This window comes from Pyrus communis, chromosome 8, assembly GCF_041283825.1.
Source record: "Pyrus communis isolate YQ-2024b chromosome 8, ASM4128382v1, whole genome shotgun sequence".
Lineage (NCBI taxonomy): Eukaryota > Viridiplantae > Streptophyta > Magnoliopsida > Rosales > Rosaceae > Pyrus > Pyrus communis.
Window position 1 is genome coordinate 4853128 of NC_142572.1, and position 144179 is coordinate 4997306.

At 35.6% G+C, this 144179-nt stretch overlaps 10 protein-coding genes, 2 long non-coding RNA genes and 2 pseudogenes across 17 annotated transcripts in view; 9 read left to right on the forward strand and 5 right to left on the reverse strand.

Moving 5' to 3' along the window:
• Positions 1-3135: 3135 nt before the first annotated feature.
• Positions 3136-15429, reverse strand: LOC137717854 (isoamylase 3, chloroplastic). The gene is made up of 24 exons (XM_068457348.2): positions 14995-15429; positions 14633-14687; positions 14466-14534; positions 14085-14242; positions 12690-12777; positions 12331-12567; positions 11891-11995; positions 11137-11241; positions 10492-10626; positions 10340-10426; positions 9821-9878; positions 9441-9504; positions 8516-8615; positions 8177-8277; positions 7571-7622; positions 6963-7025; positions 6044-6133; positions 5883-5955; positions 5251-5330; positions 4782-4886; positions 4611-4709; positions 4445-4506; positions 3915-4023; positions 3136-3644 (listed from the first exon to the last, which is right to left on the reverse strand). Exons 1-24 carry the CDS (start codon positions 15114-15116, stop codon positions 3534-3536), a joined length of 2328 nt encoding a protein of 775 aa, XP_068313449.2. The 5' UTR covers positions 15117-15429; the 3' UTR covers positions 3136-3533.
• A 2410-nt stretch (positions 15430-17839) lies between these two features.
• On the reverse strand, positions 17840-19887 carry LOC148694635 (uncharacterized). The gene is made up of 4 exons (XR_015965698.1): positions 19596-19887; positions 19409-19515; positions 18725-18786; positions 17840-18043 (listed from the first exon to the last, which is right to left on the reverse strand). It is a non-coding gene; the product is annotated as an uncharacterized LOC148694635 (long non-coding RNA).
• Positions 19888-22154: 2267 nt separating this feature from the next.
• On the reverse strand, positions 22155-31999 carry LOC137718331 (uncharacterized). Of its 2 annotated transcripts, XM_088698458.1 has the most exons (13): positions 31838-31940; positions 31707-31741; positions 31418-31581; positions 31055-31172; positions 30592-30688; positions 29524-29630; positions 28788-28910; positions 28558-28711; positions 27947-28007; positions 27471-27838; positions 23576-25199; positions 22713-23110; positions 22155-22556 (listed from the first exon to the last, which is right to left on the reverse strand). In XM_088698458.1, the coding sequence occupies exons 3-12, from the start codon at positions 31543-31545 to the stop codon at positions 22855-22857; spliced, it is 3036 nt and encodes a 1011-aa protein (XP_088554584.1). In that variant the 5' UTR covers positions 31546-31581; positions 31707-31741; positions 31838-31940; the 3' UTR covers positions 22155-22556; positions 22713-22854. The 2 variants fall into 2 exon arrangements, with proteins under 2 accessions (XP_088554584.1, XP_068313956.2); XM_068457855.2 differs by lacking the exon at positions 31707-31741 and having other exon boundaries at positions 31840-31999.
• A 14468-nt stretch (positions 32000-46467) lies between these two features.
• On the forward strand, positions 46468-48221 carry LOC148694636 (uncharacterized). The gene is made up of 5 exons (XM_088699058.1): positions 46468-46648; positions 46786-46888; positions 46994-47107; positions 47273-47439; positions 48002-48221. Exons 1-5 carry the CDS (start codon positions 46524-46526, stop codon positions 48219-48221), a joined length of 729 nt encoding a protein of 242 aa, XP_088555184.1. The 5' UTR covers positions 46468-46523.
• Positions 48222-60867: 12646 nt separating this feature from the next.
• Positions 60868-68480, forward strand: LOC137717912 (uncharacterized). 3 transcript variants are annotated; one of them, XM_068457417.2, is made up of 15 exons: positions 60868-61305; positions 61566-61659; positions 62063-62241; positions 62899-62949; positions 63933-63989; positions 64678-64798; positions 65329-65395; positions 65535-65576; positions 66247-66352; positions 66431-66541; positions 67480-67551; positions 67645-67746; positions 67857-67903; positions 68005-68032; positions 68119-68480. In XM_068457417.2, the coding sequence occupies exons 1-15, from the start codon at positions 61288-61290 to the stop codon at positions 68218-68220; spliced, it is 1197 nt and encodes a 398-aa protein (XP_068313518.2). In that variant the 5' UTR covers positions 60868-61287; the 3' UTR covers positions 68221-68480. The 3 variants fall into 3 exon arrangements, with proteins under 3 accessions (XP_068313518.2, XP_088555410.1, XP_088555412.1); XM_088699284.1 differs by having other exon boundaries at positions 68002-68032; positions 68119-68366; XM_088699286.1 differs by lacking the exon at positions 65535-65576 and having other exon boundaries at positions 68002-68032; positions 68119-68366.
• Positions 68481-76469: 7989 nt separating this feature from the next.
• Positions 76470-78046, forward strand: LOC137718013 (homeobox-leucine zipper protein ATHB-16). The gene is made up of 4 exons (XM_068457537.2): positions 76470-76640; positions 76728-76873; positions 76953-77320; positions 77506-78046. The coding sequence occupies exons 2-4, from the start codon at positions 76813-76815 to the stop codon at positions 77896-77898; spliced, it is 822 nt and encodes a 273-aa protein (XP_068313638.2). The 5' UTR covers positions 76470-76640; positions 76728-76812; the 3' UTR covers positions 77899-78046.
• A 7006-nt stretch (positions 78047-85052) lies between these two features.
• Positions 85053-87226, forward strand: LOC137718405 (uncharacterized). Its single transcript, XM_068457947.2, has 4 exons — positions 85053-85208; positions 86003-86172; positions 86278-86342; positions 86981-87226. Exons 2-4 carry the CDS (start codon positions 86028-86030, stop codon positions 87047-87049), a joined length of 279 nt encoding a protein of 92 aa, XP_068314048.1. The 5' UTR covers positions 85053-85208; positions 86003-86027; the 3' UTR covers positions 87050-87226.
• Positions 87227-88861: 1635 nt separating this feature from the next.
• LOC137717142 (aspartic proteinase CDR1-like) lies at positions 88862-90142 on the forward strand. Its single transcript, XM_068456446.2, has one exon. The coding sequence runs from the start codon at positions 88862-88864 to the stop codon at positions 90140-90142; it is 1281 nt and encodes a 426-aa protein (XP_068312547.2).
• Positions 90143-92031: 1889 nt separating this feature from the next.
• LOC137718886 (U6 spliceosomal RNA) lies at positions 92032-92126 on the forward strand (annotated as a pseudogene).
• Positions 92127-92564: 438 nt separating this feature from the next.
• Positions 92565-92936, reverse strand: LOC148694637 (cysteine proteinase inhibitor 4-like). Its single transcript, XM_088699059.1, has one exon. The coding sequence runs from the start codon at positions 92934-92936 to the stop codon at positions 92565-92567; it is 372 nt and encodes a 123-aa protein (XP_088555185.1).
• Positions 92937-94075: 1139 nt separating this feature from the next.
• Positions 94076-97297, reverse strand: LOC148694638 (uncharacterized). The gene is made up of 3 exons (XR_015965736.1): positions 96821-97297; positions 96075-96133; positions 94076-94275 (listed from the first exon to the last, which is right to left on the reverse strand). It is a non-coding gene; the product is annotated as an uncharacterized LOC148694638 (long non-coding RNA).
• Positions 97298-98804: 1507 nt separating this feature from the next.
• On the forward strand, positions 98805-100798 carry LOC148694639 (uncharacterized; annotated as a pseudogene). Its single transcript, XR_015965727.1, has 2 exons — positions 98805-99095; positions 99993-100798. The product of XR_015965727.1 is annotated as an uncharacterized LOC148694639 (transcript).
• Positions 100799-113843: 13045 nt separating this feature from the next.
• LOC137717141 (uncharacterized) lies at positions 113844-114614 on the forward strand. The gene has a single exon (XM_068456445.2). It carries the CDS (start codon positions 113913-113915, stop codon positions 114420-114422), a length of 510 nt encoding a protein of 169 aa, XP_068312546.2. The 5' UTR covers positions 113844-113912; the 3' UTR covers positions 114423-114614.
• Positions 114615-139602: 24988 nt separating this feature from the next.
• The window catches only part of LOC137717698 (O-fucosyltransferase 7-like), a 5087-nt gene continuing 510 nt past the window's right edge, over positions 139603-144179 (forward strand). Inside the window, exons 1-12 of one of the 2 annotated variants that reach the window (XM_068457144.2) lie at positions 139603-140088; positions 140457-140561; positions 140869-140968; positions 141049-141116; positions 141628-141716; positions 141819-141999; positions 142094-142222; positions 142326-142459; positions 142545-142758; positions 143519-143703; positions 143817-143912; positions 144084-144179. The exon at positions 144084-144179 is cut by the window's right edge and continues 510 nt beyond it. In XM_068457144.2, coding sequence (XP_068313245.2) covers positions 139933-140088; positions 140457-140561; positions 140869-140968; positions 141049-141116; positions 141628-141716; positions 141819-141999; positions 142094-142222; positions 142326-142459; positions 142545-142758; positions 143519-143703; positions 143817-143912; positions 144084-144179 — 1553 coding nt within the window. In that variant the 5' untranslated portion in view covers positions 139603-139932. The remainder of the gene's footprint in view (positions 140089-140456; positions 140562-140868; positions 140969-141048; positions 141117-141627; positions 141717-141818; positions 142000-142093; positions 142223-142325; positions 142460-142544; positions 142759-143518; positions 143704-143816; positions 143913-144083) is intronic. The other variant, XM_068457145.2, reaches the window with a different exon arrangement.

Here is a 144179-nt window from a genome sequence, read left to right on the forward strand (position 1 = left end):
GAGAAATGAAGGATCATTATGCACAACACATGCTGAACATACAAATCACTGAGGCCAACTCAAGAATGTGAAGAGATTTATACCTAGCATCTTGTATCAAATAATTATATTCTTCAGCTCTACCATCTTCCTTATCGATCCCTTGGCGTTATCATAACCTCCGCGTCCGTATATGGTCAGCGTCGACGTTACCCTCCTTCTATCACTCCCGTACCTCTGATTCAAGTCTCCATGTGCCATCCACATTCAGTTGGTACGGTACTTTGGGTGTACCTATTGGCCCCGTCCTCGACACTGAGTGGTGGTGGTGGCACGTATGTGTTTTCTTTGTTGCCCCTTGCCCAAGCATGATAACGTGTTACAGGCATTCCAACTGCTTTTTGTTTCGGTTTGAGTGGCCAACATCATCCTATGTTCAAGCAGATAATCGACATTTGGAGTGTCAAATCACACTAATTAACATTTAGATTAGGCTATTAAAACACCGTACCTAGGTCAACATATTGTCCCATGGGCCATGCATGGATATATTATTTAGATCTTATCCATCTCAGAGCATGCATGCACGTTGGCTAATTATGCACTATAAGAGCAGCGGGAAAACAGTGTTATTTTGGCAGACACTTTGAATTAGAATTGATAAACAAATGCGTTAATGTGAAACCCTTTTAATTTTTGTTAACGTTATGGTTTTGTAGTTCAGCTGAGGTACTAACATTCTTTGATAAGTTAGTTACTTCAATCCAAATTGTGAGGAAATGATAGGAAAGTATATAAGTTACAATTAATACGTTCATGGCATGAGAATGTACAGTGACAATATACTCGTGCCATAAATATTGTTATGCGCATAAAGGGCCAAAGAAAGTACATGCTTAAGAAGGATTTGGGGTATGTCTAAAAAAGACTAGAAGAATTAGGACTCAGGTAAACAAATTGATTTCATTTAAATAAGGGTTGGGAACTTATTTAATTAATTATTTGTATACTTTCATTGAACACATTCATATATAAACTACTACTAGATTCGGAAGTGCCTGATTAGGGTTATGGTGCTGAATTAATTTTAATTTCTAATTGAAGCAAAAGTTGATATCGCGTGAACCAAAAACATGGCTGGTTTGATATGCATAAATGTGAATTTTACAGACGAAGATGAATGGAAACACAGAGAGAGTCGTCGAGTTAACCACCTGTGCAAATGGGAAATGTTGAAACCTTTTGTTTTTATTGTGGGATATGGTGAGCAACTTCCCCGTGGCTCCCAAAATTACTCTATTTATATTTGATATGATTATCTCACTCGTTACGTAATTGACTCTCTCTTATAAATTTAATCTCTAGAAAAGGAAAGTACGTGATATAGACGATAAATGATGAATGAAGAATGGTGTGGTAGGAGGGAGATGAAGAAATAAAATTGAATGAATAAAAACCAAATCTTCAAAAAATGGGTAAGAGTGGATGTAGACTGCAGAGAGCTGGAAATTCCCAAAACACAACCGCTTTTATATTTCATAGAGGAAATTGTAAAAATGGTTCCTCAATTTTAACTCAATTTGAGTAATAGTCCCTTAACTAAAAACCTATGACCATTGGTCCTTGAACTCATCAAAACACATAGAGGAAATTGTAGAAATGGTTCCTCAATTTTAACTCAATTGGAGTAATAGTCCCTTAACTAAAAACCTATGACCATTGGTCATTGAACTCATCAAAACATGCAACTATGGTCATTTTCGTCAACTCCATTAGAACTTCTATTAAAATGAGTCATGTGCCACACACGTGAGGCTGAATCAAGAAGCAAATATAGAAAACCAAATGAGAAAAATTGTAGAAATGGTCCCTCAATTTTAACCCAATTGGAGAAATGATCCATCAACTTTAACGCAATTGGAGCAATAGTCCCTCAACTTTAATCAAATTGTTGCAATGGTCATTCCAACATGATTCATTTTGACATAATCTTGAATGAGTTGATGAAAATGATCATAACTACACGTTTTGATGAGTTGGAGGGGCCAATGGTCATGGAATTTTAGTTGAGGGTTCATTGCTCCAACTAGATTAAAATTGAGAGACCATTGTGATAGGATTTTTAGTACCTGCACAAATAGGGTTAAAATCACTGAAAATACTTGTAAGAATACAAGGTAATTGTAATATAAATGCTCATGCAAGGTCGTTATCCCCAAGGATTGTTTGACTAATTTGTAATCAAATCAACTCTTAATTAACTATTAAAACAAATTTTTATCAAAGATTTGAGATTTATGAATTTAAAAAGATTAAATTAACAATAAAAGAAATATGACAATTTGGAAATAATGGCAGCAAGGAAGAAAAAACGTTTTTAAAATTAACAATTTAGAGAAATCTAAGATTTAGCCATCACCGTCACAATCCTATGCAAATCTATCAGTTACTTATGAATTTCCACATATATGCTTTGAAGGTTAAGTTTTCCTAATGCATATTTTCGTTCAAGCAAAAACATATATCTAACATGCAATCCGTCTGTGATGTTCAGATCAAATATAAACATGCAAGACTCATTAAGTTTCGCGAAAACCCTCTGAAAAACCATGCAACCCTTAAGAGCGTGATGTTCGCCTTAAGTGAACTTACAATTACTAATCACAAGAAGCCCTCCTCAATTTCAGGGTGATGTTCCAACAGAAATTGCATCAAATTACTTGTCTAAATATTCTAATGGTGATCAGTCATTAAAATAGATAGATATTTTTAATCGCGGTAATTAATAATTCAAAGCAAGCATGCACCCATTCATAAGCAAATTAATAAAATCACATATTCATGTTCAGGCTTATGGCCTAACCCTAGCAAAGGATTCTCTCCTGAGCCCAAGGAGAGGACCCTCTTGGTCAAATGATTTGGACCATTGGATGAAAATCCAACGGCTACAAACAAGAAATCCCTTTAAAGTTATAATAATTATAACCGTTGGATTTTCATCCAACTGCCCAAGTCCTTTGGTCAGGAAGATCTTCTCCTTGGCTCAGGAGAGGATCCAAATCCCCGCGGGAGAGCTTCTGTACGCGGTAGCCCTGATTTTCTCCTTTTCCTCGGGCAATGGTGTTCATTGGATGACCGTACAACACGAGTAATCCATGTTTCTATTCAAATACTTTGATAATTAGAGTAATTTTACATACACGAAATTAATCAGATAATTTTCGGATACCAAATAAGTTACAAGTGTTTCATTTGTTCATATTTAATTTCACTACGAACCTCATTTATTTCTAGTAATTACACGTCTTCATAGCTCCCTGCATATACAAGGTTGAGGCTGGAGGCTCCTCTTTCTTATTGGTGATTTTAACTACTCTCTACTTACTTTACTGGTCCCAGTCGCATAAGCATGCATTGCTAGAGCTGGAGGAGTTTGAGAATGCAACTAGAAAATCTTGTTCTAGATCGAAAGAACCCGAATTCTTCACCCAGCTTCCAGAGAGTCCACTTCATTTGGAAAACTCATCCGCAGGCAGCTTCGGAATGCTATGTCATCACTTTGCTTGAAGAAGAATTGAGGAGAAGGGGGCCATGTTGTAAGTGCCTGCAATGCCCGGGACGCCATCAGGCACGATGTCATTGGGAGACTCCAAATTAGTGTCAACCTGGAATTCAACAAGGCTTGTATTCAGTAGAGTTTGGTAATGGATGATAATGATAAAGAAATGAACACATATGCTCCATTTCATTGAAGTCAACAACTATTTGAATCACCGGGGCTATTTACACGAGGGATGATAATAAGAAACAAAATTAACGGAGGCGCAGCAATCTATGATTTTCCAAAGGAATGCATATAGTAAAAGATGCAGATCCTTTGGTGAACAATTTCTCGAAAACAAAGGATTATGCATAGAAGTGGGGGAAAAACCAACCACACGAAACCATTTCCTCTTGACCGGTGGTGCGGGCATTGGAACTTTAATAAAATAGTCATGTGCATTGAATGCCAAATAGATGTCGCCTTCACTATTGTCATGAAACCTGCAAAACAAAAGTTTCAGTACACATGTTTCTGATGCATTTAACAGTCTTGAACTTATAATCTTCAAGGTTAAAGTTACTAACAAGAGAAATGTAAATTGAACAAGAAAAAAAGGAAAATGGAAAATGCTATACAACAAGCCATAGAATCAAGTCCAAGACTGATGTTAGCAGAAAGCGGAAAAAACAACGGAAAAATCAGATGCTTTTCTAGGTGGTATCTAACTTAACAGCGCATGCTCAAAAGTACAAAACCGCATTAAGGACCAACAGCCATCAAACGTAAGGATACCTTGAAGCAAGACATGATCACTTAACAAATTACTCATCAACTCCCCTCACGCAATATCTTGAAAAGAATATTCAAATTTACAGTATCAAAAATCTGTACTTTAAAAAGAAAACAGGCATAAGTCCTTACGTAAATGCAAGGAATTTACTCTCATAGTTGTACCAGTTGTCTTCATGCCATGTCACATCATGCTACACCAATAATTCTTCAATGAGTCTTAGAACAAGGGGATCCGTAAAGTTAAAATTCAAGCATGAATGCCTCAAAAAATAAAACAAAAGGAAAAGGAGATTACTTTCTCAAGAAATGTATCACGACCAAATACACGATGTGCTTGTCGAAACTTTATCACCTCCTTGAAAAACCTGAAGCGATTGTTGTTCCGTGCCTTCAACTGTCATGCCATAAGATTATTACATGCCAGTCGTAGATTAAAGTTCAACAAAAGCTGAACAAAAAAACTTACCAGTCCCCACTGGAAATGGTTAAGAGCAGTATCATGCCCATAACTGTTGTTATTTCCATGTCGAGTATGCCCATATTCATCCCCCATCAGCATCATTGGGGTTCCCTGGTCAAGTGCATTCAGAAGCTTACATCAGCACTAAATGTGCTCAAAGTGGCATGCAAATTAAGTATTTTAAAGATATCAATGTTGCCAGATCCGAAAAGAATTGTCTAGCAAGAGTACACAATCATACCAGAGGTTTAAATCTATTTACCGCCAATCAACAGGCAGAAAAAAGGCAGGACCCCATTACAAGGGGCATAATAATTTTCAATGCTTCCGGATTCGGCAAATGTCAAGTAAAAGCTGAATTTTGAGACCATGTAACTGACGTCTGAACTTAACAAGTTTAATATAGCTCAAACGGAAAGCACGATAGCACATGCATATGATATGACACATGGAATTAGATTTTGAACAAATTTACCTGGGATATCATTAATGCCAAATGAAAGTTTTTCATTTGGCGGGAGCGAATAGCTTTAACAGTAGAATCATCAGTTTCTCCTGTCAAATAAATGTGGAAAAAATGAAATTTCAACACATGCATATAGAAACACAAACTAATGCTGCAGGGACAAAATGTAATATAATTTTTTAATTAAGCAGTACCCATTTACATCTTCTCTTATAGAATATATGCACAAAACTCAAAATTGCACGTACACCATATTTATTTACTTTGTGGTTTTACATAACATGGAAATGGACAGTTCACTACTTGATACTATCATTGTAATTACATTGATTAAAACTTTAACTACCTAGGCATTTAGGAAGTTCGGCGAAGATAACAAAAAATATCAAATCTAATGCTTAAATAACCAAAGACAGAGATAGGACATGAACTTTTATTTTTAAGATGTAGAATTTGTACTTATAACCACCCCCTCCCGGGCTTCCCCAGTACACATACTAATACAACGCTAGCTTGAAATTGAAAATGAATCATCAATTGACGCCCTGTGGCCTTGACCACAAATTTTCAGTCCTGCCAATACACTAAAGCTAGAATAATAACAAAATACATCAAGGAGCAAGCGTCGAAGTTAGCCCTACCTTCATGACCACAATTCCAGCTCAAATTATCGTTATTTCCATCATTTCCTCCTTCTCCATTAGCATCATTGTGCTGCAAAATCAACAATGAAGTGACAAACTGGATGATGTAGACTTAAATAAACAAAAAACAATTGATGCATTAACAAATGTTGAAGTACCTTGAAATTGTATGAAACAAGATCATATAGTGTGAACCCATCATGCGCAATAATAAAATTAACGCTGTGATACGGTTTGCGCTTATTCACCTGTGGAATAAGCAAAAATAATGAGAACATGTAACCAGAGCTTGCATTAAAATGCAAAACACAAATAAATAAAAAATACAACACTGATGCAGACTTGCAGTTAAACAACTAGCTAGTAGTAGAAAAAACGATGCAATGTACGTTTACTACAGGATGGTCGTACATTCAACAGAGGCCAAACAAATTCCCAGATGAAAAGAGCGAGTAAAATAATACAAATCCAGATTAAGAAGTTGATAAGTTGATAAAACAGAAGAAATAATAATTGTAGTTCAAGGTCGTGAAATCAGACACTCTACATCTTTTTATTATCCATGGTGATAGAAAAAAGAATCATAAACCTAAAAAGAGTTTTGGGGTATTGTGGAAACTAGAAAGGAAAAAAGCACATTCAATGAGCATGAGGGTACTTTGGTTGCATCAGAATAAAAAAATTTCAGTAATGCGGGTACTGGGACCAGTTTTAATCAAGATAGTTTGTGGAGAAAAATATCATTTTCAGAAAAGATGTATGGCTGCCTTAATATGAAACATAAGGCATTCTGTTCTTTTGATTGTAATGGGGTATCCCCGCGTCTAACTTCACCCGAGACGATAAAACTTGGGAGATAAGTTTTCGATCACAGTACTGAACCCAGTTCCATGTTCAATTTTATTGAATTTTCAAGCTGGGGCAAATCATCCCAGTTGAAATTCAAAATACAGATTAGGCAGCTTAACAAGTTTGCATGGTGAACATCAACAATACCAAATTGATAGTTACGGAAAAAAAGGAAATGATAGTAAACGGAAAACAGTATAATGCAATAATATTGATGAAAAAACTTACTTTGTAAAGGTCAGCAGATCCAGAAATGCGGCTGGCAAAACTTCCTTTCATACCAGAGTCACCCTGTATAAAGGAAATTCAATGAAAAATCTGAATATGTATATATACATATTTGTATGTGTATACATGTGTGTGTGTGGCTTTATGTAATTTATAATCCAACCACACAATAAAATACAAGAAAGTGGTACTTAGAAGGTACAAATAACAACCACCATAAAATGGCAAAAGTCATGCCAAGCAAAAGAGGAAGACAAATATAACTGCAATGATTAAAGAAAGTTCATGGCAGTCAAAAGACATATCATAACAGTGTTAACACTGAACAAAATGACATTACACTAAACTTAATCCCACTCAATCAGTTTATGGCAAAGCTTCAAAAAGCATCCACTGATCTAAATAAATAAATATATTGAATCTTATGCAAGCCCTTGCTTATCTAATTCAGCCTTTATGGATTAAAATGAGAGGAAATCCCTTTTGAGTAATAATCCATACTTGCACTTTAATATTTGTTGTTATATCAGTTCTTGTACTTTGCATTAAAGCTAAGAGCGTGGTTATGTCATAGAGCATTTAAGACGACTGTCAGTTCTTAAGAATACCTTTATAAATCTCCTTAAGTCATCACGATATTTCCCATTCCATTCAGCCCACCTGCATTAAAGGAATCTCATGAGTAATGGACGAGAGCCACCCAAACTTTCACAGGCATACAAGGATCCTTACAAACAAATTGGTACATCAACATCAACATTCGCATCCTTCACCAAACGGCAAACAATAAAAACATCTCATGCACAGCTCCAAACCATACAGACCAAGAAGTGGTCCTTAAAAACAATATGAAGCACGAAAAAAAAAACATAATCTAGAAGCAAAATATTCAGATATAGGTGGAGACAATGAATTGTTACATTTTTCCGGCAAGCCAACTTTATTCACACACAAAAAAAAAAAAAAAAATATATATATATATATATATATATATAAATAAAATTAGAGGATGCAAAAAAGTGTCCTCTTTTGTCTTTGACAAGAAAGTAACATTTACTTCTAGAAATCTCAGGCTAACAGCTATAAAATTAGAGGATGCAAAAAAGTGTCCTCTTTTGTCTTTGACAAGAAAGTAACATTTACTTCTAGAAATCTCAGGCTAACAGCTTCTCCCGCATAACTATGATGAATTGTACATTAGTAAAATGAATCACCTGTCCCAATTTGGAAATCTTCCAACAAGATAAAGGCCTCCACAATCCCAAGGTTCGGAAATGATTTTACATCTTGATAAGATGGCATCTTTTGCAATAGCCTGGTCCAACAAACAAGGCTAAGTCAATCCTCACACAACTAAACATCTAGAACTTCACTCATTAACTAGAAGGCAGGTCTACATGGAAAATCATATATAATTATGCCCATAGCAATGGCCACCAACTTGTAACTATAAAAGTAACAACGGACATTTTCAGAAATTCATAATAACAAAGACATTGATTTTAAAACTAGATACACGAAGCAAACTTCTGTATGGTTTGCAAATAACTTACCCTAATAAGTGGTGGTGCGTCAAGAGGAGTTCCATCTGCTCCCCGACAAAGAACACTGGCAAGGTCAAATCTAAATCCATCCACATGATATTCAGTAACCCTGAAAATGTGTAACAAAAGATGAAGTATGAAGCTTGATATGAAATAGCTATTCATTGTATAAATCAACGAATGAAGACGATTTATGAGACAAGGGAAAATATTATACTAATCATTTTTGTCGAAAAATTTAAACTTCTTACACTGGAAATTCTCTAGTGTTGCATCAGAATGTATAAAGTCCAGGCCTTTCACTCATGGCCAATTGGTTAAGGGTTGCATGCTCTAATACTAACATGACACCATAACAGGCAATTTCTCCACTTGTCCGGCCCAATTTGGCCACACATGCTCCACATCACCCAATATAATAGATCTACATGTTTGGCTGAGTCTAGCCACAAGGGCCAGGGCTTAATGAGAATATAAAATCCCAAATTGGGAATTAGGGAATTCCAAGTCTTGCACCACAATATACAAACTTTTGGGCTTCTCTGACCATTGCCAATTAGTTTGGATTGGCTAACTTAAGTTCAACAATATTAAACAAAATTACGGGTCATTTTCACCTAAATATTAATTCATTTCCTGAATCATGGGAGAAGTTATGATTCCATGAAAGTACCAAGGAAAAAAAAAGAAGGTGTTAGGGTATAGGGGGCACTAAGGCTATAGACTTTTATGTCATATATCACATTTGAATAAGTTTATAAACAATGACTACAATATTGTGTCAAATGATAAAAGACATCACAAATACAATTACAATGTTAATCGCCAGATGGATAGAAATGCCAACAGATTGAAACAGATGATAACACAATAAGTTAAAAAATATAATGTTACAATCCTTCTATGAATTAGTACTCTGTGAATTGTGTCCTACCAATGTCTTAAACTGTCAAGAATGAGCTCCATGACAACAGGATGGTTACAGTTTAATGTGTTCCCTGAAAACCAACAAATACAAAATCTTAGAACTTCAGATATTAACAATGCTAGTTTTAACATTTATTCAAGGCCAAAGTCAATCATGTTTTGCGTCCAAAATCCAGCAGTACAGTCCAAAAATTGTCACCTTCAAAGTTTACTTTGGCAAAATACATACACCTTCCCTTCATTGACAAATCAATTCCATATCCATGTGATATAAGTTATAACACATTCATGCTATATAAACATTTCATACACTTTGCCTTCGATAAAACAGCACCATCAGAATTTGCAGGTAAGAACACAGTTAGTAAAGACATTTGAATTAATTACCGCAGCCAGTGTAGTTAAGTAATTGGCCATTGTTGTTTACGTCCAGCATGTAGTAAACCTGTAGACGTAGTATGCATCATTTATAAAAAAAAAATCTGAAATAATACCTCCAATACTTTATTTTAAAATAGATGTCCAGTGTTTTAAAGTTGTACATCCTGCCACAGCCAGAAGTTTATTCCACAAGGGAACTGTGTAGGTTAACTCCGAATTAGAAATTGTAGGTTAACTCCAAAATTCAGAACCCTAAACAGTTGTAGCCTCCTTATTAGCAAAATTCAAGCTTAGATTAAATGAACGATATTTATAAAGACTAAAATGAATCAAATCGCTCTTATATAGTTGATTAAATTTCAGTCTTTAAGACCTAGGAGGTGCAAGGAAATTTTCTCTCTAATTGATGGCAGTAAAATCTAGTTGAGCTAAAAGCCTTAATTCCAACTGTTTGGGGATTAAAATACACAGTCAAGGCATGAAAATAGTGTAACTAAAATAATCATAACAGAAGTATGACATCACCTTATTATCTACGCCGCGAAATGAAGTTGTATAGGGGTTGGCATCATCAGCTTCATTAGTATGATTATAGACAACATCCAAAATGACCTGTCCAAAAGGATAAGGTTTCACAACTGCAATATTAGGAACTTTGCAGAAAAGACATACTTTACCTCTATCCCAGCACCATGCAAGGCTTTAACCATTTGTTTAAATTCCTGAGAAGCTTTAAGGGGCCCTCCACCAGCACTTGCATAGCGGCTCATAGGAGCAAAGAAATTTATTGTCGAGTAGCCCCATGTGTTTATCTTCAAAGCAAAAGAAGCCATACGCACACAGTGTTATACAAATTAGATCACTTGACCATGGTAACAGTTAATGCTTACAGGATTTAAAAATTGGAAAAAGAAAAAATACACAATAATTATCTACAATTATTGAAAGATCATCTTGTTGAGACGCCTCGAATAACCAGCTTAAACTTTGAAACCACCTCGGGTATCCAACTTGTCAGTCAGTAGCACCTATCTGTGGCAATGACTTCATATATAGTATAGAAAATGACCTGTGATACTGATGATAATGTCATAACATAATTTAGGTTGATGGTGATTCATTAGATAGATTTTTCTCCCACACAATGTTGGTTTTAAGTTCTTATCAGATCCATTTCTCTATGTATCAATATAAATGTCCTATTTTTTATTGAAAACATCTAGATTTTCATCTCAGACTATGAAGAGAAGTTACAAAGAAAGCTACAGCAAGGTATATATTATAAAATTCAGTAACAAATGAAGAGAAGTTGATTTAAATACCATGTGATCTCTAGGATTTGGTCTCCTCTGGAACTCAAACTCATCAAATTCGAAAACCGGCAGCAGTTGCACTGCATTGATACCAAGCTCTCGAAGGTGTGGAATCTAAAGATTAAAATGGAGGGGAAAAATCAGAGAAGTCCATCATACGTGAAACTGTAAAGGATAGCAATTTAATAGTTGAAGTTGCAATTTCAATTATTTATACGTGGAACTGCAAAGCAGTATATGTTGTCATTATTCATGATCAATCTTGAACTTGCCAAAGATTATTTCATTAGTCTTGTCTAATGGAAATCGTATCCGGTCAGAACGAACTTAGCAACAAATTTGGTTTTTAATAGGCATATTTATAGGCAACTGGGCATCACTTCAGACAATTATAGAGCTCACACCAAAAATTAAAGTTCTTTTTTTAATTAAAAGTGAGGCAGCAGATAAAAACCTAAGAGACCATCTTTTCAAATGAAAAGGAAAAAGAAAAAACTTAGATACCATTATGCATGTCTCCAGAAGTAGCTCCTTACCGTAACTTAGTTATAGTTTTCTGGTAAATATCATGTATGGAGTTTTGCATGAAAACAGAAGAAAACAATTGAAATTTCAAAAAACAAACGTAAAATGTTATAAAATCAAGTTAAAGAAGGATAGAGTTGAAGGGAGCAATCAGATAATTGATTCAGATATTGCACTTTGTATTAAAATGCTATTAGATAGATAGATTCTCATTCTTCTTGGTAGAACCAATTAATACCTTCTGGATCACACCAAGGTAGCTACCACGTATATCAGGATCCAAACCGCTGGATTCATCAGCTGTATATGCACGAACATTCATTTCGTAGATAACAAGATCCTTCTGAAAAAACAGCAGATAACATACAGGTTGAGATGTGATGAGATGTATTTTAAGTCTACATGGAACTCAGAAACAAGTGGAGCATCAAATGTTTAGTTGGGTAAAAAAAATGAAAATATCATTTATTAGAAAATTAACTCATATCAACTATGAGCATATAAATAATACAGATATTAATAAAAATGCATTCAGTTATGAGTTTTCTCGCGAACCATAAGATGCGATGTTGAGGGGAGAAAGAAAGAGGAACTATCAAATTTCTATCTGATTGAACAAATGTATCAAGACCACAATTTATCCTGTTCACTGCATGATAACCGTACAAACATATTTACCTCAGGTACATTTGGGAGCTTGTAGTTGTCTCCCCAGTAAAAAGGCAAGCTATCAAAATCATAAGTTCCAAGAAATTTAGATAACTTTTTTGGGGTATCTCCAAAAATTCGACGGCCTTCAACTAGCTTTGCGTAAGGATCCACAAGCACAATGCTGCTGTCAAATCGATGTCCCTGATGCCAACCTCGTGGCCCATCCATACGATAACCATAAAGAACATTGCTCCTCGGAAAATCCTGGGAAGAAATAATTTCATTATCATGAGCACTGTGTGTACAAGCAAAGAACTAACGCCATCATTAAATCAAGGACATCTCAAAGACAGGTAGTGCTTTGAGTAACCTAAATCAAATTCTACCTGGATACATATGTGCCAAATGTCACCGGTCTTGTTAACATTACGATCCAAAGGCAGCTCCATCATTCCACCATCCAGGCCTCCAAGGCTTACCATGACAAAATTATATTCATTAAAAGCATCAGTCAACAGATGAATACATCTAGTAACAACAATATATAAACTGAGCATTTTAAACCAAAATCCAAAATCAAAGAAATTATTTGAAAGAAGACTTTTTTTTTATAGGACTAAAAAGAAAGAAATAATATCTCCAAAAAGGCTGCAGAAAATGTCCATTGTCCATCTACATCAAAAATACAGTTGGAACTTAAAAAAAGAAACCAAGTTACATTCAGATCAAAGCTCCCTCTAACGAAGAAAACATGTCCATGGAGAAGTTGAAAATCTACTTTTTTCCAGTTTCCTATAAGAAAAACTGATCTAATTTGTTTCAAACAATGGGAAACTGCCGCCAACAAGCTGAGACGGCACAAAACAATAATTGCCCTTGTGTTAGCCCAGTACTAAAGTAAGCTTCCACCGAGGAATGAAAATTTTTAGGCCAAACCCCAGCCACTTCAAAAATATTACTGTTCTACAACTCCCCGCCTTGGGCCGCCTAAGAGCTAGGCGGTTGGCCACTGCCACAATTAATCCCTGGGCATTAAAAAAAAAAAGAAAGGGCGCCTAGACCCAGGTCAGGTCATTTCAGGTCAAGCGGATCATTTATGTAGGAACCTGCCTAAACCCGCCTAGGCACCCGCCTAGACCACCTAGGTCGCAACTCTCACTTAGACATAATATAGATAACTTACATTTTGCATTTTACTTTTTTCAAATAAATAGTAAGACTTGTTGGAACTTGGATTAACACTCATTATATTCATGTTCCCCTGTTTTCAATATGTTCTACTACTTTATAATTTATATGTCATTCTATTTTGCACTTTATGTCTTCTAATACAATTATATATTTTTTATAAGTATAAGTAGACATGTATTTAAATGTTATATAATAAATTTAGTTAAAAATTAAAAAACCACCCTGGCTCACCTAGGCGCTAGCCCCTACCTGCTGCCCAACTAGCGCCCAGCACCTTTTAGAACCTTGAAAAATATGCCTAAACCTAATCCATATTTGCATAGTGAATGGAGTCAATGGACAATCTGAAAAAAGAATGATGAATGCTCTCAACTGGTCTTTTACAAAAAGCACACAATGCGGAGATACATAAAGGGCCTTCATCCGAGTCAAATTTCAGCCCCAATCCAGACCTCAAGTTTCAGTAATATTGTTAAATTGTCAATCTGCAACATAACAGACCTGGTATTGTATACCGATGTACATAACTACATATATATGTGAGCGTACAAATATATTAACCAACAAACAAAATGGTACTACAATGTTACCTCTCTGGAAATGATAAGCATAGTGTGACAGCTGTTGCATGCTGTGAAAAGATAGCAAAATTTATCCCACTGTCAACTTCTGATACACCCAACGGAAAAGCTTGACCTGGGAAAAGTTTCCATGATGGGCTGGATTCTGACAGTTGGGTTGCTTCTTCCTATAAACACAGACAGTGAACACATGAAAATGTGAAATATTCCCATTCTGGCATTGGCAAGGAGTTGATTAAGGAAAAAAATCATCAATCAGTTTCTGGCTCTCAAACATAGATGAATCATCACTGTTTTAGTATTGTATTTATGAATATTACATAGTTTGGAAGTTTCAGCCAGCAGATATAGAAGGCAAAAGATATGATCCTACATGAAAAAAGTAACTACCTCAAGTACACGTTCTTGAGCACGCCGACCGTAAGCACTGGCTGTACTATGCCTGGCCCCATTCCTGGTCTAACCTATGCCAGAAGTCCATCCATATAATTACCAACAATGCAAAACCAAAATAAATACAAAGTTCGATTCCCTGCATTATCGAAAGATAAACATGCCTTTCTGACAGCTCCTTGCTGATTGCTACCCGATGCATGTTTACTCCACTTCAATCTAATAAACCATCAACGCCGAAATCAACAATAACCCAAATGATTCATCACAAACCACTATATTTCCATAACATAAAATACTGGTAGTAGCACTGCTACAAATACATTTTGGTGTATTTCTGTATGATATTCTTTAAACTTGAAAGTTGAAAAGTAATCATTTTTATTAATTTAAAACAAAACCCACCAAAGCTTTTTCGTTAAAATGGACCCCAAGTGCATAAAAAATGAAAATTCAAACCAAAAAACTGAAAATTCAATCAATCATATAAAAAAATCAAGAAAACAGAGAAGTAAAAGAGAATTACCCCATTTCAATGACAGAAGAAGCCGCTGTGCATGAAGCACTAGCGTGAGATGAAGGGGGAGATGCAAAGAGAGGGAACATGGAGGTATTTGAATCGTACAAATGTGGGGTTCGAAGCATCATTGATCTTTTTGTTGGGATGCAAAGTGTTTGATAAAAGTTGTGGGATAGAATATTGAGAGCCAGAAGGGAATCGAATTTTCAGAGAAAGATGACGGATCTGAGAAAGTTAGGGACAAAAGAAGAGCACCATTTTAGTGACGTTTCGATTGAGCTAAAGCTGAAGCTTCATCGCATGGAATGGAAGTCGGAGAGTGAGAGTGGGAGGATGGAGAGAGAGAGAGGATCAACTACCAAGAACGGCATAGAAGCGGGATGCTTTTTCATGTCTGCCACGTGAACGGATACAAGAGAGTTGGGTCAAGTTTGATGTTGCAATCGACACGTGTTCGATAACCTTTTTTAGCATCATTTTTATTTCTTTGGACTTTTGTACCGACTTATTTTGTGATATTTTATTTTGATTTTTAGAGCACCTCCACCTTTAACAAATGTGTTGGCTCAAAATCTATATTTTAGGCCACCCTTCCAAAACTCACTCCACCCCGCTCAATAGGCTGGCCCAAAGTGGAGGCCAGCTTTGGCCCAGCACATAATGAACCAGCAAGAGATTGACTTACATAATGCCAGACTGACATCAGCTATATGAATTTCTACTTACATAATGCCAGACTGACATCAGCCATATGAATTTCTTCTTCTTTTTTTTTTTTGCAGCTGGCGTGTGGGATACACGCTCACGTGGACGGGCGTTTCAGCATTAAAAATAATAATAAATATATAAAATGTCAGATTTTACTGTGGGCCACATGTCTATTTTTAGACTGTTAGATTTCATCCTTTTTGAAATCCAACAATCTAGATTAATTAACTTAATAAAAAAATTATAAACATTGTTTAAAAATATAGAAAGAAATAAAATATTTTATACACACACACACACACTTAACCATCTTTCACAAAAGTTGTACTTTCAGAAAATGACAAGTGACGTGACAAAATTGGTTAAAAATTATATTCGAAATTAAAAAATAAAATTATTTTATAAAAAAAAAAAATTTATTTTTTAATTTTTTAATTCAACGTGAGCCCAAATTCACACGTGACATTTAGTCATGGTACACTTAGGCGTCACGTCATCAATTAACAGAGGTTTTGATGGAACATTTAACAGATGTATGAAAATGTCTCAAAATTATGACTTTAGTACCAGACTGCGACGAAAAAAACTTCATGTATGAAACGTTGAAAACTAAGAAATTTCAGGTAGCAAACTTAGATTAATCCCCTTCAAAAATCCTAACTAAATTATACAAATAGTTTATGTGTTATTGATCTTTTGTAGTTAAGTCCATTATCAACCTCAATTTGCGTAGAATTTTTAGTTTTTAAATTGTCACCAGTTTTTTTTTTTTTTTCTTGGTAAGCTATGTGCAAAAGATGATTTTTTTTTTTTTTTTAAATGTCACTGTTAGATGTTAAATGGCAAATTACATTTGCACTCTCTAGTTTGGGTCAAGTACAGTTTCATACCTAAAGTTTAAAACATTGCAATTTTATACAAAAATTTACGAATTTATTGCACTATTATACATCTGTTAGTCAATATATTAAATAATAATTTGAAAAGTATGAAATTCATATTTACGGTGATATGGAAGCCAAATAAGTGCCATGTGAAACAAGTCAAATTAAAATAGAATTTTTAGAATGTTATATTAAAAATAAATAATTTAAAAACTAAAAAGAAGAAGAAAAAAAAATTAATTTTAGTGGAGCGCAGAATTTCTCCTCCGTCTTTATCAACAATTGGGTCTGTGTTGTTTAAAAGGCTACTAATTTTAGTTTGTCTTTACAAAGTTTTGAGCTCTGTGTTGTTTAAAATATTGTGATGTTAAGCTCTAAGACATAATTCTAAAGTATTAGACATTTTTTGAAACACAAGATGATTAGGTGATTCATAGATTTTCAACTTGCACCTCAACATATGTAGCTCTTTTTTAGTGAAATCTTGGGATAAAATTTCTCTACAAGCTTGCAAATATGATCAATGTTAAACGCCTTAAAAGTATCTCTTGATTCTAAAGTTGAACTGAGAATAAGAAGTTCCATTACCTCCTCATTAAACCTACTATTTAGCTCTGCCAACTGAAAATCTATTGCATTATTGAAGATATCAGTGCGATAATGATACTCAAATGTAATATGACCTGTTTTTTGACAAGAACAACTAGTTCCTACTTTGTATTGAGTATAAATCTATTGCATTATTGAAGATATCAATGCGATAATGATACTCAAATGTAATATGACCTGTTTTTTGACAAGAACAACTAGTTCCTACTTTGTATTGAGTATTCATATCGGGCATATCAACGTCGTGTTTCTTACAAAATGAATTCACTTTGTCAATAAAGGTAGCCCAACCATCTAATCACAAGTTTTGAAGGACATCTTTTGTAGTACTGACTAGATTCATAGCATTTAGAATGTCTTGCGACTTATTTTGTGGTTCACGATAAAGGATATCAATGCTTCCCATGATCTCCTACAATAGATGCAAGATGAAAACAAATTCAGACGATCTGATTGCACTGTAAGCACCGGTAGCTTCCCCACGCAAAGCGTTTGTAGCAGATTTATCATTCTTTATGTTCTCAAATACTGTATAAGATGCATTGTGACACGCCCCGACCCCGTATTTTCCCCGAATACCAGGATAGGCACTTGCTGGCCGACACCCGAGGATGACGAAAGCCATTTATTAAGTGTAAATGCTGAAAATAAGGGATAAATAAGGTTTATAAATATAAAAGAATAATTAATATGCAAATACGGACCGTATTCAGAGCACACCTCTAATCTAAAATACTAAAAGAAAATAATATAAAATTGAATGAAACAAATGAGTGGGTCCTACATCGAGAGGACTAGAAGATGCCGATGCGAAAATGCCTGGACGTCGGGATTGTATGCCTCGATTCTAAGTCCTGAAGGGGGCGCAAAACAAACATGAGTGGACCAAGTTGATATATATAATAAAACAGTTATCAACGTACTAACCCCTAGGTTTTATGAAAACACAAATATAATGATAAACATAGGTTTTCCGAAACCTAGCATGTCGTGCAATGTCTCAAATCATCATTCGCATAAAATAATAATCACTAGTGAATGTCCAATATAACACTTCAGGCCCCATGCCGGCTCCCCGTCTCTGAGCACACAGTCAGAGGAAAATGCACTTCAGGCCCCTTGCCGGCTCCCCGTCTCTGAGCACACAGTCAGAGGAAAACACACTCCAGGCCCTATGCCAACACCAAACCGTCGCCCGGGACGGACCGGATCTATCCCTACGTCCCGTAGCGGAAGGGACCACTAGGTAAGTACAAAACCAGTGAACATACATATATTGAAAATCAACTTCATAGTATAAAGTCATCCATCATCTATACTATAAAGAGGTGTTCTAAACATGTTCTAAATATCATATCGTCATCCATCAGATATGCTATAAGAACATGGGTTATAGGAAAAATAGTAATAATTCAAACTAGCCTCAGTAAGCATGTTATCTCGTAAAACGTTCATAAAACATAATCATCAAATCATGCTTTTCATGTATGCATTTCTACTATCAAAACATGCATTTTTAGAAGGGATCCACTCACAGTACTTCGTTGTCGAAAAGTCACGCCACTAGCGAAGACGGAAACGCCACAATTAAACGCCCCTAAGCACATAAAGGGTACATTTAGTCAAACTCTATTCAAACGATTGAATTTGGGAAAACGGACATCGGAAACGGGTTTAGAACGTCGAAATTAGTCTAAAAGGGTCTCCGTACGAAAGCACAAAAAGTCAACAGTCAAAGTCAAAAATCAACGTTGACCGTTGACCCGGTCAACGGGTCAAAGTCAACATGTCAGAGTCAACGAGTCAAACGGGTCAACGGGTACGGGTCACGAGTCACGGGTCAGGCTTTAGGGTTTTGGGCTAGGTTTTTAAGTGGGTTGGGTTGGGTAAAAACAGAAAATGGTTTGGGTTTTGGGGCTAACAGGCCCGGAGGCCTTAAATAAGAAAAAGGGAAATGGGTTTGGGCTGCAACCAAGGCCCTAAGGCCTTTTGGGTTTTTAAAATGAAATAACTAAAAATAAAAAAAGAAAGGGTGGGGGTATTGGGCCAAAGACCCAAGTCAGGCCTAAGGCCCGCGGGGAAACAGAAATGGCCCGAAGGCCTGGGTGCCCGGAGAAGAACACCGAAGCTTCCATAGCTCCGGCCAACTTCAAACACTCGAACTAGACCCCGATCTAGGTACCAAAATGAAGCACTAGAGGAGACGAGTAATTTTATACCTTGGGTTCACCGTGAAACGGCTTGTGGTGGTCGGAAAAGCTCTCGGAACTCACCCGACTCGCCGGAAATTTGGGTGCCTTCACCCGTGCCAAAAACACTCCAAAACCTTGGAAATTAAGAACCCAAACTCAATAACCACATTTAACCAACATCTAACTTGACTAAAAAGGAAGAAACCATGCTTACCCAACCGGAAAAATAACCAAAACTCGCCGGAGGTGTTCGTGTCCTCCGGCACCGCGAGCAGGGGAGAGAGAAAGAAAGAGCTAAGGTTTGGTGATGATGATGGTGGCTGTGTCCTCAAGCAGGTGCAACAATGGGTGTGTGTGTGTGTGTCTTTCACGGGTAGAAGAGGAAGAAGAGGAAAGAGAGAGTTTTTGAAAGAAAGAGAAAGAAAGGTGCAGACAAACCAAAACAAAAGAAAAGAAAAGAAAAGAAAAAGAAAAAGAAGAAAGAAGAAGGGAAAGGATGTCACGGCAGGGGGGACAAAACAGGGGTGGGCCCCTTGGACTCACCAAATAAGGTTTAAAAACAATTTTAAAAATGAAGGTATCCTCCAAACTTAGTGAAAATACAAAAATACTTATTTTCTTATGTAAATCCCGGGACGGGTTATTACACATTGTACATATGTATCGTCACATACCGAACCATAATGAGATCCCCAACGAGTAGCTCCAAGTCAATGTATAGTACCGATTTGATTAGCTTATCTTCCCATCTCAAGTTCACAGCAGCAACTTTGCAATGTTAACTGATTGTGCAACCTGTAACTAAGTATGACGCTTTGGAGAAGTAGTAATAACATTAACAATTGGACCTAATACTAGATAACAACCACTCCTTTTGAGGCTGCAACTAATGGTAATTGCATATGATGGGCAAAACAATGTACATAATGAGCGAATGAACAATCTTTAGTAAATAATGATTGTAGCCCATTCCACTGACCTCGCATATTACTCGCACCATCATAGCTTTGACCTCTTAACTTTTTTATAGGCAACTCATGGAAAGCAAGGGCTTTCTTTATCTCCCTATGAAGTAGGGCTGGGTTCGATTCAAAACGGTTCCGTTTTTTGCCAAAATCGAAACCAAACCGAAATTTCGGTTCAGTTCAATTTTTTTTCGGTTTTTTTTCGATTTGGTTTTTTTCGGTTTCGGTTTTTTCCGGTTCGGTTTTGGTTTTTTTCGGTTTTTTATTTTTATTTTTTAAATGATGTAAATGGAAGGAACCTACCTATCAACCTCTCAATTCTCATATATCAAAGAATTGAGAGCCTCAAAATCCTGAATATATTCAAGTAATTCAACTACTTGTGATCAAGTAGAACGAATTCAAATTTTCAAAAGTTAAGCAAATACATAAACATATATTCTTCAAGGAAATGTACATCTTCAGGATTCAAAATTCAAAAACTTTAAAATTTACAAAATCATGAAATAACTCAACAAATTAATTGATCGATGCAAATCGAAAAAAAAGAAGCAATTGGGTTCTTCTAAATAACATAATCGGACTTCAATAGCGCATGCCCAATGCCCACATTCAAATTCATAGTCAAGTCCACAATAGATCTAGAAAATTCCAAAACATATTCAGAGAAAAATACAAACTTTTTCACCTTAAATTACATAAATTTCAAATAGGTAACCATACAATTAAAAACCTATGAACTGACAAATAAATAAAACCACAACCTTTGTTGCAGCGATATCGCCATGATCGTCGCAAATGGTTTGGAAGAAGGAATCCGCGAGGAGGACAGGAGAAGACTGGAGAGATAGTGATTTGGAGGAAGAGAGGAAGGAGAAGGAGAGGGAGGGGGAGAGGGAGGGGGAGAGAGAGAGAGAGGAAGCAAAGGCAAAAAAGAAGCAGTGGACGGAATAGAGAGGTGTTTGAGATCTGAAATGAAATGGGAGTGAGACGGCTAGGGTTTGTAAAGTTAAGAAATTTTATAAAGCATTAAACATAAGAAACCTATAAATAAATTACTGGTACAATTATAACAACACAAAGTCTACAGTCAAGTTGGCTTGTAAAAACCAACCCCAACCCGTAGGGAAAGGGTTCAAACCCAGACGACAACATGTATTTTTTAGTATTTATATAGGATTTTTTTTCGGTTCGGTTTTTTTCGGCCTCGGTTCAGTTTGGTTTTCGGTTTTTTTGGGTTTTCTGTTTTTTGAACCCACCCCTACTATGAAGTGTCGATGCATAGTGTCTTCAACCCACACAATGTCCAAAAAATGTTCTCGTTGAAAATTATCATTATCAACAAATCTTAAAATAATAGTCATTTGCTCTTTGGAGCAGTATCCTGTGCTTCATCAGCAAGAATACAAAAAATAATGTCCCCCCACTTCTTGACGAATTTTTCTTCTTAATATGTTAGCAAGAATGTTCAAAACCTTATCATTAAACTTAGCTGTATGCTCTGAAGGATGAAACCCATGATTCGTCATTAGAAATTATTGTCTTCATGATTTTGGATTTATCTAATTTTTTGAAAAGATAATCTATAAATTATGTATTAAAATATAAATGGTTTGAAACGTTGAAAAAAATTACCTAGTGATAACCACAAGAAAAAAAGGTGCCAGAAAATGTATCGCTCTAGAAGAGAGGACTGACCCTACGCACCGTGTCCTTAGAAGAGAGGACTGCCCTGCTCACTAGACAACAACTTCTTTAGGGAAATTGACGACATTCAGAAATAAGGACCATCAACAAAATTACAAGAATTGAACAATAAAGGTTTCAAAGGCTTCGAATCACATCCTCAAGAGAAGAGGGATCACAGGGTAGACCTCCTCTCATCAGTTGCTCACATTTAATCTTTCTTTTACAAAATCATAATGTCATTTCAGACTTACAATGTATATTCTAATGCATTTTCATTCATACTATAGCGCGCCCGAAACATCTGTATGTTTTATCCCCACCCCCTAACAGAACAAAGAAAAAAAGTAAAATTAAATGAAACAAAAGGGTGTACTGTTTCACTGGTGGGTATAAATCACCCGGATCTAAGCACCAGGTACGATGAAGGGTAAACTTAAGAAAAACCATATGCTCTCGTCGCTGTAGCTACAAACACAGAGGGCGTATGCATCATCAGTAAAGCTTTGTACGGAAACACCAACCTGCGTCAATTAACAGATATCAGCTACTCAGGTAATTTGTATCAAGAATTAAAGCGATGTGCAGAGATCTTTTTATGGTTTGTTTTGAATCATCTGCACAGATTATAAGTCATTGAACTGATAACATTAATGAATAAGAAACTCCCTGGTGTTTACCTCTGAACAAAGCTGGAGCTGGTGCATAATGACCAACAGCAAAGATGAGCAAGCGAGCCAAATAATCAAACTAAAAGAAGAATGAAGCTACTCGTAGTAACGTGATGGACTCTTCTATATTCGCCATCCAAGCAAGATTCTATCATGAACCCCTACTTTGTTGCAGAGTTGCTGAGGCAGCAGCTGCCTCTGCTATTAATGAGACAGGTTGACGAGCCTGTAGACAAGCACCTATCTCAAAGGGGTGCAACTCAGAGCCATCAAAAACAAGATTAACTCCAGGAAGGACTACTTCTCTGCTGTCTGCTTCTTCTTCCTCAACTTTTGTAGTGCTCACCGGAGGGGCTTCTTCAACTGGCCTTGTGGCAGCCTCATAAACAGGAGCTAGAGCATATGATCTAAATACCAGTAGATACAATGGAGTTAGAGAAAATTCTCAAATACTATCATAACAAAGAAGCTAGAACATACGATCTGAATACCATCATATACAAAGAAGATACATCTGAATACTGTTCATATATACACAGAGTTTCATTCATTATTCCTCATCCATGACTCATAGAACACTTCTCCCAACTGGAAATTGATTTATTAAGACACTTTAGAATACGAAACTCTTCTCCATTCATGTCCGACACTCATTTCAATGAAGAACCATGGGGATTAGGGTAAGATACTTGTAAGTGGGAAGTATCATTGTGTCCAAAGAAAAGCACAAACGTAAAAATGCAATGTACAGTTGAAGGATCATATAGCAAATAGTGAATACTATAAATGAAAATCTGGCTGTAATACTAAACATATAGATGTTAGGGAAAGGAATAAGATGCAAATATAGAAGAGAACAGTTTGAGACAAACCTTAGAATGCTTCCATCAAAGCTCAAAACTTCAGCTCGGGAACGATGTCGGTTAGCAAGTTTTAGTCTCTGATGCTCACTCGAGGCTCCTGAAATGGGAGAGGATGGGTCGACAAGTGGATTCCACCTTCCACTAGCATAATTCATGAGATGTCGTGAGAAGTCCTTTGATTGCTCCTTTTGGTAAAGAAGTTTGGCAGCAGAACCTGTTGCTTGGTACTCTGCACAAACATCACGCAACCTTTTCCTTAAGCTTTGCATTGCATCATGATGCTCAGTGAGTAAATCTTTTTGAAGTAATTGCGACGAGACCACTCTTTTACATATGTTATTGCACAATTTCGGACTAAACAGTGGCATTCCAAATTCGACGCTCAATGGGACCCATTCATACTTCTCATCATCAGGTGCAAAGTGTTCTGAATCTCTTTCTTTATAAAGTTTCAATAAGCGAATATAGCCAACTGTCCACAACTCTATCTTGTTTGCCATATCACATAAGAGAGAATTCAGTTTTGAACTTTCCTTCTCACTCAGTTCCAATTCCTCCCCTATGCAAGCAACTGAACCGTCAGAGTCCTTTAAGGGTAATGGAATATCCATGGTGATGATTCTTCCAGATTCGTCGAGGTCATATCTACTGAGGGGCTGCACTAGTACAGCAGAATATTTCAGAAGTGAATTTAAACAATGTAAAAGTACACTTCCCTTCACTAGATTTCCTTCAAACTTGCCTCCCAACCCTCCAATTGTAGAACCATCCCAAGACCACAAAAGGGCTTTCTCACAACCGGCCAGTGGGGCAGGAAGTAAGCGTAAACATTGTCCTTTCATCAGAACAACAGATAGGGGTCCACACGCCACAGTTGAGTACAAAACTAATTTCATCCAAGGTGTCATGCATGAATACGAGGGAGGCCCAAAATTAATAGGACCTGCTGGTCCAGGAAGTACTGACGAAGGTGGAAGAGGAATCATAGATACAACAATATCATAGTCACGACGAAACAACCGATCTAACGTTGCTGTTGCAAGAGACGCCAAGCTTTCACAGCGAAGGATATCCACTCGGAATTTCTTTTTCTTCTTTAAAATTTCTCTTCCAACATCTAACCCTTCAGCATGTATCGGTTTCTCATTATTCTGGAGATTCAAGTCTGGTTTAGGGACTTCAGTTAAGCTGGTGATATTTTCTGATAACGTGCCAATTAATATTTCATCACTTCCTCTATCCGTAACAGGTTCAGCCAAAACAGAACCTTCCTGAGGTATTCCTGATTTCACAGAAATATCATCATCGACATCAACTTCATGTGTAGCTAAGTGTTCTGATTTCTTAGTCAAGGTGACATCAGACATGTCAGCTATGAGCGTGGCTGCATCATTGTTTGATGCCATCATATCCATGTTCTTGCAAACTTCTTCTGTTTTCACATCAGTTGCAGCTCCTCCTGATTGAAGGCATTCCAAAACACAACGGAGGCTAAATGCATGATTTGCAAATTCCTGTAGTTCTCCTTCAAATTTTGTCCCCTCTAGCGTACTCAGATCCTTGCAAAGATCTGTAATACTAGTATGACCCAACTTTCCAGCTTCATACAGTGTCACAGCATGCGATTTCAAGCCTAAAAGAAAATACGAGAAATCAAAATGCATAAAATATTCAAGTATAAGACTCAAGATTGGAAGAACATATAAAAGCATGAAACGCAGATGATGACTGATACAAAGCACAAACACAACATTTTCAACAAAGCACAAATACAACTTTTTGTACATGAATAAAAATTTAATCTGCAAGCCTTTACGTCATGCTTGATATTCTTCATGTAATTAATGCAAATTACACGAAGTACCAAGTACCAATTTTCAAAGATGATAAATAATCCTATCAAGCAACAAGCACCACATGATTGATATTCTTTTTGAAAGAATGCAAATTAAATGTACAGGTCTATTTTTTGTAGTGTAATATTCATTGTCTTTGAGCCTCTCTACGTCACATGAACAATACCTTAGGTGTTATCTATTATGTCTTTTAGAATCCTAAGCATATTAATTTTGTCCTTCAACAATTCACGTACTTTGTAAGCCTTGAAGTGAACAGAGAAAGAACTTAAAGGTCTTGTCAGTTTGAACTTGCTTGCAAATGGTGAGTTGACTAGGCATGAGCCCAAGACACCATTGGCTCTGATGCCACAATTTTTCCATTCTCTCTCGAAGTGAATCCAAAAAACAAAAACTTCTTGTGTGATGCCAAAATTTGAATTGAGTCCAGATATCTCCTCTTGCTTTCTCTTACTCTCCATCCTACATGAAACTTATACTACACGGAAAAATTAGGATCTATTTGATGCATATCAGTTCTTCAATTTCCTTCGTTCTATCAGGTCCACATTTTCCTTTGCTGCATATCATCGGCAACTCATGTAAAGTCTTCTACAAATTTCATATGGTTAACTCTTTTTATAGATTGCTTACTGGAACGTGGAACAGAGGCTTATAGCTCCAAGATGGGACAAGCCTTTAGCTATCAAAAACATTCACAATGTTCTTAAGTATTCCAATGAATAGTACAACCTTTGGCAATCGTTGACAGGTCGCAGTTTCATCCCTTATGGAACGTCTGCTGGCCCACTAGTATGCAATTTCAAAGGAACTCAACTCTGGAATAAATTTGATCAAGTTTCTCGCCGAAGGAGATAACGGTGCAGCTCTTCCCCTCGGAAAGGTATTCCCTTATTCTAAGAGAACAAGACAATTCAAAATTCAATCTCTCTTTTTTTTTTTCTTCCTTTTTTCTTTTTTGAACAAACGATAGTATACACTAAGGTGATAGGGGAGTGGGCTAAGCCTTACAATAGGCTTGCCATAATAATGTGGTTCAACTTCGCCTTTGGTGAGAATCAAACCTAAGACCTCTCACTTACAAGTGAAGAGGAATACCACTAGACCGTAGTACCAAGTGGCAATCTCTCCTTTTCATGATTTGAATATAATGCCCAAGCGGTACTACTCCTGACTCTGATAAGTCATCCATTTAAGTTGAGCATACCTTTGTATAGAAGCAGTAAGCTCCAGCAACTTTCAAGCAGAAAATTGAATCGTTATCCTACTCATGAAAAATAGGAGATAAATAACAAATGATGTTACAACTGACACAATGTTAAAGTCAGTTATGGCACCATCTGACGTTTCATGCAAGATGGCAAGGATAGTTTGGTTGCTGCGCAAGTCTGGCATAATGATAAAATATCAGGCTGTGTAAGGCATTATGCTTAAGTCGGCTTCCAGATTACAAAGAATTGTAGACAACTGCTTAAACATTCAAGCAGAAATACGAACATTATTTAAAGACTTTAACGAAGCTGATTGAGCAAAACTAATAGTTGAGTTCAAGAAAGCCTGTTCTCCCATGTGTAAGCCAGATTCTGAGAGGGAATCTATGTCACTTCCCAACTCAAGCACATTCCACCAAAATGAGAATAACCTCCACTTTTTTGCTTGAGAAGCCGACTTGTGAAAGGTTATGTGAAAGGCTACCATCACTATAGTACTTATTGGATAAATTTTAGGACAGAGAAAAATGAGTTCATGAAAACTGTAGTGCCACTTCAAGGAAAGCCAGCATATAAAGAAAATTTGTATGAGACACTATAGATGCTGAGAGCTCCCAATGAACTGGTACAGCAGCTGTAAAGAACATGCTGGTACCACTTGCAGACATTTAAACTGATATCTATCTTAAGGTAAGGTTTCAAGCACAACTGCTTAGACAACCCACCTTATCTATTTCAACCACATGACTAGTATGTCAGCAAAATTCAGACTGCAGATCAGAAGTTGATGGTATTCAATATAATAAACTAATTCGGTCTTGAGAAGAAGAAACAAACCTGGTGAGACAGACCCCATCATAAGATAGGATGTTATGTTAGCATCAACAACAAATGCAACACGATCATGCAAAGAGTTTTCTGTCCCCGAAACATCTCCTTGTAGACTAGCTTCACCATCGGCAAACATAATTGCTGAGCTTGTACTACGACCAGAAGTATCTTCTTCATTGAGACTGTTTCTAGGAGATCCAGGTAAACTTGTATCTTGAAGCACAGATGCTGGATCAAATACTTTTACCGCCCATCCCAATCGACATGCAAAAGATGCAGCAGCCTGCAGCTGTGAAAGGTCAGCCTGTAATGTTGTTGCCAGTTCAGCAACAGTTGCATACTCGCTTGAAACAACAAAAACTGCATATAGTAACCTGAACAATAGAGCGTAGAGTATTATGATCCTGGTTCCACTGCCAGGAAACAAAATTCAAATGACAAACTAACAATTAAGGTATCTTTGTACTAAACAACTTCCTTACTCCTCTATAGGATCTTCATAAGATTGCTCCCTGTTCGAAACAAATCCTTCGAGCCTGGAAACTGAACAAGAACATTTATTAATATTTCATCACAATATTCCACCACCATATAGAATTTTGTCTCCTTAGAGAAATACATTAGAAGTTCAGTTTCATTCTTGGTGGGGTTGGTGGGAGTTCGGCATGTACGTCCATTCACAGTTTTATTTAGAATAAATGATGAAAGAGAGAAGGCACTTATACTCTAGGTTTTGGCTCAGATGGTAAGGAGTTGGGTAGAAGTACGATTGGTTAAAAGTTTGGGCTTCACCAAATACTTGAAAAGTTAAAAAAGGAAGTATAGGATTATATGTTGAAACTCCGTACTGGCACAACTATCAGTATATAGAACTGTACAGTGACTAGAAAAACGATGAACACAAATGCTAGCTCCAAATTAAAAAAATAAAAATAAAAAGTTGATCAATGAGTCAATGACCATAAACCATTTGTGTAGGTTTGGAAGGTAAATCCATGTAAATATTTGGGCGTCTAATCCAATGAGGTAGTATACAAAGATGAAATCAAAAAGGTCAGAATTTGCATGCCAATTGTTCATCCATACAACTTACCTTTAAAACGGTCATCAGGATATACAGGGACATCAAAGTATACTAATCCTCGTTGGTGAAGACCTTTAATAATATCTGGATCGAAGAGAATATATGAATTTGCTTCCTCTTTACATATTTTATCTATTGTTGCCGTTTCCTCCTCCGAGAGTTTCTACAAATACAGGAAATTACTGTAAGGTCGTCCAAAAAGCACATATCTAATGACATTGTCGTTTTGCAGTTCTCACCTTAAATTCTTCCAGCGTGAAATTCACGAGACAAATTCCCCACCACGGTTCAATTGTAAAATCCACAGGTTGTGTAGGTAAAAGTTCTTTTGCAATTGACTTGTTCAGCTTCCACATAATTTTCTGGATAGCTCAAAATAAAGTAAACAACGGGTAAGAGAATATGAAGTTCCATTTTGTTGTGTAACTATATAGTGCCTAAAGCTGAAGCACTCTTTAAGGTAAAAATATGCATTGCCATCATAAAATTATATAGAAGAAACTAAACAGTATGTCTAGCATTAATAGGAATAAAATTACAAGGCAAATGACAGTTGACACACAGCTCATTATGCATGACCTAAATCAATTTAATCTTGTGATGCAGAGCAGCAGAGTACCGACCTTCATCTGAAAACTCTAGAAATTCATCTAATTTAAATATACAATTTGCAAGAGATGAACAGGAAAGACTTAAGGGATGCCAGCTCCTAAGTCTCCAAATTTGGAGACTATAATAAACAAATGCAAACTTCAATTTTTTATCCCCTAGGATGTCTTGCATTAAAGAAAGGTTGGACTGAAAATTTGTAAGATAAGGTGTAGTTGCTCTAAACTATGCCAAAAATTCATAAATTGTGATACTTCATATATGCCGGGGTGCCATGCAATGTTTGTATCCAATCTAGATACCAAGTATGCACTATGCATGCACCGTAACATGGACCATAAACAAAACGATCAAATTGATTAATACCTTAGATCTGCACTTGTTCATTATATCAATAAATTCGTTTCTCCCTATCCCTGTAAGGCGCAAGGCATCCGCAGCACTAAAATTGGGGATGCTGTCGTAAGGTTGTTCTGCAAAAAATGTGATATGCATGAGAATAAGCATAAGCTGATGAAGTGTCTCAGTGAATAAATATTTCCCAAAACACACTCTTAGCACACTTGTTCAACTTGATCAAGCTGTATCAGCACCAGATTCTCTTTTATTTTCTGCCTTTTCTTTTTAAATGCAATGTAATTGAAGGGCATACTCTAAGTTAAATTTTGTACATCTGATGAGAAATAATGTAATGTTTTGTTGCGTCTTTTACTCGCATACTAAGCAATCACATGTAAGACCAATTAGCTCTTTCAACTTATTGCTTTTTCTAGATCTCTAGTGATACAATCAATCCTTTCCAACAAAAAAAATCCGTAATCTAATCCCTGTGAAGCATGGATACTCCAAAAATTTTAGATCTTGCATGTCAGATACGCTACTCCACCAGATATGTCCTGGATATAACCGATACTTCAAATCCTAGTTGCTAAAGTAACACTATCCCTTTCGTATACCTATATAAATATATATAGAGACTTGTAAACTAATAAGCATCATCACCCATTTAAGTAGCATCTTTTAGCCAAATTCACGCCCTTGTGACAAGTTTCTTACTTAGATGTTAAAAATCTTCATTAGCATACATAAAAAATGTATCTATGATAAATTGTGTTAAGTTTGAAGCTCAGGTCTCCAATAATTTAAATTGATACTGCATAAGCAGGACGCAAAATCTTTGAAAGCCATATGACAACAATTAATAGTTCCAGCACAGTTTATAGTTTATACGCATCAATCATTGCTCCAGCAGACGAAATCCACAAACTATACCTTCAATCAGACAATTATTCTAACAAATAAGAGTGTTGCAAAATTAAAAAATGGCTAAGACACCTACTTTCTAAGAGAAACTGTCATACAAATCACAGTAAAAACAGTAAATAGCAGGAAACTTCAGCATACTAGGAAAGGATTTGGTAAATAAACTAATACCATTTCTCATAACTTCAAAAATCATATCGCAGTAATATCTGAAAGGGGATACCCTCATTACACGGCAAACATACTCCGCAAGGTGATAGGGAAATAGCTGCAAGTAATAAAATAAACACATTAACTGCAGAAACCTATTAAGTAAAACCAAAAAATAAAAACCTATATTGCTCTGATGGCTGAATAAATTCATATGAAAATGAAAGGACGAAGCAAAGTATCAATTTCATCCTAGTTGTTTACATAAACAGTTTTTAACCCAAATAAATGCAGAATCAAAATCGAAAATTCAAAACTTAAATATTCTCCAGTTGGTCTCCAAAAAACTGAAGTTGTAAATAGTGTAGCTCTTTTCATTATCGGAAAGAAAGAGGCTTCCCTAGCATGTAAACTAATAATGCAACTCAACTCAGACCAATTCAAAGAATGGACTTCGAATGAAATTCAAAAGTAAGAAGCTCACTGCTAAATTCCTTCGCAAGTACCGCATCATGTCTTCATAATATTCACTTTCTTTGCACACTTTCCGAGCAAAACAAGTGTTCCATGGGAGTCGTTTCTTTATGCAATGCTCAATTACCCTGCACGGAGTTAGCAAATTTAAGCCAATACCAGAAACCAAGTACAAAACCACACTATTTTAAAACCTAATTCGTCTACTAAACTACTAGTGTAAACTTTTTTATGAAACATGACATTCCAGTCCTACCACTTTCTCGACAAAACATTAAACTAGGAACCCAAAACTATCATTTAATTCACAGTCCGAAGTACTTTAACCGCCTATTACAAAGAGAAGAATGGAAAAAGCATTAGCTACTCTAACCTTCTGTGCCATTCTTCTTTGGAAGACAATGTGACTTGAAGCCGTTTCGGGAGACTCTCCCACGGGCATTCTTCTTTGATTGCTTTCAGTAACAACTGTTCCTCGATCGTTGCCGGAGCGCGCTGCATTTCCACTCAATTTCCCGGTAAATTGAAAATCAATCACTGCCACATGCAAACAATTCAAATCATAAACCCCAAAAATGATTAAAAAACCAAATAAATAAAAAACAGATCCGGAAAAAATCAAATTCAACTGCTTTTATTTACAGATTCCGCTGTTTTCTTACGAATTTCCTGATCGAAATCAACAATGGCGGCAGAAACCGATCGCATTTCCCGGAGAATATTGATTAGTAAATGGCAGTGATGGATCAGTGGATTGTGAGAGTGAATGAAGTGAAAGAGGAAGATTATAGATACCTGATGAAGATTCGAGTACGGTGGAGTAGCAAAATTAGGGTTTTTCAATTTTGGTGCCTTGAGCTGGGAAGATCTGAGAGGAAATGTGAAAGTTCAAGTTTCTGAAATTTCGTATGTCTGAGGGGCGACCTGTTTTCGCTATTGTGCAATGGGATCGTATGAGGAAGGTGTCTGGATATAAAATTACATTTATACCCCTTAGATTTGTTAGAAACTTCAAAGCATATTCTTGTTTAATCTTTTGTAAGAGCAAGTCCGGGGCCTTTAGCCTGATGTACCGTGGATTGCACAGGAGCAAATTGCTAGGGCGATCAAGTCCAGCCTATGCGGGCTTCAACACCAGAGGGGGCTTGAGCGACAGGCCCAGCAAGAATCGTTGGTCCGAGAGTCCGAGGTGGAGATGATGCAAAGCTAACGTCAGGGCTCACTTTTTGCTCCTCTCCTCCTCGCTGCTTGCTTCCTCTCTCTCTCTCTCTCATCGCCCTTTACTCAGAATCGTGAAGAGGCCTCATATTCGAACCTCAATCGGAGAACCACGAGCTCCGTCGTCCGATTCACCAATCAGACCAAGCTCATTGATGTCGCCCTCCATTTGAACTTCGTCCTCCTCGACCTTGATTTTGATGGCACAAGCCTCATCTCCGACGACCTCGTCATCTCCGAAGTCGCTTGTTCGTTTAGATTTTCCAATTCGAATTATGGGTTCTCTGCACTCGAAGTGCTTCCCACACCCCCCCCCCCCCCCCCAAAAAAAACTATTTTTAATGTTGGAATTGCATTTCTTGAATGCCCAATTGTGAATCTTGAAGTTTAAATCGGTTTCAAACATTATGGGAAGTAAGAAAATGGCCAAGAGATTGTCTTTAGGTGGCATAATGAGGAAGAAGGTATCTGACATCACCAATTTGCAAGCTGCGAAAACGATGAGTGATGAGGACGGATTTGCTTAGTGAGTAAAATCTAATATTTTATAATAATAATAATATTTTATTGTCGATTGTCATGGCTATTCAATTTTAGGAGTGGAGATGTAAAAGACAGTTATTGTTCATTAAGGGCAGTTACTGTGCACTGGGTGGATTCAATAGTGAATAACCTTAGGAGGTCTTTGCAAAACTGGAGTTGCTCTAAGGACACACGGGGCAATAAAAGGAAGGGCAATGAATAATCAAATGGGTGTGATATCCACACGCTCCTTTTTACTTCTCACACATCTCTTATTAATTTATGTCTGTTGATCTTCTTTAATTCATCTGATTCGATGGTTGAAAACTAAAAAAATGTTGGAGAATTAAAAAGAGGTCTTTGGATATCACAGCCCTAATCAAATAGTCCACGCGTTTGCATGTTTTTTTTTTTTTTTTGGCTAAATTGGAATAATAGTCACCATAATGATAGAGTATTCGAAATATAACTCTCGTGGTGATAAATTTCATATTTACATGATGTCAGCTAGGATTCAATCTCAAAATTAACATTTTCATCCACTCATTCATCCAAAGTTATGAATCCAAAATTTAGAAAAATCAAATCCCGACTACTTTCCTAAATTAAAAAATATGACCAGTTGATTCCGCACCCAAATGACTCAATGACCTCCAATTTCCACAGGAAACCCACCAAATTTATGAAGCCATACCATGCTGCTCCTCCAAACCAAATCCCTAATCCTCGCCTTCATGGGCTCCCTCTTCTTCCTCTCTCACCTTTCGAGACTATCCATTTCGTCGTCCAGGTCTCTACAGCATTGAGGGAAGCAGCTGCTGCAAAGAGAATGCAGAAACTTATGCGTCCGTTTGGCACAAATATTGCGTCAGGCAATCAACTCTTCTATGTAGGAAGCATTGTGGTTAGGAGTGTGCTATCCACACACTCCATTTTACTTCACACACACCCTTTGATAATTTATGTATGTTGATCTTCTTCAATTCATCCGACCCGACGGCCGAAAATTAAAAAGGTGTGTGATAAGTAAAATGAGGTGTATGGATATCACACCCCTTGTGGTTATCTTCTTAACATCTGCTAGTTCTGCTATAACATCTCTCCTCTCGGAATTAATTGGTCATATTTTTGGAACTTAGGAAAATAGTTGGGATTTGATTTTTTTTTAGATAAGGAATTCATAACCTTCGATGAATGAATTTTTTTTAGGGAACTTTAACGAAAAGCATTCAGTATTATTCATTTTAACGAAAAATCATATTTTTACACTAAAAAGTCAATCTTGGTACCATTCACTAACTTTACCATTTATTTTGTCATTTTCATTAAAACTTAAAGTTTTCAAGCTTTTTTCATTAGTTTTACCTTTTTTTTACTCCTTCTGGTTATGAAGGCTAAATGGGTTAACGGAGAGTTGACTGAAATGTTAATTTTGGGCTTGAATCTAATAGAATTTACCACGAGGATTTAAATCCGAATTTTTTCACCACAAATATTATCTTCCGATTACTCTATCACTCTGGAACTATTAATCCAATTTAGCTTCCTTTTTTTTTTTTTAACAAATGATATTATTTACACTAAAAAAAAAAGAGGCAGGCCTAGCCTCACAATGACCTAACAATAATGTGGTTCAAATTCGCCTCTGGCGAGAATCAAACCTAAGACCTCTCACTTACAAATGAAGAGGAATGCTATTAAACCGTAGTACTAAGTGGCTCGTTTGTATGTATTTTCGGATCCCAATAAGATCAAGTCCATCATTTTGACAAAAGTTGGAAAAACCAACTCCAACACATGACAAAAAGTCGGACAATCGTATGTTCAAGTTTGATCTAACATCATGTTGGCGTCAGCATGACGTCAACCAGATCAAAACTTAAATCAATTGTTCCTCTCATGTCAAGGTCATGGTACTTGAGGAAGTGGGGTAATTTAGCTTCTCTACAGTCGAGAAAGGAAGTGGGGGAAGCCTTTTTTACGGCTTCCACACTCATGGAAGATGATACCGAGAGTTAGAGGCAATGAGATGGTGGCAGTTATGGCTCCTAAGGACCGGCATAAAAACCATGGAACCGCAATAAAATAAACCATAAAAAATCGAGTTGACAACAAAAAGTTAACTTTGGTTCAAGAACAGACCGAATCGTTCATACCGATTCTTGTTTTAGTTTTCATCTTAACAGAACCGTCAAAATCAAACCACACTGTTTATTTATTTTTTAAAATTTCTAATTCACTTAGCCCCTATATATAAACCCAAATGAAATTTAATTAAGTCCAAGCCTAAAAGTCATAACTAAACCCTAATGTTTAAAGCTGGCATTATTGTTTTTATTTTTATTTTTTACCTCATCTCTTCCTCTCTTCTTATTTTGTACCGCACCACTTTCCCATTTTCTTCAGTTATTCTCCTTATCCATTATCCCAACATGTAGCCTTCATCTAATATTACCCATATAAGTTTTCGTTCTTATAAGAGCAAGTCCACCGGGGACTTTTAGGCCGGCACCTAGCTCCCTTAATGGCCCGACACCCGGCCAATCCCCTCCAGCCCAGCCTAATAGGCTGGCACCCAACCCAAGCCAGGCCATATACCAGCCCAAAATGTGATGAGCAATCAACTGGCCTCTGTGACATCATATTAGCGTTAGCATAACGTCACAAGCCAGCTTCTACCGTGTTTCTGGTTTCCCGGCGCCACCAGAAGACGCCTTTCGTCATCTTCTCTGTTGGACTTCGTAACCACAATCCCAACAGCATCCACCCCTGTAATTAGGGCTCATCAAGCTCTCGATGTACACCGACACGTCGTGAAGAACAGAGTTTCCTTCTTCTTCATCATCACCGTGCTAGATCAGAGCCATACAGTTGATTTCTCACTGTTGAAGAAGTCAATTTCTTATTGCTAAAGAAATCACTGGCTTGTGGTTATGGTGGTGAAGGGAGAGGAAGGACAAAGGGGGAAAAGAGGATGAGGATGAACGACGAAGAGCTCGGGGACGCAGATGAAGTTCTGTTTTTCCATTTATTTTTTTTTCTTTTTTCTTAAGTTTTAAAATTAATAATATTTTTTTATAAAGTCAAAAATTAACAATAAAAATATTATTTTATAATAAAAAATACTAATATTTTAATAAAATTGACTAGGTTATTTTTTGTTAGGGATGGAGATGCATATGGCCTATTACTGTTCATTGAGGTCTATCACTGTTCACTAAATGGATTAAATAGGTTGGGTACTGTTGCATTTTTTTAATGGTGGGCTAAGCTCTGATTGTGTTTTCTAATGGTTTACCAATATTAGAATTCATTTTATTTTATTTAAGAGTGTTGTAGGAAGTGTGGTATTATTAGCCATTAGTTGAATATATATTTCTTGCTAGCACAATTTTGTGTGTATATATATTAGACCTGGCAATTTCTGACACGACCCGATAACCCGACACGACACGACACGAAATTAACAGGTGTTTGGGTCGACACGATAACGAATCGGGTCTTATCGGGTAACCCAATAAGCACCTGTTAAGATAACGGGTTGGGTCGGGTATACACGTGGGTAAACACGATACACGATAAGCAGAATATTATTTTTATAATTTTATAACCCTCAAAAAATACTGTAATAATTATATACATTAATTTTACAATTTTATACCCCTAAAAATTATAATAAATATATATATTAAATTAACTATAAAATTTATAATAATTATAATAATTATATATACTATAATAATTATACCCCCAAAATATTAAGTCTATCTATACTAATTATATATATATATATATATATATATATATATTAAATTTTATAAAAACTATAATAATTATTAATTAATAATTTAATATGCATGATCATGCATTGCATATTTGCATGATTTTGCATCCATTGAAATTTGATGCGTCAGGACTCATATGTGATTTGTTTCCATTCTCAAATTTCAATAATCAATTTCTTGCCATTGCCATTTGCCAACTTGCCGCCCTTTTTGAAAAAAAAAATGGAGGGAAAATGAAAATGTTAAGAAAAGTTGAAAATAAAACAAAAAAGTGAGGGAATTCAATTAGGGAAAGATGTTGGAGGGAAAAGTGAAAATGATAAGAAAAAGTTGAAAAGGAAACAAAAAAGAGAGGGAAAAATGAAAATTAATAAAAGTGGTGAATCTAAGTATAAATAAACTCTAAGTGTTAGTCAATCTATCGTTTTACGAATTCTCCAAAACTAATTTCAACGATCCAAACGTCAAAATTGTTTGTATATGCTTGGAGATCACATCAGCAAAAAATCACAAAAAAAAAACATTCAGAGATCAAGTAAACGGGACAAAGCTTTTCAACGGTTATAAATGAAAAATCACGATTTAACGGTTATTTTAACTCCGATTTTGATGATTTTTTATAACTACACTCCTTGACCCTATATGAATACAATGAATGAATTTGATATTCAATTTAAAATATTTACACAAGTGGATACCACAAAATCTTATGTTATACTTAATAAAAGTATAAATAAACTCTAAGCGTTAGTCAATCTATCGTTTTACGAATTCTCCAAAACTAATTTCAACGATCCAAACCGTCAAAATTGTTTGTATATGCTTGGAGATCACATCAGCAAAAAATCACAAAAAAAAAAAAAAAATTCAGAGATCAAGTAACGGGACAAAACTTTTCAACGGTTATAAACGAAAAATCACGATTTAACGGTTATTTTAACTCCGATTTTGATGATTTTTTATAACTACACTCCTTGACCCTATATGAATACAATGAATGAATTCGATCTTCAATTTAAAATATTTACACAAGTGGATACCACAAAATCTTATGTTATACTTAATAAAAGTATAAATAAACTCTAAGCGTTAGTCAATCTATCGTTTTACGAATTCTCCAAAACTAATTTCAACGATCCAAACCGTCAAAATTGTTTGTATATGCTTGGAGATCACATCAGCAAAAAATCACAAAAAAAAAACATTCAGAGATCAAGTAACGGGACAAAGCTTTTCAACGGTTATAAACGAAAAATCACGATTTAACGGTTATTTTAACTCCGATTTTGATGATTTTTTATAACTACACTCCTTGACCCTATATGAATACAATGAATGAATTCGATCTTCAATTTAAAATATTTACACAAGTGGATACCACAAAATCTTATATTATACTTAATAAAAGTATAAATAAACTCTAAGCGTTAGTCAATCTATCGTTTTACGAATTCTCCAAAACTAATTTCAACGATCCAAACCGTCAAAATTGTTTGTATATGCTTGGAGATCACATCAGCAAAAAATCACAAAAAACAAAACATTCAGAGATCAAGTAACGGGACAAAGCTTTTCAACGGTTATAAACGAAAAATCACGATTTAACGGTTATTTTAACTCCGATTTTGATGATTTTTTATAACTACACTCCTTGACCCTATATGAATACAATGAATGAATTCGATCTTCAATTTAAAATATTTACACAAGTGGATACCACAAAATCTTATGTTATACTTAATAAAAGTATAAATAAACTCTAAGCGTTAGTCAATCTATCGTTTTACGAATTCTCCAAAACTAATTTCAACGATCCAAACCGTCAAAATTGTTTGTATATGCTTGGAGATCACATCAGCAAAAAATCACAAAAAAAAAACATTCGGAGATCAAGTAACGGGACAAAGCTTTTCAACGGTTATAAACGAAAAATCACGATTTAACGGTTATTTTAACTCCGATTTTGATGATTTTTTATAACTACACTCCTTGACCCTATATGAATACAATGAATGAATTCGATCTTCAATTTAAAATATTTACACAAGTGGATACCACAAAATCTATGTTATACTTAATAAAAGTATAAATAAACTCTAAGTGTTAGTCAATCTATCGTTTTACGAATTCTCCAAAACTAATTTCAACGATCCAAACCGTCAAAATTGTTTGTATATGCTTGGAGATCACATCAGCAAAAAATCACAAAAAAAAAAACATTCGGAGATCAAGTAACGGGACAAAGCTTTTCAACGGTTATAAACGAAAAATCACGATTTAACGGTTATTTTAACTCCGATTTTGATGATTTTTTATAACTACACTCCTTGACCCTATATGAATACAATGAATGAATTCGATCTTCAATTTAAAATATTTACACAAGTGGATACCACAAAATCTTATGTTATACTTAATAAAAGTATAAATAAACTCTAAGCGTTAGTCAATCTATCGTTTTACGAATTCTCCAAAACTAATTTCAACGATCCAAACCGTCAAAATTGTTTGTATATGCTTGGAGATCACATCAGCAAAAAATCACAAAAAAAAAAACATTCAGAGATCAAGTAACGGGACAAAGCTTTTCAACGGTTATAAACGAAAAATCACGATTTAACGGTTATTTTAACTCCGATTTTGATGATTTTTTATAACTACACTCCTTGACCCTATATGAATACAATGAATGAATTCGATCTTCAATTTAAAATATTTACACAAGTGGATACCACAAAATCTTATGTTATACTTAATAAAAGTATAAATAAACTCTAAGTGTTAGTCAATCTATCGTTTTACGAATTCTCCAAAACTAATTTCAACGATCCAAACCGTCAAAATTGTTTGTATATGCTTGGAGATCACATCAGCAAAAAATCACAAAAAAAAAAACATTCAGAGATCAAGTAACGGGACAAAGCTTTTCAACGGTTATAAACGAAAAATCACGATTTAACGGTTATTTTAACTCCGATTTTGATGATTTTTTATAACTACACTCCTTGACCCTATATGAATACAATGAATGAATTCGATCTTCAATTTAAAATATTTACACAAGTGGATACCACAAAATCTTATGTTATACTTAATAAAAGTATAAATAAACTCTAAGTGTTAGTCAATCTATCGTTTTACGAATTCTCCAAAACTAATTTCAACGATCCAAACCGTCAAAATTGTTTGTATATGCTTGGAGATCACATCAGCAAAAAATCACAAAAAAAAAAAACATTCAGAGATCAAGTAACGGGACAAAGCTTTTCAACGGTTATAAACGAAAAATCACGATTTAACGGTTATTTTAACTCCGATTTTGATGATTTTTTATAACTACACTCCTTGACCCTATATGAATACAATGAATGAATTCGATCTTCAATTTAAAATATTTACACAAGTGGATACCACAAAATCTTATGTTATACTTAATAAAAGTATAAATAAACTCTAAGTGTTAGTCAATCTATCGTTTTACGAATTCTCCAAAACTAATTTCAACGATCCAAACCGTCAAAATTGTTTGTATATGCTTGGAGATCACATCAGCAAAAAATCACAAAAAAAAAAACATTCAGAGATCAAGTAATGGGACAAAGCTTTTCAACGGTTATAAACGAAAAATCACGATTTAACGGTTATTTTAACTCCGATTTTGATGATTTTTTATAACTACACTCTTTGACCCTATATGAATACAATGAATGAATTCGATCTTCAATTTAAAATATTTACACAAGTGGATACCACAAAATCTTATGTTATACTTAATAAAAGTATAAATAAACTCTAAGCGTTAGTCAATCTATCGTTTTACGAATTCTCCAAAACTAATTTCAACGATCCAAACCATCAAAATTGTTTATATATGCTTGAAGATCACATCAGCAAAAAATCACAAAAAAAAAACATTCAGAGATCAAGTAACGGGACAAAGCTTTTCAACGGTTATAAATGAAAAATCACGATTTAACGGTTATTTTAACTCCGATTTTGATGATTTTTTATAACTACACTCCTTGACCCTATATGAATACAATGAATGAATTCGATCTTCAATTTAAAATATTTACACAAGTGGATACCACAAAATCTTATGTTATACTTAATAAAAGTATAAATAAACTCTAAGTGTTAGTCAATCTATCGTTTTACGAATTCTCCAAAACTAATTTCAACGATCCAAACCGTCAAAATTGTTTGTATATGCTTGGAGATCACATCAGCAAAAAATCACAAAAAAAAAACATTTAGAGATCAAGTAACGGGACAAAGCTTTTCAACGGTTATAAACGAAAAATCACGATTTAACGGTTATTTTAACTCCGATTTTGATGATTTTTTATAACTACACTCCTTGACCCTATATGAATACAATGAATGAATTCGATCTTCAATTTAAAATATTTACACAAGTGGATACCACAAAATCTTATGTTATACTTAATAAAAGTATAAATAAACTCTAAGTGTTAGTCAATCTTAAAAACAAAAACTCTTTATCCTTGCACATTTAATATTTGTAATAGATTAGTAGTGTATGTATTATTTTTTTTATTAGGCTTTCATTTTCGAGTGTAGATATAGTACTTGAACGAGAAATGTTTTAATGTTTTCAAGTAATATTTATGTCGCAATGTGTGGTATGTGCAAATTTTAAAAAAAATATATTTTTTTCTTAACGGGTCATAACGGGTCGGGTCACTTTACCCGTTGGGTAAAGTGACACAACCTGTTAAGGACCCGTTAAGATAACGGGTGTGACACGACACGACCCGTTAAGATAACAGGTGTTACACGAAAACGACACGAACACGACAGACACGACCCGTTTGCCAGGTCTAATATATATATATATATATTTTTTTTTTTTTGGTTAGGGGTGGGCATAAAAACTGGGGAAGTAGAAGATTCGAAAAAATATATATATTTTTTGTTAGATCAGTAACATAGTATGAACAAAACCAGAATCGTCGTGAATCGAACCGTACAAGTTTAGTAATAAATTTGAGTAGAACCGCACCGAGCCGAACTGATGATATTTTTCAATTCTGATTTCGATTTGAGAATGGAACCGGGCCGAACCTGACCATGCCCACCCCTAATGGCTCCTATAATTTCTGGGTTTCGAGAGGGAGAGGAAGAGAGTGGGACGGATGGCAATGCGAGAATTTTTTGTGTGTATTTTAGGATAGATACTTGTTTAATTTAGAGGGGAGGATGGTTCAAATTAATTTTAACATTAACATTATATACAAAAATATCCTATATATGCAGTTAAATAGATAAATAAAATATGCACACCTGATGTAGAATTTAAAAAGGCAAACCCCACCAATAAAAAATGCTCAAGCTTCCAAATCAGGACAAATACTTTAGGAAAGCAATTACAAAAAGAACTTACAAAATACATCTTACTAGACGTTCCACTAGAAGGCAATTTCACATATGCGCCTTTGCTACTATCTTGTCTTCTTCGAGTGAAACTGCAACGTCACTAACATGGTCGTCAATCACCTTCTCAACTTGTTTTCTTAGATAGCAGTGGGCTGTAAGTATTGTAGGTTGTAGATTGTAGATTGTGATATTGTTGGCTTGCTTGTTAGACTTGTTAAACAAGTGGGCAAGTAGGCAAATTTATTTTATTACTTTTTTTTTAATTAGGCCTAGTGCCTAATTAATTTATTGTTTGGGCTTGACCCAAACATACACACACATACATACTCTCATAGTACACGACGCCACGAGTGCGTAGGCGCGAGCAAAACGGAATTGGGAACGAAGATTCTATAGAACTACGAAGTTCAATGACGTTTTAGTAATTTAAGTAATTTAGATACGTTTTATTTTTATTGGGTTTTGGTATAGAACTGATCACTTTTTATTCTTCCTGCGCACTCATCTCTCTTCCTCTTCTTTCATTTCTCTTTTCTCTCACTTTCTTCCTCTTTCTTTTTCCTCTCTTCTTCTTCTCCCCAAGCCCACACAATGAAACACGAAGGCTTTTCTATTATTCTATGGCGAAGTAGACCACAACCTACACCACTGTTACTACCTCTTCACTATGAACATGTTCTTGGTCTTTATTTCCTATTACTCGACCAACAAGCCATCGAACCAATGAGCTCTGACATGGAGAAAGTTTCCCCATGATAATCCCATTGTTTCTGGTGAATGTGAGTCTTAAGAACACCTTAAATTGAATCTTCTCGTCAAATAGAATCGTTTTCATGTGTTGCATGTGTGTTTTGGTCAATGTTCTAAAAAACAGCCTAGGCACTAGGCGAGTTGGAACTGAGGCAATTTCGTGCAAAACAGCTGGAAAAATCAGGGTGCCTCTAGGTGGCACCTAGGCGGCTGGACGGTTTTTTTTTTTTTTTTTTTTTTTTTTGAAATTTGAAAAATAAAAAAATAAAAAACGTAAGTTCTAAGTATCTTACATTACTATATTTCCTTATTTTCCTCCTATTTTGCATTTTATGTTGTTTTAAATTGTAAATTTGTTGTACATGTGTAATCCTACATTACAATACTCCTCATTATGGTTATATGGCATATATATGTTTAATGCGTTTTTAAATTTTGGACTTGTTGGATACTCTTTTTGCATTTTATCATTCTTTTATTATCTTATCTATGGATTTCATACAAGTATAATTTTTTGTAAGTGTCAATATGCACTTATTTACAAGATATACAAGAAATTTACCTAAATCTGCCTAGGCCCTGCCTAGCCGCTTAGGCCCTAGGCGCTAGCCCGCCGCCCGACTAGCGCCTAGCATTTTTTAGAACCTTGGTTTTGGTGAAGGACTATCACAGGTCGACGTAAAGGAACCCTCTCCAGTTTTTTTTGGCGAGACACCATGGCTTTTAGGCCTTGTACTCCAGTGCATGGAGCAGCAATAACCAGTGCATGGGCACACGTGCCTCCATCGGAGATACTATGCTCTAGCACCAACAACGGTGCCGACCATGGCAAAGCTCTGGCTAACTTTCAGAGACCTAACTCGGCGCATAGTGACCCGAGCCACTACCACATGGCTACGCGTGGTGACCCGAGCCATTGCCACATAGCGGCACGTAAAGGAACCCAACGTCCTTCCAGGGCAACGACATGTGAAGGTGATACAAAGATATTCTGCTCTATTTTCTTCAGTGGTTTTATTCATGATCATTGTTCTCTCAAATATTCTTAATTCAACGACGTTTTTTCGTAACAGGGAGAATTTAAAGCCCCTTAATGATAATTTAGTACCATTCATACAACAAGTTGTGCTGCCAAGACCCCTAATTAGGTTAGATAGACCTAAATTTGTTGTTAGATGAGTGATTTAGGTATAAAGTTAGTGTGCATAGTAGCACATTCATCCAAACAACTAACTACCCCCAGATTGATACCTAATCACGTGTTAATTGAATTCGGTCACATGTATAATAAACATGATTCAATGAACTCATATTCGAGAACAATATCCATAACATTATCCAAAATGAAAACAAACACCAAACTTGAATTCGAGAACATGGAAAAATTGTTGACAAAGTAAACTAGAATTTACCAAAGGAATTCGATCAACATGTCCTTCCATTTCAAAATTATGCTCTTCCAAATGTGTTAGGTGGAGCAAAATTAGTCTCACATGTTGATTATGGAAATGGTACTCCTCAACAACATTGGTAGGGGCGTAAACAAGTGCATAATCAATGATATCTTCCTCAAAATGGAAGTAGATTTTGCTGGGTCGAGGTTCAAGAATATTGTCCCTTAGTCATGAAGTTTTGGATCTTAGGTGTCATGGATCATGCTTGTGGTAGTGATGCCACCCCTTGGCAGGCCCTAATGCTACCATGTGTTGTAAACAAACCTTAAAGTGGAAGAGCGAAAGACAGACAGACAGACCAAACCAGACTTAGATTTGGAAGGTTTCAGCTGAAGTTGGGCAAGTTTGTTCAATATTTTCTACGCGAAGCTAAATGAGCATATTCAGTAGGTGTTTGACGAAAGAGAGCCTTTTGTTTGGTACTTCTCTATCGAAGTAGAGCATTTTCTTCGATACATCCATACCGAACAGGGTAGAGCATTTGGTGGACTCTAATCGAAACTGGGTTAAGCCATTCGTAAACTCAAGTTGAAGCTAGGTCTATACCGTTCGGTACTTCCCAGCCGAATCACTAGTACCTTACTCTCACAGTTATAATAATAATAATTAGTTTCAAGAATTTGGTAAACTTCTACTCTCTGCACTACTACTTCAAGAGTATGTTAAAAGCATATAAAGACAAGGAAAATCTTCTCCAGTCAAAATTCAGTCGGATTCTATAAACTTTAGAATTATACTTATTCATGGACGTAAAGGTTTCAATCATGTTTTGTTTTAGGCAAGATCATCTTTCATGATTGAATGGCCCGTAAGGCAAGTGAAAGAGTCATGAAATTCTTTATAGTGAGGTAATTTTGCAATGCTTCAAACATAAGTTTTCAAACAAGATCATGGTGGAGACTTATTTAGCTCTATCACCTCCATTGTTGGCTTCAATAGTTTCGTAGCTTCTGATAGTCAAGTAGAGCTTCACGTCTCGTATCCACATAAAGTAGTTTATGTTAGAAACTTCAATGTCAATGAAATTGAACTTGCGATGGTTTGGTAATCCATTGAATGGAAGGAAGAAGATTACGTTTGGTGCTATGGGGAATAAAAACCCCCATAGGCATCAAAGTTAGAACATTCGGGTTCTAAGACATGGTTTGATTTAGTGGATCATGAAGAACTTCGGGTCTCTACAAGAGTGGTGAGTGTTAGAAAACTTCAAGTTTCTATGGCACTTTATTTGAAACTTTAGGTTCAAGTTGAAAGTATGAACTTCGGCTTCATAATACCTGCATAAAAGCGCTTATATACAAGACAATATATATAAAGCAAATGAAAAGTAAATATATTGAATATGAGTAGTTTCAGGACCATGTGTGGAAAAAGTAAGTCACCGCCCTCAACTGTGGGCTAACGTAGGCTACAAGCCTATCTAATGGCTACTAGGTTGTGGGCCAATAAAGAGTTAGAGGGTTGACAAAACCCATGCCCAAATTAATTTGGGTTAAGAAAGGAAAAGTGAAAACCAAATCCCGATTAATAGAGTATAAGGTTACATATGGGCTAAAGTAAATGAGTCGAGGAGAAACAAAAATATTTTTTTTTTTCTCATGAATTGGACTGCAGGTTCAATAGGATGAAGGTGGGCAGAAAGCCCAAAAAAAAAAAAAAAAAAAAAAAAAAAAAAAAAAAACCAGAAGTAGGAGTCCAGAAAAAGCTAGGCTGAATTATGGTCTTGTCGACCAGGTTCAATAGAACCAGAAGCCCAAGGGTACTAGGCTGTCTATGGCAATCTCAATAGTAGGGGTGGGCACTTGGAACCGAAAACCGAAATCGAAATACGAATCGAATCGGACTGCACCGAACGGTTTGGTTTTGCAGTATTGAAACGGTTTTGGTTTCAAAACTGAACCGCGGCAAAGAAAACGGTTTGGTTTCGATTTTGGGTTTTCAAAACCGCACCGAAACCAAAACCAAAACCGCACCATATATTAAATGTTATGTTTTAATTAGTTCAACTACACTAGGCATCCAATTTTGCACCACTATTCGAGTCCATCCAATTTTTCCCCTACATATACTTATTCATACTGAATTTCTTCTCGTTTTCCAGAAAGAGGATGGACATTCTTCCCTTCCTACTCCCTCTCAGCAATCAATTACCGAGGGCACCAACTCTAGTGTGATTATGGAGCCTGATGTCGACAGGGACTTGCTTCCTTGTCTTATTAAGGTAAATTGGACAAGTAATTGTACTAATAGAAAAATGATGAACCGAGATTTGTTCTCTCTTTTCGTGAAAGCTAATGAAACTCTTGTTGCTTTCAGATATATGATTGTCTGGAGTTTGACTTAAAGCTAAATGAGGTTTTTGAGTTTTTTGGAGTCTTCACTTTCGATTCAGAGTTTAAAGAGGACAAGGATGCATCAGATGATTTCACAAATGGTTTTAGCCAAGATGTGTTGGTTCATTTGCCCCCTAATAAGGTATTGGTTTATCTTGCATTTATGTAATTGTTGGTCTCCATATATAAGAAAAGACTAAATTTTGCATGTTTGGTTATGTACATAAGTACATACATTTTTATACTTTTTTTTTGTTTCACATTTTTCCCTTGGTGCAGGTACCACGTCTCCATTGTTTTATTCACAGGAAACTTGCAGTTCACGACTTCCTTCCTTGTTCCCCTACAATCACAGGAAACTTGGACTTCTATGCCTGTCTGCGTGTGTATATGCAAACCTGGGATCTCTAAATTTCCACACTTCCGCATCCTTCCCTTAATTACTTAGATATTGTGTTTGACAATGCTATTATTGTCTACCTTATAGCCAAAGCCCAACGTGGTGAAAGAGATCAGGGAATCTCTCTTGAGGCATCTTACAACTGTTCTTGGTAATGATGGCATAGCTACTACTTTCATGCTGTTGCATCTCATGTCCACGGTAAATGGTCCTTCTCATATCAAAATTTTCGGTGTTGGATCCACATGATGATACTATTTTTGTTCATCATGTCGTTTGATTTCATGTCTTATTTCAATCTCTTAAATGACATCTCTCCTCATCTCCTTTACTTATGAGGTATATGATTTAATCTCTTTTTGACAGGTGTATTCTAGAGTTGAAACTGTAGCTGTGGGGAAGCTTTCACTAAATCTTACTTGTTTAAGCAAAGAAAGTGCACCCGTGTATGGCACTCGGATTGGCCTTGCTCTCAAGAATCTTTTACCTTTCACACAATTTATATCCCTAACAGTGGATTATGCAGTTTTGCTGTTGTTTTTTGCTGCATTATTTTTTTCATTTTTGCCGCTGTTTTTGTTGCAGTTTTGCTGCATTGTTGTTGCTGTTTTTGCTGCATGTTCATTAATTAATATACGAGGAAAAAAAAACCGTCTTATGCGTAAATAAATGTATATTTCAAATTGTACATTTTTTTCTAAAAAACCGAATCGAAACCGTTTGAAACCGCAGCGAACCAAACAAAACAGTTTGGTTTCATTTCGGTTTTGGCTTCAAAACCGCACCGAACTGCACTGCAAAAAGTTTCGGTTTCGATTGCGGTTTCACTTGAAACCGCACCACGCCCACTCCTACTCAACAGTGGGCTGTGAGTTGGGTGTTGCCAAGCGCATAGGAAGCCCAAGTCCTCGAGGGCGTGAGGTCCGAGCCCAGCTTCGTTGCGTTAGGGTTTCGTTGAGAAACCGTAAACAACCGATGCATGCGGTGGTGCTCAGAGACATGTGGCGTCACAAAAGACAGCTGTGAGCATGAATCACGAGGTAGAATGCCAAAAGCCAAATGGATTTGACGGCAATCGCATAAAAACTTCAACAGGGTGTCTCGACTACAACTCAAGGATTTTCGAAACTTGAACCCGTGTAAGATTCGTCTGGAATCTTGTGGTTCCATAACTGAAACGTTTTCCTCGAAGGTTAAGGACAACTGCAGGTCGTCAGAGGGAATGGTAGAGATCGGTGGCATAGCTTGGTTCACGGCTTCGGACTGTGATCTAAGGCAATCTCCAATTGAAGGTTGGTCAGAGGGCTCGTTTTAGCCATCTGATCATTCAAAAATTAATATTTTAATGAACAGGCAGAGTCATATTTCTTACCATCTCCAACCAAGGATCAAAGGGCCATCAGGCTCGTTTTAGCCCTGTTACAAAAAACCATCTCCAACCGAGGGTCATAAAGCCGAACATAATTTATTATTTAAATTTAAAAACTACAACAACTTAAATTAAATGAAATATAATTAAACATTCAAAATAAATTGTGAAAACACTTACTTCGTCGTAGTAATTGGCACCGCTTTCATGTCTACTTGCGGCAGTTAACAGTTGTACGTTAAATTAATTTTAAATTTAATTGCCCAATTACTAGTATAGCTTAGTTTGAGATAGTTACATCTCTAATAGGAACTTATATTTGAGGCACCTATTATATTTGTCCCACATAGGGACAGAATTGAGCAAGCAAAAGATTGCATGTGTTAGGAGAGGTTTGAACAATCAAACATACTTATAAAAGCAACATCCCCACATAAAACAATCACCTTTTTGGGCCTTAATTAATTATTCTTTTTAAATTTTTGGCCCAAAAAAAAAAATTAAAAAATAACAGTTAGTTGACGTCAGCTAGACGTTGTGATTCAAATTTTTAGCCCGACCCGGGGTCGGCTGGCTAGCTCATTTGGGCCGGCCCTTTGGCCCTTTTGGCTTGGCCCTTGGTTAGAGACAGTTTTAGGGTTATTTTCGACCCTCTAGCCTTTTAGACCATTCGGTTGGAGATGACCTAAGTAGCACGGCGCAAGATTAGGGTTTTTTCCTTCCTTTTTCTTTTCGTATTCACACAGATACAATTCACCATGGTTATAACAACAATGATATAATATAATTGTGATCAATAATTTGAGTATAATTCCGAAATAAAAAATTTATGGTACATGCTCAATAGAAATATTGCATGCAATCAAGCTGAAAAAATATCGACAATTTAGAATGTGTTTTAGAAAAACATAGGTTGCAATGATGAATCTTGTGAATGGGTTTGTAGTAGAATATCCTTCAATTCCTTAACGTAGTGTCAATAGTGTGCTGATAACATGTTGCAGCCTATTTTACTGAAGGGAGAAAGAATGCAGCAGAGAGATGGAGAACGACTTGAAGAACTCTATGTGTCATATTCCTCATGTTTTGTGCCTTTATTTATAGTAAACTGGATAAAATTCTTTACCTTACAAGTAATACAATCACAAATGAATAGAATCTTCTAATATCCTAAATACAATCTACTAATATTTATACAATCACACATGTGCTGTAATTGTATCACCACGTTTTTCTTATGCACATAAAAAATGTGAAACATCAATTAAACAAACCCATTAACTTACAACACTTGGTGGCTTTCTTAAATGAGGCTTTTAAACCAATTGGGTTTACACTGCCGACTGCATATAGGAATTTCGTTAAAACACATTATTAAAGGAAACCCTTAAACTTAACTAATAAATCCAAACTAAACAGTCCATGAACACATATTTAGACTAATGAATGCATATGCATGACAAACTTATTTGAGTGAATGTCTTTGAAAGGCTTGACATTCTTGTTATGAAGAGCATGAGAGACAAATTTAGAATTAGATAATTACAATCGAAAACATGCGTTGGTCTCTACAGACTTAAGTGTTTTGTTAGAAATTGCCAAAAAAAAAATAAAAATAAAAATAAAACAATAGTTAAGTAATAACTAAAAAAAATACTAAAACTAAATAGTAAAGGGGCAATAACAAACCTCTTGATATAACAACAAAATTTTTATTACTTTTTTACTTTCAAGAACTCATATATATTAAGACCAAAGTCTCATCCATTTATGATTCAAGAACAAAATTGTCATTTCCGTCAACTCTCTCTAACACTTTCCACCCTTGTCCCAATTATTTTTGTTCCAATGACAAAACTCCTAACGGATATAGTATACATCCCGTTACAAAACTCGGTATGATATTAAACCATTTACGGTCTCAACAACCAATCGACTCATGCGCACAAGTAGCAGCAAGTAAGATCTCGCTTTCAGCCCTATATCAATGAAAGAGCACCCAAATTTGACATCTATAAAATCTATTTTCCGGTGTTACGAAAAGTAGTCCGATTTCCTCATGAAAGTTTGGTGGCAAAGCGATTTCAAATGAAATATTTGTGCATATGCCAACAAGGACGGATGCACAGAAGGAATGCTAGTGTTCTTGCGTGAAATCAAAGTCTACGAAGAAGCAAAAGAAAGAACTTGCCTAAGCCCAATGTTGAATCGAATTTGTTGAATAAGTAGTATTAATCATATAAATTCTAATATTCATAAATTAGAATTACCATGACCATACATTACATAATAATACTTGTTTCCGAAAATGTAAGAAATTAAAGTATCTTGGCTCTATCGCATGAGTCAATCCAGAAGTAGATTGATTAGAAACATTATGATAAATTATTGATTCATTTGGTGTCTAAATATATGATTCATTTTCAAGTTTACTAGATCGAAACTTTCTGACATTCAAAAATTTATAGATTCATATGTCACATTCAGTAAAAATTTATGATACGTGTATAAGGTGTACTCAATGCGTGCGCACCTACCCAACAGATGTATTAGGAATGATACCTTGGAATGGGTGTAAAGCTAAGCAAATTGCTTATGCTCCAAGAATAGAGGACTGTGTTGGTGGTAAGAGATGTGAATCAGCATGTCCAACGGATTTCTTGAGTGTTTGGGTTTACTTATGGCATGAAACAACTCGAAGTATGGGTCTGACTTATTAATACGTTCTAGAAAACCCTACTGGAATACATTTGATTTTTTTACCTTTACCGACAAAAACCCGAGCTCAAAAACTATTTATTTTGAGCACGGGTTTTTCTGGTCCAAGTTTATCTTGTTTTTACCATGAATAATTTTCCTTGGTTAACACTAGTTGTAGTTTTGCCAATATTCGCGGGTTCCTTAATTTTTTTTCTCCCTCAAAGGAAATAAGATAATTAGGTGGTATACTATAGGTATATGCATAATAGAACTCCTTCTATCAACCTATGCATTCGGTTATCGTTTCCAATTGAATGATCCATTAATGTAACTGACAGAGGATTATAAATGGATCGATTTTTTTTATTTTTACTAGAGATTGGGAATAGATGGAATTTCTATAGGACCTATTTTACTGACACGATTTATCACAACTTTAGCTACTTTAGCGACTCAGCTGATTACTTGAGATTCCCGACTTTTCCATTTTATGATGTTAGCAATGTATAGCAGTCAAATAGGACCATTTTCTTCTCGAGACCTTTTACCTTTTTTTTTTTCATCATGTGGGAGTTAGAATTAATTCCAGTTTATCAACTTCTATCCATGTTAGGGGGGGGGGGAGGGCGGGAAGAAACGTTTGTATTCAACTACAAAATTTATTTTGTACACTGCAGGAAGTTCCTTTTTTTATTAATGGGAGTTTTCTGTATTAATTTTGAAACATCAGCTAATCAATTGTATCCTGTAGCATTAGAACTAATATTCTATATTGGATTTCTTATTACTTTTGTTGTCAAATCACCGATCATACCTTTAAATACATGGTTACCAAACACCCATGGAGATGCACATTACAGTACTTGTATGCTTTTAGCCATAATCTTATTAAAAATGAGAGCGTATGGATTGGTTTGGATCAATATGGAATTATTACCCCACGCCCATTCTATATTCTCTCCTTGGTTGATTATAGTAAGCACAATTCAAATAATCTATATAGCTTCAACATCTCCTGGTTAGCGTAATTTAAAAATAAAAAAAAGAATAGCCTACTCTTCTATATCTCATATGGGTTTCATAATTATAGGAATTGGCTCTATAAGCGATACAGGACTCAACGAAGCCATTTTACAAATAATCTCTCATGGATTTATTGGCGCTGCCTTTTTTTTTTTTTATCGGAACGAGTTATGATAGAATATGTTTTGTTTATCTCAACGAAATGGACGGAATGGCTATCGCAATTCCAAAAATATTCACAACTTTCAGTATCTTACCAATGGCTCCTCTTGCATTATCGGGCATGAGCGGTTCTGTTGCCGAACTATTAATTTGTTTTGGAATACTTACTAGTCAAAAATATCTTTTAATGACAAAACTATTAATTACTTTTGTAATGGCAATTGGAACGATATTAACCAGTATCTATTCATTATCTATGTTACCCCAGATGTTCTATGGATACAAACTTTTTAATGCCCTAAACTCTTTTTTTTTAATTAATTTATTTATTTATTTTAGACCGCAAGAATTATTTGTTTCGATCTCTATCCTTTTACTTGTAATAGGTATTGGTGTTTATCCCGATTTGTTTTATCATTATCAATTGACAAGGTCAAAGCTATTATATCCATTTTTTTTTTTTTTGATAGTTTTTGTGAGTAAACCAAAAATGAAACTGAAGTTCACTATGAATCTTTGGGTACCTATCATGAGATTTATGGGCACTATGTGACATCTCACATCGCCCAGGGGAGTGATCCTTATATGTATATTCTCATCCCTACCTAGCACGAGGCCTTTTGGGAGCTCACTGGCTTCAGGTTCCGTAGGAACTCCGAAGTTAAGCGAGTAGTGCGCGAGAGCATTCCCAGGATGGGTGATCCATCGGGAAGTTCTCGTGTGAGTTCCCAAAAACAAAACCGTGAGGGTGTGGTCGGGGCCCAAAGCGGACAATATCGTGCTACGGTGGTGGAGCGGGCCCGAGAAGTGGTACCCCCCGGGCCGGGATGTGACAATTTGGTATCAGAGCCTAACCTTGGTCGCGTGTGTGCCGACGAGGACGTCGGGCTCCTAAGGGGGGTGGATTGTGACATCCCACATCGCCTAGGGGAGTGATCCTTATATGTATATTCCCATCCCTATCTAGCACGAGGCCTTTTGGGAGCTCACTGGCTTTGGGTTCCGTAGGAACTCCGAAGTTAAGCGAGAAGGGGGCTAAAGCAATCCCATGATGGGTGACCTACTGGGAAGTTGCTCGTGAGTTCCCAAAAACAAAACCGTGAGGGCGTGGTCGGGGCCCAAAGCGGACAATATCGTGCTACGGTGGTGGAGCGGGCCCGGGAAGTGGTCCGCCCCGGGTCGGGATGTGACACACTATCTAATAGGAAAAAGTAGAAAAAAAAAAAAAAAAATTATTTGTATATACATTCGAAATAGTTTTTTTTTTTTTTTTTTTTGATAGTTTTTGTGAGTAAACCCAAAAATGAAACTGAAGTTCACTATGAATCTTTGGGTACCTATCATGAGATTTATGGGCACTATCTAATAGTAAAATGTATAAAAAAAAAGAAATTATTTGTATATACATTCAAACCACAGTTGGTCATATTTCTCTTTATCTAGAAATCGAAGAAGCTATCCAAGGGTTTTGCCGAGCCTACACATATGCTACCTAGGAATCTGTTGGAACAATTTAAATGGAGTTCCCTAGAGAATGAACTCTGGGAAGGTGGAGTAGAAATTAGTATGATAGAATATGCGCAATTCTGGAATGTTATCAATGGGATCAAGGATACTTCCAACAAGAAATGTATCGAAGAATTGGTGTTGGGTTGGCTGAAAATCAAACTTTATCTGAAGCTTGGTCTAAAATTCCCAAAAAACTAGCTTTTCGTGATTACATCAGCAATAATTCGGCAAAGGGGGGGGTTTTCAGAGTGGCTCAATGGACAACAGGGATGGAATAGCTGTTGGGTGGTTAGGACATGTAATCGTAGAAATTATCAAAATAAAATAATTGGTGATAATAACTATAAGTATACGAAAGAACCCTTTTTTTTTTTTGTTTTGTTTTTGTAATTCCTATGATGCAATTGGAGCTTATCGGCAGAAAATAATCAATCTAGATAGCCCTTTGTGGCTCCGATGGCGACTAGATCAATGCATTATTACTTCAAGGGAAACTCCCATCGAAGTTCAGTATGAATCTTTGGGCACCTATCATGAGATTTATGGGGACTATCTAATAGTAAGAAGTATAAAATAAATAAATAAATTATCTGTATATACGTTTGAACCACAGTTGGTCATATTTCTCTTTATCGAGAAATCGAAGAAGCTATCCAAGGGTTTTGCCGAGCCCACTCATACAATACCTAATCATATGGTATCTAAACTAAGCAATTCTACAACACCCATGTCATTTTGGGTTTCTCCAATTCACCTAGGACTATAGTTCCTGAATTCCATTTAAAAGACTCATAGAAATGCCTCGTATGGTGTCGCAATCTGTTCTACGTACAACAATGTGTTGAACTACTTCAACAAGTTTGCGTGTAAGATATCCAGCATCAAATGTTTGTACAACAATATCCACAACCCCTTTTCGGGCTCTGAAACAAGAAATGATATATTCATTTAAAGACACTCATTCCCTTAAATTACTTTGAATAGGTAAATCAATCATTTGTCTTTGTGGATCCGACATTAATCCTTTCATACCAACTAATTGGTGTACTTGGGATGCATTTCCTCTAACTCTCGAAAAGGACATCATATGGACTGGATTAAAGGGGTCGGTCATCCTAAAATTAGGATTCATTTGTTCTCACAAATATTTGCTTATAGCATACCATATCTCAATAGATTAGCGTAATTTTTCTACCACATGTACATTTCCTTGATGATGGTGTTTTTCCAAAATAAAACTTTGTTGTTCAGCATCTTGGTACAACTAAAAGAAAAAAAAAAATTGGGATTAGACCTAAACTGTACATACAAAAACTTTAAGCTTAGTTTTGTTTAGTCCAATAAGTTAACAATGAATCACACAAAATCAAACCAAACTATTCTTTATATTCAAGTAGAAAGTTAGTGGGTTAAATAAATAGTTGTTAGGAGAATGAGAACTTGTGGGTATCGAACTTGCACCATAACATAATTATTTTCTGTTACTGCAGTAAAACGTTATTTGTTTTCACGCATAAACAGTCCTAGGTCAGTTGGGCTTACTCCAAGTCCAAGGATTTAGACCATCTTCAACCGAAATGACTAAATATAACCCCATCCAGAATTATAACCCCACAAAATATTATTTTTAAATTAACAGTGTTAGACCATACTCGTTACCATCTCCAATCAAATGGCTTAAATATAGTCCCCTCAATAATTTATTAGTTTTTTTTTTTTAAGTCAAGTACGATATTCATTGAATATGGAAGAAAACGTACAAACAGAGGATATGGTGCATAGACGAGCCTCGATAAGAATCTTATTGAGGATTTCAACCTGGTCAAAGGAAAAAGGAGTGTTCTGCACCAAACAACTTAACAACTAATATCATCCTCCAATAAAAGATCAAAAATTATATCTGAAGGTTCCTTGAACCAAGAGACTAAGTGAGCTAAATTAGGCCTAATCTAGCTAGGCTATGAGCCAATATATTGGCATCCCTTCGGACGAAAGTAGTCTTCCATTGTCCAACATTTTGTAGAATCCTTCGTGTATCCTCCAGTAGGTGTCCAAAAGGACCATTATTGGCCGTGACCTTGAGTTGGATTGCCGAAACAACCATAAGGGCATCCCCTCCATCTCCACATTTGCAGTGGGCCATTGTTGCAGAAACAAAGCTGCTTCACGAGTAGCAGTCACCTCAGCCAGTAACGGTGTTGTGATGCCATCGAACTTAAATGCAGCAGTTGCCAAGAATTGCCCTTCCCGCTTCCACATTTCTAACCGTTGAATTTGAATCAATTATTCCAACTGAGGAGATCGGCCCAACAAAGGACCAAATTATAGCCTAACTTTTAGTTGGAGATGAACTTTTGGATAAATTAGGTCATTTTTTAGCTTTTGGACCTTTAACCGTCTTCTTTGAGATGACTGGCCTCCAACAAAGACATGTGTGTATGATGTTCTTTCTTTATATTTATTAGGGAAGTCTAGTTCTCCGTTTACATTCACTGATTTGATGGCATTCAAACAGATCCTCTAACGGAGAGCAGAATTGAAAAGCGTCATCCAGTTTATGTACCTCGGGATGAGGCTTTCGAGGAAATTAAGCAGAATACTTTCTCCATTGGAGAAAGATGGTTGATAGACGAAATCCCCGCTGTTATAAAAAGTAAGTGCATTTTTTCTCCTTCTATCCTATTCTTTTCCCTTGTTTTGTAAGATTTGAAGCTCCTACTACTCCATTAGATTACAATAACTTTGTCGAGACTCTGAGGCAATCAGTTTAATTTCGTCTTTAGTCTCACTTCTTTCTCCTGCTGTTTACTTTGTTGGGTTGTTTCTGTTTACTGATGTGGGAAATTTATTTGGTTTTATCTGTTTTGTGATTCAGGTTTTGGGGAGGTTTAACCGTGCTCGTGCAGCTAGATTGACCCTGCCTCACTTTGTGTGCCAGACACCACTTTTCATGCCCGTTGGAACGTAAGGTATTGCTTTAAATTTCATACATTTTGGTACTGAATAGAAGCTATTCCTCATGAGTAAATTAATCTTTTATCTGAGCTAATTAGCTTTCAATTCAATTGGTATTTGATATGTTAACGACTTAGGTATGGAGGATTCGTTGTTTCAAGAACATATTTTTGTGGGCTAGCTTTAGGTGCTGACATTAATAAAACATTATCAGTATGTGCATTGTGTGTAAAATCTTTATGCGTGCATGCATGCGCGCGCGCACACACACTCATTTCGCTCCTATTGTCCAATATTCAATGCCTTGATAATTTTTCTTTGTTCACCTTAGATGTTGATGTGCATATATGAACAACATTCATGGATGCCCTTGGCTTTGTTGTATTGAGTAATCAATGATATGGATAAGGTTTTCTTGGTTTTAGGAACTATAAAAGGGTTGACAACCGAACAGCTTGAAGATATTGGTGCTCAAATAATACTTGGCAATACGTATCATTTGGCACTTCGTCTGACCTCCAAGCTTCTTGGTGAGTTGGGAGGTCTACATAAATTTATGAAGTGGCCAAGAGCATTGCTTACTGATTCTGGTGGCTTTTAGATGGTTAGTTTCCCTCAGCATTTCACTATATGTTACATATTTGATTTGATTTAATTATTTTTTCGTTTTAAATTGTTTCCATGTCTAGAGTTTTGTTGATGTACTTAGAAATACAATCCATCTGAAACTATTTATGCAACACGTTTAATGGATGCTTGTGCATTGTGATGAATTTATTGTCCTAAATAAATCCCTCTGCGTCTTCCCCCTCCATTTTTTTCCGTTCTCATTCTCCAGGTTTGCCCCTACTTTGTGATTCGTACTGGTTACATTGAACTTTATGTTACATTGTTGCTATAGTTAAGCTTTCCTTTATTAAAGTATGTCGCGGTTGTCCATAGGCATGGGAACATGTCAGTATCTACTGTTCCAGTGACTTGCTTGCTTACAGTACTTTGTTGTAAATTACTAAAATGACATATCAAAGATGGTGTTTTTAAATGGTGATGTAGTTACTAGCCAGCTTACTTTCTAATGTATGCTACGGTAAAAGTAGAACAGGCTTTCTTTCATAATGTGTAGCCGAGTTTCTGATAATTATTTTAAGCGTCGACTGATGAATTCTTGCTGTTGACTCTCCGGTTGTTTTGTTGGCTAGTTTATTAATGATGTTTTCGCGGACATTTTTTTCTGCATCATTAATTATATATATGCAGTGACATCATACAGTTTATTTTTGTTACTGTTTTCAGGTATCATTATTGGATCAAGCCCTGGCGAAGTTTTACAATCGCCAACAAGGTGTCACTAATATCTTCTATAAATGGCAGGAGAAAGATTAAAGCACCAAATTTAATTAATTTTAAAGGAAAAGTAGGAGTTTGTTGGGATGAAGAAAACCATTTTTGTGCAATGAAAGAGTTAGTCTCCAATTATATATTCTTTTGATTGCATTGCTAATATCAAGTACTGTATGCGAGTCATACTGGCGGAATGCAATGGTGGACATGGAGAAAGAAGGGTGATGCTGATTCCTCTTTTCTTTTGGTGTACTTGGGGAGAACTGAACAGAGCTTATGCTCATAATTATTAATAATTTGATTATCGTTTAACCCAACTGCCCCATTCTTAGGGGCCGATAACTTTCTTAACAATTGTGTCTGCAAATTATTTTCAATTGTTAGGAAAACAGTGAGTGATCTAAATTTTTTTTTTTTTTTTTTTTTAATTTATGGGAAATACGGGGTTGGGGTTGATGGAGAGGATAATCAATGGATAAGATTTAGTTTTAATTTCCATTTGTTTTGCCAGTGAACACACTTTATCTTCATCTTTCGTAATCTACAATAATTGTTTCATAATTTGGAAAACTAACCTCAAAAAATATTTTTCTTATATCTCATCTCATTTTGGCAAGCATAGATGGGTGTTGTCATTTATTTTATATAAAAGTCTATACCTTGTTTATTGTTAATGCTATATTACTTTTTCATTTTGTACTTAAATGTTTCATGCTGATTATTAGGTGTATCAAGAATATTGTTATTTTGGGTTTGTCGTTCGTCCATAAGGACGATAACTGATTATTGTCCTACTTCAGTCACCAGTTGATGGAAAGCCAATGCTTTTGACACCTGAGGAGTCAATTCAAATCCAAGTACGTACTTCTATTTCATTTCATTTTTTGGGTATCTGTGGGTAATTATTGGGTTAACTACCAAGGTCTTTCCACATTTGGTCATATTTCTCTTTAGCGCGAAATCGAAGAAGCTATCCAAGGGTTTTGCTGAGCATACTCATATGGTATTTAAACTAAGTAGTTCTATGACACCCGTGTCATCTTGGGTTTCTCCAGTTCACCTAGGACTATAGTTCCTGAATCCCATTTTGAGGATTCACAGAAATACCTCGTATGGTGCCGCAATCTGTTCTACGTACAACAATGTGTTGAACTACTTCAACAAGTCTGCGTGTAAGATATTCAGCATCCGATATCCGTACAGTAGTATCCACAACCCTTTTTCGGGCTCTGTAACAAGAAATGATATATCTTGTTAAAGACAATCCTTCACGTAAATTACTTTGAATAGGTAAATGAATCATTTGTCCTTGTGGATCTGTCATTAATCCTCTCATACCTACTAATTGGTGTACTTGGGATGCATTTCCTTTAGCTCCCGAAAAGGACATCATATAAACTGCATTAAAGGGGTCGATCATCCTAAAATTAGGATTCATTTCTTGTCGCAAAGATTCACTTGTAGCATACCATATCTCAATAGATTGACGTAATTTTTCTACCGTGTGTACATTTCCATAATGATGGTGTTTTTCCAAAATAAAACTTTGTTGTTCATCCTCTTGGGAGAACTAAAGGAAAAAAAAAAAGTTTGGATTAGACCTAAACCGTACATACGAAAACTTTAAGATTAGTTTGGTTTAGTCCAAATAAGTTGACAATGAATCAGACTAAATCAAACCAAACAATTCTTTATATTCAAGTAGAAAGTTAGTGGGTTAAATACATAGTTGTTAGGAGGAGGAGAACTTGTGGGTATCGAATTTGCACCATAATGCATATACATAATTATTTTCTGTTACAGCAGTAAAGCGTCATCTACTTTCTCGTGTAAGGTCACTTGGACTTACTCCAAGTCCAAGGATTTAGGCCATCTCTAACTGAAAGGACTAAATATAGCCCTGTCCATAATTATAGCCCCGCAAAATATTATTTTTAAATGAACAGTGTTAGGCCATACTCGTTACCATCTCCAACCGAAGAGGTTAAATATAGTCCCCTCAATAGTTTAGTTTTTTTTTAAAGTCAAATACGATATTCATTGAATATGGAAGAAAACGAATAAACAGAGAATATGGTACATAAACCGGCCTCGATAAAAACCTTGTTAGGGATTTCAACTCGGTCGAAGGGAAAAAGCATGTCCCGCACCAAACAACTTAACAACTAATAGTATCCTCCAATACAAGACGAAAAATTACATCAGGAGATTCCTCGAACCAAGAGACCGGGTGAGCTAAATTAGGCCTAATCTATCCAGGCGATGAACCAATTTATTGGCATCCTTTCGGACGGAAGTATTCTTCCATTGTCCAACATTTTGTAGAATCCTCCGTGTATCCTCTAGTAGGTGCCCAAAAGGACCATTATTAGCCGTGACCCATTAGTTGGATTGCTGAAACAACCATAAGGGCATCCCCTCCATCCCCACATTTGCAGTGGGAGGTGTGCTATCCACATACCATTTTTTACTTCTTACACATTTCTTGTTAATTTTTGTCCGTTGATCTTCTTCAATTCATCCAATCTGACGGTCAAAAACCAAAAAAATGTGGAAGAAGTAAAAAAGAATGTGTGGATATCACACCCCTTACAAGGGGCCATTGTTGCAGAAACAAAGCTACTTCACAAGCAGCAGTCACCTCGGCTAGTAACGATGTTGTGATGCCATCGAACTTAAATGCAGCAGCTGCCAAGAATTGCCCTTCCACATTCCTAACCTTTGAATTTGAATCAATCATTACAACTAAGAAGACCAACCCCAAAAAAAGGCTAAATAATGATCTAGTGGGTTTCATAGGATTATAGTCTAGCTTTTGATTGGAGATGAATTTTTAGACAAATTAAATCATTTTTTATCTTTTAGAGCTTTAACTCTCTCATAGCTTTAGATCCCAACATTTGACCCAACGTGAAAAGAAAATCCAAAATTCAAATACCCGAAAGAAGAAATGGAAGAGTACAAAGAAGGATCGAAAACACAAAAAGTACAAGTAGAATACGCGTGACAACGGTCAAACTTGAGCGCAAGACCCGGCCTTCAATCCAATGTAAACTCAGAATCCCCGCCGCCCGGGCTTTCCAAGACTGAAAACCAAACAGATAGCAGAACACCACAACCACCGCCGGCTGCGGCACTCAAAAATCCGCCGCTCGCCGCCCTTCTTCTTCGCTTCCTATTCCAACTCTCTTTTTCTTCTTCTCGTTATTATTCGCTTTCTCTGGGGCTCTCTCTACAGCCATTACATTGCAAGTTAAGGTTTTGGGTTTGGGTTTACAATACAGTTACAAAGCTGCTTCCTTCATTGATAAATCCTTCACCAATGGCGCTTCGTTTCGAGGTAGGTTTCTAATTCTAGGGCCATGGTTTCTTTTACGTTGTGATTTTTAATGGTTTTATATTTAAAGTTTTGAACTTTCTCATCCCAATAGGCACTTTTTTATTTTGTATTTTATATTTGCATAGGAATGAATGAATGAAAGATTGATAAGCTCACTGTCTCCATTCATTCGAAATCAATACAATGTTTGTTGGTTTGTTGGGTTGTTTCTGTTTACTGATGTGGGAAATTTGTTCGGTTTTATCTGTTTTGTGATTCAGGTTTTGGGGAGGTTTAACCGTGCTCGTGCAGCTAGATTGACCCTGCCTCACTTTGTGTGCCAGACACCACTTTTCATGCCCGTTGGAACGCAAGGTATTGCTTTAAATTTCATACATTTTGGTACTGAATAGAAGCTATTCCTCATGAGTAAATTAATCTTTTATCTGAGCTAATTAGCTTTCAATTCAATTGGTATTTGATATGTTAACGACTTAGGTATGGAGGATTCGTTGTCTCAAGAACATATTTTTGTGGGCTAGCTTTAGGTGCTGACATTAATAAAACATTATCAGTATGTGCGTTGTGTAAAATCTTCACGCGTGCATGCATGCACACACACACACTTTTCGCTCCTATTGTCCAATATTCAATGCCTTGATAATTTTTCTTTGTTCACCTTTGATGTTGATGTGCATATATGAACAACATTCATGGATGCCCTTGGCTTTGTTGTATTGAGTAATCAATGATATGGATAAGGTTTTCTTGGTTTCAGGAACTATAAAAGGGTTGACAACCGAACAGCTTGAAGATATTGGTGCTCAAATAATACTTGGCAATACGTATCATTTGGCACTTCGTCCGACCTCTGAGCTTCTTGATGAGTTGGGAGGTCTCCACAAATTTATGAAGTGGCCAAGAGCATTGCTTACTGATTCTGGTGGCTTTCAGATGGTTAGTTTCCCTCAGTATTTCACTATATGTTACATATTGATTTTGATTTAATTGTTTTTTCGTTTTAAATTGTTTCCATGTCTAGAGTTTTGTTGACGTACTTATTGAAATACAATCCATCTGAAACTATTTATGCAACACGTTTAATGGATGCTTGTGCATTGTGATGAATTTATTGTCCTAAATAAATCCCTCTGCCTCTTCCCCCTCCATTTTTTTCCGTTCTCATTCTCCAGGTTTGCCCCTACTTTGTGATTCTTACTGGTTACATTGAACTTTATGTTACTATAGTTAAGCTTTCCCTTATTTGAGTACGTCACATTTGTCCAGGAGGCATGGGAACAAGTCAGTATCTACTTCCAATGACTTGTTTGCTTACTGTACTTTGTTATAAATAACTAAATGACATATCAAAGACGGTGTTTTTAAACTTACTTTCTAATGTATGCTACTGTAGAAGTAGAATGGGCATTCTTTCATAATGTGTAGCCCAGATTTTGATAATTCTTTTCAGCTTGGATTGATGAACTTATGCTATTGACGATGTGGTTGTTTTGTTGGCCAGTTTATTAATGCTGTTTTTGTGGACATTTTTTTTTGCATCAGTAAATAATTTATGCAGTGAAATCATACAATTTATTTTGTTACTGTTTTCAGGTATCATTATTGCATTTAGCTGACATAACCGAAGAAGGTGTAACATTTCAGGTAATCTCTTATTTTGGCACTGCTTATTGTAGTTTAGGTGCTGGTGGTGAATAATGATTGAGTTGTTCGCTCATGTTGAGCTATCGTCACTGGATCAAGCCCTGGCAAAGTTTTACAATCGCTAACAAGTTGTCTCCAATATCTTCTATAAATGAAAGGAGAAAGATTAAAGCACCAAATTTAATTAATTTTAAAGGAAAAGTAGGAGTTTGTTGGGATGAAGAAAGCCATTTTTGTGCAGCGAAAGAGTTATTGTCTCCAATTATTTCTTCTTTTGATTGCATTGCTAATATCAAGTACTGTATATGAGTCATACTGGTGGAATGCAATGGTGGACATGGGGAAAGAAGGGTGATGCTGATTCCTCTTTCTTTTAGTGTACTTGGGGAGAACTGAACAGAGCAGCTGAGGCATGGAGATACCTTTATGCTTAACCTATTATGCTCATAATTATTAATAATTTGATTATCGTTTAATCCAACTGCCCCATTCTTAGGGGCTGATATGTCATAAAAAACTTTGTAAACAATTGCGTCTGCAAATTGTTTTCAATTGTTAGGAAAAGAGTGAGTGATCTAAATATTTTTTTTGGTCCATAATGCTTTTTTTTTTAATGTGAAATACGGGGTTGCGGTTGATGGAGAGGGTAATCAATGGATAAGATTTAGTTTTAATGTCCATTTGTTTTGCCAGTGAACACACTTTATCTTCATCTTTCGTAATCTACAATAATTGTTTCATAATTTGGAAAACTAACCTTAAAAAATATTTTTCTTATATCTCATCTCATTTTGGCAAGCTTAGATGGGTGTTGTCATTTATTTTATATAAAAGTCTATACCTTGTTTATTGTTAATGCTATATTACTTTTTCATTTTGTACTTAAATGTTTCATGCTGATAATTAGGTGTATCAAGAATTTTTTTTATTTTGGGTTTGTCGTTCGTCCATAAGGATGATAACTGATTATTCTCCTACTTCAGTCACCAGTTGATGGAAAGCCAATGCTTTTGACACCTGAGGAGTCAATTCAAATTCAAGTAGGTACTTCTATTTCATTTCATTTTTTGGTTATCTGCATGTAATTTTTGGGTTAACTACCAAGGTCATTACACCAATCTATGCCATTGAGTGTCCTTCATCAAGATGTCGTAATGATATAGATGTAGCACATGGAATTATAGAAAGGAAATAAGAATAGAGTATGAAATCCAAACTCTTAAAACAAGGCCCATCACATGGGCAGCCCAAAAAATAATTGAATTTATAATAGTAAAAAACAAAGGAAAACTAACGAAAAGTCCAAAAAAGCTTTAGTTTTAATGAAAAAGGACAAATAAAGGTGTAGTGAATAGTACCAGGGAAAGGTAAAAATGTGGTTTTTCGTTAAAAGTGAACAATATCGGGAGTGTTTCGTTAAAACTCCCAAAAAACAAACAATAATAGTTAAACTTCTGATAGTTAATACTTCAATTCATTGAATTTGTAATTAAATTGCTGCCACCTTCTGTTAAGGTTTTGAATGTAGTGGTAAACCAAATTAATTCATGGGTATTAGAGCATGAGATCTTGACTTTGAATTTTCTGGGCTCTTTAGCAGCGGGAGAAGCTTGATGAGTTTGTAACATAGAGTATAGCTTTCAAGATATTATGTCTAATTAAAACATTTATTTTCTAACCAAGTGTTTCCCTCTACCATCCTTTCTGTACCTTCAATGATCTGTGCAGAACAGAATTGGAGCAGATATTATTATGGCCCTCGATGATGTAGTCAAAACCACCACCACTGGTCCAAGAGTTAAGGAGGCCATGGATCGCACTATACGATGGATAGACAGATGCATTAAAGGTGAATTATATTTGATTGTCACTGGTGTTTCTTGTATATATACTTTTAAATAGTTTACACTTTACAGGAAAAGGTAACATAGATATATGTATATGTGTGCATTTATACATGTATAATCATATATAATCATCTCAAGTTTGATAGATTACCTAGAAGATCTTTCTTAGGCTTTAGAGCTACTGTGCTGTGCTAAGTTTATTGAACTAGGTGAAGTCTATTCTTTAGGTCCAATTTCATGGTTAATAGCAAGTTTCTTAGATTTACAACATCATGACTAGGTGATTTCTCGTCGTATATGTATGCGACAGGTTATGCTTACATTCCAACTATTTCAATAGTTATCAATTCAGCAGTTCCTTCTTTCCTTAGTTCCCCAATTCATCCATAATAGCCATATACAATTCTTAGATTGTGCGTAACTTTTTAGTTTTCGTCCTATTTATTGTAAGTTGTAATGCTTTATGTTCTCAATTTTTATGCTCATCTCGGCTGGTCAGCTTTGTATTTATCTGCACTGCTTCTATAAACAGCTCACAAGAGACCAACAGAGCAGAACTTATTTGGTATTGTACAAGGTGGCTTAGATCCTGTATTAAGGTGAACTTCAACTGAATATGTAATCTGCATGCTTTATGTTGATCTTTTAGTGCATTTTTTTATTATTGTTCTGTTCCTTATACTAATAATGTGTTTGTAACAACTAACAAATTGTTTCATGCCCATAACTTGTGAGCAGAGATATATGTGTTAAAGGCTTGGTGAATCGAAACTTACCCGGGTATGTTCTCTTTAGTGGCTGATTCATTGTAGGTCACTTTATCCGGCACATTGGTAATCCGTTCTAGTTTTTGAAGTTAGCCAATTACGATAGTTGTTGAATTTGTAATATTTCATGATAAAATAGTAACAATGCTTGTATGTAAAAATGAACTATGATGCATCACTTACAGAATGCCTCTTGCAACCGAGGTCACAAGTTCAATTCCCCCCTTCCCCAATACCGCTTTTACAAAGGAAGAAAAAAAGAAGATAATAAGTGCAGCCTTATGGTACAAAAACACCATAACACATTTAAAATCTCTGATCATTTATGTTAGTCTCATAGAAAGCTAAGGTGTATTGATTATATTTTTCCTTTAAAAGCAGAGTGGCAATACTGTCAATGGCTTATTTTTGGTTAATAATGTTCTAAAGTGTGGAAGAAAGAATTTAAAATTCTCCTTCTCTTTCTGACGAGCTAACACAATTTTTTTCTGTATTGTTCCTTAATTTCAACTTTATTGGTTTGAAATTCGAACTCTCTGCAGAATTAGCAACGTGTTTACATTTGTTCTAATATTTAATGGGATTTGGAAATCTTGCAATACTACACATGCGCTTCTGTTTCACGGTTGGTGGTGTTGGTAACTTCTATTAAGCAGCTGAGTTGACCAAGTTTACTGTGACAGGTATGCTATTGGCGGTCTTTCTGGCGGTGAAAGTAAGGATTCATTTTGGCGTGTTGTTGCACAATGCACTGCCGCATTGCCTGAGGAGAAACCGCGATATGTTATGGTGCTGGAGACTTACTAATTTCCATTTGAACTTCCTTAAAGTATCCCAAGTCATGATATTTTCTTGCGCATCTTTCAGGGTGTTGGTTATCCTCTGGATATTGTAGTTTGCAGTGCTCTAGGTGCTGACATGTATGACTGTGTTTATCCCACACGTACTGCTCGCTTTGGTACAGCTCTTGTACCCGAGGTGATTACTTGAACATTCTGATCTACACTTTTACATTTTTATTGAATATATTTATGTGTGCCATCCAACTGTAGTAATTGATTAACATCATAAACAGCTAATCTTGAACCATTACATCTATGATTAATATACTCCTTTCATCAGGATGATTAGTATTTATTTTAGTTGCTTACTAGAGGGAATGAGTACACTTCTATCATTAGTTATTTATGTTAGGTGCTTACAAGAGCTCCTGTATGCGTGTATGTATGTGTAGTTGTGTACTAAAGATTTTTATATGAACGACTTATAAATATATGCACTAGAAACACACTAGCAGCCAAATTTTTTGGCACCGCCATGAGGTTCTGTTAAGCCCATTTTAAAATAGTCCTTGTAATCACTTGAAGGAGAGTATTCAGTTTGATATTCAAGTAGGTTGGTTCCTCTGTTAAGTCCCGTCACAGCTTGTAATTTTGTGTGGTTATTTGGTCAGGATTATTTGTTTGAACTTTGATTTCGAACTTCATGAATCATTGCCGTTTCTTTCTTAATTAGATGGGGATATAATTCTTATCAGATACGAATTTAGATGCTTGCATCTTGTTCTACCAGCTAAGCTCTACTTGTCCTCTTTAAGTTGTTATATGAATGTGACAAATAACACTCGCTTATTTCAAAACTTCTCAACGACCTTTGTACTTTATAGTGTTCATGCTTGAAATGAGTTGGTGTTTCTTCAAAGCTTTCTAGTTAATGTTCTATGTTTGCTAATGCACTTAGAACCGTGTCGTACAGTATTCATGTGGGTATTGCCACATCCAGTGTACGTTCATTGAGTGTCGTCGCCATGCAGTATTTTATACAAGGGGACCTAATTCTGTTGATAAGTGGATGCATAGTTCAACAGTAGGAAAGAAGATTTCCTCTCATTTTGTATGTGATGTTTACTATTTCAGGGAGTGCTGAAACTCAAACAGAAAGCAATGGCTGAAGATACCCGCCCCGTTGATCCTACATGTGATTGTATGGTATGCATAGATGGGCTAATCTTTTGCGTGAAAGATCAATGCAGAAGTCGATCAATGATGTAGAACTGATTCGTTCTATTTCTTCAAATGCAGGTCTGCAAAAATTATACTAGAGCTTACATTCATTGCCTTGTTACGAAAGATGCTATGGGATCTCAGCTTCTGTCATATCACAATTTATATTACATGATGAAGGTTTAGAACACAAAAGTTATTATATTTTACTTGCCATATAATTTTTTTCCTCTGCATTTCTTAACTAAAACCCTTCCTCTCTCTTTCTCTCTCTTCCCTTTTAAATGCAGCTAAGTAGAAATCTGCACTCTTCAATAATCGAGGGAAGGTTTCCAGAGTATGTTTGCCTCTGATTTACCCTTTTCAACCGTAGTTCTCACTTGTTCCGGACCTCTAGTTGTACCAGTTTAACCCTTTTTCTTAAAACCTTTTTAGCAGGTTTGTACGTGAATTTCTGCAACAAATGGTATTTTCTTTAGACACCTTCATCTTTTTATATCTGCATGTCCAAAGTTCATCTGTTGAAATGTTTCGCATCTTATTGTCTTGTAGTTTCCGAAAGGTGATGTCCCCGAGTGGGTCTGTGATGCCATGGAGGTTGCTGGAATCGACATTTCTTCGTGCTGCACTCCATTTTCATCATCCCAAGATTAGAAGTAGGAATGTACACGGAACGCAGGTTAGGCTTATACAAATTTTGACACAATTTTGAGGTTGACATTGAAGAAGGGTAAACTAGGTAAGGGCAGCGTAGATTTGTTTGCCCTTGATTTGTTTCAATAGAAATTACACAGAGCGGCTAAAAACTGCAAGATTTAGAGTGGGAAATTTGTTTCGGAATAGGATCCGACAAAGATTTAACTGCGTGTAATTTAAAATATTATGAAATCAAATGCAGCTAGGAAATTACTATAGCTTGTATTGTGAAGTTTAATTTTTGTTGTTCATTAGTCCTTGCGTGACCCAATTACATACCGACATATTTTGGGATGGGCAACAGTTATGGTGGGAGGATAACGGTTGTTATTTATTTACCCATAACCGTTTATGTTCATACCCGCATAACTATTTACCCGTTAGGTAATTGCATAAACGGTTATATCCATATCCATAACTGTTTATAAACGGTTAACCATATCCATAACCGTGTATCCATTTAACCATAACCGTTTACCTATTCAATCATAACCATTTACCCATTTTTGAACCCGTTTATCATTTTTTCACCCATTTACCCCTTTTTCACCTGTCTACATGTTTTTTTTTTTTTTTTAAACAACTTGAAAATTACAAAAAAAAAAAAAAAAATTTATCATAATTTTCGTTTTCTGACAATTAAACACCGTTATAGGTATATTTTAGCATGCATTTCCCTATTTTAATCATTTAAGTCCTCATACAATTCCAATAATTGAAATAATTGTTTATGAACGATATTTTTCTGCTACACCCAAGCAAATCTTTAATTATAATCCATATAATTACAAAGTAAAGCTTCTAAAAATAAACATTTTTCTACACTAATACCAGTACTTTCTGTTAACTGCAAGATAGGTCATAAGCTTCAAGTTAGCTCTCTCTCCTTGTTGGCTTCTTGTGCTTCAAACTTTCTGTATACGAAAAGTTTAGCACAAATACATAAATGCGTTATAACTGTTAAAAATATTATAAATTTTACATATATTAAATTAAATGGGTAAATGGATACCCGTTATAACCGTGGGTAATACCCATAACCGCACATTTAAATTTCACGGATAAACGGTTACACCCATAACCGTTTGGTCGTCGAAACGATTACCCATAACCGTAACCGTGCACTTTAAATGGGCGGGTAACTGCGGTTACCCAAACCCATAGGTATTTTGCTCATCCCTAGACACACATGGTTAGGTTTCTCTCTTTTGCTAAGAGTTTCAATTCACATGTTATGTAACTACCTTGTCGAACATATATCTAGTGGCAAGAAAGCTTACAACAGAGATGCCATTGTGGTGATATCTAGAGTCAATCAAGCGCTGCCGGGATGCTATTCTGACGTATCAAAGCATGGCAGTGCATGATCGACTTGATATATTGTTGTAGATGCATTCCTATTGTATCATAAGGTTGGAAATTCATATCACTTCTAGATTGAGTGTTGATAGACTCAACAGGGGAAAGGAAAATCGGACAGATGTACAAATTGTGTTATGGCATTGCGAATTCCACAATAATATAAGCACTCTTTTCAATCGTATTCCCTGTAATCTTTATCCAAGCCATCTTTTCACAATTCACACCAAGTTTATATTGTTCTCTTTTCATTTCAACAAATTCGGCTACCCTTTGCTGAAACAAACATATGAGAGCGAAATAATGAAAGTGGGTTCATGTTCCTTTCTCACTATTCATTTACTTTTGATGCAAATGACGCATAGCTCAATTGGTTAAGATTGTTCACATTTGCACCCAAGATCTCCAATTCAATTCTCGCTTTCCCCAATATCGGAACCTAGGGTTCATATTCCTTTCTCACTAAACCTAGCCTTTCTTTGTTGCTTTTTCTTTTCATAAAGAACCCTCCCTAGAGAATGAAACTAATGGACTCATCATAAGGGTTTGAAAACTCACGCAACTTAAATATGTTGAAGTGAGGCTTTGGGACCAAGTGCCCTTAATCTCAGTGGCACAAATGGAGTGTCCCACAAGGAACCTATTTCTTGTTGGCATGTTATGGCAAAATTCCAAGCTTGCACGGCAACCGGATCAGACTCCTTAAAAGGAAACCTACCTATTCTCTACCTAAACCCGTTGAAACTGAGATAATGCATGTCCCTTCCTCGTCTATGGTTCTGTGAAACACGTTTCTGGAATTCATCACTGCTTCTGAGATTCAAGGCACCAAATCAATGCGACCCCTACATGCTTAAGCCTCAAAGCAATTCCAGTTCTAATTGATGGAGTTGAGATTCAAACCTTGTTGTCTATATAACATCACCCGATCAATATGCTGTCTATATTGTCGTTCGTGTCTATATTTCTGTTTTGCCTAAACACTTTTAGAATTACTTGAGCGTTCCTGCAACCAAGAAAATAATAAACATATTAGATCTTGTCACACTAATGGATGATGAAAATTTAAGAGCTCAAGGTTAGAGGAATTGTTACCTTTCATGGCTGAAGGTCGTGTCCTTATGCACTAGTAGTTTTGAGTTTGAAGATCATTCATTAAGGTACGTGTGGTGTACTATAATTGGAGGATTTGAGACTCGTTATCCCTCACATCATCATTATTCGTTTGACTAGGAAAAATGTAGTAAGTGACCAATGGCGGCGCTAGAAATTTTTTACCGGATGGGCTAGCTTAAAAATTTAAATTTTTATAAATAAAGAAACTTGATAACCGTATTTTTTGTTGTATCAGCTAGCTTAAAAAAATTCATAAGGTGAGCCAAAAAAATTTGTAATTAAATAAATACGGGTTAAAATTCAAACAAATTCAAACTTGTTCATATACAAGAAACGATGAAAAAAAAGGATGTAAGAAAAAGAAATGGTATGTAAACTGTATTATATAATTTTATATAGTTAAATCTAAAGAATTCGGATTAATGACTAAATATATAGTGGGTTACATTCGAAAATCAATCAAAATTAAATGTAAAATTTTATTTTTCACCGGAAGCTACCTGGGCTACAGGGCAACCCTTAACCTGGCTCCGCCAGTGTAAGTGACGTCATTAAGAATCTCGAGTTGGGAAAGCTCTTAACCACATTGGAGATCATAGCGCCTGATTGAGCCATAATTATAGGGATTGTTATCCTATGACTGAATTGTATGTACCAAAAAGTTTAAGAATATTCAAAATTAAATGAATTTATACATAAGCATATACAAAATAATAAGAAATAACAATAAATTGTATGTACAAAAAGGTTTTGAGAGTATTAAAAAACTTATAATGAATTTCCAAGTTACGTTCTGAAAATTTCAGGATCATTCTGATTTCAAATTTTTCGAATATGCTCAAAGTTCAGAATTTGAAATTGTGATATGATCTGATCATGTATGTACAAAAAGCTACCTGGGCTACAGGGTAGCCCTTAACCTGGCTCCGCCAGTGTAAGTGACGTCATTAAGAATCTCGAGTTGGGAAGGCTCTTGACCACATTGGAGATCATAGCGCCTGATTGAGCCATAATTATAGGGATTGTTATCCTATGATTGAATTTTATCTACCAAAAAGTTTAAGAATATTCAAAATTAAATGAATTTATACATAAGCATATGCCAAATAATAAGAAATAACAATAAATTATATGTACAAAAAGGTTTTGAGAGTATTAAAAAACTTATAATGAATTTCCAAGTTACGTTATGAAATTTTCAGGATCATTCCGATTTTCAAATTTTTCGAATATGCTCAAAGTTCCGAATTTGAAATTGTGATATGATCTGATCCAATTCTGAAATTTTGGAATGGAATTTATAAAAATTATTTTTGATCCGATCTATTCAAAAGTCACCCAGTTCATATGTTTGGCCTTTTTTAATCAACGTGTCTTAACCTCATTAGGCGGTATTCTTTTGTTACAATTGTTCTATTCAAATTTTTTTTCTTTGTTTGGATTACGCAATGAAGTAGGATTATTTCTTCTCCTATTACCATCTTTTTCCCTCCCCTCCTCTCACACTTTACTTTTTGTTTATTTCTCTATATAAAAAAATTCAAACAAGATGTTAACGTGAAATAATCGTAGTCGTTTAAACAATAGGGAAGGGAAGGGAAAGAAAGAGAGATTAGGGGGAATGCTTAATTGTAGTCGTATTCTCTATAAATAAACATTCAAGATTGTCAAGGCTTTGCCAACTGAGGAATTTTATCGAGCATTTGATGCGCACAATATAAACACACACAAGAAGAGAGAAAAAAAATAGAAAGAGAAAGTTGTACATTAATTTGTCCTAACTATTTAAAGGATCAAATGCAATACACATACAACACATGAAATTTTTTTAAAGGAAAACTAATGAAAATACTTGAAAACTTTGAGTTTTAATGATAATGATAAAATAAATGACAAAATGAATAATACATGATTGACTTTTTTAATATAAAAATATAATTTTTCGTTTAAATAAATAATACCGAAAACTTTTCGTTAAAATACTCATATTTTAAATTATTAACATCATGAACAATCAATGATCCTATAGTCTCTGCCACTGATTTTTAGTGACAACTGTTTAAAATCATGAAATGATATAAGTTATGTTTATTTATTATTATTATTATTTTTACAGAAAGCGATATGAGTCACTTTGAAAAGAAACAAATTAATGTTGTGAAAGTTCAACTTTCCTTATTAAAAAATTAGAATTAAAATAACACACGAGAAATGAATCCTCAATTAAATAAATATTCCAAAAAAGAAGATGTCTGGCACAAAAAATCTAGAGATGTGATATTCACACATCTCTTTTTACTTTTTCATATCTTTTTTTATTTTTGATCATGTGATCGGATAAATTGAAGAAGACTAATGAACAAAAATTAATAAAAATATATAAAAAAATAAAATAAATTGTGTGGATAGTACACCCAAAAATCTAACTGAAAAAGCAAATCTAAGGCATGGGGTAAAAATATGGTTGAATCCAGCTTTTTAATTTGACTTACCCTCACTTACCATCTTTCCTTCAAAAAAAGAAAATAAATAAATAAAAGTGCAATGGGGTCCTAATCAAACCATTCGCATCACTGCGACTGACAGCAATAAAGCAAAAACAATGCAATCTAGCTGTGTGTGCAGCTCGAATCTCATAAGGGCCCGAGGTGGCACCCGGCCCCCCACAGGTTTTTGGAAAAAATGAAAAGGATCTTCTTCGAATTCTTTTTTACTAATCCACTAAAATAGCGAATTTGTGTTAATAAAATTTGATCCAGCGGTTATAAGTATGGATTTATTTTAAAAGTTATTAGCATAGGAGCACACACAAAGTGTGTGAGAAATTTTTCTTTGTTTTGTTTTTGAAATAGAAGGAGAGAGAAAGAGAGTGATAGAGAATGTGGAAGTGAGAGGTTTTTATTTATTTATTTATTTATTTTTAATTAGAGATATGTTAGAACTACATGTAGCTGAGGCTTTGAAAAAATATAGCAAATTTTGGTTGTGTGAAATTACATTTCTACCTTATATTTCTTATTCATGTTCTGTTTTAATTAGAGGGTTAAACTAGTAATTTCATAGGGTTTTAGTTGACAATGAGTGTTTTATTAATTAGTAGAGATAATAACTTCAGTCGTTAGATCAAATTTCAACAGCACGGATCTCCTGATTTGGTGAATTAGGAGGAAGGGATTCGAAGATAATTCCTTTCCTGGAAAAAATTGGTGGAACCATGCACCCACTTAAATCATAATTGTGTCTCTCGTAACATTGAATTAGATTATGGCGAATAATAATCAACTTGTCACCACCATTAATTTTATTGCTCACTCCTCATCCACAACCACTAAGAGATGAATATAACACCAAAATATTTAGTTGTAGAGTTGATTCTAACAGTTCACGAAGAAGAATTCCCTCTTTCCATACGTACATATAACAAATTTAACCTCCAAACCTTATACATATATGACTTATCTATTTGTTCAGCATTTTTGCCCTTGTTAAATGGATATGGCTAAATCCCAAATCCACCTAAAACACCCATTCATCTATTTGTTGGTCCCCAAGGCTTACCATCCATGTGATTCTGATGTTAGATCTAAATATAAGGTGTCGACAGCAGCCTAACGTCAGCGATGCCTTTTAATTTTTATTGCACCAGGCGGGTGCATTACATGCATCCAACTGGGAGAGTGGGGCGACAAATTTTGTCGCCTGGGGCCCACCACAACGACTACTTCCAATGTACTCAACACTTCGCCAAATCAAAGACGTCCATTTCAAATTCTCACTTTAATTCACGATTCTTATTATTTTTCGTAGTAATAATTTTTTTTTAAATCCATAAATTCATAAAAATTACAAAAAAAAAAAAAAAAAAAAAAAAGAATAGAAAAATCAGAAAAATTAAAATTAAAAATTAAAAAATTTACATTGGTTACATGTAATTATTAGGTTATCTTATTAGGTTTTTTAAGATGTACCACAATTCATTTATAAAAATTTAAACAAGATTTTTGAAAGACATGAACACATTGTACAATCACAGTCACCTATTCTAAATCAATCTCATTCGTTCAATAATTACTAAAACATTGAATTATACATTATTAATAAAATAAATCTTTGTGAATAGTAACAGCCATAGCAGTTACTATTTAAGTGAACAGTAATTTCCATAAGTCTAGCCATAGATCTAAATCCATCAAAATGGGTGGAAATGCTCAAATAACACAAAGAGTATGGATTAACCAAGTACTTGATAAAAACATCTCACTTAAAATTGAAAAAAAAAATGGTATTGGGCGCGCTATTTTAAATTCTACGAGGACTTACATCCGTCATTCTTTAGTTGTGCACCTTGAGGCCTCGTTTGGCACGCTGTATAAAGGACCAGATAGTATTAGTAATACGGTATCAACTGTTTGATGTTCCAATGTACTAATTAAGCACCGGATAAACAAAATCAGTCCCACCACTTTAATCCCCTGCACACCCGCTGGCCTGATGGTGGCGGTGGTTGTGAGGAGGTTGAATTAAAAAAAAAAAAAAAATCACCTCTGTGTTTCAAATTTGAAATTTAATCCGAAAGATAAAGCTGCACTAAGTCACCTGTAAAACAATTTTTTGGTTGTCGAGTGAGCAAGTACGAGTCTGTAATTTGGAGGTTGATGTCTGCAAATTTGAGTAATTGGTTTTTAAAGGAATTTGCTTCTTATCGTCACCTTCTCTCACCATCTCCGTCCTCCCCGTCACTTTCTCTTGCTGTCGTTTTCTATCACCGACGCTTTCTCTCGCCATCTATGCTCTCCTAATCCTCGTCGCCTTCCTCGTCGTCCTCTCCTTGTGGCCGTCCTCATCGCCTACTCGTCGTCCTCCCCTGCAACTGGGTCTTGCAAAGAAACATGGTGCTGCGAAGAGATGATTTCAATTTGGGATTCTTCCGCAACTGGCTGTTTCAATTTATTTGGGATGATTTCTATTTTTATTTTTATAAGTTAATTTTTTTTTAAGTTTGATTTCTCCTATCCGGTATAAAACCAAACACAGTATAAATTATACGGTTATTAGTTCGATACTGCACCAAACGGCCGACTAATTTATTCAGTACTATTTGGTGGCTATTTATCATATTCGACAGAAATAGTCAGTACAGTCCTAGTTGCCAAACGAGGCCTGAATGTTATTTCTAACTTTGCCCCTGTGTGTGATTGTTGCATCCAGTTACAGTAATTCCAAGCTCTGTATGTGCGTGTGTATTGATATATATTATATATTTATATCAAATATATATTATATATGTGAGCGAATTCGTGGCATCATTTTTTAAACATTTTTAAAAAATATTTTTGTAGAGCTTATTTTGTAATACATTTTAATGATTTGAACTGTTATCTTTTGGAACATCATTCATAAATCATTCATATAAAAAATTTAAAAATATTAAATCATTAAAACATTCATTTATAGTGAAGAAAATAGATGAATATAGTTCTATAAAAGAACTCTAAACCCTTAATCCAACTGTTATATAATTTTAGATTTTTATGATTTTTGGTAGATACGATATTTGAGAGAAAATCTTTTTATTTTTATTTTTATCATTTGAGAGAAGGTATAAAATATAGACAATTCGGATCGTTAAAATACATTACGAAGTAAATCACAAAAACGTGTGTCAAAAATAGTAATAAAAATTTTGACAAATTCAAAACCAATATATATATTGGTGATTATATAATGATTGAGTAGGGGAAAGGATTATTGGTTTGTGAGGTGTGTACTTGTGCACTTTGTTTTTCCTTGCTTCTTTGAAAGGGTTTGTTTTGGAGGAAGGAAACCAAGAAAAGCAAGGCAAAGGGGGAACCCCTAGCAGTCTGGTTTTTCTGCTCCAGATCATATTGTCTTACAATTTAAAGGCAAGTGAACCTTCTAGCTATTTTGAAGTATCAATTCCCACTTTGGTCATTCAACCATAAAGCTTCCTTCCAACTCTGGCATCTCAGTTGCATGTTCGAGCGCTCTCACAAAACTGAGAAAGATTTGAAACAACAACAAATACCACCTTGTCTTGGAGTTTTGTTTTGAATTATGAAGAGGTTCGGCAGCTCAGAGTCATTGGGTGCTTTGGTCTCCAATTTCCCATCAAAAGGTAAAATTCCTTTCGAGCTTATTTTTCTGCCAAATTTTGTTATTTTATTGATGGGTTTGAAGTCTCATAATTTACGTAGAGGAGGTAAAGCTTGCAAAGGACAAATATGGTTACAGCAAGGAGTTTCAGGCAATGTTAGATTCTTTAGAACAAGAAGATATTGGGGAAGAAATGTCAGGGAAGAAAAGGCGGTTGAGCTCGGAGCAGGTCAAGGCCTTGGAGAGAAGCTTTGAGGTTGAGAACAAGTTAGAGCCCGAGAGGAAGGTCAAACTGGCTGAGGAATTAGGCCTGCAACCGAGACAAGTGGCGATTTGGTTCCAAAACCGTCGCGCACGGTGGAAGACTAAGCAGTTGGAAAGAGACTACAGCGTCCTCAAAGCTGACTATGATGGTTTAAAGCACAACTTTGATAGCCTTGAGAGACAGAATAAAGCTCTTGCTGAAAAGGTTCATACTACTAGTGAAGCTCATTTTGTTTGCATATTCCCATTTTCTCGTTCTACTCACCCTGTTTATTTACGTGTCTCATTATTCTCTTTTGATTTACTCGGTCCAAAAGTCCAAATAAACAAGGATCTGCAGAAAAAAGTTGACCACTCTTTTTTCAATTGGGGTGTTTGTATTTTTTGCAGCTAAGTCAGTTAAAAGCGAAGCTGTTCACAGAAGGTGCAGAGAGCAACGGCTCCGCGAAAGAAGAATCACCAATTTCAACGTGCAAAAGCAGTGAAAATATAGAGGTGGAGTTCAAGAACTTGAAGACCAAAGATGGTTCATCAGATAGTGATTCAAATGAAGTTCTTATGAAGGAAGAGAGCAATGGAAATTCATCTCTTGGATATAATAATAATAATTCAATTTCTTCAACTTCCATGGTGAATTGGTTTCAATTATCTGAGTCCAGATCAGTAGCTGCAGGAAAAGGGTTTCAAGGCCAGCTTGTGAGGATGGAAGAGCAGAGTCTTTTCACCACAGATGAGTCCTGCAATTTCTTTTCAGTCGATCAAGCTCCTAGTCTTCATTGGTAAATCTGCTGAGCAGTAAAAATAGTTGGACCCTTTTTATTTTTCTAAGGTTTTTGAATGATCTGATAAAATAAAATTTTGTAATTTAGAAGCAAAAATGTCCAATGTAAAGCTTTTTATTTGCCACATCAACAAATAATTAGTTTGCACATTTTCTGCTCAATTTTAGAAAACCTTAGTACTGGACTTTTAGTGCAACTGCCGTGAAAAGTTAGAAAGTTTGTTTTCGCTTTTAACTTTTTTTTTTTATATTTCTGATCATCAGCATGCGTGAATTAAACGAACACAACATACCATATTAAACATGAACGCATAAACGGAGAAAAATGACGTGTATATCATTTCTCTAAAGTTTCTCACATAATTGTACCCTAAAGTCACAATGTTTCAAAACCAAACCATGTGCAATGTGATGCATCATACAAAGGTGGTACAAACTTCACATGTAGTTGTCAATTTCTCATTTCCATAAAGCTTGGGCGGGTCACTAACTCGGATTTGACAACTTCTCTGCAAAGAATTAAACGACACTACCAAGTTGGCATGAAAACATAAAGGTAAAGCTACCCTCCTTTTTTCTTTTTCTTGTACATCAAACGGGGTGTCTCACATTTGTGTTATCATTTGAATATCGTATAGTATAGCACATGCAACTAAAACGCTCATTTTATGCAATATTACACACATAATGTAGGAAATGTAAAACACCAGTTGTAAGAATATGATCACAAGTATAGATGTATTTTGGCCAAATGCTTGAGTACAAATTGGTTTAGAAACGCTTTATTGAACAAGGTTTGAAGGTCCTGATTTATATATGATTGAAATTGAGAATTGATAATGAATTACTCACTTTTATTAAAAATAGGAGACAATGTTGATTTTTTAGACCAACTCCAATGGTGGGCTAAAAGCCAAATTATCCCCCAAAATTCCCCCCCCCAAACGCACTCCAACCCAAGGGGAAATTTTGAGCTAAATGCTAAATGCTAAACCAATGCCAAATTCCCCCCGAAATTTAGCCCAGAAATCGGGGTGGACTCTACCCAATATTTATCGGAATTTAAATTTTTTTAGATTAAAATGTTCATAAAATTAATTTATGATAGTCTACATATTTATTATTTTTTTAAAAATTAATTTAACAAAAAAAATAGCCTAAATTCATTCTTTAATAATCTCGGGCTAAAATTTTAGGATAGAATGATTGGAGTAGAAAAGCTGTTTTTGGGCTAAAAGTTAAATTTTTCGGGCTAAAAAATTTGACTTTTAGCCCAACCATTGGAGATGGTCTTACAAGGAATCTAAAAGAAAATTTGGAAGGATTGGTTGTCTTTATAAAGGTGGTTGTTGCTCCCACAGGAATATGTTCCTACTCAGATGGTTTTTTTTTTTTTTTTTAATTTCTCACTTTTTTGTTTGTGATGGGAGACTATCAACCCATGTGTTTGGTGAAAAAAGTATCATCCTGATCTATAGCTAACACATGGAATTGAAAAACTACGTTCCAAAGCTTCTTGCATGTGAGTTTGCATCCTGAAAAATAATCGGAGTCCATCGTGTATGGGTGTGTGATTGAATTTTGGGCGTTTGATGCATATGAGTTTCATCATAAGACTCAAACACACTTATGATAAAAACTTACAGGTTTAACTGAATTTTGGGTGTTTGATATGTATGAGTTTCGTCATAAGACTCAAGTGTACTCACGGTAAAAATTACTCATGTGTAATTAAAGTCTAGTCTTTAATATTCGCTTATATAAGTGGACGGTTGAATTTTGACCGTTGATGCATATAAGCTTTGTTATAAAACTCAAATGCACTTACCATCCAGAAATTACTCATGCGCAATTAAGTTGTTTATGCATGTTAATGTATAAGTAAGCCGCTGAACTTTTGTCATTGATGCACGTGAGTGTCTCTATAAGATTCAAACACTTACGATCACATATTTTTCACGCGTGAGCTGAAGTCTGGTAGCTTGCAAACGTAATATTCATTATAAAACTCACTTGCATATACTATCTAAAGATTTAAATTCTAAAATTATCCCACAACTGCATGAACGATTAACTCTAACAATCATTATCCGACTGCTACTACTCGCATAAAAAGGCCACATGCTAGAATTTAATTCAAAAAGAGGAACATAATTCATTGAATGGCACATTTTAATTTTTTGTCCCTCCATGGGAGAGTAGGTTTTTGATTTGAAAACTCGTGGAGTTGGAGAAGGCACAAGTCATTTTCCCACTTTTTCCTCTCACTTTAGGTGGGAAAGAGACAGACCAAAAAGCTGCTGCGACTCTCAGCTCCTCCATGTCTCGCTCATGTCAGCTGTGGGCTACCCTGCGTCACCCATCTTTGACTGTTAATGCCTCCTATGGAATCTAGCTAACCCTAAAAGCTGAGAGGTTCACCATATGACACTGACAGGCAGTCTCTGTGTTTCTATTGTGATGTAGGGGTGTACTTCTGTTGAGTCAATCCGAATTTGTACATGCTTAATTCGATTAAACCTGATCCAACGGGTTAAAATAAAATAAAATTTTGCCAAATCCAACCTGATCTCAACTTGATAATTTATTGAGTTGGGTTGTGTTGATTCATTGTTTGCCCATATCAACACAAATCTAATTCAATTTTTAGTCCAAATTCTCTCGTGCCTATATTTTTCATCCTGTTTCATATTATATAAGCTCTGTATAAGTTTATGGTGACTATAAATTGAAGTTTGTTGGTTTTTATTTGAACAATTAATAATAATGTTGATTTTATGTTTTTATTGGTTGAAACTTTGTATTGATTCATTTTTTGCCCATATCAACTCAAATTTAATTCAATTTTTAGTCCATATTCTCTCGTGCCTATATTCTTCATCATGTTTCATATTATATAAGCTATGTATAAGTTTAGGATGACTATAAATTGAAGTTTATTGGTTTTTATTTGAACAATTAATATTAATGTTGATTTTATGTTTCTTTTGGTTGAAACTTTTCATTGTTCAAACATTAGAAATGGTCTCTACACGATTTGGTTGAACTTTTGGAACACGGTTCCCCTCCGGATCCATTATGTGAGGATCATAGGGATCCCCACATCTCAACCGTTCATTGTATATCATGCGGTCAGTTTTCGTCATGTACTATTTGTGTTTAATTTAAAATAATAAAAGTAAAATGATTTCTAACTGCACAATTCACAATGTACGGCTGAGATGTGGGAATCCCTAGAATCTTCACATAATAGATCCGTAAGGGATCCGTGTTAGAACTTTTGTATAGAATGATGTGTAAAATTGAAATTTAACTAATATATTGACATTGTTTGGTACCAAATTTGAACAATCTTGTAAAAGAAGGTTTTATAATACTGAACTCGATAAAGTTTAGCAAATCCGAACTCAATCTAAGTAAGCCTAAACCTAATTTAAACTCAAACTCATTTGAAACCCAAACCCAACTCAAATTCAAATTTTAAATGTTGAGCTAAAGTTGGGATGACCATCTAATCCGTCAAACCCGCCCGAATTACACTCCTAGTGTGTGGTAGTCACTATAAAACCACCCACAAAACCCATGACTTTTTTGTTACACGAGGGTCCCATTTTGCATTAATCATGCATGGGCATCCACTGTAGAACAATTTTAGCCTCTCAAACTTCAGTCTTCGTTTGCATTTTTTTCCTCCCCCCCCCCCCCCCCCACCCACCCACCCCCCCATTTTTTTTTTTTTGATGAAAGGTAAATTTTCATTACTACCAACTTACATAAAAAAACAAAGGTCTAAGAACACAATAAACACAAGCAAAAGATGGGCCACCACAACAACAACCCACCCCAACAACAAAAAGAGAAGCAGGTGCCGTCGTCCTCAATCGAACTCCACGTGGAACCAATCCGTCGCCACCAATGGTAGAAAATCAGAGAGGAAGTCCATGGAACCACTGACAACAGTGTGGAGACCGACACACAGGTGGAAAGTGATGGTGCGAACATCCGAGCTAAAACTCTACATGCCTTTTCGATAAAGTCGTTGAATATGGTAGAACAAGGTGGGAGCATATCAGATTCAAGGTGAAATCACGAGAGAGTGATCCCAAGTAGGAGAGAAAGAAGACGAAAAGAGTGGATGCATGGTAGGGGAAAGATAGTGGGGAGAAGAAAATGGAGATCGGAAAAGGAAGTTTTTTGAATGGGGCAAGGAACGGTTAAAATGGGGCGGAAGGGCTGAGATACAGCGAGGGAAAAAAAAAAAAAACAAAACGAAGGGGACTGCCACCGACCTTGGCCGAAGCTAAGGCTGGGGGCTGAACTGGAATCTGAAAATGAAAACACTCACACATAGTGAGATAACCTCTCACTCAAATAGAAGAGCTCTCACGGGGAGAGAAAAAAACCCGCTGATTTTAAAATCTTGCATTTAGAACTAAACTTTATCAAGGGGATATATTACTTGGTGAGGTCTATGAGGATTTTGGCCTTGAAAGAAAGAGGGTAGGGAACTTGTTACATCTAAAAATAGGGTAAAAATGTATCAGTATCGTGTTTTCTAAATTATTTTTGTATTCTTCGCCACGTGTGACAAAAAAATCTCATTACATATAAGTTAATCTAATGCATACGGTTGATGCTGATGGCATGGAGCATCTTAATTTTAAGGTCATAGTTCTCAAAACTCAAATATATCTCTCCCTTGAGTTACTCTTCATTATTTGTCTTTTTAGTTTAATCTCTATTAAAAGCTTGTTTAGAAGTACTTTTAAAATGACGGAAAATACTTTTAAAGAAAATGTTTTTAAGTTCCAAATGCACTTGAAGTACTTTCTGTAAGAAGCACTATTTATGTGCTTCTTGTAGGAAGCACTTCAAGTGATTTTTCTGGATTCGCTTGTATTTTTACTGTAGATCTGTTTCAAAAACATTTTGACCAAAAACGATTTAATCATATTAAAATCACTTCGAAACAAGAGGTAAATCACCAAAAACCAACCCTTGATTTCTAATGTTGTGATATGCAAGGCAGTTAAAAGGGTCCCATTACCATTGATCATTCATAGCCATCCACACTATAACAATTTAGTCTCTTAAACTTAATCTTAGTTTGCATTATCCTTTAGAAATTTGCATTTATAACTAACTTTTATAAATGGGGTAGTTTGCATTAACTTGATGAGGATCGATTTGGTCTCGAAAGAAGGGGCCCCAACGAATCATGTTACATGTAAAAGTAGCATAAAAGTTTACTTGTAATGAGTTTCGTGTTTTTATTTTTGTTTTTCATCTCTCTTCACATACAGAAGAGAGCAAGTAACGCGTAAGTTATTTTGGTAAATGTAGACGTGTTGATGACATGCATATTGGCATGGACGAACCTAATTTTAAGTCCGAAGTGTTCTAAGCACAAATACTGTCCCTATAGCAGTTATATTGCTCTGGATATCAATTTGTCACCAGTTTGGGTAATGCGATTCATGATTCCACTTTCGAAAGAAACCCAACCCACTCTCTTTTCTTCTCAGTTTTTTACACAAAATTTTTAGATTAATTAATTGCTAAATTTTATTTTGTTTGTTGAAAAACTTAATTGCTAAATTGGAAGAGAACATGGACTCATTTTTAGGGGTTTAGTAGTCTATAGGTTGTGTTTATCTGCCTTAACTGCACGAAACAGTCCAAATATATATAAAAAATAGAAAATAAAAAACCTGTACAAATGACACCTGTTTGTACCAACAAATAATAAGCTTTTGGTATTTTGAATACTCATTTTTAAAGGTTCAATAGCATTTTTTTTTAACAAACAATATTAACTACACTAAGAGGATGGGGAAGTAGGTTAAACCTCAGAATGAGTTAGCAATAATGTAGTTCAAATTCACCTTTGGTGAGAATCAAACATAAGACCTCTCACTCATAAGTGAAGAGGAATACCACTAAATTGTAGTACTAAGTGGCAGGTCTAGCAGCATATTAGATGTGTTATTTGCTTAACTTCTAAAATATCCAAAATGCACGCTCTTTTGTTACCATGACGGCACAAAATAGTCAGAAATGACTTATGGTTTAGGAGAACACTTACCACCCCTCTATTTCTCATTTTCTCATTGTTTTTAATAGGAAAACACCAATTCAAAATGTATGTCCAATATCGATTCAGTTATTGATGCTTAACTTATAATTTACTTTTGTAAATAATTGGAAATGGTGATCATTCATATGTATTAATCTTTTGTCCAATATTAATTGAAAAAGATGTTTAATCTTCTGTTGAACACGAGCTGATTCCAGAATCGACAGAGAGTCAATTAATATGATATCGTCTAAGTTTACAGCTCATTTTATAGTCGTCCAGCCAAAGTAAACTTCACTTAAAAAGCCTGGAGAGCTGGCTTTATGGTGTTTTTTTTTTACACCAAGGGAGTGGGGAAGTAAGATAAGCCTCACACTAGTTGGTCCTTGGTGGCACCTAGGTGGGCTAGGCGGCTCCTAGGTGGTTTTTAATTTTTTTTAATTAATTGTGTGCTTTTTTCTCTTTTAGTTTCATGATGGTATACTTATGGAAATGATGTACCTAACTTGCAAAGCATGGATTGACTACAAGTTCATCCAATTGTGAAATGAATTGGAGCACTTTTGAGGGCATACATACAATGAAAAGAAATAAACTAGATACATCAAGATTAAATAATTTAGTTTATGTCCAATCCAATGCAAGGATCATGAACAAAAAGAATTTAGTATCATTTAAGAATACTTCTCATTATGATTATATGCTTACTGCTTTTTAAATATTGAACTTGTTGGATAGATATACTTTGTGTATTCTTCTACTTCTATTTTTTCACTTTATCATTCTTTTATCATCCATACAAGGATAGTTTTTTTTTTTTTTTTTTTTTTTTTTTTTTGAAGTGTAAATAGATACTTATTTACATGATATACTATAAAATTACATAAATCCGCCGCCTAGGTGTTAGGCCCGACTAACGCCTAGCGTTTTTAAGAACATTGGTACTAAATGGCAGTGTTATGGAGTTGGGGAGAGTTGAAACCTGGTTCAAAAGAGCAGGGTGTGTAATGGATTTTGAAAGAAAATTGAGGAGAAAGCCCAACCCAACCCACTTAGGTTACAGGCCAAGGCCATATACTATTTGCTCACTCTCTCTCCTCTCTCCAGTTCCCTTTCTTTCGATTCATTCTTTCTTTAGGTTTTGAGAAGCAGAAAAGACCTAAACCCTCTCCGGCACTCATTTGCACGACAGCTTCAAAGTCCGAACCTCACTCCTCAGCCCTCTCAGCCTCTCAGGTACCTTCTAGTTCCACTATCCTCTCAGGTTCCTTCCACCTGGAATATGTTGAATAATATTGCTCACTCTGTATGTCTGTGTGGAAGAATGACAAGGGTTTTGTTATCCTAACCCAAAATCTATTGGGTCATTGAAAAATCGTCAAATCTTGTTGCTTTTCAGGACATTTCTGTCTCAAACCAAAAAATTTGAACTGGGTTGAGGCTAAAAATTTGAATGTTATCAGTAATCGAATCTGCAGTTCTTAGTTCCATGAATCTGAATCAAAACTGTAGTCTTGCTTGCTTGTGGGAATGATTGGAAGGTGTTTGTGTTTTATTTGAGTGATTTTGATATTTGCTAAACTGCATTGTCTTGTATGCAATAAAAAGAAAAAAATTTGGTGAAAGATGAATTAATATTCGATATCTACTTACATTCTTTAACGAAATTAGAATGAATGGAACCGTACTGTCTGTGTACTCTCTAGCGAATGTTATTATAGGTTACTGGCGAATTCCGTGCTCGAACCGTACTTCGTATCTGGCAACTATGGTTCGAAGTATGAAAACATTTCGAAGATAGTTGTGACTGTGATATTGTCTTCAACCTTAAATGAAAGTAATGTTATTCAAGATTTAAATTTTGGCGTTTGTTGTTCTGAGATAAATTCTTGGTTTCACCACAGTTTGCTTGGCTGTTGTTGAACCGGATCTTGTCCTTTCTCTCGAGCTGATGTCTGTGGTAGTGTTTTATAGGATGCATTGACGGTTTTAAGCATATTTGCTAATTGGTTTTAGTTTACTTTATTCAGTTATAGTGATAAAAAAGCAAAGAAAATGCCATTGGGACTAATATTAGGGTTAGGAAGGGCATTTCGTCGAAAGCGAACATCATCACTTGACATTCTTTCTTCCAAACGTGCCCCAAGGGATTACTACAAGGGGAAGAATTGCAAGCCGACTGGTTTCCACACCCGAAAAGGTTTGCCCATTTCCATTTTTGCAAATTTGACAATGTGCTCATTCAAAATTTTCAGGTAAAAATTACTGCTTGACATGTTTTGAAATTATCCAAAATTTTTTGCAGCTAAGTATGTCGTGCAGCAGGAGAAATTACCTAACTATGTAGTCCCTGATCTAACTGACTTCAAGGTGAACATCTTTCTATTTCTCTTTTGTTGTTTCTCTTTTCCCCAATTCTTCGGTAATGTTCATCTTTTAAGTTAGAGCTTCCAATTGGAAGTTCATGGATGCTCTGCAGCTCTGTTGACGTCTTCAACTATGCTGTTTTAATAAGGACGATTCTTGCATCCACCTTTTTGGGTGAACCCTCATGCCTATCTGTTTGGCATGGACCAATCTCATCTTGACAAAGAAAAAAAAGAATCCTTGCCTTTGAGCCCAATTGTCATGCCATCTCCAGCTTCAGGTACTTCAGTTCTGAGCAAAGCAAACACCGGAAGTTGGCGATGAAAAATTTGGGCAACACATTTAAAGCTTATGTTCCATGTAAAATCAACATCTGATGTCGGTTTGCCCGGAGTTGAAGGTTGGCATGGCATGACTGCTGAGCTGAAAGGCAGGTATTATTTTTCATTTATTTTTCAAGGGCTGACACATGTGACGGTAGGATTGGTCCATTTCAAAAGGGTGGCCACAAAAGTTCACCCAAGGCGTGGATGCAAGTAATGTCCTTCTAATAAAAACTTTTAAGTTATAAGTGAACAGTTTACTACTCACTCTTATGTATACATGTAGTTCTAAATTACCGGTTCCTTTCATGCGTGCAGCTCAAACCATATGTATCTCAGTGCCCCAGAGAGGTCAAGAATACTCAGTCTGCTGAACCAACTAAATGAGCAAACCGAGCGACTAGTGTTCAACTTTTTTGTTTATTGTTGTAATTGCGAATTAAGTCAATTCATGTCGATATTATTTTGAGTAGGGTTTGATGTGAGACCGAGGAGGTCATGTTCGTGTTTGGCAGGTTCATGCCCTGGACATGTTCAAGTAATAAACCTTTCTTCTTCAGTTAAGCATTGCTTTGTATCGACTCAACTGTAACCTCACCGGACTCATTTCCATCACGGAGCCTGTGGTAACGGATTGATGTTTTAGGGTTAGCTAATTCGTCTGTCACCATTTTGCTTCGTGTTAGAATCTGATCCAACTGTGTTAGTTAATTGGGTGAACAAGTGGGAGAGATTAAAGAGTGAAAGCTGAAACCATCATGTCTGTTTGCTTTTGTAAGAAGCACGTTGAGACTTACTTGGAAGTGCTTTCTAAAGAAGCACATTTTTTAAAAAGTACTTTTGTGATCCATAAACATTTTCAAGTTATTCTGCCAGTTATAGGAAAAAAATGTTTCTAATTGTGAGAGAACGTTATTGGCAGAGCAGCATCAGAAACGTTATGGTTTTTAGTACAATGCCAAAAAAATTGCTACGTAATAGAGACCAAAGCAAGCAAAGGCAGCCTGTTGGGTTTTTGCTCTTTTTGGTTCAAAGTAGGTTGTGGCCGTCTCCACATTTTAATGCATTGTTGGAGGCGGTTAAGGACAAGGATGGTCACTGCCTACACCCTGTGCAAGTTATAATGTTACTTTACATTACAAGCCTTTTGAGAGGCTTATAAAATTGGTCGTATTTTGTAAAATAAATAGAGATTCTCGAACGTCTAGTTACGTTATATGCATTGTGTATCCACTTTGATTGAATAAATAAACAAAAATTGAGAATAAGATAAAAGTTCACATTTATACTGTTAAACCGATTTTAATCTTCGAATTCATCTCTTTAATTTTTTATTGGTGCGTGTCAATGCTGCCTAAATTTATAATGTGATTTGGAGTAATTTACGGTTTCGGACATGATTATAGATATATTTTCCTCAGATTAGGGTTCATAATTCTGTCCCGCACCTGATGGAAACGATTAAGTAACGTAGATTCGATGACTAGTGAATGCTTATTAATTTTGATAATTGTTTATTTTGGATGATTGATCTTAGAGGTCCTAATTATGAATACTAGGTTTGGTAAGTGTGAACCAATGAGAAACATATATAATTAGCATATTCATTATGAATACTTCAGTTCACACGTGGCTAGGCTCTCTCAAGACTTGTCCCACAAGTAAATTATACACATTAATACTAAAAATACAACATTTTTGAAGGGAGAAAGTTAGGCTCACACCTACCTAGAGGAATAGGTGCCTTGTGAAGCCTCAAATTTTGATAATAATCCAACAAATTAAATGAGATGAGAAGATAAAGGCCCTAAAATGTCTGTTAAACATTGTTGGCTAGCTAGATATAGATATGAAAATGATAAATGAACCGTGTTAGTAGGTATTTCAACAATTAAATCTTTTGTTAAGTGAATACATTTAAGGTTAATTGCAAGTGTGAAATAATGTAAAACATGTATCGATGATGCCATGAAATGTAAGTGACCGTATTCTTAGACGGATAGATCATGCAATAACAAGAAATGACTTTATATACACATACATACATACATACACACATACACACACACACACATGCTCCACGCTATCCTTCACTATCATCACACAACTTCAAACATCGATCGAATCTTTTTTTTTTTCTTTTCCAAAGCTTAAGCAATGATGTCTAGCAAAGCATTTATTTTCTTCATTGTCGTTGCTATGGCTGCAGGCACAGCCTTAACTTTCACACTGAAAATGAAGTCCATTCCCTTTCCCCAAAGCCACACCCTTGTCCATGAAAAAAAAGTCGAGGTTTCCAAATCTCGCGCAGCGGCTATGTCCTCCTCCCTCCGCCAAAGCACAACTGGGATAACGGCCCCCGTGAAGCGTTCATTCAGTGGCTTCTTCTACGTGGAGCTCTGGGTCGGAACGCCCCCAGTTAAGGCCAACCTGGCCATTGACACAGGGAGCGACCTCACTTGGGTGCAATGCGCAGATTGCACCAAGTGCTTCCCCGTAGCTCTGCCAAATTTTGATGGGAAGAAATCGGCTACCTACAGAGCCATGTCTCCTCGTCATCCGCTCTGTCCCGATCCTCCTCCTTTGGGTCGTAACGACACCTGTTCGTACGAGGTTAGCTACTTTGGTGAACGCATTGAGGAAGGGCAGAGCAGCAGCGGCCGTTTTGGATGGGACGTATTCACCTTCAAATCTGAAATTCGTGGGCAACAGAAGCAGCAACAACTTGTCACAAACGTTGCATTTGGCTGCGGGATAGTGAACCATATTGATACGGGGCCTCAAGGTCCAGAAGGGAACCCGATCGCAGGGCTTCTAGGCCTAGCCTACGAGGCACCTAGTAACTTCTTGAAACAACTGAGGAATATCACCCTCGAAAGATTTTCTTATTGCCTTCCAATGGATGTTGAATCAGCAAATGAAACACTGATACACTTTGGTAAAGCAGCACAAATTTCGGGTCCTAACGTGCAGACTACACCAATTTTGGGGCAGGGCGGATATTATGTGCAGTTGAAGGGTATCCGTTTGAATGGGAGACTGGTCCCAATAGATCCAAAGTTGTTCATGAAGCCAGTAAGTGAGACAGTTATTGATTCAGGAACACAACGTAGCTTCATCACTGCCAAAGCCTATGTCATCCTCAAACGAGCTGTGATAAGTCACTTTCAAGACGCCTACGGATGGAACCCTTTGAACAACACAAGGAAACATGCAGATTTTGACTTGTGCTACGAGATACACAGAGGAGGAAGGTATAAGTTTCCAAAACTCACATTGCATTTCGAAAATGCATATATGGATTTGGATAGGCAAAGCACATTCAGAGAGTATATCCAAGAAAATCAATTCTGCATGACGATTCTTCCTCTGGATGACCATCTGCAGCTAAACGTACTCGGAGCTTATCAACAAGTAAATCACAGGTTTTTGTTTGATGTGGCTGATTTGAAATTATCCTTTACTGCTGAAAGTTGTTGATCACTAATAGTAGTATTAGTATTTATCTGACTAGTTTGTGTATCATGTCCATTTATTGGACTACATGATAAGTATTGCAAAAAAAGTTGAGTGATCATCGATAACATATAACAACACCTTTAATTTCCTTTCCAGCGTTTTAAATTCCGTAGTTTCTTTGTTGGCAAATTAAACTTGATGGTTAATTGAGTAATGCGGAGAGCAGGGCTCCCGTCATTTGATCACCTGAACAAACTAATAGTTTGTATCGATGCATTATCGCTGAGGAGATTAATGGGTTATGGTGGTGTTTCAAGCTCTTTTGGACAATCAGAAAGTAGGAATGCGTTTGTTGATGGTCTTTATCTATCAAGAAATAATCATCCCGGCGGTTAAAAACTGTCAACGAACGCATTCCCAACACTTTCTAACAAAGATTACAAGCTGCCACTCTATCTAGCCTGATTCAAATCACAATAAGAGTCACATTATAACAAAACAGTTAAGAATTCGCACCTGCTAGTTTTCAAGCCTACAATATACCTCATTTAGCACTGACAGCAACTGATCAACGAATTTTGGTCATCAAACGTAGAGGTATACTGATTACCTGCAGCATTGGCTCGTGGCTCCATCTGCATCAATCGTCGCCTTCCTCTGATATACCGAACCCAGATCGATCTTTATGATAGATTTGATATCATATTTGGCATGAAAACAAACTTACATCTACGGAAAACCAACCGTCTTCAAAGAAAAAAAACCAAACTAAAGAAACGATATTTCACGTACAGCCTACCGCCTTAAAAGTAAACTAGTTCAATGTAACAGAGACCCAGAACTAGCCATTGAACTTGCATCAAGCTGAGAGTTGAGCTACACTCCAAAGAGCATGACTTACGATTTACGAAACACAAGGTTCTTACCAAAGAAATATACTTACTTACCCCGGGTGCTAGCGCTTTCGCGCTAGGAGCATGACAAACCCCTCCAATGTGACAAAAAGAAGGAGAAACAATTCTAATGCCTAGAAATTGATTCTAATGCCTAAACCCTGAAAGAAGCAATGTGAACATCTACAAATCTGTCACTTGTCAGCGCACCCATTACTCAATATGGAAATCTAAGAGAACCTCATTAGAGTAATCCATCTAATTTTCCTCATCTTAGAATATTATGGCATTCTGTTAACCTAATCCCAAATTAAAACCCTTCAACTTCACAAATGCCTGAGATTCAAAATGAATCAATGACTCCGAAGAACATTACGTCGGCAAACATGCTCTTCTACAATTGAAGAAACCAGCCAAGAATTCATCCCATTTCAAGTCTACTGAGACAAAAAGGAACTCGCTACAGAACAAGCAATGTAAATATGAGATTCAAGTGCAGAGAAAATAGGTAAAAATTATTGAAAAGTAGAGAGGGGGAGAGAGAGAGAGAGAGAGAGAGAGAGAGAGTAGAGAGAGAAAGGAGCACCTTGAAGCAGATCGACCTCATGCCTTCCATGCATCTCACATACCAATATATACTATAGCAAGTGTCGAAATTAAGTGGGAACACCTGAAAGTGTAACCAAGTCCTCACGTGTGTAATGTTTGGTTCATCTTAGAAGATAGTTATCCATATACCATGTAAGCTCGCTGGACTAGAACTGATATACCAAGTACGATTACGGGTACAAGATGTCCAAAGGGATAAATACAATCATTAGCAAATTAAGCCCCCGCAGTTGGAGCCGTATCTTTTCTCATCAGAAAATACTGCACCTTTCCATGTCCGTACCTAGTCTGCACTATGCTCATTAGGCAGGTGAAAACTAGCAGCAAGAGAACGGCTTATTTGTACTCTGTGTGTAAATTGTTTAACCTATGGAGCAGTGTAATATATCCCAAACAGCTTTAAAATTCGTCCCTTCGTCAGCATCTGATAAAATTGAACTCATGCAAAGAAGATTAGCGTGACCTTTGCAAAAGGACAACAGCATAAATCGAGAAACGTTTTTGAGGAGAAAAAATTCTGTTGCCGGGCCTGAACCTAGGTATTTCGAGATAAATCGAGAAATGTTAGTGGTCTTGAATTTTAACTATTCTTATTATTATTAAATGGATATGTTTCACACATAATAAATAACATAAATATGTATGTGAAACAAATGCATGAAAATTTTTATTGCATGTTTTATCAATTGAAGCCTGCGCATGCATCTGCATGCACAGTTTGACGAGGAATATTGAGGAAGAGCCAATCTGGCTTGTCGGGCTAATTAAATTGTCATCCCTTAATATCAAAAGTGTACGCAGAAGTATTCGAAGATTAAGAATAAGGAATGTAACAGTTTTATTCTCTTTTATCCAACCAAAGTAGATGAGCATTAGCATATCAAGGCAATTCACATATTCCTCGATAGTCATATCATGCGGCACTCTTAGTCCTTTATTTTCTAAAAAGCGTACAATTTTAAAATCGTCTTCCAAGGATTGTGTTTGTAAAAAAGAACAGCCTTATAATTTGCAGCTGAGGGCGTAGGCAGTGATTCATCCTTGGCCTTCACGATAAGTTCATAGTATTTACCTAATAAAAGCAATGCATCCCTGTCCGAAACCACGCGCTCAAACACCAGTTTCTTCTTGGCTTCCTTGTTATGCTGAGAGACCGAGAACTGCCCAAGTTTTATAATGTCTGGATCGGTGGTGTTTACGGCTCTATAGGCCCCCCGAGCCTCTTGTTGGCTGATGTCAGGGATGGTGAACGCAAAGGCGAGAGGAAGGATGACGAGCGCAACAAGTACGAGTAGGGAGCTGAGAGAACGCATCGCGACCTTGATTTGTTTTGGAGTGTTCCCTTTCTAATGTTATTTGAGTTGTTCAACTCTCTAGCTGGGTCCTCCTGGTAGAGAGACTTGGTGCATGATTTATATTGCATGATTTATATAGCGGTGGTTTGGACATGGACAAACTAAGAAAGCAATCAAAGGATGAATTTGGTGAATTATTTTTCAGATTTTGATAATTAAGCAGATTTTTCCAAGTGCTTTATGGCTCTCATATATCATGGACTCATTAATATTTTCTTCAAATGATTTCGAACACCTTTCCATATATCAATAAAGAAGGAAAAAAAAAAAAAAAAAAGGAAAAGAAAAAAAGGAACGGCTCTAGATGAATGTCACCGGAAATTTGTATGTTTCACCAAGTGCGAACCGTTACGAAAAGATTAGTTCAATTCGTTTGAAAACTACAAAGCAGTACTTGTGCAATGTATCTTGTAATAACTATCCACAATTATAGCTTACCTAATTTGTTCTTCCTTTGGAGAAACAAACTCTAAAGCATTGTCAGGGCCGGCTCTGAGAATTTAGGATCCTAGGCGAGCCTTCGAAGTGGTGTCCTACTAAATTTCGATTCTTTGTGCATTGATATGTATAAAAAAGAATTCGCTAAATACATAAAAAGTTCAGTTTCGACATCAAATATCATTAAAAATCCATACCAAAAAAAAAAAGATATACAAACATTTATCTAAATATTGCATCTCTCGTGTTTTTAGATATAAATATATTGATTAAGTTTACATACTCTAATTTTTCAACCAATTCTTTTGCAAATGATAAAATAGTTAGGGATAGTTCGGTATGGGATCCCAAATCTAAAATGGGATCTTGAATCCCAAACCAAAAATTTTTGGGACAGGAATTTGAAGACCATTCTATAACTGAAATTTAGGTATTCCCAATTCTTAAGATTCCCAAAATGTTATCGGTATTTTGGGATAGATTGTGACTGGATTTTGGGTTTTGGCTTTTGAGCTGAAATTTGAGATTTTTGGGCTATGGGCTAAAATTTGGGTTTTTGGCTTGCCCTGACACACCCCGACCCAGAAAGTCCACTTGGACCCTGAATCGAGCTGTGCTGGCCGACACCTGGAAGGTGACGAAGCCATAAAATGTGATAGTGTATAAAAAGTGAATAAATTTGAATCTAAAAGTGTCTAAGTACCAGAGTGCGCTATGAGTGAGAGCGAACCCATTTCACACGCGATGTCAGAGCATAAGTAAGGTACAGTAGTGTGGGTAAGAATCATACCCTCAGAAATATCCATTAATACTAAGATTCACCACAGATTCTTGTCGATACAAACTCAGCAGCTAAAACCTGGAGGGCACCAAACAGAAGGTGTGAGTAAGCAATAAAACCAAGCTTCCCAAAGTTATTACCTCTCTAAAAGTAAGGCCCTAAATGTAAAACCCGTATTGTTTTCCATAAGACAGTACAACATATATACATATATCCAAATTATACTCAGAAATGACCAAACCACGGTTTGCCATCAAATCCACCATACATTAATAAGTAGGCCAAATGAACTAAATCAATACAAAGTAATATATCAGTCAGAGTCATCTAAAATGACATGTACAACTTATCCGTATCTCATCAATCATGGCTAGCATATAAGTCGGAGTCACCTATTGTGACCTGTACGACTTATCCATATCTCATCAATCATGGCTAGCATATAAGTCGGAGTCACCTCTAGTGACCTGTACGACTTATCCATATCTCATCAATCCTGGCTAGCATATAAGTCGGAGTCACCTATAATGACCTGTACGACTTATCTATATCTCATCAATCCTGGCTAGCATATAAGTCGGAGTCACCTATAGTGACCTGTACGACTTATCCATATCTCATCAATCATGGCTAGCATATAAGTCGGAGTCACCTCTAGTGACCTGTACGACTTATCCATATCTCATCAATCATGGCTAGCATATAAGTCGGAGTCACCTCTAGTGACCTGTACGACTTATCCATATCTCATCAATCATGGCTAGCATATAAGTCGGAGTCACCTCTAGTGACCTGTACGACTTATCCATATCTCATCAATCATGGCTAGCATATAAGTCGGAGTCACCTCTAGTGACCTGTACGACTTATCCATATCTCATCAATCATGGCTAGCATATAAGTCGGAGTCACCTATAATGACCTGTACGACTTATCTATATCTCATCAATCCTGGCTAGCATATAGCTCAATAAGTATACCTGCACACGAGTCGGAACCACCTAAAGTGGTCTGTACGACAGGACTGGGTGTAAATAAATACGCTCAAGTGCTACGATCACGTGAAGACTGGACGAATAATCGCGGGTCACCTACGAGTCGGAACCACCTAATGTGGTCTGTACGACAGGCCTGTGCACCTAGCTTGGATCCAAGCTGAGCATAAGGTGCGGGAGGTGAACATCACGTGAAGGACTGTGCCCTGGCCACGGGCGGGAGCACTAACACCGGGGTGCAGGTTTATGAGCTCTCAATGCATCTCAATATAACATGTGCAACTCATGGCAACCAGTACGATAGTATCGAAGTTGCCTAACTCATAAATGTAGTCATGATATAACGCAATCGATTCAACTAGTACCATAAACTCACCTGAACTTACCTGGGTGTCTTGAGTTCACCTTCGCACTTGAAAGCATTCCCAATAAATATATGCAAGTAATATACATATGGATATATCATGATGCAATCTACTACTCAACCATGTCGTAGCATTTTCAATTATAAACAATATCGTGTGAAGTGTACAATCAGTAACGCCCTACTCTCAAACTACTTATTTTCAGGGATAATTATCCATGACAACCCAATTAACTCTAATTTAACAAACTAATTCACAAAACTAAAACTTGTCTTTACCAATTTCCTTCGCATTACTCAATTTCCCAAGCAAGGCTTTTGTCTCAAATATTTTATGGCTGCATCTAACGTCTCGTTAGACTGCCTACGTACCCTAAACAGGGATCAAGCCATTCGTAGTTCATATAAGTACTTCAAGCATTCACAATAATTATATGAAGGTAATATACCTAATCAATTTAAAAGTGTCGATAGAACTCTCAATAATATGCACAATAAAAAGGAAAAGATCCACTCACCTGGAGTCCACGCTAAGATTCTCTAGCGCACACATCGAGGCGTCCTGAATGATTGGTCCCTGTGACCAATTGTCAAATCACATCTCAGAACTCTTATCCGAAGAATACGTAATTCACATAAAACACAACCTCAATGACATTCTAAAATAGTTTGATACCCATTGACCACAAGTCAACCGTCGATCAAAGATCGACGATAGGGTTTACAACCCTGTATAACTTGACCCGGAAGATCCGCATATCAGATTTCCAATCCGCAACTCCCAACGATCCACAATATGTTTCTAGAATAATATATTAAAGTTTCATTACGATCCAACGGTCAGATCTCCGCCAATTGCCTAAAACAAGTGGCCGTGAACATTTATTGTACTAACTTACAAATCCAATTCAGGAAGATCCGTAAGTCAGATTCCCGATCCGTAAATTCCTATGATCCTTAAATATTACGTATTATAATGTATCCAATTTTGGTGACGATCCAACGGTCGGATCATCGATTCACATTTTTATCAAGTAACGTATCGTAACGAATTTAGGTTCCAACTATCAACCTACGTCATTCAAATGACAAAACTGAATTCAAAACATTTGAAATAGCCTAAAAATAGCATTGGCGGTTCATTGGCCACGCGCCGCCGCGGGTGGCGGTCGGCCGCCCCGACTCGCCGGAAAATCCGACTATTTCCAAAAATTCTCAAACTTCACAGAAATGAAGATCTCAGTGAGTGGAGCAACTTTCATACCTGCCACGAAGTCCAAAAGTGGACGGAAGATGGTCAATTTTGCCCACGAAGCCAGCGGGTGCCTAAAACTTCCCGACGTCGATTCGTCGTCTACGGTGGTCCAACGGGGTCAAGGTTGGTTGGGTTTTGCTCCTGGGATGATGGGCTACAAAGCCCAAGTGGTGGCATCGGCCATTGCTTTGCCGATTTGCCGGAAAATCGAAAAGGGTGGCCGGAGCACCATTGATTTTCGTCAACTTTCGTGGCCTCAAACCGCCCCATACCATGGTTAATCAAGGTGGTTCTTGGGTGGGTTTTTTAGAGGGGAATGAGAGCTTCAAGATGGTGGTGGTGGCATCCAAAAACTCCACCGGAGTTGGCCGGAATCGGCCTTGGAAGATGGTCTCGCGGTGGTGCGGGTATGGGTGCACGGGAAGCTTTCTTCCCTTTTTTTTTTTTTTTTTTTTTTTCTTTTCTTTTCCTTCTTTTCTTTTTGATTGGTTGCAAGCTTCACTCTTATTTTCTAATTGGTTCCTTGTCCCTTTAATTTAATTAGTCCACTAATCCCACAAGGTGGGAATTCAACTATTTAAATAACCAATTTCAAACGTCGATAAGTATACCGTTATAATCCGGACTCGCAAACGGATTTCGCCTATACGTTCGTACCAAAGAGTACTATGAGGATATGCTTAAAGAGTAAGTCCCACATCTCTCAAGTCGATGGTCAACGGAAGTCAAAGTTCTTGCCTCTAGGGCAATTTCGTAAATTCACGCTTTTAAAATAAAATAAAAACGTAAAATTTGGAACGGGTTGTCACATGCCCAATTTCATATCAATTGAAATTTTGTTGCCCAATTTCATATCAATTGAAATTTAGGTTTTTTTTATCTTATACCAATTTGAATTTCATACCAATTGAAATACCAATTCATTCATATCAAGTCAAATTGACGTTCCAAAGTTCCAAAGAAATTAATTTCATACTTTTATTTCTAATGTAGTCTACTATCAAATTACTGAAATTCAACATTCAACATGCATGCAACCAAAATAAATATATATTTTCAGTTTGGTTCGAGATTCCCGAACCTTTGAATATGTAATCCCAATTCCCATACCGAAATATTTGGGATCGGTTTGGTATAGATCCCAAAAATTTCACTATTATTGGTTTAGGAGTTTTACGTATGGGATTGAGATTTTTTTGGTTTGGTTTGGTTTGGGATTTTCGGAAATAATTTACAGCCCTAAAATAGTTAATCCATTCAATCTTTCTTGAAATATAGTTGATCGTCCTCTGCATATTATGAGGTTACTTTACATTACAAGCCTTTGAGAGGATTATAAAATTGGTCGTATTTCGTAAAAATAAAGGACTAAGGGCTAGTTTCGTGTTGATATGCTTTTGAAAAAATTTGTTTTCGTGTATTGTGAAAATGAAAAGCTGTGAGATAAAGCAATTAAGGGTTTGAAAAAATACAATCGAAAAAAAATAACAAAAAAGTAATGTCAATGTATTGAGTAAATTTTATGTAAAATTGTTGTGAATTGTAAAATGAACAAAACATATATGTTGCTTGATGAGGTATTATATGTTTATCTTAACTTTTATTTTAAAATATTTGACAAAAGAAAGGAACGAAAAAAAAAAAAAATTTGTACCTTTAATCGCCATATTGAAAATTACTAAAAATACAAAAGTTGTTGTGACCTAAAATTAGAGAGAGAAACAGGGTGTGCGATAGAGAGAAGATAGTGAAAGGTTTGAGGAATTTTGTGTGTCTTTATTTACAGAGGAAACTTGAAATAGGTCTAATTTTATAGCCCAATATTAGGATTAGTCCAATTTTTATTTACTTTTGACTTAGCTCAAATGACTAGGATTCCATGTCAGCAATTTTTCTGATTAGGTTGATTTTTTTTTTGCATTGTTATTACTATTTTACCCTCATATAGCTTTTCCACGTTCTCCATATATTTCCCACGTTTTAAATTTTTATCAGCATTCAAATTCATTGTTCAGTAGTTTCCTTCATCTTTCTTCTCGATTTCTTGATAACAATTTTTGAATTTGAATTTCTTATCAATCTATTTTTAAGGAAGGCTTAATCACTTTTAACTTTCTATACAAATTAGATGTGTTTTATACGTGCAGATTTCTTCAGGAGACCTATTCTCCAGGTACAATTTTATGTTCGTGTTTTTCCTTCGTGGTTTGGCGATACTCAACCTTCTCCGTCTATCAAAGGACTAAACCACAGCAAATTGAATGCCATTTAATTTTCAAGTCAGGTATATTATAATTGTTTTCTCCTTTATTGTTGTTTGCTGTGCGAATTTTTACATGAAGACTGTATCCTAATCCCCCTAATCCCTTTCTATCATCTCTCATTGACATGCTTCTTTATCTTTTTATTCAAAAAAACCAATGCATAGAAGGTGTTTGATGTTATGCCTCTTTGAAAATTGTACTCTTTAATTTCCCGTAATCCATATATTCATGACTTTCATAGTTATATCTTTGGAAGAGTGTATAACGTTTGTGGGGTTGTAATACTGGATTTGGAAGACAAGATAGATTTAACGTGGTAATGGTGTGCGACTTGTACGAGCAAAGGCCTAACATGAAATTTCCCACCTTTTGCATATCCTACATCACACACTATATCCAGGACATAGGATATAGTAGAATTCAGTATATAATTGAACAAATGGCTTACGTTTAGAAGAAAAATATCCAACTAAGAGTGTGAAGGGCCAGAAGAATTACAAATTTAACATTCTTCGCGCTCTTTAATCTGTAGGTTCTATTGTTTGCGGGTGTTGCTCCTCAAGTATAGTTTGAACCCTCTACATAATAGGCATCAGATGAAAGTCAAGTCTACGAGAAAGAAGAGCATATACAATTTAAAAATAAAAACATAAATTTCAACATTTCACCTTTACAGAACTTCCAAATTCCTCAAGTTTTTGCAATAACGCTAGATCCCCATAATCCATTTCTGTCATCTCTCATTGATATGCTTCTTTCTCTTTTTATTCAAAAAAACCAATCATAGAAGGTGTTTGATGTTATGCCTCCTTGAAAATTGTACTCTTTAATTTCCAGTAATCCATATATTCATGACTTTCATATCTTTTTCAACCAATTACATTTATGTTTTTTTCCATTGTTTTATAATTGTTTAGTTATGGAAGGAGCTATCATTGCAAAGTGCACTTTTGAGAACAAGACCCTTTTAATCCTAGTATTTCATCATACTAAGTTCAAGGACATTGCTGAACAAATTTGTTCCCGATTTGAGGGATTAAGTCCTGAAGTCGTGGAGTTGACATACTCTCTAGGAGAACACCAATCTTGTTTGCTGCAATCTGACATGGAAGTGAGTGTAATGAAATTTTCATGTTGTGCTGAAAACATAGCATCTATTCTATAAGTGTTTCCATGGTTGAACCAGTTGAGCAACTTGATCCCATTTCTTCCCCACATGATAAACAGATTTTTACATATGAAGGCATAAAACCCTCAGATGGTCGTGCAAATTTAGGGAAGTTTGCCACTCCTCATGGGAAGACATATTTGTCCCATCTGTGGAGAAACTACATTAGCCATGTTGGTCAAGAATTTCTAGGTGGTGTCAAGGAGTTCAGACAAAGATTGATGAAGTATGCAGTTGAAAAGGGTTTCAGGTATGTCGATGTAAGAAATGATAGTGAACGTGTTACTGCTGAATACTTCAATAAAGATGATGAGGGTTGTGTTTGGCGTGTGCATTCCATTTTGAATCGTCCTAGCAGGTTATTCTACATTAAAAGTATGAATAATGTACATACATGTATAGCTAGGTTTCGTGATCAAAAAAGCATCAAGATGGGTTCCAAAATTGTGGCGTCGGTCCTTGTTGACGAGATTCGAACCAACAATGTACAAACTAGTGTTATTTCCACTCGTACTGAAAAACAGTGTCAAGCAAAAATATAAACAAACCAGTAGCACAAAATCACCCTCATGTAGCTACTATGCACTGAACCACTCTCAAAATCCTTTCTTCCAATATCTTCTTACTTATATCTTTGACATTTGCAAGACATCTCTCATAAAAACCTGTAAACACACTTTTTCTTTTCCAAATATTCAGGTTGATCTCTTCCCCTTCATCAGGCAACCCGAAAATCTCAGCTATATCTTTGGCAGTTATTGTTGCAATTATTCCACCAAAAACAAATGTTTTTTGTACTGGGTCGTAGCACTTCATTATAGACACAATATTCGCATCACATTTCCTGCAAACACCATCAATGATCAAGTTCTTGTGGTACACTTTGAACAACCTCCTAAACGATATACGATTCATTAACTCAAGATGCGCATTTGTCACACTAAATCTCATTTCTTCCATAACGCAACAAAACTTTAAAAGGTCAGACTTATACTCCATGCTTATCTTCTTCTTTTTTCTCTCCATGCAAAACATATTCGGCTACAAGTAATACAAAGTCTGCTATAAGCATGATTATTCCAAAACATACTAAATAACGCCCAAATGATAACATATCAAGCCAAACTACATATCATATTTATATAAGTAATGTTAAAAAAAGACCAATTTAACAATATGAACTAATTATCCTAAAATTAACTCTACAAGATAAACGACGTATCAATTTAAACTACCAATTATTAAAGTTTCAAATGCTAAAACACCAATTATTAAAGATGAACTGTAGTACCTGTAATCTAGGTATCAAACACCACAAAAGTAAAAGGCCAAAGCAACATACCAATAAACTAGAGAAACAAATTGAACTAATTATCATCCCACATTTCACATGCATAAGCAGCACCCTATTTTTCGTATACTGATCCAACTCAAACCCATTACTAATAATGTAATTATAAACCCTCTTAACCCCCCTAATCGATTTCAAACTAGTACAAGCCTTCGCTGACGTGTCGTACACACTGGCCACCAATTCATACCCGTCGTCAAACTCTAAAATCTCGAACAATTCAAGTGAAAAAAAGAAGAAATTTAGAGCAAAGATACAGTAGCACTTGTCATCAAATACTGGTATTGAAATCGAGGGAGTGTAATACCTGTTATCCATGTAACAAACACTGCAAAAACAAAGCCCAAATCACCAAACCAAAAAATTAGAAAAACAAAACCAGATGATTATGAATGAAACTGAAATCTTCCGAGAAGTTACAATACTTGTTCTCTAGGTATACTAGGAAACCCAAATCAGATATTCACCTATTATGTTTTCATCATATACTGGGAGAAATTTTATAGCTTTCATATCTTCATACGGATTTAGAATTCAAAATTTGGATTCCGCTGGATACGCAAAGCAATTTGAAAGATAGGAGGATAAGGTTTTGAATAAACAATGAGATTAATTTGGGTTGTAATTCATCTGCAAGAGATCTGATAAACCATTTAATGGCAATTGTTGTAATTTTGTTTGTAAATTATGTGCATTTTAATTGCTGACATGGATATTTGTTGTACTTACTAGCCCCCACTTATGCTTATGTAATATTAGTGGATTCCATTCAAAACAGGCTTATAAAATTGGACTCATATCAAAAGACGCCTTTTTTATATTAAATAAGAGGGAAAAAATAACTTGCTCTCTTAGTAATATAAAGTCTAATAAGAATTTTTTTTTTAGATCCAGAAGGATTCCTAACTTATCTCTATTTAGGATTTACACACCCACTATGTGAAAGATTAGTTACAACACTCCCCCTTGAGTGTGTAAATACTCAAGTAGTAGACGCATCAAATCTTCAGGCAAAAGATTATCAGCAACTGAGATGTCTAATCAAGTGCTTTGAGATAAGTATAACAAACGCCAATTGTACTTAAATATGGAATTTCGGGCTCCATATCCTTTTAAAGGGTCTCATCTATATCTAACGTACAGACAATCATTGGTGTACTCGAAGGCGACACCTTCTGGGTGGTTCGATTGGTGAACCAGAATGCCGTTAGAATTATGATCGAAACTTCAGAATTAGGTATTGTCGATTTTTCCCAAGATCTTTCATCTTGAAGTCTGAGTTCAGGTGCAAGGCAATTTTATCAAGCTCTGCTGGAGTCTAATTTAGATTCATATCATCGACATAAGTTGCAACTCTAGCAATTTTGTATTGTACACGCATGGGCGTATATCCTTAACTGATCAAATATGCACTTAGATGGGTGTACTATATCTGCTTGAATCGTTCCATGTCTGTAAAATGAAAGCCTCATTTAAATTGAAAAGTTATTTTGAGGTCTAGAACTATTTGAATCAATCTATGCAAGAACTTCGAAAACTTCCATGTTGATTTCGTATCATGACCTTAGATATACGTTACAACCATGTTTATAAGTTGCAATCAATCCAGAGCTTATGAGAGAAGCCTTGCCCAATGAGGCTACGTTATATTGCACTATTCATTCATCTCATTACGCTTTCTTTGGAGTTGAATGGTGTTGAAACTGCTGGCCCAAACACTTTCCACTTTGCCAAAGAATCTTATTCGACATGGATTGTTTTTTTTTTCTTTTTTCAATTGACCAATCAGTTATATGTTGACAACATTAATAAAACGCAGTTTGATATCGTTGCTGAACTAATAAAACCCTATAACTAACTGATGTAACTCTCGTGCAGATCAAAACGAGAAAGTAGCATGACTTATTAACATTCACTTGGTTTCGCTTCTTGCTAAAACACATATTTGACACTATTTGAACCTTTAGATTACTTTTCTTTTGCTTTTCTAAATTTATTTTTTAATGTGGCTTGGAAATGTAAATTTAAATTTTCAAGTGTCTAATAAAAATTTTATTCATCGCAGCTGTTCTCTCCTTTTGTTCCTATCTCGCTCTCAAGCTCCCAGTCCAAGCTAACCGAAAAAGGAACCCCATAAATTCTTATATTATTTTAGGCTTTTTAGCCAAAATGGTACTTGAGATTTGCATAACTCCTCACTTTGGTTTCTGAGATTTAAAATCAATAAAATTAGTCCATGAGTTTGTCCACAATCAATTATTTTGGTCTGTGAAAAATTTCCATCAAATAAGGGTAAAATGACAAAAATATCCTCAATTTTGTCAAATCATTTTGGCTTATTGTTTATTAAATTAAGGGTAATTTTATCATTTTGATCCTTATTTAACATAATTTTTCACCTAAGGCCTAAAATGATTGATGATGGATAATCTTAAAGACCACTTATATTGATTTCAAATCTCAGATACCAAAGTGAGGAGTTATACAAATCTCAGAGATTATTTTGACTAAATAGCCTCTTTATGTTTATCGTTCTTTGAAAACTGCTAAGCTCTTTGAGTTTCTTCAGCATCAATGACCAAACATTGCGAGGAAGAAAATAAAGTGGTCTCTGTCATCACAAGAAGAAATTATAGGGATATATTCTCAAAGCTTATCTAAAACTCTCCCTCGACCATATAGTTATCAGTTTCCATGAAACTGGGTGTGGAAACTACAGTACAATATACCTATATGGCATGAGAAAGACGAAAGGGAGAGACTAGTCTCATGGAAGAAGCCATATTAATATCTTATTTCTATCTTAGCCATTGAAAGCTCTTTATCTAATGATTTAAAATGTGTATCATAAAGCGTGTGTCCTTCGATCCTAGTTACACAATATGTATGCAATGTTTCGGTCCAGCAATAAAGTGTTAATAAAAGCCATCTTCAAGCATTCGAACAAAAGCAAACTGATGGACACAAAGAAGTGAAGCATTAATCAAATAATAGCAAACTACCAAAAGATGATTTGGGGATTGTTGGGAGGCATATGTTTCACAAGCCACATTCTAACTCTTCTCTTGAGGGGCCATGGAAGTGAAGCATGTCATTCTTCGTCATTTCTAATCCTACCTGGCAGAAAGTATGAAGAAAGGTGAATGTTTTAGTACCCAATTTTAAAGTATATTCTATGCACTCATTTTAGCTTCTCACACTTTCACGTTTACTTTCAGCCGCTGAATTCATTTAATTTATTCAATCTAATAGTGTTTGGGCCCAAAATACTATTTTGGGCCGAGCCTGGGATTATTCTCAATCCAATGGCATTTGTCTAGAATTTTCTTGTGGGCCGTCCAGTTAGGGTCGACCGAATCCTATTGCGAAGAGGGATTAGTTTAGATAAAGGGTGAAGTCAATTCCTAGTGGAACAAGGAGTCTTGAAGTCGAAGGTGCTTAGGATCAGGAGATGAATCTAGTTTGTTATGGGGCTTGGTTCAAAGTCATATTAGAGTTAGGACTGGCCGAAACCTAATCAGATTGGGTTGAGAAGTTCTAATCCAAGTACATTTCTAGTTTGGTTATAAGGGGGTTTTGCTGCTATAAATAAAAAAAGAAGTGCATCATTCAAGGCCCTCCAATTCAACACACAAATTGCCATGCACAAAGCTTCTCAACAACCTTTGAGATTTTATCCTTCTCTCATTTCTTCTTGCCAACACATCTTCAGTTTGGACAAACAGCACTGTGAAGGCAATCGGCGACATCTTCAGTTTGGATAAACATCCAAAACAGCACTGTGAAGACAATCAGCGACATCTTCAGTTTGGATAAACAGCACTAGAGCTGTAGAATCAGCTGATCAAGGAGTACATTCAGTTTGGATAAACAGCACTATTTTGAGGCCGACTGGTTATTTATCCAAAGTTTCGGTCGACAAGGATTTTCGAGTCCTTGTTGGTAGAGGTTATCTCATCAGCCTTCTCAGCGAAGTGAGGTGTTACAGGTTATGAGGCTCGGCACGTTGAGCACCGGTTTGTTTTATGATTGGATACTCATAACTACACTTTAGAGTTCGGTATTCCAATGACCGAACCACATTTACCATCAAGACATACATCTCTTTCAAGTATTTGTGTCCATATAGTCTAGTGCCAATTCCGCGTGCTTATGCTCTCACGAATATAATCACCATGACCGAACCCAGCGCCGACGATTTGTGAACTTTGCAGAATTAGCAGCCTTGTCTTCAGGCTCTAGAACCCGAAGGCCGAGACGTGTTCCTTCCTCGGCCACAGTCGCATTGAGAAGTCAGCAGCACGCCTAACGCGACATCAACACATTCTACTCCCCGGCCGAGTTCGGTCGACGAGTTGGCATGCCCCGCATATAACCGAAGAACGTAGTTAGCTTATTAGTTATTCGGCATGTGCACCATGTAGGCTTGGTAGGTTTTAGGGTCAACAAATAGCCAAAAGTAAAGAGGGGTGTGTGAGAGGCTAAAAAGGGGTGTGTGAGAATCATCTCTTAAAAAAAACCCGAAATTCTGAACAAGATTCAACAGAGGCTCACAGACATAAATTGATCATTGTGTTCTTCAAATGGCCTCAAGTTGGGAAGTTACAACTGAATCAGTTGGTTTCTATCAAAGCATGATTTATAATTGACTGTAGATTATTAAAAACACAACTCTTCAACTCAACAGTAGCAAAACACAAACAAAAAGCACAAAAATCAAACCTCAAAAGCCAACTGCCTATTGCCCAATTGCCTAAGCAATTATTTCTCAAAGGGGTGGAGCTGCTCTTAAACTCAGAGCAAGTAAAATAGAAACTTTTATGGCATGCACATCAACACTTGTTTACTCCTTACATTCAATATCATTCTTCACGTCTTTTGATTAATGACATACTTTTTACATACACATTATAGTTTGACAGATACAACTACAACATTATTATTTTTTTATATTTACTTACAGAGTTACAAGAAGGAAAGAGTCTAGCTTTTTTCCGTAACACGTTAGACTCTCTACTTAATTGCACAATTTGCAAGGATCCTGAGAGTTTTAAGGACAAATACACAAGTTTACTGACAATTCACACATGAGATGAGAACATGTATATCTAGCCCCACATTATTTTAGAAATGGAGCAACAACCAAAAAAAACTTATGAGAGGAGGGAGTTTGTTTTCAGTAGTTCGATTACTAGGTAATCTGACTTTTTATCCATTAGATTGACAGTTGAGAAAGAATAGTATTTCCTAAATTCAAATTCTAACGGTCAATTTTTCATATTACTAAGTAATCCAAATTTTGAAAGAAAAAAAAAATGGTAGTCCAAACTATTGAAAAGAAATTAAATAATTTTTTCTTTTGAACGTAGAAATTAAATAAGCTGATTGAGCATAATATGATATTAAATGCATGGGAATGGGTATGGATTTTCCTGGCTGGCATAAATCCAGTCCCACTGTCAAGGACCTGGCTCTGCGCATGCTATTTAATAAAAAAATCACTGTCACAGATTTGTTAGACCAAAAGCTGATGCCTCACCAGCATCCCCAACCTGGTCTTATGGCTTTAATTCTCACATTGACATGCTTCTGTTCCCACACCAAGTTAGGACTTAGGAATATATAACAAATCATATTGTTCATACATATTAGGATAATAATTGTATTCCCGGGGTTGAGCTCATTATTTTCTTCCGAATAACTTATTTTGATTGTACAAATTTCATAATCGAAATAGTTCAATTACATAATCAAAACCGTTCAATTTCTTAATCGTCATTTGAAAATCACCATTACAAAAATTTATTTCAATCGGGAATCATTTAATCATTCAAATGTATACAACAAATCAACGACGTAGGTACAAAGTAATATATTTGTGATCAATTAACGTGTATTAACAGGTGCTATTGAGTTTTACGTTAGATCCAAAATGATCCATTATTTAACGGGTATTAACGAGTTAATCCACTGACAATCCGAGCCGTTAAGCATTCATCCAAATGCTAATTTAACAAGTTAACGTGTTGGGTCTAAAATGTCAAGTCTGGTTCTTAGGGTGAAGGGAAAAAAAGTTGGGAGCCTAGAATTCAGGTGAGAAAGGTCACATGGTGCTTGATTTTCACTATAAACACTAGCCTTGTTATTACACACTCGCCTTATACTTATAAATGGAAAGTATATTGAAACCAAATACAAATAAACTTTTACGACATGCACATAAACGCTTCTTTACTCCTTACATGTGATATCATTCTTCTCGTCTTTCAGCTCATTACATACTTTTTACGTATATGCCATGGTTTGACACATGCATATCATTCTTTTACATTTGTTTACAAACTTACAAAAAATTAACAAGTTAAGAGTTTTTTTCCATAGCACATTAGACTCTATACTCAATTGCAAAAATTGCAGAGACCACCTGTGAGTTTTAAGGACAAATACACAATTTGCTGATAATTTGCACATGAGATGAGAGATTGTATATGTAGCTAAATTTATTTTAGAAATGGAGCAACAACCAAAAAAATGTAAGGAGAGGAGTGGGGTTTGTCTTCAGTAATTTGATTACTGGGTAATCTAACTTTTTATCCATTAATTGACAGTTGAGAAAAAAAAAATATTTTCGTATTTCATTTCTAATTGTCAAATTTTCATGCTACTGAATAGTTCAAACAAGACTACAAGCATAATAGGAAATTAAATGCATGGGAATGGGTATGGGTATGGATTTTCCTGGCTGGAAGGAATCCAGTCCCACCGTCAAGGACGTGGTTCTCCGTGTGCCATGTAATACAAGATCACTCTCACAGATTTGTTAGACCAAAAGCTGATGCCTCACCAACAATCCCAACCTTGATTTATGGCTTTGATTCTCACATGGACATGCTTTGTTCCCACTCCAAGTTTGGACTTAAGAATATAACAAATCATATTATTCATACATATTAGGATAATACTTGTATTCCTTTATAGGGGATTAGCTCATTCCCCTTTTTGAATAATGTATTTTGATCGTATAAAATTTATAATCGGAATCATTTAATTTATTAATCTTCATTTGAACATCACTTCTACAAAACATCATTTCAATTAGAGATTATTTAGTCATTCAAATGTATAGAACAACTAGACGATGTAGGTATAAGGTAATATATTCAATATGAACCATTCATTTATTTGATACGTTTAGTCTTTGAATGAAGAATTAATAAATTGAATAGTTCTGACCGTTGATTTTATTCGGTCAAGATATATTATTCATAAATGGGAGAATATGTGCATTCTCTTATGGGAGGATACAAGTATTATCCTATATATTATTTGGCCCACTTTTGTTTTTGAACAAACGATATTATCTTCACTAAGGAGGTGTGGGGGAGTGGGCTAAGCTAATAATGGGCTAGTGATAATGTGGTTCAAATTTGCCTTTGCGAGAATCAAACATAAAACCTTTCACTTACAAGTGAAGAGGAATACTACTAGACCGTAAAAGTGGCATTTGACTCACTTTTTAAATATTATAACTATTTCAAGTCTAAGAGGGTGTAGTCAATTTGGATTTCAGGGGATTTTAATGGATTTTTTTTTAAGTGACAAATTTCAAAAGATTTTAATATACTTGTAATTCAACATGGATTTTGGCATATTTATATGGATTTCTATTATAAATTTGTATGGCTTTGTATGGACTTCTTGCATGGAATTCTTAGGATTTTAGTATTTTCATGAATTTTTTTAGGATTTCTATGGATTGGTGCGTAATGTGCACATCACTCCAAGTCAAAACATGATGCACTTTTGACAATAGTTGGATACTGAATGAGCTTACATAATGAAATAGGAGATGTATCTCACAGTTGAAAACGTACTCAAGGTGAAATCTATTCCATACCGAAACCTACCAAAGAAAAGATATAAAAAAACGATACACATGACTGATTAATCAAGGGTGTGATATTCACACTCTTTTTTACTTCTCACACACCCCTAATTAATTTCTATCCTTTAATCTTCTTCAACTCATTCGATCTAACAGCCAGAGGTAAAAAATGGTGTGTGAATAGCACACTTTTTAATCAAAAGGGTGATGAGCAAGTCTTCTTATTGTGGTGTCTAGGGTGCTTACACCATAATGAAGAACAAAGGTTTTAGTCCTCGAAGACCAAAATTGTCCCCTAAGATTCAGTTACAAGGTTCACAATGCAGCAGTAGGTTTAATACACATTTTGTAACTTCAAAGCATGAGGCACATTCCGTGTTTTGTTGCTTGATATGACCGAACACATTATGATATTTTTCTTGTATTTGCAAGACTGTTGCCTTCACCAAATGTTAGATTTCCATTTTTAACTGGCTGAGGCGCAGGAGAAAGATCGAGGAGCATCAGATTGTTTCAACTTAATCACTTTTTTTTTTTTTTTGTCAATATTATTGTGGGACACTTTAGATGCGAGGCAGGTTTGGGCGGTCTAGGCGGGCACCTCAACAGGTACAAGCACCCTTTTTTAAGTTTCAAAAGCCTAGGCATTAATCGGGATGGTGGCCAACCGCCTAGCGCCTAGACAGAGATTTTTAGAACAAGGTTTTGAATACATGTGAAAATTTGTAAAAATTTTAGAATTAGGTGAAATTGTAAAAAATATGCTTAAATTTTGGTAAAATTTGTACAAATATGTGAGCTTGTAGGAAATATGTGAAAATTTGTGAAATTTGGTAGAAAATAGGAAAATATGGTGAAATTTTAGAATTAGGTGAAATTGTAGGAAATTTGCTTAAATTTGGTAAAATTGTAGAAATATTTGAGCTTGTAGGAAATTTGTGAAAATTTATGAAATTTGGTGGAAAATATGAAAATTCGGTAAAAATCATGAAATATGTGAAAGTGTAGGAAATATGTTTAAATTTGGTTGAATTGTAGAAATATGTGAAATTGTAGGAAATTTGTGAAATTATGATTTTTTTTTTCACAAAATTCTTTGCGCTTAATTACCAATGGTCGTCTGCATCCGCCTCTACTCAGAATGAGAGGTCGTCACTTAATGCCACCTAGGCGACCACAGCCGAGTAAATGGGTGGCCAGGTTTGCGCCATTAGGGTGGGTGGCTCGGTTTGCCAAGCTATCTCACAACTGCACACAACATGAGCCTTTAGTGACCCCAACCCAACCCCATCCCACCCTGCTCAGGGCAGCCTTAGTGCAGAGGCCGATTCGATGGCTATGTAGTAGGTGGGGGATGGAGAGCTCCTCACCAAGCCGAAGAGAAAAAGTCAAGAGATTTGTAGGAGGTTGGCAACTAACTAGATCACCCAGGTCACATAGAAGCGAATCCGGGTTGAATACCTCCTGAGTCACGGGTGACCGAGTGACAAAATCAACAGTTTGTTAACACATGACATGAGTGCCATCATCCGCAACAAATGCCTCATGGTCTATGATTCTTAGAAGACGCATATATCATCCAAGTTTGCGCCAAGATGGTCAGACTGCTTTGGGTAAGTGTACACCCTTTTTTAATTCATTAGTTTTTTTTTTCTTTAATTATTTAATGTTGTTTTAAACTAATAAATTTGGTTTTTGTTTGGGATTTCAGGCCTATTTCGAGTGAGACACGTAGGATAAGGCTTGTGTCGAGTATATAGACCGCGTGTGGAGGGAGTGGTATAAGGAGTGATACAAGCTACACTTCTGCTACAAGACTTGTGTGTTTCCTGATGCAGCTCTTAACGATCCACAACAAGGAGTTGGTGGAGATGATAGGCGAGGGGGATGTGCACTCATTTTTAGATCGAAAAATTTTAGGTCAATTTTATTTATATTTTAATTTTAGTTCAAATTTTATGTTTTTTTAGTTAAGTTTAATTTACAAAAAAATCGGCGACAAATAAAGGTAACTAGGAGACGAAGTTGTACCTTCATCACTCTAGTTCTCGACCCTATCTCACCGGGTCGAGGAACGGATGGCGAGTGATTCGCATTTCCCAAAAGTGGAGGTTTTTGGGGGGGGGGGGGGGGGGGGGGCGGTGCATACCAATTATGGCAGCCAAGTCGCTAACAACATTTTTGTAAGTATTTCGCTCTACGTTTGAAATTTAAATTTCATTACAATTAAAAAAAGGTTTAAATTATGATCGACAATCTTAATTGGTTTTTCTTTTTCTTTTGTAGACTTCTATGATGCAGAAGAAGGACGAGTACCTCGCTAACCTCTACCAGTAGCAACCAGTGCCTATAGGAGCTAATACCTAATCCAAGGGTGTCTCTACAGTTGCTAATGAACGGGGTTAGGCTACAGAAAGGCAAGGTACTCGGTGACTTAGAAGCGAGTTGGGTTCAAGACCTTGGGGCACCCTTTTTTAACAAAAACAAACAAAAATTATTGTACCAAAACATGGGTACTTTCTTCAAAAATCACAAGATAAAAAAAAAAGATATTAGGTTTAATAACATTAGTAAATTTCTTCGATTAAACTTGATATGGATACATTCTCAAATCAACGAAAAAGAATGTACCTATATAATTTAAAAAATGGATTAAAAAAATTTGAATGGATTTTATATTGAAAAATTGGGTACATTTTATATTAAAAAAGGGTACATTTTACATATAACAAATTGGTATATTTAAGAATGATACATTCAAGATTAAAAAGAATTGAAAATTATATGAAGGGGTACATTTAAGATTAAAAAATTGAGAATCTTTCTGTGAAAAAAAAAAAAAAAAAAACTAATAGTTATAAACTTATTTTAATTTTTTTTTTTTTTGAAATGTTTGAATCGAAAATTAATTAGGAGTTTAATAGAGGTGTGAGTGTTAAAACCCTAAATCAATTACTAATTTTTATTTTTTCAAATTATGTAATTAACATGTAAATTCATTATCACATTAATGCTAGGGACTTCAAACAAAATTTGAAAACTAATAAGGTCTTAGTCAATGAACATTAGTAACTAGAGACTGGATACTAATTTTTCCTATTATTATTGTTATGTGTTGGGTTTTGTCATAAAAAGTCTTGGTATTGTTAAAGGTGGAACTCTTACTTGTTAATTGTATATTATTTTGTCATGTAACCGATGTGGCTTCAATAAATGATCTTGTCAATACAAAATGGAGAAACTTAGCTACTATTATATCGAGACTAACAAACTTAGCAGCTACTTTTATAACAAAGTAACAGACTTAAGAATAGAACGGTCAACAATAGTCAACATCCCTCATCAATTTCAACTGGGGTTTCCAAGCTTGAGATTGTAACAGTGCCTTTACAAATGTAGGACTATGAAAACCCTCTGTCAAGATATTTGCAGTTTGATCATTAGTGGGAATGTACAAAATTTGCAAGTCTAACCATTGAACTCTTTCTCTAACAAAATGATAGTTTGTGCCAAGATGTTTGATTATCGAGTCAAACACAAGATTATCACTTAATGCTATAACAGATTGATCTTCACAATAGATAGTGGGCGGATTTGATAACACCACATCCAAATATTTCATAATACACCTGATCTATTTGAACTCCACAATATCCCTGTCCATTTAGCGAACATCAGTTAACCATGATAGACATGATGAGGGGCACCAAGTTTGCTTTGACACACACGACATATTCTTTTATGGACGATGAAATTTGATGAACACACTTGTAATATTGGGTGAAATTTGTGAATAATAGCATTTCAACGTAAAAACAATTCATTTTTGAATAGCGTATCTTTAGCATATAAACTCAATGATCATAACATTTAATTTATTAAGCACCATATGAAATTTGTACAATAAAAATATTTTATCTACATGAAAAATGAGCTCATCTCGTTAAAGAGAATGCAGGTATTTTTAATTCGATAAAAGAAAAAGTAAACAAGAATTCTCCTTTTAAATAAAACAAAACAACCGACGTCCTATTAGAATACTTTCGTACATTCCCTCGCATCCAAAGTTCCAAACTTCGTGTAGCTTATTTTGATCCGTCCACGCCTGCACTTTTTGCTTTCCACGCCGCCGCCCACAGAAAGCTTGGAAAATTCATACTTTTTAATCTTTTTTCCCTGTCGACATTTCCACACTTAAATCTATCCTCCCAACCATCACAGCAACCGACTCCAATCCCGAGTGGACCCTCCCCTATCCCATCCATCACAGCCGTCCACTTGGTCCTCAATCTCCAACTTTTCAAACCCCACAACCCGTCAGAAAAGGTGTTATAGAAAACCCAAAGAAGCTCGCATGAACTAACGTGGAAACACACCAAAAAACAGTTTCGTATCACTTATTCCTCGATAAATACCACACAAAAACCTGCAGAATGCGACTGCAAATCAATCACCAAATGGAAAAGCTCAGGAGATCGTCGAAAAAGAAGTCCGACATCGCCTGCAAGAAGCACCCGAAACACCAACAATCGCCGGGCGTTTGCTCCTTGTGCTTGAAAGAAAAGCTAGAACGAGTTGCTCAGAAGCTCTCAACTTATTCTGTTCCCTACTTGCGTAGAACTTTTTACGCTTCTCCTTCTACGACTTCTTCTTTATCGTCGCATTACTCGTCTTCTTCGGGTTCTTCTTCGTCTCCAGCGCCAGGTTACGAGCAAAAGGGTTCGACGATATCTTGGTTGTTGAGTGGTGAAAGTAATGTTCTTCGTAAAAGTAGGTCGCTGGTGAATTACTTTCCGAGACGAAAGAGAGAGCTAGGCAGTGAAGAGAAGAAGAAGAGTCGGTTTTGGACGAAGTTGCTTCGTCCCAGAAGTAAGCGGAGGGAAGAAGGCTTGGTACAGTCTAGGACTGTGAGAGAGATCAGGGTGCCAAATAGGGTACTTTAAACTTTGAAGGCCAGAATTTATTTATTTTTAATTTTATATTTGTTGTTATTTTTCCTATTCTTGAAAGATTTGAATGTACGTAGCAGACTTATGATCACAATTTTGCATCAGAAAGCTGATCACAGAGGAAAAAGGATCAAAAGATTTTATTATTAATTTTTGTATATATACCAGCCTATAATTAAATGTAAATTATTGTGCATGTTTAATTATGTACCATTATCATGCGATTATATACAAAGATGAGAGCATGTAAATTTAGCATTAGGATTTAGGATTTAGCTCTTAATTCTGGATTACTAAGAGTTCAAATCGTAAAAAATACTGTATAATGGTACATCCTAAGGTATTGAATTAACATTGTTAAGAACTGATTAAGAAATTAATAGTATAAGACCCGCTTAAACTGCCTCATATATATGACATTCAAACAGCATGAGCTTCATGATATTCATTAGTTAAGATTGTATATTATAACGCTATATCGTCAAAAAAACTTAATTAGGCAGATATTTATGTTGTCATATGATCAATTACGTCTACATAAAGAGTACCTTATCAATGTTTATATTCATAGCTTTGCAATATAGCTAAATTTCTATGTTATTGTGATGTTTTTGTTGTTGTATGATTAGTGGTGGATGTATATCGGGATCAAGGTGGTTCAAGTACCACTCAGAGTCCCGAAAATATTTTAGAGGACCCTCCAAACATTGGTACGGGTCTCTTTTGCACCTACTAAATGTTTGATGTAATGTTTGTTAGGCATATCTTATTAGGTTGTGCCGACAACATTCGACAAATTCTTTTAATATCACTCATCAGAATGTTTGGCCGACGAGGCTTGTTCAACGAAATGCCTCAATGAATAAACTAAAAAAAATTCTACACACTTCACACTCTATTTCTATCTAAAAACTTGTACTTTGACACTGGAGCCTCCAATTCAAATCCCGAATCCACCATTGCATATGAATCACATATCCAAACAAGAACCAACTTGATGAATGTTATTGCAATAGGGGTGTGCTATCCACACACCTCTTTTTAATTTATATCATTTGATTTTCTTCAATTCATTCGATCTGACGATTAAAAATTAAGAGGGGTGTATAAATAGCACACCCCATTGCAATATAGCTAGACTGTTTGGTTAATACAAACAGTCTAGCAAAAAAATTATTTCTCTCTCCCAATATATATATATATATATATATATATCACTTTAGATTGCTGCAATAATTTTAGGAATTCAGAAAAGGGATCATTTTAGATTTGATTCTCTGTAATATTTTGTTGTTATGATGTTCAACGGACGTTGGTGAACATTGTGTCTGCATACATCATGATAAAACAAAATTTTCGTATGCAACAACAAGGAAACTAACTGGCACGACTTGGTTGCTAGTTCAAAGAGTCGCATTATTTGCTAAGTAACCCTAATCAAGCTCCATCCACGAAGTTTCTTGAAGCATATAAATTCAAATTCCAATGGTCAGCTGCATGCGACTGCCCACGGTCTTTACACTTTATTAGGGTTTTGATTAATTTGATCCATATGGAAAAGCTTGTGTGACAGCTAGTATAACATGATCATCGGTCAAATTCGGGACCATTTCCAAATTCCACAAATTGGTTGGAAAGTTTAAATTTGTTAAGTCGCAGGCAACGTGAGGATGCAGATTAACAAAATGTATTTAATAAGATTGATTTTCTACCAACTTGCGAACTCCCATGGTTTTAACTTTCAAAGTACTTGCAGTACCATTACTTTGCATATAATTAAAAGGAGGCAGATTTTTTGCCCTCCCATGCACCTCCTGTTTGTGTAGTCACAATTAAATCACGTCAACATTTTATATTATTATTCTTTTTTATCTTATTATCTCTATAAAAAAATATATATAAAAATATTAACGTGGCTTAACCGTGATCACACAAAACAAAAGGACACAGAAAATAGGAGGGCAGACAATCTGCCTCCTAATTAAAATGGAGATGTACGTTACGTGGTAAAGTTTGATTTCTGTTACCTTCCATGTGGGATACACAAATATTATTTTAAGAGTGGTGTTAGACTACCCACCAATGTTATTTCTTTACGCACCTTGTATTCTCACTCATCACCAAAACTAAAAAAATATAAAAACATTATTTTTCCACCCACCATTTTATCTAAAATAGCCTTTAACACATTTTTAATTCTTTTTTATGTTTCTCATTCATTAAATAAAATATTTTCAAATAAAAAAACTTTAATTGACTGACCACTTCTTCCTTTGGTTGGGAGAATATCGACATTACAATAAACCCTCACGCAAAACTCAACCGCGCAACCATGAATTGCAAGGTCCCAAGTTTGGTATTTGTATTTGAACATTGAAGAGGCTATTGGAGCTTGTTTCCATGACGTGATTCTATATTTTCAGTTGAAATATAAATTTAAAGATAGTTTGTTTGAGATGCTCTTAAAAAACAAAATTGTATTTCATACTGCACGTTTTATGTTATATGCTAGATCTCTGCATGATATGGAAACACCTCTAAAAATGGCATTTGGATCGAACAATGGAAAAGGTTTAATTAAATTGAAAAAAAATTGAATAAAGCCGTTCATGTTTTCATATCACGTTACATATCTGATCAAATTTTAATTAAAAACAGAAGAATGGGCCAGATGGATGAACCTGCTAATTTACTGTAGTCTGATAAATCGTTCTATTGTTCCTTCTACTTTTAGTTGATAAAAGAAAACAAAAATGTTTGTTCATTGTAAATATGTGACTTTGGAAAATAAATTTAGGTTAACAAATGGATTGAAATCAATTTAGGTTAACAAATTTAATTAAATCAATTTGAGTGGGCTTAGGAAATGGATTGAAATTATACAGATTCAAAGATGTAAGTGGTTCATCCCTAAAAAATCAGACTACATCCACTGTGATGCTCATAATATATTAATTTTCAAAGCTAAATAGCGCTTGGCTTATACATTCACTTTCTTCTCTCCGATTTGTCCGACCCCCATATTGGAGGTCTCTACCCTTTTTTACATATGCCTCCCCTTCTTGTGGCCTCTCAAATTGGCATTTAATGTGTCAACAACTTGCTTACTGACATGAGAAATTTTTGGAAGTGACGGGAACACACCTCAGCCGGACAGGTGATGTTCCCAACCAATTAAAGTTTAACGCCTGGATTTTGGATTAGGCTCATTTAAGCAATCCTTGAAAAGCTCAAAGGTCAGAATACCTTTTTCCTTCCAAGACCGAACCGGAAGAATGCAAACACCAGCTCGCCGTCCGCCGCTTCGACGACGGTAAAGGCTAACCCGGCGAAAGTTGAGTTTGGTTTTCTCTTCCAGCTAAAAAGCTGTTTGTTCTAGAGAGATGCAGAGGTGGAGCTTTCTGAGGAGGTCATCCTCTCCACTTGGCTGTATCTGAGAGAGAAGAAAATACCAGGACTGGGGGAAAAGTAGTGATCTGTAAACAAGCATGCACTCACTGAAAAATTCTTTGACACTTGACACTCATCTCTGAACCAATTCATAGTCTGACACAGCAATTAAACTGCAACCCATCAACTGTGAGAGAAATTTTGATTTAACCTCACTTAAGCACAACTTTGAAAAAAGCAAAAGTCAGACTGCCCCTGTATGTCTTCCGTTACAACCGAAGCGGCGAACGGCGAGCTGCTGCTTGCATTCTTCTGGTTCACTCTTGGAAGGAAAAAGGTTTCTGACCTGTGGGCTTTTCAAGGATTGTTTAAATGAGCCTAATCCAAAATCCAGGTGTTAAACTTTAATTGGTTGGGAACACCACCAATCCTGCTGAGCTGTCCCAAAAATTTATCGACTGACACCACTCTGCCTATTCGCCCAAGCTCTCGTGACGTTTCTGCAGCCTGGGTGACATACCTTTTTAAACTAAGGCAAGCCGAGCGTCCCACTCGGACATTGGTCACTCTGCCCCGTCTCGCCAGTACTTTTCAGTTTGCCCTCGTGCTCGATGCGATCGGGCAAGCCCTTTTTCGTGTCGATCGGCTCGGGTGTTGAGGAGGCTCTCTTTGAAACCTTTGGGCCTTGGGCTCCTTGGTCTTTCCTTGGGCCTACGCCATTGGTTGGTCCTAAAAGTTAACAGCCCCAATTATATTTGAAGGAGCAAAAAATCGTATGTTGCCCCCAATTATACATACCATCACCATTCCAATTTAAAGTATCTGAAGTAGAGCAAAAAAATAGCAAATGATTAATTAGTTTAAGAAATCTTACTCCATACACAAACGAAACTTTAAATCCATAATTGATAGAAATCTTGAAATTGATAAATTACAAAACTTTCGAACGACAGAAAGTTAGATTTGCAGAAAATTGAATAGAAAATATGAGGAAACCCTAAAATTCTTAATTCAATTGAGAATGAGGAAACCCCAAAATTGAATAGAGAATATGATTACACGAGCTGTTTTCTTTTTCCTTGTTTCTAGGTGGAGAGAGTGTGTGATGCGAGTAGGGATGGGCAAAATACCCGAGGTTATGGGTAACCGCGATTACCTGTCCATTTAAACTTTACGGTTATGGTTATGGGTAACCGTTTAGATAAATAAAAGATTATGGGTATAACCGTTTACCTGTGAAAACTAAATGAGTGGTTATGAGTGTTAACCGCGGTTATAAACGGGTAACCGTTTACCCATTTATTTTATATATGTAAAATTAACACAAATCATAAAAAAATACCAAAAATTCCAAACCAAACAGAAAAAATCCCAAAATGAAAATCCCGAAAATTTCAATACCCAATCCCAAATCGATCCCGAAATTTTGATACCAGAATCGCTCTCACATTTTCATTTGTTTGGTAATCCCAAACTGAACTGAAAAAAATATATTATTTAATTTTATTAAATCCAACATACTGAACACTTAAGAGTTGCAGGAAGTTCTCCAAAGTTGAAAGCTGTAGAGATTGCAGCTGCTTACACGTCTCTGACCCTCTATCCTTTGAAATATATAGGATATTTTGGGAGAGCCATGGCCCATGGAGCAGCCCAAAGTATGTTTCGTAGTCTTTTGTCATCGTTTTATCATTAACTGGCTTCTTTTTCTGCCTTCAAAATCTGACTTCTAGCAAAGATTGTGGGGAACTGGGGATTCCCGATTTGAAGAATAATTCATAATTTCATATTTTAATTTGAAATTCTTGATTTGTTCTGAAATCTTAAAAATATTTTGAGATTTCTAAAATTTGGTTTATGATTGGTCTTCAAATTTCCGTCCTAAAAAATATTAGTTTGGGATTCGGGATACTAGTTTCGGTTTGATATCCCATACCGAGCCAGCCCTAATGTTCTCTATCGGACAAAATTTAGATCAATGCTATTGACTATAGTGCATGGTTTATATAGCTAATTATATATATTATGTTAATACTTTACATTATGGGTTAAATAACCTAAGAATATTGTCTTCTAAACAGTTTTCACAACCCAAGAATACTTAGTAAATATTATATTACCTTCATTGGTAACAGTTAAAAATATCGTCCGTAAACTATTATTTCAGTTATTGGAATGGTATAAGGACTTAAAAAATTAAAATACGGAAATGTATGATGAATGTACCTATAACGGTGTTTAATTGTCAAAAAAAAAAATTATGACAATTTTTTTTTTAATTTTCAAGTTGTTAAAAAACATGTAGTCGGGTGAAAAATGCGTAATGGTAAAAAAAAAAAATTTAATTAAATTAAAAAAAAAAAAAAAAAAAGATAAATGGGTTAAAAAGGGTAAACAGGTATTAAACGGTTATGGTTAAATGGGTTTGCGATTATGAGTATGGTTAACCATTTATAAACGGTTATGGGTATGGGTATAACCGTTTAGGTAATTACCCAACGGTTATGCGGGTATGAGCATAAACGACTATGGGTAAATAACCGTGGTTACCCGTCCGTCATAACCGTTGCCCATCCCTAGATGCAAGGGTAGTCTTAGAAAATACGTGGAATATATTAAGATAAATTCTAATTTAAAAGCGAAAAGTGGTAGAACAAAGTTGCTGCTTGAGCTGGAACCCGAAAGGCTGAAGGCCCATTGGGTATGTGAGAGTCATTTGAATTCTCCAACAATTTAAAAGATGATTAGGCCCATCATCTGTGGGCTATTATCATCTTTTTGATGTCCAAAGAGTTAAATGGATTTCCAACTCCACTTAACAATTTGATCAATACCCGGCAGGAACCCAAATAATTCCTCTCCAAAAACTTTAGCTTTGTTTGGTCGAGGGATTTCTAAATCTAAAAGGAATGATGCCAAGTTAGTAAAAAAGTGCATCACAAAATTATGAGTATTACAAAGGGATGGAAAGGTATTTTTGTAAACCCCTACTTGAAATGAGTTATTTACATTTCTCTCTTACGTGCTTTTGTGTGCGTTTTTAATTCCTCCGATCTAACATTTTGTATTTCATCTCTTACTAACCTGGTCCAATCTCTTGAAATTTGAAAACTCCTCATCCAAATATAGCCTTATAAATTTCCCTTACTTGTCTTTGGAAATTACCAATGACAACCAACAAAAAGGAGAGGATTGGGAAAAACAATTATTTAATATGACTATTGTAAAAATTAAAATTGCTATCATGCATGATGTAAAAGACTTATAACTCAAGTAATTAAAAATATTTATACAAGTATTCGTAAGCTAAATAATGACCCAAATTCACTTTTATTGTAAAAGAAAAACTGCCTGAAGGACAACATGATCATGGCCTCCCTCACATTGTTTTTTCTTAGGCAATACACACGACATTCCATCTCTCTCTAGTTTCTACAAAGTTTTTGAGGTAAAGTCTTAAATAATTTGAGAATATTGATTGATCAACTGAGTCAGGTGAACTGTTTTCAATAGGTTACAGAGATTACGAAATGCTGATATTTTAATGTTATTTTTGTGATTATGTGTCACATCCCGGCCCGAGTAGGACCACTTCCCCGGCCTGACTCCACCGTAGCACGATATTGTCCGCTTTGGGCCCCCAGCACACACTCATGGTTTAAAATGCGCTGACTTAGGAAGCCAATCAACTATTACCCAAATGTCGTAAAAAACCATTATGTGTACGCAGAAGCTTGTACACAAAATCCATAGTAATGTTTTACTATTTCCACTCTGGAACGAGAAGCGGCTGCAAAATTGTCACATCCCAGTCCGGACAGGACCACTTCCCGGGCCCGACTCCATCGTAGCACGATATTGTCCGCTTTGGGCCCCTAGCACACCCTCACAGTTTTGTTTCTGGGAACTCACACGAAAACTTCCCAGTGGGTCACCCATCATAAGAGTGCTCTCGCGTGCTACTCGCTTAACTTCGGAGTTCCCATGGAACCCGAAGCCAATGAGCTCCCAAAATGTCTCGTGCTAGGTAGAGATGGGAATATACATATAAGGATCACTCCCCTGGGCGATGTGGGATGTTACAACCCATTGGGAGGTTGCTCGTGAGTTCCCAAAAACAAAACCGTGAGGGAATGGTGAGTCCAAAACGGACAATATCGTGCTACGATGGTGGAGCGGGCCCGGGAAGTGATCTGCCCCGGGCCGGGATGTGACATTATGTCTATAAGTATGTCGTTTTATATATTATTTTATCAAATTTCATAGTAATTTACAATTGAAATATCCTAAGTACGATTAATGTAATAAGTAACGATGTGACTTTACCCCATATCATTTAAAATTGTAGTTAAGAAGTGGAGTAGCACTGTGGTACCACAAACTTATTTCTATTGAGTGTGTCTGTTGATCGTTCAATTGAATCAACAAGAAACAGACAATTCAATGGAAAGTGGATGCCGAGCTTTCATGGAAAAGGAAGATGTCCCACCCTCACTTCCCATGCCAAATAATAACTTAAGTGTTGTTATACTGCTATCCATACACCATTTTTTACTTTTTTACACATATTTTTTAATTTTTGGCTGTCAAATTGAAATGAATTGAAGAGAATCAAAAGAATAAAAATTAGCAAAATATGTAAAAGGCAAAAAAAAGTGTGCCGATAACACCGCCCTAACTTAATAAGCTCCATGCACCATAAACTTCTTCCATTGTGGCACTTGAAACCCCTTCTGTTTCTCTTCATCTATTCAGTAATGTAACGGGTGCTTAGTGGTAGGTGTGTTTGAACTTATGAGTTCTTCAACATTTATCTCAGTTAAAATAGAATTTTTATGGTGCTCCGGATTCCGAACATTTTGAATCCTTAGATCTTTAATTAAAAATACAAAAAACAAAATATAACAGCTAAAAAACAGAAAATAATCAAAATATCATATACTCCGGAGCTCTCTCTACATATAATATATATATATATATATATATATATATTCAAAACACCTACTAAAAACAAAAAATGTTATGTGTGCATGCTTAGATATACCGATAAATATTTCTTTCTTATTTATTTTTTGCCAAAAATGTTTCCGATATAAGCAAGTCGAAATTTTTATTAAAAACAAAGTGTGTTTCCGTTCAAGCACCTGGATATGCTGCTTGGAGAAGCACTTGACCTCCAAAAATTTTATAAATTAAAACAATTTATAAATTGCGGATTAGGTATCGTTTGGTATGCAGACGGAACGGAACGGAGCAGGAGCAAAGATGCCCTCGGATGGAAACAAGGAGGAAGAAGAAGGAGACAGAGAGGTTATAGTTTTGTGTTCCACAGATGTGGAACGACTCGTTCCAAGGGGTGAGGTGGAACGAAAATTCACTCAAACTCGTCCCGTGGAACAACTCGTTCCACCCGTTTTAGGCGCACCAAACGTGGGACGGAACGCCTTGTCCCACTCTATTCCGTCCCGTCCCACGTACCAAACGGTACCTTAGGGAATGGGAATTCAATGGTCTAAAACTAAACTTAGTGTGGGAGCAAGAGTCCTTTTCAAATTGTTAGTTGGATAAATGAATGAACAATTGTCAAAGGGAGGATGGTGAACTATCTTTTAGCACAACCCTAAATAATGATCGATATGACTAGTCGAGAGCCCTAGTCGAATGTACATCGTTCAAATCTTTTTATACAACAATATTTTACTCTAAATGCTGTGTCCACTCTTATAGGTGTTGTGTCACCTTCGTTATATGGCAAATTCGATCAGATTGTGACATGCAACTTCCTCTCTCATCATTTTCCTTTTTGTTGGTAAATCTAGTAAGTTTGGCAACAAAGTTTTTTAACATTTGGGGCTAGTGACGATTTGGCCAGAGATGATTCATGCCACTTAGCCCTAATTTAGTACTAAGGTAATTTTGAAAAAAATGGCTATATAAAAAAGTTTGGTAAACATTCAGTTTCAGTTTTTTTTCACAGTTTTGATGAAAAAAAGCCAAAAACACAAAGCTGCAAACCCAACTTTGAAAAACCAGCTTTTTTTCATATCTATTTTACATAAAAGTTTATTAAACACTATAATAGTGTTTTTTTTTTTTCAAAAGCACTTTTACAAAAAAGTTTACCAAACACTCTGCTACTTTATTTCACAGCTGCTTATTCTCACAGCACAGCAGAAGCGGTTTTTTTTCAAAGCACAACAATACCAAACCAGCCTTTAGTATTACGGTCTAATGACATTCATCTTCACTTGTAAGTAAGAGGTCTTAGGTTCGATTCTCGCTAAAGCGAATTAGAACCACATTATTGCTAGCCCATTGTGAGATTTAGTTCATTCCCTCATCCACTTAATGCAAATAATATCGTTTATTAAAAAAAAAAAAACAAAAAAACTTGTAATTTCACACTTGAAAGAGTAATAATGTTGTTGTTTTGTTAGACCAATTTGTCGATTTTTAGTCATACTAAACACGGATTGAAAGTAATATAATTCCATAATAATGGGGTCTCAAATCTGTGTACCTCGAACTCATAATTCAATGTTAATTCAAATCTATCAATTTCTTTTCTTTTCTTTTCTTTTCTTCTCATCAGTCCATATCTATCAATTCAAAACTCAATTATGATGCACTGAATTGATCACCCGAAACTTTTTGTGAGCATTACGTGATTCCAGGCACTAATAATATAATACTTCCAATTCTTGTTGATTTGTTTGTTAGTTGAATTTACTGGTTAAGGCGGAGTTAATTGAAGGAAAGAGCTAAGATTTACTTGTAATTTTTCTAAAGCAACAAACAAGGAACTTGATTTTGACAAAGTAGCGCATTCTATTATAATATAAAGGTGCTTAGTTTATTTGTAAGAGGTTTTTTCTTGCTCGTTAGCGGTCTGAATAAATTACCGCTAAAGTCATATTTATATATGGTAATATTAATTCTTAAATCATTATAAACATTGAAATCCTGAGTTGCCAATGCTAGTTACGCTAGTGTTATAAAACTTGTTGGAAAATGTGGTGCTAGAAAACTAATAAAATCTTAACTATCAGTGCAAATATATATAACATAAATATACAAATGTAATTGTATTTTTATGTAAATGACTTATGATTAAAAAAAAAAAGAGATTTTGTACAAATTCCACATGAACTAATAGGTGTGTATGCAATTACCACCCAAATCTCATATTTGATGCAAATCTACAACCTCCATCCAATTTTTTGTTAAATAATTTTAGGAACACCCTAAAATTTTCTTTGGGGACCCAAACTGCAAAAATTTGTTATAAAATTATCCTTGTATTAGAAAATCCAAAAACTAATAAAAAATCTAAAATAATTTAAACATGAAGTGCTAGCAACATTTGCACTAACATTTATTTGGATATTTTTATTCCTTCAAATGACACTTGCCTGTAGCTGCCATTATTTTGGAGAGAGAGAAGACTGGGGTTGGGTGGGGCAGGTAAGGTTGGGTATTGTTATATTTGTGAAAAATGACACGTGTCTTTGAAGGAGTGAAAGATCTAAATGCAAAGGTTAGTGTAAATGTTGCTAGCACTCTCCTTTCAACTTTGATCCCCCAGAGGTAAGTCCAAGGTGGTGAACAAATTGTGGAGGGAGAGTGTAGGAGCTGGGGAGTTGGTAGTTTCTTAATTTGTTCTTGAATTTTGTAAGTTTTATACTTTGTTTTTCTTCTAATCAATATAGATCAACTTTACTAAATTGTTCTCATATTAGTTGATGTCCTTGGCACATTACTTGATTTAACGACAATATGAATGGTAACTGAGCTAGGTGATAGATTTGCACACAAAGTTTAGGTAGTACATTATCAAAATAGAAAGTCTAAGTGGCAATTGCGGACATACCTACCTAAAAAAAATCACACACTTGGAGTATACTACAATACGAATCATGGATCGAAATGTATCATGCCAATGTTAATAAACTATACTTTAGATTCTATATTTTTTGTGAAGTAAGTATACTTTAGATAGAACAATCCAAGTTAATTGTGTTTATAAGGGTGCATTTTTGTTCATCACTCTCGAGTAATTATAATAGTCATTACTCTACGTATTATTATTAGATGAGTTTAAATTTTGAAATTTGTATCCACCCATTACACATATTTCAAAATTTAAACTTATATAATAGTTATAAATACGACGACGAACATTACCTGACCATTAAACTAAAACTTAAATAAAGAAATATGGAGACGAATATTACTATCACTTAGTACTACGATCAAATAGTAGGTCTTAGGTTCGATTTTTTAAATCACATTATTGCTAATCTATTTGTGAAACTTGACCCACTTCCTCATTTCTTACCATAAATAATATTTTTTGTTAAAAAATAAAAAATAATAATCATCAATGCCTAGATTGTCGGTCGTTAATCCGGATCGTCTTTGAAACTTGTTGAGAAGCCTTCACATCTCACAAATCAAAATCAATCTCACAATCAGAATGGTCTTCGATCTCGTACCCCATTGTCCATTCATACTAAAATTTGCTTTGGCAATTTGCAAGTGCATGTGTCCATGTGTCCTTTCTTGAGGACAAGTGTTTCACTGTTGCTTGCCAAATGGTCAACCCTAATTGTGGTGAGAAAGGGAACCCACGTGCTCTTGGAGTAATTGTTTGACATAAAAAGACTTATGTGACACGCGTATATTGTTATATAGCGTTTCGTTTTAGTTATATATAAATTTAGCATTTGCGTAACTTTGTATCATGAGACTGACATCACAGTTACGTTTTATCAACATTATAAAAGATGCTTTAGTGAGACCAAATTATAATCATGTGGTGTAAAACAAATATTAGGGTAAACTTATTACACTTGTGTATATATTCATAATCTACGATATGAAATAATCGTTTTGCACACGTGAAGTCATAACATTATTTCACAATGTTTTAGTAGAACAAATTACATTTCGTTCATTTCTTTAATCTTCATTATGCATGTTGGAAAGATCTTCTGCCGCGTGTGGTACTATTTTATCGTTTTTTATTTATAAACCAAAATTGTTACTTTCACATTTAATTATGTGTTTAGTACAAGACTTACAAAAATCTATGTTTATAGACAACATTTTGTAGATTATATGATGTGACGATTGATAATTATATATCCTTTTTAATGATTTAAACAAGAAATTCAATCATCAACTGTTACATCATGTAATTTACAAAATATGATTCAAGTAGATGATTACTCTAGCATCACCTGAAATCATATTTAATCTTAAATTTTGGGTAGTATTCCACATACCAATTTTGACACACCCCGACCCGGAATGTCCACTAGGACTCTGAATCGAGCTGTGCTGGCCAACACTTGGAATGAGACAAAGCCATAAAGTGTAATGATGTGGAAAATGTGAATAAATTTAAACCTAAAAGTACTTAAAGACAAGAGTGTGATGTGAGCGGGAATGAACTTATTTCACATGCGACGTCAGAGCATAATTAAAGTACAGTAGTGTGGGTAAGGATCATACCCTTAGAGGTAGCCACATATACTAAGATTTGCCAAGAATCCTCGTCGATACGAACTTTCAGCAGCTAAAACCTGGAGGGGCGCAAAAACAAGGGTGAGTGGGCCTGAAAATAAAGTTTTAATAAAAACCTTTTGAAAATGTTATAACCCCTCGCTGTAAAACTCGTATAATTTCCCAGAAAATAATAATACATACGTATATGGAAATCAAGCTTGAGAGCAATGAAAACCAAAGTATGTACCATATCAAGTATCTCAATAATAAATATGTAAGCAAGGTGTTGTGAATCAATATAAAATGATATGTCGGCCGGAGTCACCTAACGTGACCTGTATGACTGAACCTATAGCTCATTAACCAATTCCTGCACACAAGTCGGAACTACCTAATGTGGTATGTACGACAGGGATGGGTGTAAATAAGTACGCTCAAGTGCTACGATAGTGTGAAGGTTGTGCGAATAATCGCGGGTCACCTATGAGTCGGAACCACCTAATGTGGTTTGTACGACAAGGCTGTGCACCAAACTTGGATCTAAGGTGAGCGTGCGGTGCGGGAAGTGAACATCACGTGCCCTGGCCACAGGCGGGAGCACTAACACCAGGGTGCAGGATAATGAGCTCTACATGCCTCTACGTATAACCATAACCAATGCAACCACTAAGATTATACAGTACTCACCTAAAACTTACCTGGTCTCTGCAGCGTCATACAATAGTACGCATATACATACCAATGCATATAATAAAATGAAATGCAAGCAAGACATGGTATTTAAAAGAATACGCTTTTTTCAAAACAATTTCTGGGAAAATGTAAAGCATATATACGTATATATAGAAAACCAAAAGCCCACTCACCTGGAATCCGCGCTACAACTTCCTAGCACAACATCAAGGCGTCACGAACAATCGGCGCCTAGAACAATTATCAAATCATGTCTTAGGATTCTTATCAATAGAACCTATAATTTACATATCCTATTCGGGAAGATTTGTAAGTCTCTCGATCCGTAAGTTTCTAATATCCTCAAATATTATGTATTATGACATATCAAAGTTTGGTGACGATCCAACGGTCAGATCGTCAATTGTTATAATAATCAAGCGGGGGACCTTAATGGAACTAGGTTCAAACAACGGAAATTCATCAATCAGACTTTACATACAAAATTGGAGAATCAAATTTAGCCTAGGAAGGTCAGGGGATGCCTCGGCCCACGCGCCGCCGCACACGCTGCCAGAGGTGGCGGTTGGCTGCACCGACTCGCCGAAAAATTCAACTATTTCTAAAAATTCTCAAACTTCACAGAAATGAAGATCTTAATGAATAGAGCAACTTTCATACCTATGACTAAAGCCAATTTGGCCAAGAAATGTTCCAATTTCACGAAAACCCGCCAGAAACCCTATAAAGGGTGATTCTTGATTCGGATCCAAACTCACTCCAACGCCTTAACAAACTCATGGGCTTCATTCCTGAACTCAAGAAGAGTCTAATGGTGGTGGTGGTTGATGAGATTTGCTTCAGAAAGGGCGGATTGCCGCCACGTAACCCTCGGCGAACCCAATGCTGTTCTTCACCAAATTGGATAAAAACACATCGAATCTTGATTTTAAAAAGAAGAGGGAGGCTCGTGGAGTTGATTATAAGAGGAGTGCCGATGTAATTCGTCGAATTTTGCCCAAAATCTAGACGAAAAATGGTGAAAAAGACCGGGTCTAGCATCGGGTCAGGAACCAGGTGATGTGGGATCTGGGTTGGCTGCATCCTCCCTCTCTCCTTTCCCCTCATTTCCTCCTTCTCTCATTGGCCTGCCTCTTCTCTTCTTCTTTTTGATTGGGCGTCCCGCCCCTCATTTCTTTCCTTTATCTCTTCTCCCAACCGTCCATTTCCTTTCTCTTTAAATCTGGGCCACACACGTGGCTCTTCTGATTTTGCTCCAAATATATGGAGCTTTCTAGAAATAACGAATTTACTCAAATGCCCCTGACTTTAAACGTTAATATCTCCTTCGTTATAACTCCAAATTACGGTCTATTTGCGCCCACGCGTCCGTAAAGACGAGTACTATGAGGATACACCAACAAAATGAATCTTACATAACTCAACAAGGCGGTCAACAAAAGTCAATGTATTTGCCTCGAAGGGCATTTTCAAAATTTCACATTATAAAATCGTAATAATTGAGGACGGGTCGTTACAAATTTTTACTTTTCACACACCCATCTCAATTTCCGACCATCAAACTGAACAAATTGAAAAAAAAAAAAAACATAAGTTAACAATTATGTGTGGAAAATAAAAATATATGTATGAACAGTACTATCTTAAATTTTAACACGTAGCTTTGTACAAGATGGGATGCCTTACATAAGAACCACGTCTAAAGTTGGTCGTTTTGAAAAGAACTCAACCAAAAGAATAATGAAAGAGCAACAACGCAAACACAAAGACTAAGAAAATATAAAGAATTGTTATCACGTGTTATCTTTAATGGAAAGCTAGCAAATTAGAAATAACATACAGTATTTTTCCCGTAAATTATAGACTTATAGTCCCTTTGGTTTTGATTTGCTTGAAAACTTTTTATTTCGTCTTTTTAAGTGAATATTTTGTCAGATGCCTATTTTCATTTACCTTTTGCTTACTTTGACACGGACTTGTGTTTTGCATCTCGACATGGAAAAGCAATCTTGTGTTTTGTAAATAATGAACAAATTGATTGTGGACTTATTTGAGACGAAACATGATTATTTCTTGGAGGTGAGTTAAAATCTTCAATTAAAATAGGAGAAATTAGGTTTCCATCCATCTTTTTGCTACTTCATTGATTAAAGTCTTATTTTTTTTCAATTTTTTATTAAGGTCCTTAAGTTTTAATAAACGCTATTAATTATTTTAATAATAAAATAGTTTTTATTTCTAAATACATTCATCTAGTGTTATAAACGTTACATTTAATATATTTATATTTATGGCTAAAAAATTTTATCGTATATTTTTATTTTTAGTTTGTACCCATTTTTAATTTGCAATCGTTTTTTTAGGGAATTGTTATTAGCACTCCAAAAATCTCATTTTACACTTCAAACCTTCTATAATTAGAAAGAAAAATACGCATATGAGAATTGTAGAATGAGATTTTTTGAGTGCTAATAACAATTCCTTTTTTTTTTAATTGGAAAAATTATACATAGAGTATACTTTTAATACTTAATTATATATTGAGACAATACTTTTTGAACATTTCAAGGAGAGATAAAAGTTAATGCATATGGAAAATGACATCATTGACTTCTCTCTTTTTTTTTTTTTTTTTTTTTTTTTTTTGTTTAGAGTGTAAGTTACGAAAATAACCTTTATATTAAAACTCAAAATGTGAGTTTTTTGCTCAACTTCCACCACTCCTCGAACGAGATCCAAAATGGTAGACCGAGCCCCCGAGAGGCAATCAAATCCCCAAAGAAAAAGATATGGATATTCTTAAATATAGTCTAAATTTGTCTCACTTGGGGGCTGGCTTTATGATGCAAATATAAACACAAGGTGAAAACGAAGTCACATTGAAATTGTTGTTGATTGCAACTTCTTTCCATTAGTGGCCAAAATTGGTTAAATCCGAATTGGCCACTAAACTCTACTCTCTCTCTCTCTCTTTCTCTCTCTCTTTCTACAATTCAAACATTTCAACCTCACTGCAATTCAATTCATACTGTCAATCTTCAATCACAAATTCATAGCCCAAATCTCAAAGGTACCTTCTCAAATTCTAGTTCATTTGAACCAATTGATTTAAGGATCAAGATTCACCATCCAATTTTTAAATTTTCTTTCAAATTTTGTAATTGTAGATAAATTCAAAGCTCATACCGTAGATAAAATCAAATACACTGTTAATTCAAAGCAAGAAGAAGTAGGGGTGGACTCAAATCAGTACCATATATGCAATTTAATCATCGCTCTAGTCGCTTTGTCATTGTTCGCTACTTATATTGATCCAGAAGGCAACATTTCAACTGGTATTTTCAAAAGGTGACATTCGAACTAGTAGTTTCAAAAGTTTCACTTATTTCTAAATACAAGAAAAGGCACTCGAACATTCCGGTTCACGTTTCACCTTGCTTCCGTGTGAAAGAGGGAAATTATGTTAGTATTAGCCGAACAAGGGTTGAATTGATTCTGCAAAAATAATCGATGACAGGTTGAACTGATTCTGCAAAAATAGTCGATGATAGGTGAACTAATTCTGCAAAAAATGGTCAATGACGAGTTGAATTGATTCTTCAAAAGTGGTCGATGACGAATTGAACTAATTCTGCAAAAATGGTCGTAGACAGGTTGAACTGATTATGCAAAAATGGTTGAGGATTGATTGAACTTTGAATCGATTCTGCAAAAATAGTTGATGACGGGTTGAACTGATTCTGCAAAAATAGTAAAAAATAGGTTGAACTGATTTTGCAAAAATAGTTTATGACTAATTGAACCGATTATGCAAAAATGGTCGGATGGGTTGAATTGATTTTGCGAAAATGGTCGAACACTAGTTGAACTGATTCTGCAAAAATGGTCGAAGACGGGTTGAACTGGTTCTGCAAAAATAGTTAAGGATGGGTTGAACTAATTCTGCAAAAATGAAGGGTTGAACTGATTCTGCAAAAATGATCGAAGAAGGGTTGAAACTGATTCTGCAAAAATGGTTTAAGAGAGTTGAACTGATTCTACAAAAACGATCGAGGACGAATTGAATTGATTCTGCAAAAATAGTCAAAGATGTGTTGAGCTTTTGGCACATATTAATTTTATTAAAGTTGTGAGGGCTAAGTTTTATCAACAGCCTAAAACCTTAGGGGTAAGATTGGTATTTTAAAACATTATTTCTATGTTTTTGGACAGCGCTTTAGTTGTTTTTATGTTTTTGTCTCTCCTTGACATGTTTAAAAATTAGTGGAGTTTCTTGAAATATAATAAATTTTTTTGTCTCTATATATAAAACTCCCTTTTTAATTTGTGCCAATTTTTTCAGCTTTAATTTGTACCCACATATTAATTTCTTTTTGTGCCCCATATATTTTAAACTTATATTTGTATTTGTACCCATATTTTTTAAATTTATTTGTACCCATTTTTAATTTTTCTAAATGTACCCGTGCTAATTATATGTATTTATTTTATATTTTAAAATATATCAATAGTTATTTTCTAAAATATGTTAATAATTATGTGGGTACATTATTTTTTTTGCTATAATTTTGTGCAGAAGAATATTACTCTATTATTGAATTTTAAGTATTTATTATATTTTAAAAATATTATTTGAATTTGGTTAAATTTCATAATTTGAGAGATTAAATGCATAAATGCATGAGTTAAATATCTTACATGATGCCAAAAACCTCGATCAAAATATTTAAACAAACAAGATTTCAATTTGACAATTAAGTTGATAAGGGACCAGAAGTAAAATGACCCATTAAAATATCTTAAAAAATATCAAGCAACTGTTCAAATCATGTACACAAATAATCAGTGAAGAGCAAAACGTGTCGGACGACAAATAACCCTATTGGCATGGCTGAAAATATGTGTAAAACCATCCCTTGTTACCTATGACAACAGTATTTCTGAATTTGAAACTTCTTCCAACTAAAACATAGTTTTGTTAATCAAAGACTATCATTTTGAAGGGACGCATTCAAATATGCATGTGTTTTTTCAAAAAAAATATACTCTTACCATATTTTTCGTACCACTTTGTATCACTTTTTCAATAAAAATGAGACTCGCATGCGTTGATGGACCATGCTTTTATTATAGAGGTGATACTAAGGTGGTATGAAACATGTGGTAACTATAACATTACTCTTCTTCAAAGGCCCAATGTAACATGTACATATAATAAAAATAATGCTAAAGTATCAAATCATCAATCGATCATGGTCATATAGCACCATTTTCCTTTTCTTCTCTTATTTTTTCCTATGTTTTCTTCTTTCAGTTAAGCTATAATTTCATGAGCCAAAATATGAGTAAAACTTGTACTAAAAGAATATGATATATGAATTAATCTATTGTGCTAGAAATGGTAAGAGACCTTCTCATGAGCAATAATTTTGAAGATAAGGCTTTGACTTTTTAAGCCTAAGTTTAGTAATTGGTTGGATGGCATATCTGCAAATATATCAAACAGTTGTGATCCTATAGTATTGTTCATGCGCACATAAATTTATCTATCATTAATTTACACATACCTAACGTTGTGTAAAAATTATTGTTATTGCATACAAATCCCATAAATTTTCGTATTATATGCGTTGAATTTACTATAGTTCTTTACGTGACATATGCATTAAAATAACCATATTTTTCGCATATTATAAATTCAAACTTGTCAATATTTGAAAGAGAAGCATCTCTAAACTAAAAAGTACGTAGTTGATCATAGTGTGTTATTCAATTAAAATATGCAAGTTTAACGTAAAAACGCGTTTAACCTTAGGTTACTTTCATACATAGTTACCCCTAATCTTAAACGAGAAAGACATGAGAGGAGCATAAGAAATGTCTGATTTTCTTGAATACTTGTTCACTTTCCAGCTACTGTGTTTTTGTTAAGGCATGGAATATGTCACATGAAATGGTCCCTCACCCTGAGAGAGAGAGAGAGAGAGAGAGAGAGAGAGAGAGAGAGCAATTCGAACCAGAAGGGATTGCTGAGGCAACAAAAATGCTTAAAGGCTTTAAAAACGTGCATGCTTTCCAAATATTACTCTTGTCTTCTTTGCTACTTCCAACGTTAGTTTTGTAATGCATCATCCATCCAGTTGTACTTGCTGTTTTTTGGATGTCCTGGTAGTATCCAGACAATGCCGTTTCCTTGTACACACTTAACCCTGGTATTTGTACCTCTTCTGGCTTCTCTAGTCTAGTGGCTTATTCGTACACGCAATTGCTTTCAAATATAATTATAATAAAATGAGGAAAATAGTACACACACGTCATTCTTTCTCGTCTTGCACATTAATTTTTATTTTGAGGTATTTTCCAATTTTATTTTTGAACTTATAAAGAGTTGTCAATTTTTTTTCAATTATCTTCTTAAACTTTTATAATTGACTAATTTCCCTCTAGAACTTTAATTTTAGCCGATTACCCGTCTAAACCTTTGTGATTAGCCAATTTCCCGCTTTAACTTTAATTTTATGTTTGCAAAAGGGAATTGTTATTAGCACTCCAAAAATCTCATTTGACACTCCAAACTTTCTATAATTAGAAAGAAAAATACACTTTGTGAGGAGTGTAGAATCAGATTTTTGGAGTGCTAATAACAATTCCCTTGCAAAAAGGTAATTTTATCCTTAATACGAGGAACATATATATATATATATGTTTTTTTTTCTTCTTCTCACCGCTAGTTCACGTCGTACACTTTTGATTGAATTTTAGTGTTTAGGGGAGAAAATATAGTTGCAGGGAGAAATTAACCAGTTATAAAAGTTCAGGGAGTAAATGACTAATATGAAAGTTTGGGAGAAAATTGGCAGCTCTGTACAAGTTTGGGCCGGGGAAGGGGAGGGGAACTGGCCAATATCTCTTTTATTTTTATCATCAATCGGATTGGATAAATCATACAAAAACAACAAATAAATTAAATAGAGGTGGATAAAGAGAAGAAAAAAAAAAGTGTGTGGTTATGTCTCCCTAAAATCAAATAGCGATGAGAAAGTAAATAAACAAATAAATATTTAATGTACACCGTATCTTCTATTTTGTTATATTATGAATTTAAATTCATGGTTGTTATTGATTAATCTTTGTTTCTGATAGTATTCCAAAAGCCACTGTAGTAGATTTCTGTTTCTGTTATCAAAACCACAAACAGGTTTTGATCGGAGCTCAATCAAAGTGGTGAAATGGAACGTGTTAGCTAAATTAAGCTCAACAAAAAGGGTGCAATATATTAGCTAAATTAAGCTCAACAAAAAGGGTGCAATCTATAACTTGCAAGAAGGCAGCAAATTAACGAAATAAACTTTCCGGTGCTAGTTGATGCTTTTTTCTTTTCTTTCTTTTTTCTTTTAGGAAGACGGATAGATTTTCATTTCATTGAGGAAAAAACATTACAAAAGAGGAGCAAATGCTCAGTCCATTACAATGAAAAGACATCCTTAGGCGATGGGCAAAATGCCATTAACTTGACGACGAATGTGGGTATAAGAAGCCTCAGTGCTAGATGCTTCTTTGGTTGCTTGATTTTTAGATGTCACCAGCACAAGAATATATATAATGTGTCGAAGTGTGTCTGCATTTTTATATTTAAAATTATGTACTTAAAAGCAAGTAGAGAATTGTGCTGGTGATTAGGATTTTTCTTTTTAACTAAATACGTATTGGATTCAAATCCTACCTCCTCCTATTAGCATATATTAAATAAGAACATCGATTACATTAAACAAATAACCAAGAGTTTAGACACGCTTTGTCAAACAACATTTTTCTCCATAGTTAGTTATCTTGCATTCAAGGGTGCAACAATCCATAAGTTAGGACCACAATAAGACTTTGTCAGATGGTAAAAAAATTTAATCCGGTTGAAGAAAAATGAGTATTCCCTATACATTAAGTTGTGACAACTAAGTACAATGCACGCAACTATAAGGGAGATATGACATTGATATTAATTAGGAGATAATTATTTAGATTGTTATCTTGCATTCAAGGGTGCAACAATCCATAAGTTAGGACCAAGATAAAACTTTGTCAAAAAATAGAAAATCTAACCCAATAGAAGAAAAAAGAGTATTCTATATGTATTAGGTTGTGACAATCGAGTGCAATGCACACAATTATAGAGGAGATGTGACATTGATACTAATTATGAGATAATTTAGATTTTTATCTTACATTCAAGGATGTAACAATCCATAAGTTAGGACCACGATAAAACTTTGTCAAAAAATAAAAGATTGAAGAAAAGAGTATTTCGTATATATTAGGTTGTGGCAACCGTGTGCAATTCACGCAACTACAGAAGAGATATGACATTGATATTAATTAGGAGATAATTTAGCTACGAGTGTGTGACATCCCACATCGCCCAGAGAAGTGATCCTTATATGTATATTCCCATCCCTACCTAGCACGAGGCCTTTTGGGAGCTCACTGGTTTCGGGTTCCGTAGGAACTCCGAAGTTAAGCGAGAAGGGGGCTAGAGCAATCCCATGATGGGTGACCCACTGGGAAGTTGCTCGTGAGTTCCCAAAAACAAAACCGTGAGGGAATGGTAAGCCCAAAACGGACAATATCGTGCTACGGTAGTGGAGTCGGGCCAGAAAAGTGATCCCGCCCGGGCCGGGAAGTGACAGAGTGAGTGTGTAGTGAACACAAGAAACTGATCCTGGAGGGTGCACATGCATGCCATCCTCCCCATCAATGCAACTCATCTTACCATTGACTCCATCTTCTTGAGATCCACACTCCTCCCTCACTTCCTCCACACTTCCTGCAGCTTTCTTAGTTCGGTGCAAGACTTTGCAAACCTAGGGAAACTCACAAGAAAATAACACTAATTACTTATAGTATATGTCGGTGTATTTTAAAAATTCGGCTGCAATAGTACGTAACACTTAATGATATAGGTTTTATATAAGATTTAGTGTTGTAAAAATTAATTTTCTATATAATATTCAATTATCTGGTGCAGGCAATACGTAATAATTTTTTTAATTATTCATTTAGTTTGATTAATTGTTTTACATGCTAGAATATTATTATTTTATATAACTATTTTTACTTCTAATTGTTAAATTAAATAATTCAATAAAAACAACAGAAATATTTAATTGAAAATATGCAATGAAACAAATTGCGTCAAAATATCATTTTCCAAAACAAACACATTCATACTAAAAGAAAAATACATGGCTTGAGATTTTCTCCAAAATTTGAAGGGCAAGGTAGAAGGTTTATTTGTTTATTTATTATTTATTATTTCTTCTTTTGAAAAACAAAAATTTATCTATTTGAACACGTCTCGAATTCTGCTTTCTTTTTCCAGAACGTCTAGATTTTCCTTATTTTTTTAAATAAAGGGTTTGTTCTACTTTTGGCACATTGGGTTTTATTTATTTTAAAGTGATTGTCACATTTTGATTTTTTTATTTATTTATATTTAACTCTCCGAATTTGTGTCTTTTAACAAAAATTTCCAAGCATATATATAAAAAAATATTCGAAAGGAACAAAATCGTTTTCTTCACAAAAAGGGGCTTAAAGGCACATCCATCTTATTAAAAATAAATAAAAACAAAGTGTAAAAGAAGATGAAAATAAATAAAAACAAAGGTGAAAGGTGAAAGGTGAGTTTAGAGTTGCTCATATGTGTTTTCTAAAATAACAAGAATAAAACTAACTAATAATACTACAGTCAAACAATATTTTTCTTCACTTGTAAATATGAGATTTTGAGTTTAAATCTTGTAAACAACGAGTTCATTTTAACCAACTATCTGGAATTCGGGACTAGTTTTACATACGGCTTGCTGGTTGTGATCACTTTAATGCCACATGCAATTGCTCGAGGAGACTTTACAAACGTGAGTGAAAGAACTTTTATGAGGTCCATAAAATGTTTAACTGGAATTGATTCGAAAATCAATTTTGTACCAAATTATTCACTCAATTAATCAATTAAATTTTATGAGTGAGTACGACTGAAACTATCATGTACCCTGATGTTAAAACCTGTTCATGTTATAAAATATTTTGCTTATTTATCTTGTACCGAAAAAGTAAATCTATAATTCAACAATATTTCAAAATTAAATTAATAATACTACGTGTAAATTGCTTCTGAGAATTTTTCTAATCGAAACTTTGTACACAATCGAAACAAATGATCCTTATTGAGGCAAAGAGAAATTCATGGAGTATAATAATCTATATTTCATAATTAACATTTTAAATACAAGAATATTAAATTATAAACAAATTTTACTAACTTTCTTCGTTTGTAGTTTGAAATGATATTTTTTTTTTTCATTCTACATTTAATAGAGAGTAAATTGTAGCAATGATCCCTTAACTTTAACCCAATTGGAGTAGTGGTCCCTCAACTAAAAATCCATTACCATTGGTCCCTCAACTTATCAAAACGTGCAGTTATGGTCCCTCAACTCATTAAAACGTGCAGTTATGGTCCCTGAACTAAAAATCCATTATCATTGGTTCCTCATCTTTAATCCAACCGGAGAAATAGTCTCTCAACTTTAACCCAATATGAGCAACGGTCTCTCAACTTTAACCCAATTGTAGTAATGGTCATCCCAACATTACTCATTTTGACAAAATTCTGACAAAGTTGATGAAAAAGACCATAGCTACATGTTTTGATGAGTTGAGAGACTCCAATTGTAGCAATAGTCCTTCCAACATAACTTATTTTGACAAAATTCTAACAAAGTTGATGAAAATGACCATAGCTACACATTTTGATGAGTTGAGGGACCAATGGTAATGGATTTTTAGTTGAGGGACAATTGCACAAATTTGATTAAATTTGAGGGACTATTGCTACAATTTATTCTTTAATGGGAGGAGAATAAATATAACACGTCTTGCTGCCTATCTGAGTTGAATTCAAAATCTATCACCTATAAGAAAAATATCATTATATTGCAGCACTAAACTAACAATAATCATTGACATAATATGCATGCTTAAGAAGGGTCAGGCAGATCGTGCGACACTTCGAGTTTAATTCTTTTGTTAGGTCTTGACTTCTTCACAATAATCTTCCAAGTATTCATTCGTAGTAAAATCAAATGACACGCTTCGGCGACGTTTCCTACCAAATTTTTCATATTCATCATCTACAACTTAAATAAAAGTTTTGAGGCTTATCTAATAAATTGATATTTAAGATACGATCTCTTTTGTCAGATCACATGTCTCATCCTGTTAATCCACTTTTAAAATTTGATAATTCCTTCTGTTCGTTAGGAAAATGTTTGAGTTTCGCTCAATAAAGAGTTAAGATTTAAATAGTTTTGTTATTTTCTAACTAAAAAGGATTAATTTCCGAATTTTTGTGGGGTCAATGTTATAACTGGCAAAACATTTTTAAAACAATTTTTTCCTAACTACATTTTCCCTTTACTTTTCATAAATAAAAGAAGAAGAAAAGAGAATAATACATTTTCTAAAGTAATTAAAATTGTTGAGAGAGAAAAAAGTAATTAAAATGGGTATTTTCTTTGTGTCTTTTATTTTTCTTGTTCTAGCTTTTATAGAAGATACTATCCTCTGCCGCTTGCCATTCCAAACTACCAACGCAAGCAAAGCGGCAAAAACCCAGAAAAACGCACTGCCAAAACAGCATAAAACCCAACCCAAAAAAAGCAGCATAAAACCCAACCCAACCCAACCCCCACAAACGGCCGGCCGACTCCAGCCGCACCGCAGCCGTCAGCCAAACCGCCGCGCTCAGCTAAGCCCACAAAACCCAGAAAGCCCCACAACCGAAAGACTCAATCTTTATTTGCATTCCGATTTCTGGGCGATGGCTATGAATAAGTGAGGAGCTTCAGATACCCAGATGCAGAAGAAGAGGTCGGTAGCATTGGCCTCACTGAGGAAAGTGCTAACGTGCGCCATATGCTCAATGGCGCTAGTGGCTCTCTTCTCCGTCCACGTACCTATTTTCCCTTCTTCAAAGGTCCATGACTTCTCTGACCCCTTCAAGCTCCCCACGGTAATTCATTCATTTTATGATTTCTTCTGCTTTTCATTTTCTTTTTAAAGATTTTTTTCATACCCTTTTGCCCAATCAGCGGGATTTGGTTCTGATCGTCGTTAAAAGTACTGTGGTGGTCGCTAATTATAAAAGGAGTATGTATTTATGAATCTTTAACTCAATATCTGAGTTGTGTTTTGTTTTCAGTTTCTTTTTGTTATGTTTATTGATTATCTGGGAAAGTTTCTATCAAAACTGAATTTGTTTCTAAAAAAGGACAACAAAATTGAGTCTTTGTTGCATTTTCCGTTTTATTTTTGGAAAATATTTGTTGGGTTATCTGAATTTTGAGTGTTGTATGCTTTTTATGTTTACTGATTTTGTAGCAACATGATATTAAATACCAGAAGTTGAGCGCCGAGCAGAGCTGGACACTGGAGATCGCTCCGCCCCATGTGTTGAAAACGCCTCTGCCTTCTAGTTCTCGCAAGGTTTTATCCTGTGATCATTACTTATGCCATTGATGATTTCCTTATATACGCCATTTGATTGACAATAATTGTGTCAATAAGAAAAAGATAACCAAGGAGAATTTTGGAAGTCTCAAATTCGAGGTTGGCGTAATTAGGATATAATGTGCTGGTGCCGATTTCATTCGGAGGAAGAAAAAAACAGAGAGGTTATATAACCCTTTTGTTAGGACTTGGGAGTTTGGTCCAAGTGTTACAGATTTAGATACATTTATTGATGTGAAAAGTTATGCATCTTTCATGTTTTTCACTCCTTTAGAATTGACAGTTGGAACGTTCAAGTGGGATTTTGGAAACTGACAAGCTATGGAAGCCTCCATCAAATCGCGATTTTGTGCCATGTGTAGAGCCAAGTCCCAATTATACATGTAAGCTTCTGAATCAGTTCTATTGAGTAGCTATGGCATATTTAGTGTTGCTAATTTCCAATATACTGTTGTTTATTCAGCTCCTACAGAGTCACGGGGTTACCTGCTAGTTAATACAAATGGTGGTCTCAACCAGATGCGTGCTGGGGTCTGTAGACTCTTCTCTAAATTACTCACTCTATGAAATTTATGATGATTGATCGCAAAACTGAATATTTGTGTTGAATTTTGATCCAGTCCAAATTTTGATAATGGAATAAAAAGTTCTTTGTATTGTTTAGTCTGTTGAAGATTATAAAAGAAGGGAAAATTGGAAACTTAAGTCTCATTGTGACAGATTAGAGTGGCATACGTGACGGATAAGTGCTGTACTTAATCTGTCACGATGTTGGAAAACCTGCATGATTTAAGTGGCAGGAAATCTTGAAAACGCACAATTTTTACCATGGCTGTATTATAGACATGACATTATGCCACTGATCTATCTATCAACATAGCTGATTGGTGTGTTTCACGAATCATGATGATAGACCCAGAAGCCATTAAAGTGTTTTGACTCTATGCATATGTAACTTTTTCTATATATATTATCTACTATATGATAAGTATTATGATCTGACTGTAGCATAGAGCTGAGATGTGTCGTTCTCGAATTTCAGATATGTGACATGGTAGCAGTAGCCCGTATCATAAATGCTACTCTTGTAATTCCGGAACTTGATAAACAATCATTTTGGAATGACTCTAGGTAACACTCTCCATGGTTTGATTTAATTTCTGAGATATTCTTTTTATTTCTTAGCTTTGGTGTAACTGATGCAAGAATTTGTTTCATATATTTGGTACGCAGCAACTTCTCAGATGTTTTTGATGAAGATCATTTTATCAATGCTTTAGTGAATGATGTCAAAATTATAAAAATCCTTCCTAAGGAACTAGCTACTGGTATAAGAGCGGTTAAGCATTTCAGAAGCTGGTCTGGTATGGATTATTACCAAGATGAGATAGCTGGCCTCTGGGAAGAATACGAGGTGTGGTTTCTGGAACCCTGTGGTTTATGTGATTTTTTGTGTTATTTTTCCTTTTAATTAATCATCGTGATATACGCATTGTTCTTTTCGGAAGGTTATTCGAGCTGCCAAATCTGATTCTCGCTTGGCAAATAACAACCTACCTTTAGATATACAGAAGCTTCGCTGCCGTGCTTGTTATGAAGCTCTACGTTTTGCACCTCAAATTGAAGCAATGGGAAAAGTAAATAGTCAGATCTAAATGCTTGTTTGATTTCTGGATTGCCTAACCTTTTTAGTCCTATTCCATGACTATTTTACAAATTTTTGTTTCATTAATGTTGTAGCTGTTAGTTGATCGAATGAGGTCGTTTGGTCCTTATATTGCTCTGCATTTACGATTTGAGGAGGACATGCTTGCCTTTAGTGGATGCACAAAAGATTTATCTCCAGATGAATCTGAGGAACTAAGGATAATTAGGTATGACATGGTTATAGATTTCTATTAATTTATGGATGGTCGTTTAGCTTTTGTAATGCCTTATTTTTTTAGTTGGAACTTGTAGAGAGAATACCCCATACTGGAAAGAGAAGGAAATTGATGCCGCAGAACGGAGATCCAAAGGGTATTGCCCCTTAACACCAAAGGAGGTTGGAATTTTTCTCAACGCTCTTGGGTACCCCTCAAACACACCTATATATCTTGCTGCTGGGAAGATATATGGGGGCGAATCTCATATGGCTGCTCTGCGGTCACGTTATCCAATACTGCTGAGCAAGGTATGATTGATGCTTATGGTTTCTCCATTTTGTTAAATAATTGAGCCCCAAGTGGAATATGTCACTATGATAAAGACTTTTTGGAATGTCCGTGGTTGAGCTTAAGTGAACATGAAACATGGGACATTCATATTTACAGAGTTTGGATGGAAAATTAACAGGACTACTGAAACAAAGGTCTACACGTTATTTAACCAAATATATTAGCCACATTCATTACTACTATTCTAAACTGACTAGAGCAATTCTCCTTGGAGCTCAAATTACTCACAATTATAATTTCCAACCGATGTGTGTTTCACTATGATCTGGCCGGACATATTTTTATTCAAAAAGCCGGGTGCAAACTACTACAAAGAAAGGATTTACTGAAAGAAACTTTAACGGGTTGCAGTATTGCTTGCTGAGTTTATGAAGCTCAGTCATTTTCTCTGTGTTATGCTTGTCATTCATCTATTACTAAGAGGCATTTAATTTACTTTTGTTGGTTGTGATGGGTACTGGCTAACAGATGAAGACTGAAAGGCTGAGTGGTATTTTTTTTTCTTTTTCGCTACTGTATTTTAATGGGGATAATAATATTATTTTTTAATGGAGAGAAGGTGAGACGCCCTTACATCAATACACCAGAGGTTTTAATTTGGATAACTCGTGAAAAATCAAATCATCGATTGTAAGAGGATGATTGGGGGTTGCTTAAAAAAATCTGTTTTGATAATGAAATTAATTTGCATTGGGATTTATTGGTCTTCACTGTCAGGAAACATTGGCATCCACCGAGGAGCTTGAACCCTTTACCAATCATGCATCTCAAATGGCTGCGCTTGACTACATTGTTTCAGTTGAAAGTGATGTATTTATACCTTCATACTCTGGAAACATGGCAAGAGCAGTCGAAGGTCATCGACGATTTCTTGGACACAGGAAAACAATATCTCCTGACAGGCAAGGCGATTTATTTTCTGAATATATGCAGATATGAGCTAGTCCTGATATCATTTTATTGCCATAAAAAGTTGCAAACTCATTCTGTTTCTGTGCTTCTATCTGTTCCACAGAAAAGCCCTTGTTCGCCTGATTGACAAACTTGAGCAGGGAACTCTGAAGGAGGGCAAAATCCTATCAAATAGAGTTATTGAAATGCACATGAAACGGTATGATATTTCTCACCAAACGCTTTGAAGTTCCATAAGAATCACTTGGTCAAACCAATACCATTTCTGGTTATTGTGTACACAAATCATAATTTCTTGTTTTCTCAATTATTGAATGGCATATAAAGCCCAATATTTCATAATTGACTGTCTTCAACGGTGGTTAAACAGGCAAGGCTCCGTGCGGAAGAGAAAGGGTCCCATTTCAGGAACTAAGGGCACGGAAAGGTTTCGTTCAGAAGAACCCTTTTACGTGAACCCTTTACC

Coding starts and splice junctions, on each gene's coding strand:
- LOC137717854 (XM_068457348.2), bottom strand. CDS start 15,116: ATGATGCTTCGAACCCCACATTTGTACGATTCAAATACCTCCATGTTC. Junction 11,996..12,330: donor AGCTCCCAAATGTACCTGAG/GTAAATATGTTT, acceptor CTGTTTTTTCAG/AAGGATCTTGTTATCTACGA. Junction 4,887..5,250: donor TGGCATTAATGATATCCCAG/GTAAATTTGTTC, acceptor GCACTTGACCAG/GGAACCCCAATGATGCTGAT.
- LOC137718331 (XM_068457855.2), bottom strand. CDS start 31,545: ATGCAGCGCGCTCCGGCAACGATCGAGGAACAGTTGTTACTGAAAGCA. Junction 30,689..31,054: donor ACTTGCGAAGGAATTTAGCA/GTGAGCTTCTTA, acceptor TATTACTTGCAG/CTATTTCCCTATCACCTTGC. Junction 29,631..30,591: donor TTTTGAAGTTATGAGAAATG/GTATTAGTTTAT, acceptor CATTTTTTGCAG/AACAACCTTACGACAGCATC.
- LOC148694636 (XM_088699058.1), top strand. CDS start 46,524: ATGAGGTTTTTGAGTTTTTTGGAGTCTTCACTTTCGATTCAGAGTTTA. Junction 46,889..46,993: donor GGACTTCTATGCCTGTCTGC/GTGTGTATATGC, acceptor TCTACCTTATAG/CCAAAGCCCAACGTGGTGAA. Junction 47,440..48,001: donor GTGGATTATGCAGTTTTGCT/GTTGTTTTTTGC, acceptor AAACTTCAACAG/GGTGTCTCGACTACAACTCA.
- LOC137717912 (XM_088699284.1), top strand. Junction 63,990..64,677: donor AGGAGTCAATTCAAATTCAA/GTAGGTACTTCT, acceptor TGATCTGTGCAG/AACAGAATTGGAGCAGATAT. Junction 68,033..68,118: donor GTGAATTTCTGCAACAAATG/GTATTTTCTTTA, acceptor ATTGTCTTGTAG/TTTCCGAAAGGTGATGTCCC.
- LOC137718013 (XM_068457537.2), top strand. CDS start 76,813: ATGAAGAGGTTCGGCAGCTCAGAGTCATTGGGTGCTTTGGTCTCCAAT. Junction 76,874..76,952: donor CTCCAATTTCCCATCAAAAG/GTAAAATTCCTT, acceptor TAATTTACGTAG/AGGAGGTAAAGCTTGCAAAG. Junction 77,321..77,505: donor ATAAAGCTCTTGCTGAAAAG/GTTCATACTACT, acceptor TATTTTTTGCAG/CTAAGTCAGTTAAAAGCGAA.
- LOC137718405 (XM_068457947.2), top strand. CDS start 86,028: ATGCCATTGGGACTAATATTAGGGTTAGGAAGGGCATTTCGTCGAAAG. Junction 86,173..86,277: donor TGGTTTCCACACCCGAAAAG/GTTTGCCCATTT, acceptor AATTTTTTGCAG/CTAAGTATGTCGTGCAGCAG. Junction 86,343..86,980: donor CTGATCTAACTGACTTCAAG/GTGAACATCTTT, acceptor TCATGCGTGCAG/CTCAAACCATATGTATCTCA.
- LOC137717142 (XM_068456446.2), top strand. CDS start 88,862: ATGGCTGCAGGCACAGCCTTAACTTTCACACTGAAAATGAAGTCCATT.
- LOC148694637 (XM_088699059.1), bottom strand. CDS start 92,936: ATGCGTTCTCTCAGCTCCCTACTCGTACTTGTTGCGCTCGTCATCCTT.
- LOC137717141 (XM_068456445.2), top strand. CDS start 113,913: ATGCGACTGCAAATCAATCACCAAATGGAAAAGCTCAGGAGATCGTCG.